The sequence below is a fragment of the Cygnus atratus genome, chromosome 21, assembly GCF_013377495.2.
Source record: "Cygnus atratus isolate AKBS03 ecotype Queensland, Australia chromosome 21, CAtr_DNAZoo_HiC_assembly, whole genome shotgun sequence".
Lineage (NCBI taxonomy): Eukaryota > Metazoa > Chordata > Aves > Anseriformes > Anatidae > Cygnus > Cygnus atratus.
This window is the reverse complement of record NC_066382.1, coordinates 7874383-7996278: the sequence shown is the minus strand read 5'-3', so window position 1 is coordinate 7996278 and position 121896 is coordinate 7874383. Positions and strand designations below refer to the sequence as shown.

At 51.7% G+C, this 121896-nt stretch overlaps 4 protein-coding genes across 4 annotated transcripts; 1 reads left to right on the top strand and 3 right to left on the bottom strand.

The window, feature by feature from the left end:
* Window positions 1-2186: 2186 nt before the first annotated feature.
* CCDC30 (coiled-coil domain containing 30) lies at window positions 2187-42973 on the bottom strand. The gene is made up of 24 exons (XM_035567850.2): window positions 42710-42973; window positions 41984-42104; window positions 36140-36330; window positions 32017-32106; window positions 30940-31093; window positions 29149-29220; window positions 26771-26886; window positions 25265-25372; window positions 24750-24850; window positions 23698-23890; window positions 19704-19805; window positions 18864-18989; window positions 16432-16589; window positions 15182-15428; window positions 13285-13458; window positions 12030-12239; window positions 11287-11444; window positions 10566-10713; window positions 9515-9636; window positions 7521-7662; window positions 7249-7385; window positions 6834-6948; window positions 3506-3573; window positions 2187-2723 (listed from the first exon to the last, which is right to left on the bottom strand). Exons 1-24 carry the CDS (start codon window positions 42971-42973, stop codon window positions 2510-2512), a joined length of 3531 nt encoding a protein of 1176 aa, XP_035423743.1. The 3' UTR covers window positions 2187-2509.
* Window positions 42974-44654: 1681 nt separating this feature from the next.
* Window positions 44655-48027, bottom strand: PPCS (phosphopantothenoylcysteine synthetase). The gene is made up of 3 exons (XM_035567851.2): window positions 47535-48027; window positions 47268-47371; window positions 44655-46085 (listed from the first exon to the last, which is right to left on the bottom strand). Exons 1-3 carry the CDS (start codon window positions 48025-48027, stop codon window positions 45762-45764), a joined length of 921 nt encoding a protein of 306 aa, XP_035423744.1. The 3' UTR covers window positions 44655-45761.
* A 195-nt stretch (window positions 48028-48222) lies between these two features.
* ZMYND12 (zinc finger MYND-type containing 12) lies at window positions 48223-60653 on the top strand. Its single transcript, XM_035567826.2, has 8 exons — window positions 48223-48572; window positions 48668-48809; window positions 53984-54155; window positions 55198-55367; window positions 56768-56890; window positions 58020-58140; window positions 59132-59277; window positions 60440-60653. The coding sequence occupies exons 1-8, from the start codon at window positions 48547-48549 to the stop codon at window positions 60557-60559; spliced, it is 1020 nt and encodes a 339-aa protein (XP_035423719.1). The 5' UTR covers window positions 48223-48546; the 3' UTR covers window positions 60560-60653.
* Window positions 60654-64023: 3370 nt separating this feature from the next.
* On the bottom strand, window positions 64024-85569 carry SLC2A1 (solute carrier family 2 member 1). Its single transcript, XM_035567816.2, has 10 exons — window positions 85429-85569; window positions 76652-76744; window positions 69269-69429; window positions 68266-68506; window positions 67683-67845; window positions 67411-67598; window positions 67139-67243; window positions 66859-66960; window positions 66342-66545; window positions 64024-65921 (listed from the first exon to the last, which is right to left on the bottom strand). Exons 1-10 carry the CDS (start codon window positions 85444-85446, stop codon window positions 65724-65726), a joined length of 1473 nt encoding a protein of 490 aa, XP_035423709.1. The 5' UTR covers window positions 85447-85569; the 3' UTR covers window positions 64024-65723.
* Window positions 85570-121896: the final 36327 nt, after the last annotated feature.

Genomic DNA, 121896 nt, shown 5'->3' with positions numbered 1-121896 from the left:
GGTAACAAATGCAGAACATTACACCATCCTGGCTGCTATGAAGAAATTTAAGTTTAACCCAACCAAAAACAGCTGAGCTTGTATTTCAGCTAAGGAAAAGGCGTTTGGTTTTCCTCAAGCAGTCACATCTGTCAAACCCTCGCTGACAGGTGGGCTCCAGTCTCCATCCTTCCCTTCCTTCCAGAAGGACACCTGGCAAAGGCACTCGGCTCCTTCTACAGCGTTGTACAACTTGCATGCCTGCGAGGTGCAGTGCTCTCACCGCAAACCCGACTGAATGCAGCCAGAGGACAGACAGGTAACGGTTTATGTCCTAACAACAGTGCAAGAGATTTGCATGTTATTCATCTCTTGAGATGAAATTTATTCCAGGGTAGGAAGAAGCTGGTATTTGCATCCTGAACTAAATTGGCACCAGTGGATAGTTGACAGAAGGAGCAGTCCTGTTCTCTGCCAGCTCTTTCATTGCACCCCTATTCTGCCCCGTTTCTTCTCACCCGCACCCACCTGTGCTAATGCCCGGGGAGGATGGTGCAGGGGGGAAGACACGAGAGGTTTGAGGCCTTGTGCCCCCTTACCTAGAGGGATGGCAAATCTTACCACACTACAGGAAAAAAAAAAAGCTTATTTTCATTTCTTAAGGTTGCCACTATCGGGGAACCAGACATCATTGTGCTGAGACTGAGAGAAGAAATAATGTGTAAATTGAGCAATATACCAGCAAGCAGTTCCTCTTACCAATGCTGCTCTGAAAGACAAGGCAGTGGCACAGCATGTCACCTGCAGCCAGAAGCCCAGCTTGCATTTCTTTTCCTGTAGAAACCTTAAAGCGTGCCTTACTCCCAGAGGTGCTGACAGCCCGTAATAGACCCAGGCACACTTTTTCCCAGCGATACTGGCGTGTACTGATTGTGCCAAGCGCACGTAACTGCCCTTGAGAATGGGCACCAAGAGGCACAAGGGTAAGTCACCAGCAGCAGCTCCACCAAAACCAGCACCGGCACCAGCAGCAGCACCACATCCAGCAGGGACAGGGCCTGCGGAACCTGCCCAAGTGCTCCAGACCTGCTGAACACGCTCACTGATGTCATAAAATGCTCGACAACATCATAAAGCACAGGGGCCGGCTAGGGGTGGCCATCTTATCCTTCCAGAGGCTGGCGGGCCTCATGTTACTGTAGCCGAAGACACAGCCCCTCACACAAACCGAGGAGCATGGGGCTGCGCAAGGCCACCCCCGCACGGCTCCCAGGTCCTTGTGGGCCCCCCGCCGCCGCCATCCCCTCCTCTCCTGGCACCCACACAGAGCTCATCTGTGTGGAGAAGGATGGGTTTGTCAGAGCAGGTGCCCACCAGCAAGGCTCCAAGAGGCATGAAAGAAGGCAGCAGGATGCCACTGTTACACCTCAGCGTGAGTACTGGGCCCTCAGTGTGTGTTTGGGGGCACCCGTGACCCTTTCTTGTGCTTCTGTGCATCCCTGGACTGCTGGATATCTCCTGGAGGGAACTCCAGACCCTTCAGTGTCCATTTTGTGACACCCATACCCTTTGGTTTGCTTTTCGGTGTACTCAGTCACCACGAGTGCACCTTTTGGCACACCCTGGTCCCCACGGTGCGCCTGTTGCAGTGCCCCACACCGCTTGGCGTCCATTTTGTCTTGGTGCATCGCGTAACCCCTCGTTGTTTTACAGATGCCCAGGTCTCCTGGGTCCCTTTTCAGGGATGCCCCACAGCCCTGGAAGTGCCTTTTGTTGCATCCCCTACCCCCGGGACCATCTTTTGACGTGCTCCTGACTTCTCATTGTGCCTTCTGGGGTTCTCCAAGGCTCTTGGTGGGCGTTATAGGGCACTCCTGGACCAGTGGGTGCGCATATTTGGGTACTCCAGACCTCTCACTTAAACTTTTGGGGCAATTTGGACCCCTTTATCTTCCTGCTGTGCCCCTTCTGATTCCCTCCCTCCATCCTCCGATGCCCTCCCTTCCTCCTAGTACACCTCCAGCCTCAGCTCTGAGCACTCAGATTTCATCCATTCTCCTCCCCAGGCTCATGCAAAAGTAAATGGAGAAGTAAGAGCGCGCAAAAGGAGGAACAACCAGTATCTGAGCACAGACAGAGGGGAATGGAGAAAAGTGGACACACAGCAGGATGTAGGGGAATTTCTCCAAGTTTTATTTACAAAATTCATAGTTTTGGACTGGATAGGGAATTAGGGTTCGGGGGGACATGTGTCTCATCCCACATCTCTTCCATCTCTTCCTTTTTACTGAGTTTGTCTGCAAATTCCAGCCTCCAGGTGGATCTAGGATGACGCACACACAGTTAGGGTTAGGTGAGTTTTAAAAAAAAAAAAAAAAGCTGTTGAATAATTTAGTTGAAAGATATCACAAAAGTCACCAAGTAACTCATTTGGCAATTCTCCCTCCTGCAGTCCTTGTCATCTGATGGCAATAGGAGCCCACATCCTTGCAGTCCAGCGAGGGTGTATTTTACAAACATCTCTCCCTGTTTAGAAGTTCTCGGAGCTGATGCTCTGACTCTCCTCCTGCAGCTGGGAGGCTGTGGTGTCTCCAGGCGAGGCTACGTTTAAGTACCCAATCTCAGAAGGCTGAGAGGGCGATAAGCAAAAGGACGAGTCTTGGCTTTCGGCTCCTCCTTCGGGCTTTGTGTCCTGCACGGGCTTTAGGGTGCCGAGAGAGTCTGGCAGTTCTCGTGATGGGAAGCTGAAAACAAATTTCCTCTCAAGTCATTCTGCAAACTCCGACTCTCTGCTACCTGCACAGCCCCAGCGCTCCTCCCAGCACCGCTGTGAGGCAGCACAGGGTCAATGAAGTTTGCCTGGGCTAAGGCTCCAGCACGTAGCTGACAGCCCATTTCCCCCAGAGCATACTCTGACTTGTGACACTGTCCATCACCCACATTAGCACCCAAAGGCCACAAGCAGGACCACTGTGCCAGGTCTCCAGCAAGCAGAGACCAGAGCCCTCTGCTTTCCCCATTAGTGTGCTCACCTCCTGCTTTTTGGGGTGGATTGGGGTGCTCCTTGCTATGCCAGAGGTTGAGAAACAGCTCAGGCTCCCTCCTGCCCCCTTCCCCACTAGTCATGAAACTGTCCTGGGACATGGGTCATACAGCTCCAGGCAGCAGCCATCCTCTAAGCCTCATAACCGCTCGTGTAAAAACACTTCTCCAAATTCACTGGGCACGAAGCTGACAATGTCACAGCAAGTGCCGGAATTTACACAGTCATGTGAACCTCACTTCTAAGTCCTGGTGTTTCCTGACATATTTTGAAAATTTTACTTCTCCATCCCATCAGTTTCATGGGGTCTTTTTAATACCATTTTCCCTGTAACTAGACTAAAAAAAAAAAAGGAAAAAAGAAAAAGACCCTTGGAGGTGAAAGCACAGAGTGGAGCATTTGTTTTAACAGCCAAAATGTACAACTTCTGCATTGCCACATGCAAAGAAAAATTCTCTTCCTTCTTGTTTTACCCCACGATACCTGGTACAGGGAGATGGCAACACCTTACTCTGTAGCTGCCGTTCAGAGAAGTTAACACCCTTCAAGTCCTGGAATGATAAACAGAAACTTTCAAAGTAGGAGGTGTGTATCAGATCCTCAATTTCAACACAGTCTGGGTCTTGAAAGTGCCCCCCACTTCACAGCTAGTTCCCCAACCCCCCAGCTCCACAGAGGTAATAATCTTAAATTTGTTTTCTGGGTCTGAATCTAAACTAAAAACCAAACAAACAAACAAACAGCCCAGGTCAAAGAAACAAAGAAATGAAATGCAATGGAGTACACAGATAGCTATTTCTACCAGGTCCTGAAAGCACTTTGTTTCATTTGTAATCACTCGTTTCCGCAACGGGTTCCTTTTAAATTTCAAAATGTACCAATCAACTTCCATATCCACCTGTTTTATCTGGAGAGTTGTTGAAACAAAATCTTTGACTTTCCTGGATTTTTCCCCATTTCTCCCCCTTAAGTTCTTTATGAATTTGTTCAATCCAGAACTGAGTTTATAGGTAAGACGTACCTTTGTTCAGTTCAGTTTAGTCACTGTTGTCAGTCAGCTTGGTTTGGCTCACAGAAATAACATACCTAACTCCCTACCACACTGTTCTGGGTTATTCGTCAGGATTTTAAAGCTAGCTTTAAAATGGCCAGGCCCCAATTACTGAAGTCTTTTAACAGCTCTAAAACTGAAACAGAGACAATGTGAACTTAGGGAACTCTCTTCTGTGGAAAACAGAGGCGCCCACTTGCCGACCTCACTTATTCTCTAGAGGTTTGCTGCCTACCAGGGGCTCGTATCGGGGTTGCTACCAAGAGACTACCGAGCCTTGGGCAGCCCACAGACTGCTATTGCCTGCTGTTGTTTCATCTGGGTACCAATGACACTGTTGAGAGCAGTCCAAGGTGTATCAGGAAGGACTACGGAGCCCTTGGAGCAGCTGTAAGAGGCTCTGGAGTACTGGTGCTCTACTGTCCGATCCTACCAGTCAAAAGGCTTTGAAAGGAGCAGCTGAATCCAGCAGATCAATGCATGGGACTGGTACCTTAGCCAGGGATTTGGCTTTTTAGACCATGGGACTATCTTTGAGAAACCTGGTCTACTGGGGACAGATGGGGTCCATCTGTCGGAGGTGAGAAAGAGCATCTTTGGTTACAGGCCTGCCAACTGGTGAAGAGGCCTTTCCACTAAAGTTACCAGTGGAGAGGAACCTCAATCCACTCAGCTCTTACTGGTTCAATGCCAGTGCCAGCAATAGATGCTTGGAGCCAGGAAAGGGATCAGAAGTCAGTGGGAAAACACTTGAAGAGCAGCACAAAGTAATTCCTCCAGCCACTTCATCCAAAAAAACAGTTTCACTAGGGGCCCAACTTAAGTGCCTCTTCACAAATGTATGCAACACGGGAAATGAAGAAGGGGAACTGGAAGTTTTAGTTAAATCTCATGGCTGTATCACTGACCTCAGTGAGACATGGCAGGATGATTTGCATGCCTGGGATGCTGGGATAGATGGTTACAGGCTCTACAGGACAGGGAGGCAGGGAAGGAGAGGAGATGGGATAGCCATGTACACTAGGGAACGCCCTGACTGCATGGAGCTGGGCGATGGCAATAAAAGGGTTGAGTGTCTCTGTCTAAGGGTCAGGGGAAAGGCCAATGAGACATATTATGGTGGGAGTCTGTTACAGAGCACCCAGTCAGGATGAAGAAGCAGATTAAACATTTGGTAAGCTACTAGAAGTCTCACTAGCCCTTGTTCTTGTTGGGGGGATTTCAACTTCCCAGACATCTACTGGAAATACAATAAAGCAGAGAGGATACAGTCTAGAAGACTCCCAGACTATGCGGAGGACACAAATGGTGAGTGAGCCAGCTACGGAAGGTGCCCCACTTGTCTTGTTTGCAAGGAGGGAAGCACTTGTGGGTGAAGGACAGTTGGAGGCTGTCTTGGACGCAGCGATCATGAAAGGATCCTTGCTGAAGTAAGGGAGGCAGTTCTCAATTACTTCAGGGTCACTGTGGCCAGGACAGCCACCGATCGCCAATTCACCCACAAGACCCTCTCTGTTTTACCAACAACAAATCTAGGAGAGCACCTTTCCTAGTCGGCTCCCATAGCACCCGTACCAAGTAGTTATCTCCATCATGCTTTAGAAACTTCCTAGAGCTGTCTGTATCCACTGTGTGGTATTCCCAGTTAACGTCTGGCAAGCTGAAGTCACACAAAAGGATAAGAACAAGTCTAGAGAAATCCCTTAATTCCCTACAGACCAATACACCAGTGCTATAGGCCATCCAGCCACGATGATGACAGACTCCCACAACAACATCTGCATTATTTGCTTTTCCTGTAATCCTTACCCAGAGGCTCTCAATCACATCATCCCCAGCTGCAAGCTGCATACAGTCCCACCCCTCCTTTACGTGCAGCATCAGCCCCTCACCTCGCCTGCCCTGGCTATGCCTCCTGAAGAGCCTAAAGCCGTCCATCACAGCTCTCCAGTCACTGGACTCTTCCCACCAAGTCTCCCTTATGCCAATGATATCATAGGTGTGAGACTGAGCCAAAACTTCCAGTTCTGTTCCCCATACAGTGTGCATTAGCGTACAAATATTTCAAATACGCTTCAGTGTATTCAGAGTGAAAACTCCGACCAGCACAATATTCCTCAAAGACTGTCATACTGTCCCATAGCTTATCACCTGTGAGCCTGATTTTATCCCTCTCCCCCTTCAAACCTAGTTTAATGCTCTTTCACTCAGTCCCACTAACTTGTGAGCAAAACCTCTTTCCCCCCTTTAAGAAAGGTGAATCCTACCAGGCCCCAGCAGGCCTGGTGTCACGTAGACCACCGCATGATAAAAAAGCCAAATTCTGCCAGTGACACCAGCCTTGAAACCAGGTATGGATAAGCCAGGTCCGCCTGCTTATTTTGATATAATCCCCTACAAGTGGAAGGATAGAGGATAATTCTGCTGGCACCCATGATCTCTTTACCAATATCCCAAAAGATCCCAAAGGCCCTGAAGTCTCCTTTGATCACCCTTGGACTTCTCATCATAAATTTGTCGCTACCCACATGAAAAAGCAAGGGCAGATAATAATGAGTGCCATACCAAGCTAGGAGGTCAGCTACCCCAAAAGTCCCTCCTCAGTGACAAAACCATTGCAGTCTACTGTGGGCTTGGTGCCCCTTCCCACCCAAAGCAGAGGATCAGTTCAGCCCTTCCCTGGCACCTCAGCTGCAGCTTGGATACTGACCCACTCTCAGGACATCAGCTCCTGCAACCTGTCTGCTCAGAGGGTCTCACCTCCATGTTGGGAGCGCGGATGCTCCTCACAGCGCGCTGCAAGGTGGGCATGTGGCCGGAGAGCTGCAGTTTGCTCTCATGCAGCCGCACGTTCTCCTCATCCAGGATCTTCACTCTGGGCACGTTGTATACAAGGCATAAGTTATTTCCCATCCAGGCACACTGTGCTTTCAAAAGGGCATTTTCTTATTCAAACTCAGACCCTTTTGCCTGCACAGCCTTCAGCTGTATGCCAATGGCCTAACACTACATCCCACAGCAATGAAAAGCCCCAGCACTAGTGACTGAGGCATGATTCAGGCTTTCCTCCAGACAGAACAGGGATTTCTTCAGAGAAAGGAGAATAAAATCAAAGAAGTAATAGGATGAGGCAGGTTTCCAGGGGCATCCCACCAAGACGTCATTAGGAGCCTACCTGCTCTGCAGGGCAGCAATCGTAGACCTGGTGCTCCAAGGGGTCTCCTCTTGGTCAGTTATCTTCTGGAGGAGCCGTCTTCTTTCCTGGAGTAATTTCTCATTCTCAGTAGTGATCTGTGCAATCAGCACCTTCCCCTGAGCGTTGTTGCAGAAGGAAACAACAACCAGCAGTTACGCTTTGCTCTTCTCTATCCACTCAAAGTGCCTTACCGAAAGGATCACCATCAAGCATGTTCCCTAGAAGGGAAAGCCCTTGATGTGTTCTCTTACCTTTTCCACTTGGAGTTTTGACTCACTGAGCTCACTTTCAAGCTGCTTAATCCTGCTGTCCCTTTGTTTCACCTCATGGATGAACGTCTCTTTGGCTCTGCGGATCTTGTCTTTGTGGCGGAGCTGCATTTCATTATATTTCCTGAAGAGGCACAGAGACAAACTTAAGGCCATGAAATCCTTTTGTGTTCTGGGTCAAAAACAAGGCAGATGTTCTGCGTTTATTCAGGCTTTTCCAAGTATGAACTGGCAGCCATCTACCAAGCTCTATTTGGCTTCCCAGTTAAAGGCAGAATGAGCACACCAGCTTTCTGGACTGTATCTTTCACTTCTGTGTCTGGCCATTTGGGCTTTTTGTCTCGCAAAGGTTGCATAATCAAGCGTCAACCAAACGGAAACTGACTGAGGGAGAAGGACCCTAAGCGTTCCCAAAACTGACTCCCAGCTTTACAAAATTGTGTCCTTGCCCATCTTAGCTCTGAGCTCCTTCATATCAAACAGGTGTAAAGTCACCAAAACTAGAAGTAATGGGAAAAGGGTAAACAGGGGTAAGGCGCTTATTTTATGGAGATGCAGGTGGTAAAGGGGAAGTACTTGAAAGGCAGGGGGTGGAAAGCAATAAAAAGGTATTTACAGCAGAGACTCGCACCCCTGGAAGTGCCCGAGGCCAGGCTGGATGGGGCTTTGAGCACCCTGATCTAGTGGGAGGTGTCCTGCCCATGGCAGGGGTTTGGAATTAAGATGTTTTTTTTTTAACTACCCTTCGAACCCAAGCCATTCTATCATTCTGTGAAGAAGAGTCCTAAAGAGCAAGGGTCAGGCAAAACAGAGCAGGTTGTGGAAAGAGATACTTCAATGAGCTCTTCTTAAAGCTGCAACACTGGGGTTAAATATTTGTCTTTCCTGAGACTTGTGATCGCTGCTCCCTCCTCGTACCCTGCCCATTTAGGCAGGAAAGACAAGCCTTTTTTTTTTTTTTTAAATTTTCCTTTCTGTCCCAGTTGGAAAATATCACACAAGAGTCTATCAGATTAGGGACGTTTGCATACATTTGCTCAAAACTCATGAGAAAAACACCATTAGGCTTCAAATTAGTTCAAAAGTATTCTGATGGGAAAAAAACAGCTCCATGAAGCCCCTTTGCCCAGACCCTAAACAGCAGCACCCACAGCTCTCCCTATGTTGTGGTTTAGCCCGGCTGGCAGCCAAACACCACACAGCCGTTCGCTCACCCTCCCCCCTCCCTCTCCGGGATGGGGGAGAGAAACGGGAAAGTGAAGCCTGTGAGTTGAGATAAGGACAGTTTATTAAGACAGGGAAAATAATAACAATAACAATAATAATAATAATAATAATAATAATAATAGTAATAATGTGTACAAAGTGATGCACAATGCAATTGCTCACCACCCGTTGACCGATGCCCAGCCTATCCCCGAGCAGCCGGCCCCCCCACCCCGGCTAGCCACCCCTATATATTGTTCAGCATGACGTCAGATGGTATGGAATACCCCTTTGGCCAGTTTGGGTCAGCTGTCCTGGGTCTGTCCCCTCCCAGCTCCTGCTGCACCCCCAGCCTGCTCGCTAGCAGGACAGAGCGAGAAGCTGAAAAGTCCTTGGCTTGGTGTAAGCATTGCTCTACAACAATTAAAACATCGGCATGTTATCAGCGCTCTTCTCATCCTAATCCAAAACATAGCACCCTGCCAGCTACTAGGAGGAAAATTAACTCTGTCCTACCTGAAACCAGGACACCCTAGACACCCCCTCATTTTCCACACTGCTTTAGCTGCCAAGGGGAACACGAAGTAGCAGCAGATGTGTCATGCATAACCTAATTGCACACAAGGGCGTCAGGTTCAGGCTGGTATCTCAGTGCTAAATGTCCTGAACAGGAGAGACACGAATGGCTACAGAACAGTGACGGCGAGTGTCACCACCAGAGCAATTCCTGGGAAATTCGTCTTCATGTTCCCTGCTGCTTCAGTCCTTACCTGACGTACAGATCCTTCTGGTTCAAAAGACGGACTCCTTCCTCATAAAGAGCTTTGTTTTCCTCCTTCAGCAGTGAAAGTTGCTCTGAAAGCTTCTGGTTTTCCTTGTGACACTGGAGATGCTGGAAAAGAGTTACTTTTTATTTGTGTGTGTGTCCTCAGCTACAGCAGCTCTCTGCCTCCTTTTCAGTCCGGTCTCTCTTGCAGTCTGTCATTAATTCTCACGTTCCCCATGGCAGATAACATCCATCCATCCTGCTCCCAACCTCCCTGCTACCAAGACCGCTGCCTCCTCCTGCATCAGGTTTACGTGGCAAGGTTTTGGTAGCGAGGGGACAGTGGGGTGGCCTCTGTGAGCACAGCCCAGCAGCTGCCCCGTGTCAGAGAAAGGCCAGTCCCAGCCAGCTCCAAAAGGGACCTGTCACTGCCCAAAGCCCACCCGATGAGCAATGTTGGTTGTGCCTCTGGGAGACCACATCGGAGCAAGGGAAAAAACTGCTGTGCAACAGCAGCTGGGAGAGAGAACAGCAACAGAGAGAAACGGAGAGTGAGAGAGCATTGTGGTGGAGTTCAGCTGCCCATCGGGGTGAAACCACCACAGCTCCCCAAAAAGAAGGGGGAATACGAACTTCTGTGCTGCTGGGGGACCACAGGCTTTAAAAGGGCAGAGGGAGACAATGCATCCTGCCAGACAGTGAACTCTACCAAAATTTTCCTGTGAAAAGCTCTATGCTTCATGAGAAAAGGGGATGGCCTTTTCCTCTCTCCCTTCAAGCCCTCCTTCCCTGCCCTCACAGTTGCATCCCCAGGAAACCTACTTAAGATGGGATGGTGCTTTTCCTCCAGTTCCTTTTTTAAGTCAGTGGGATCTGCAATTGCTCAGCACCTGGCTGGATTTGGCCATATTTCACCAGTTCCCACACACAGATTTCATACCGGAATGGTCCCATTTACCCACACAAATTGTTCCCTAGAGCTCAGTCTGCCCTGGAGCCAGCCACCAGTACAGCATCACCTTGGGTGATGAGGACGTGTCCGTGCTGCAGCTCACCTCGCTTGAATCAGTTTTCCTCTCATCTTCTAGGGCGTGCAGAGTCTTGGCCTGCAGCTCCACGTGCATCTTGGCCAGTGATGCCTCTGTCTCATGTGAATGCCGGAGCTGTTGCCGCAGCTCCTCCACCTGCTGCTCCAGGAGCTTCCTAAAAGCATGTTGGTGTGACAGTGAGACACGGACACAGAGGCCAGCCCATGGTGTGCCACCATGAATTCAAGGCCGACTGTGGTGTAAAAACAACATCGTGCCTGCATCCCCACCTGCCCTGGACAACTCTGAGGGTAGGTAGAAAGAAACGAGCACATCCCAGGTGTCCCCACATCTCAGTGCCATGCCAAACGGTGAATGTCCTATCTGGGAATGTCAAACCCAGTGTGAACACAGCTGTGCTGGGACACAGCTGGAACAGCTGCTGGCATCTAGAGGGTAAATAAGCACTGAACCAAATCACTGGGCTGCCTGGAAAGGGACATGCACCTTCTGAGGCAGCAGAAGTCTCCACAAGTGTTTTAAATCTTATAAAGAGGGGATTCTGTCTGCCACAGACACTTGGAGGGCAAAAGAAGAGATGGGAGGCAAAAATCAGCGACTCTGTGAGCCCACCTAGGGCCAGGCATGGAGCTGCAGAAGGTAGCTGGGAGGCTAGAACAGAAGCATTTGCTGGCTGGCACACACCTCCTCTCCACTCACAGCACAGGTCTTACCCAGCTCTGGGTACCTTTTCAGCAGCTCCTCACGGAGTTCTTGCTGCACTCGAGCTTCGTTTTCTCGAGCCTCCTTCAGTTCTTCCTCCAGGAGTTTCTTGTCTGAAACACGGGTCTCTGCCAGCAGGAGCTGGTGTTGTGAATCCTTCAACTTCTGATGGAGCTTTGAGATCTCAGATTAAAATGGGAAACAGATTAAACTTTCTGAATTTAATAAGCCAGTACTTGGACCCAAAATGAATAGTAAAATATTTTCAAATGGCTATCAATTATTTTGGACCAGATACTATGTCATGAATTAGCAACATGTTTTTATTTTTATTTTTTACACTTAAATCAATCCTGTACCCTTCAAAAACAAATCCAACGATTAGTGCAGGAACACAGAAGAATTGATGTTATAGAAAACACAAGCTTTTGCAACTCACTAGACTCTGAACAGCAGCAAGGGTCCTCTGTGAGGACATGATCCAGGCTCCCTACACCTACCAGCCCCACTAGAAGTATTCTCAGATACCGAACTTTAGAGTCAGGAGTTGAGGCATCCAATTTGCTTTTTATTGTCTTAATTATGCATCCACTATTAACCAATATGTCTCCTAAAATACTCAGCCAACCTGCCAAGTGATCTCAAACTAGCAAAATGGACTTCAGGGAACTGATTTGTGAACTGCTAGTGCTTCTTTTTCTGAACTGCAGCTACACAAAACTGCTAAAAATATACCTGATGTTAACTTAGTCCATGTTGATGAGTTACCTGTTTTTGTCCTTCGTACACTTTGGATTTCTCCTGTGCAAGTTTCTCTTGCAGGCTGCTCTGCAATTTGTCAGCATGGGAGCATTTCAAGAGCTCTTGTTCAAGTTCTTTGACCTTCTGCTGACTTTTTTCCAACTGTGCTGAGAGAGAGGAGCATGTTTCAGTTGTGTCCGAGAGCTTTGCCCGAGCTTGCTTCAGTTCAGCTTTGACCTGAGTTTCAAAAGAAGAAATCAAGTCTGAACTTCTATATATGAAGTCTCCCCTAAGCCTCCTCTACTCCAGACCAAACACCCCCAGTTCCTTCAGCCACTCCTCACAGGACTTGTGTTCCGGGCCCTTCACCAGCTCCGTAGCCCTTCTCTAGACACGCTCCAGGGCCTCGATGTCCTTCTTGTAGCAAGGGGCCCAAAGCTGAACACAGCGCTCGAGGTGCGGCCTCACCAGAGCAGAGCACAGGGGGACAATCACCTCCCTGCTCCTGCTGGCTGCACTACTCCTGACACAACCAGGATGCCGTTGGCCTTCTTGGCCACCTGGGCACACTGCTGGCTCAAGTTCAGGTGAGCATCGACCAACACCCCCAAGGTCCTTTTCCTCTGTACAACTTTCCAGCCACTCTGCCCCAAGCCTGCAGCGCTGCATGGGGTTGTTGTGGCCAAAGTGCAGGACCTGGCACTGAGCCATGTTGAACCTCATCCCTTCAGCCTCTGCCCATCGACCCAACTTGCCCAGGTCCCTCTGCAGGGCCTTCCTGCCCTCCGGCAGATCAACACTTCCCCCCCAACCTGGTGTCAATCATCACCAAATCATCAATAAAGATATTAATGAGGATGGGCCCCAACGCCGACCCCTGGGGAACACCACTGGTGACCACCTGGATTTTACCCCGTTCACCACCACTCTCTGGGCCCGGCCACCCAGCCAGTTTTTAACCCAGCAGAGCGTGCCTGTCCCAGCCAAGGACTGCCAGCTTCGCCAGGAAAATATTGTGGGAAACCGTGCCGAAGGCCTTGCTGAAGTCTAGACAGACTACGTCAACAGCCTTTCCCTCATCCACCAGGAGGGTCACCTGGTCACAGAAGGAGATGAGGTTGGTCAGGCAGGACTTGCCTTTCATGAACCCATGCTGGCTGGGCCTGATCCCCACATTGTCTTGCACACGTTGTGTGACTGCATTCAAGATGACCTGTTCCACCACCTTTCCTGGCACTGAGGTGATGCTTTCCTCAAGCAGTTATCCCTGCTCTGTTCCTACCTTGGTGCATTCCTGCTGGAGCAAGAGATTTTGCTTTTGTAAGTCAACGTTTTTCTCCCTTTCATATCTCAGCTCCCTCTCAGCTGAGCTGCACAAATTCTGAACTCGACGCAAGTCCTGCCGCAGCTGCTGCACTTTTTCCTCCTGCTGTTGGAATCTCTCTTCAGACAGACTCTGCAGGAACAGCAAAACAAAGGTCATGGGAGAATTGATTCAAAGTAAGGATAAAGACTGGTAATTAAGAAAGGTGAGGATTGCAAAAGTATGCCAGTAGACTTTATGGGCATTTAAGTAGGAAGAGGGGTACAGCCAGGCAAGTATTTCTTCTGATTCCCACCCAAGCAGGTCACTGCCCCAACACCATGACCTGCGTCCTACCCTGTCCATCTCCATGGAGAAGCTTATACAACTCTAGAGGTTGAAGGGGAAGATGCAATAACCTGGATCAGGCAAGAAATCACTGTTAAAGCTAACCTAGCAAACTAAAGCAAAACAACCCAGGTTGCTCTTAACTCAGATATCTGTTCCTGAGCTGGTTCCTGACGGTGTCGCAGAGTTTTGTGACAGTCTCGCTAAGCACGAGTGGTGCACCCAGACACAACTTCCAGAGGTAGGAGGAACAAAGTGGGTCCTGCAGCAGTGCAGGAACAGACACACTGACACAATGCAACAGCAGCCTGGACACCTTGGAGTGGTCACCCACTTCTGTCACAGGCAAACAGGTTTACAATAGCTTTCAGAAAATGACTGAGCTCTTCGGTCCCCCGTCTTCTTGCAAGTGCACTGTACACAGATTAGAAGCTCTTCCTATGTTTGGTGTATCAAAATCCTTCTTCTTCCCAGCATCAATTTCAGCCGTCTGTTGATCTGCATTCTTGCCTTGCAGCTTCACCCTCTGCTCTTGGGACCAGGTGAAGTCCCCTGAAGATCAAGCTTACATTCTCAATAAATGTCCAGCTGGGCAGGAACCCTTTGTTCGGTGCTCTTGGATCTGGCAATGTCATTTGTTCCCAGATGTTCCCCCAACAGGGATTTGTTCCCACCTTCTGTTAGGATCCTTTTCAGCATCTCCTCTACACCTTTTATCTTGCTCTGGCAGACAGTACACTTTTCCGGTCTGCTCTAACTGTACAGATGTGATGCATCTTGGTATCAGCGCAGCTCTGATCCTCTTTTCCACTCCCACTCCTGCCTGCAGGCCCTCCTGTCCTCTCTTCTCTTCCAAACTCCCACACATAATCTTTGCTTATCTTAAAACTCCCCAGCCTGGGTTTCTTCATCATTTCTTCCTCTTGACAGGGCTAGCTGCTCTTCCCCTCCTTTTTTAGCTCTTGTATTAAGACAGGTGAACAACTTGCATTTAAAGCAGATAAACACAGCAGCAAACACAGCCCTTGCCTGCCGCCTGGTAGAGCAATTGGCAAGCAGTAACCGAGGCTGCAGCAAAATCCAGGGGCTTGTGAGCTGCCACTTTGAGTCAGCAGTTAAAGGATGAGTTCAGGCACAGCAGTACAAGAGCAGAAAACCCCAAGGAGGAGCAGGGCAGTGGAATAGTCTCTGATGGTCTTGTAAGAGCAAGACCCTTATGGGAACAGAAAGCCAGCTCTGTTGCTCACACTCCAAAAGGGAGTTGAGAAAGAGCTCTAAAAAGGTCAAAAATAGTATCTGAGGACTGTATAACTTATTTCTTTCACCTGCAGTAAGGGAGCCATTCATTTTATCCAAGTTCTCATTATGTCCAAAAACATGACAGAAGGAAATCATTACATTTGCTCATTCCCAAGCATTTTTCCCAAGGAAATCAGTCAGCCTCTCATCTCCTGCTGTGTGTTAACACTACAGCACTGCAAGAACTGGCTGATGCTGGAGATGTCAAAGATTGCAAAGCTGTCCATACCTGTTTAATGCTCCCATTTAAGCTGCCTGCAGAGCTCTGTGACACAAGAAACCTGTTGTCTCTATTGGCCATGCCTTGATTCATCCTCAAAGTCTCTTCAACTGTGCTGTCACGCTGCTCCCTGGTAGTCAGGATATCTTGCTTTAGCTTGGCAATTTCTTCCAGTAACAACTGTTTTTCTTCATTGTTCTCCTTTAGCTGCTTTTCTAGCTCCTCTCTCTTCTTGTTGCTTTCTAGTAATTCAGAACTTGAAGAAGAAATAGTAAAGCAAAGAGATAATTATACACATCCACGGGAAATTACTCTCTGAACAGAAAACTAGGGATATGAGAGTCCAGTGAAATCCCAGGTGATTTAATCCTGGGACTAGCAGTTCTGGGCAAGGTTCAGTCTCCCATGGAAACTGATCTACAAAACAACGTGTATCCAAAGGGTCAGCTCTCAGTCAATGGTTACTAGTTTAACTGCTATGCAAAGAAACACTCGCACGGGCCCATGTGAACCGTTCTGCACCAACAAGCAGCGCTGGAGCACTCACACAGTGCCTTGCTGCACGGAAGTAGGGGCTCAGCTCTACCCATCAGCTGTCTGACTTATCCTGATCCAAACTATACAACCTTACAAGCTAACATACCTGTCTTATCCTGATTTTTACTTTATCTCAGTACTGAGCTAGCCAGGTAATTGAGAGCTGACTATAACCATACTGGATTTAATCCAGACTTTTACTTATTAATGAAAGTTTGAGCATGGATGCTCTAACTTCAAATTTGTACTGGTTTACCAAAAAAGGGGAATGCGGGAACACCCCTGATATCTGCTGAAACCTGTTCTTCAAGGACCACTGAAATTCAGAGCAGGATGTACAACATAAGCTGTTGGCAGTGGTTAGGCCCAAGAAGCCTTAACCCATGATGGGAACTCTTCGGGACCATATTAGTCCAAATGCTACCTAACTCAAAGAGAAAAAGCCCACTCCCAAAGAACAGCTCTCATTTACGCTGTTCAGAATGTGGAGCAGGTGCAGAAAAAAAAAAGGCTTACTGCTGATTGATCATGATATCACTAAGGGAAGTGCTTATTCACCAAAAATCCCTACAGAGAGCTGATTACCTTATACCTTAGAGGAAGACACAAACTGCTGTGCCCATTCTTGCCAGAAGATACGCTACATGGATTTTGAAAAGACTAAACAATTAATCATCAAAAGATAAATGGCAGAAAGTACCACAGGCCTTGTTAAGGTTTACCGTACAAGTTCTTGTTCATCCGTCAAGTTTTGGATCTGCTCTTCCAAAAATACTACTTTAGCCATCTGCTCTTCATGTGTCTTTTCATCTGTACATAAATCTTCATGTTGCTGCTCAAATTTGCTAATCTGCTCACTTTCTTGTACAAGTTCAGAGGCCTGCAAGGTCAGAAAACACCACGACTTTCATTTTCTTCGGTCTCATTGAAATATTCTGAACAGTATAACACACCCTGGGGACTCCATCAAGCAAAGGTCTGTGATTCTGCAGCTAAATTATTGTAGCTCTTGACCCCTGAAGATATACATGCAAGTTTTTCAGCATGGGAGGCAGCTGTGTGTAAGCTATCACCAAATCACAGTTCTTTATTTGATTTCATCCTTCTGTTGGCCATCTGTAGTTCTCAGTGCTTTATATCACGTGCCGCATTTCTTTACAAAACTAGCAACTCTTGGAAAAACAGAGAGCGCATCCTCCAACCAAGCCACACCAAATTAACTTTCTGTGGATGGCTGCTCTCCTCTTTCAGTGTCACCTATGCCTTAACACCTGGCAATGCCAGACCCAAAGCCTGAGACACAGAGCAAATATGCACAGAAAATAAAAGGGATGAAAAAGAAAAGAAGGGATGAGGAACACATAAGAACAGGGAAATTCCCAGACTGGATTGGAACCAGAATCTGTCTAGCCTAGTATTTGCTGCTAAGCAGTGGTGAAACCAAATCCTTCAAAGGAAAATGCTGTTAAACCCAGAGTTATTACTCTGTTTCGTAAAATTTGTTGTTTTTTTTTTTGTTTGTTTAAATCAATAGCTCTTTTTAAGTGTATACTAGCACAAATATTTTAATTATCCACCCTCAGATGTGTTTATTTATACTGAACAATGCAGACAAGCAGCTTCTGTCTGCAGCAGACACTAGAAGGACGGTGATTCCTTTACATTTCTCACCTTTGTATCTAACAAAGCATTATCTTTTTGTGGCTTCTCATGGAATACATTAAAGAAATCCCTGTTTACTGATGATCTTTGCAGATTCTGGAAGCCATTATAATGGCTTCTATGCTCTGGTTTTGAGTCAGGCAACCAGTGTTAAAGAAAGCAGTTAGCAATGCAATACCTCTAACTATAAGCTCAGAGAAAGAGCTTTCTCCTCTCAAATGTCCAGAAATCTCTTAAAAACAAGAAAGGTTCCAACGAATGCAAACAGCTCTGTGTATAGCATTGGCCCATGGCACATCACATACATAGTAATTATTAAAAGCTACAAGAACTAAAATACTGTCGAATTTACTAGGCCCTTTCTATGCTTTGGACATCCCAACAAACAACATTGAACAACCTCAAATCTTGATCTCCAGGTGCATATTACTCACAACAGCCCAATGAATTCATGCCAAGCTCACTTCCAGCACTCTGTTGGAAAATGTTTTGTCCCAGTATAGCTGCTTTAACAAAAGGGAATGAATGCATTTGTGAAGTCAATGATCCTACCAAACACATGCAAGTCCTCTATTTCGAAGATGATTACAGCCATCCAGCCTAACGCAGGCCACTGGATTTCATCTCATGATCCCTTTAACGGAGAAATAGCCTGCTCTGCAGCTTAAGCAAAACCACCAGCCAACAGGTGGCTGAATGACAAACAAACTCACAGGGATGTTCAATTTTGATTAAAAGGTCCCTGGACTATGAGTAGATTGAACTATTGGGATGCAGAAGTTAGAGTGACCTCTCCTGTTCTTCCCATCATCTCCAAATCAGACGATTCCTTTTTTATATCTTATTTATAGACTGACCTAGCCACTTCCTAACCTGCTTTTCCGCAAAGCCTGGTCTGCAACACGAGCTTTTGCAATGTGAATTTGTTGTCTAAGTTCTACAAAAGACCTGCCCTCTAGATGACACCGTTCCTCCAGCAAGACTTTGGTATGCATGCAATTACACCAACAGTTCAGACCCTCACTGGTTTTTACTTATGTTTAAGGAAGCAATATGACTCACAGCTTTTAATTAAAACACTCAGTCTGAAAACTTTCCCTTTGCCCTCTACAGAAGAGGGCTTTGGGTATAGACTTTGAATTACTGTTTTGTTATTAGATTCACTGAAAGGAAAAATATATTATGGAGTTAGAGACAGTTCCACTAAAGCAGTTAGATTTAAAACCATCTGCCAAATAAGCTTTGGAACTGGCTGGACTAGAGAAATGAGTCAACAGAATTCACGCAACACCCCTGGAGGGCAACTGTTATGTTTTATGGAGTCGCAAAGGCAACTGCCTCCTGCAGGGAGTCACACTGTAGGAACTATGTGCAGATTCTCCTGAAAGAGCAGAGCCATAAGAAAAATTTTCCACTTCCCAAACTAGAAAACACACAGTTCCTGGAAGAACAACACAATCCTGCAGTTGTTGCACATCTGGCTGCCCAGTACCTTCTTCTCAGCCTTCAGATCTTCCCGCAACAGTTCAAGTTCAGATGCAAGTTGTTTTCTCCATTCTCTCCGCTCTCCCAGCTGACTTCCCAACTTTTCTATTGTTTCCTGACAGCTTTCCAGCATCTGGAACAAGCAAGATCAAGAGTCACTTCCACAGCATCCTTTATTCTAGAAAAAAAGAGAAATAAATTGCAGAAAATAAGTCTTCTGGAAAGATGAGACTGGGAAAAATGGCTCTCGAATGTTGCCAGCAGGACTCCTACACCTTTTATCTAGAGCTGGCTAGACACCTCTGGAGCATTCACGTGACCCAAGGTACCTGAGCAAGCTGATCTCCCCCACACTATAAGCTCTGTCTTCTCCCACAAAAGAAACCTGACTAACAAGTAACAAACTCCCATTGTCTGAATAGCATCATCTGACCAGAAAGTAACAAACAGACAGCAAAGCCAGCCCAAAACTAGCTGCGAATCAGCCTCTTGGTAAGCGTACCTACATGCTACGCTGGTTTCACTAAACTCTAAATAATGGTCAAGCAGAACTTCAGGTCTTGATGTTCCTCTACATGTGTAAACCTTTCACCCTCACAGGGAAGTCAACATGCTCCTCAGCTTGCAGTGCTGAAAGCAAGACAATCTCTTAAGAGAGCATTCAAAGAAATCAGCTATCACAGAGATAATGTGGGCATGTTGGATGTCTTTGGAGGAAAACAGCTATCTGCCTTGCATGAGCTGATGGAATACAAATTCTCAGAAGATGACAACGAGCATTCACATGAGATGCTCATTTAATACATTTCTAAAGAAATGAATGTATTTCCCAAGGAAAACCTCTTACCTCTTGCATCTCCTGTGCTCCATCAGACGACGCCTGCTCTTCCCCACTCATCTCAGTTTTGTTCTTCTGCACTTCAAGTAACTCTGTCTCTAAACTCATGATCTTAACATACACAAACCACAAGTTAAAACCAAACCAGTACCCGCAACTAGTAGTGAATTTGCTCCTTGTGCAGCAATTACATAATAAACCCTATACTTGGAAGTGAGGATTGGGGGGATGTGGGTAGCTGCCAACACAGGCTAGCTGCAGCTCAGGTCTTTCATCCTGCTGCTTCAAAGGCTGAACAGGTCGTCCAGGGCCAAGTAGGCAAATGAAAGAACCCTGCTTCACAAAAGGAGAGAAACGACCCAGATACATGGTTAAAATTCAAGGCCTCTACAGCTCGTGGGCCTTCTACATGTTGCTCTCCCAGCACACAGGACCCCACGAGAACCTATACAAAGGCACCCCTGACTAACACCATGGGCCGTCCTCCTTTCCCACAGTCTCACGATGCTCAGGTAGAAGCGCCCAATCCCCACAGCTGATCTCATCCAAGCAGACATTGGACACAGTCCCCAGACCTGTCCTAGTCCCTCCGCCACCCAGAGGAGGCTGTAACTCCCTCCTGCAAGGCTCCAAGGGCTCTGGACCTGCGATGGCAGAACACTGACGTGCGCTCTTCTCCTGGCAGCCGAGAGGCGTCTGGACAAGGATTCCCTCCGAGTTTGCCCCTCCAGCTGAGGAGTCTTCCAGTGCAGGGGCCCTGGTGGCAATTATTACCAGTCCTGCTGTTTTAAAGGGTTCATCTGAGCTAGAAACAGTCCAATTTCCCCTCCTGATTATGGTTCTTGCAGACCCTTTTGAAAAATGGGAGTCTTGGCACTAACGGCCCAGCTCTGCCCCACTGCTAGCCAGCACAGCAATCAGCAGCCCTTCCTTGCAGCTTCTTACACTCGGGGAAAAAAAAAATTGTGCTGATTTTCTTGTTTCTAAACCACCAAGTTGGCCTCCCCATTGACCAGGCTGGGCTTTCACGAGTCTGCAGAGCAAGTGGAAGCGGATGAAGTCCAGCTACAGGGACTGGCCTCAGCGTTCATCTGTCCACCACATACACCATAACATGCAAAGAACATGCACCTGCTCCACCGCACATTCACAGGCTTTATGTCTCCCTCTTTCTCTTTTCTCCGCACATATTCAGATACCATTTTTCGTTCCTTTTCAATGGGAAGCCAAAAGTCCGTTTCAGTGATTACAAAGCAGCATGTCAAAGCTCAAAAGCGAGAGCTTTGCCTCCACTGACAGGCTTCAGGCACAAGATGGCTCTGTTGAAGCTCCCAGCAAGGACCAATTTGTAACAGAGGGCAGCTGATATATTGTTTTCTAAGATAGATGATGTTACCAAGCCAGGTGTTAAATGCACATTGGTAGGGTGAAACACCCAGGCCTCTGACGGAAACCAGCTTTCTCTTCCGTGACCAGGTGACGGTTTGTAGTTCAACAAGACTTTGGAGCTGTGGAAGGAATCTCAGGAACAAAACTAACCTCCCCTCCCTAGCTCCCAAATCAACCTTTGCTTAGGAAGCTGATACCCAGCTACGCATTTCCATTATTTTGCTTATTTTTTCCCCAAGCCATTAAGTTTTAAGCATTTAAGCTGGGCAGGTAAGTCCCATGCAAGTGGCAGAACAATACTCATATTGTACCCTGGTGTCCTCGTTCTGTGTCAGTGCCCTAACCAGCCAGGACTTTTGTAGGCTTGCCAAAACAGAAAAGACTCCCAGGTCCTTTTCACACAGTGCAGCCTGGCAAACACCCAGGGGCACTGCTTTCTCCAGGCTCCAGCACACATGCCTCTGTGCGGTTCTTCCCTCACTACAGCCAAGGCATCCAAAAGCCACTCAGAGCGGAAGGATGCAGCTTTGCACCCTCCACCTGAGCAGAGGCTGGATCTAGCCAAGGTTTAACCCCCCTCCTCTTCCATCCCGCAGTCTGTCTCACCTGTCTCTCCGCTGCCCTTTTTAGCTCTTTTTTGTACCCAGCAGAACGCAGCTCCAAGCTCACGCCAGCCAAAATGCTTTGCATCTCCTTGACTACTTGGTGCCCCCCGCTGCGCTCGCTCTGCATCCCCTGAAGCAGCGTTCCCAAGGATCCTTTTAACAACGGACTGAGGGAAGAAGGGATTTCCCCAAACTGCAAATGCATTTTGTTTGATTTGCGGAGAGCCGATTTATTCTACTTCAGTGAGAAAAGTGAGGAACGTTTGAATGTGTGCTGAACAAATGCTCCATTCAATTTAAATAAAAGCCCGGTCACGGTGGACAGACCTGCTGCCATTCCCATCACGGTCAGTGTCTTCCCTTGGCTCCTCAGCTACACCTTTCTAAACATGACGTCTGCTGGGGTCCTTCAGGAGATATTTGAACATACCTTCAGTCTGCTTTACTGTCATGAAACAATTTTCCCTCACAGCCAGAGGTTACTTCAAAGGAAGACAAGATAAATTACTTGTAACAATTCATCTTGGAGATGCGTGGTTGCTTCCACATTCACATGGGAAGTACCTTCACACTTGTACCACCTCCTACATTGCAGCGTAACACAACAGCAAGCATGTGGATATGTCAAAGCGCCACTCCCGACTCAAAAACCTGTGTCCTTCCTTCTCACCTCAGAAATCCAAGGTTCTCTTGGGACACCATGGACTGGTCCTGCTGCCTGGCAGCTCGAGAACATCTCTTACCCACAGACAGATGGGAGAGGGCTACACAGCCCAAGGAAGAACCCTTGGCCAGGTAGCAAGGCCTTGAGCCAGCCAAAGGAAAAGGAGATCTCCTCCACCAGCCTCTTTGGAGGAAAAGCCGCCAACCCACTTAGAAGCAAAACCAGCTCCTGGCTCCCTCTGTTCTTTCTGCCTAGAAATTAGCAGAGAGGACCTGTCCTAAGACCTGTTCGACTGCCCTGTCTGTAGCAGACCACATGCCCTGGCAGCAACGTTGCACAAATGCTGCAGACAGCATCTCCTTTGGGGCAAGCAGTCACTAAGTGGTCAGAAAGCACAGGTGCTCCTCACAAAGCTACCTCCAGAAGGATGGAAAGTCCCTAATCAAATCAGAGCTAAAGAGCACCCTGACAAAGGTGGCATCAGAAGTCAAAAAGTGCAGCGGTTCATCACCAGCATGCCTAAGTATTCCTGGGTGATCTTTCCTGGGTTCAGGTGGCACCACTGCCCCACAGGGACCACATTCTCTGTTGGACAGGTCTGGAGAAGAGATAGGGACTGAAGTTAAAGCCTTCTATCATGACTGCCAGCTTAAGTGACAATTCACGGGCTTCAGAAATACCTCGTGCCTCTTCTAAGCCCCAGGACGACTCAGGGCTTCCTGGAACTCGCCCTTCAGCAGGAACTGCAGAAGCAGAAACAACCATCCAAGGTGGAAAAGCAATTCCTAAAGGAGACCGATGCGAAAGTCTGGCAGGAGCACTGATGTTACCTAGGACAGCTTCTCAGGGGAAATAAATGCTTCCAAGCTACAAAAGGCTCAAAAGAAATAGCTCCAGAGAAAAACGAGGCAATTCAAACTTGAACCACAAAGGCTTTGCTTCAGCTCAGAGAAGAAATCAACACTAGCACAGTCCACATGTACAGAAAGGCTGTTTGTGAAGGGAGCATTGCCTGGTCTTGTGGATCCAGGATGTAAGTTGGCTACTTAACAGTTCTTGTGCAAGCATGAAAAAGGGGAATAGAAGCTGGAAAAGACAATACTGCTGTACCTCCACAGGGGGAATCTGTACCTCCAAGCAAGAGTCATTTACTCACTGCTATAATTATTTTTTCTCCCACTTTTCTGAAACTAGCAGATTTTGCTAGTTATATTTCTTGTCAAACTAAACAAAGGAGCATGCAGCTTTAGGTCAAGCAACATTTTATTTTACCAATGAATATGCAGAGAGAAAAGCAGCTAGAATTAAACAAAACCAAACAGCATTTCTTCCATTCCTTACTTACTTTCCGGTGAAGTCCCTCCACTTCACTCTCAAACTGTTCCTTTTCCTGCTTTGTTTGGATCTGTGTCTCTCCCAGAATTGATTCCAGCTCTTCATTGCGCTCAACCAAATCCTCGCGCTCCTGCTCAAGTTTTTGCAGCTTGTGAAGGAGCTGCGAATTCCTGCCCTCAATGTTTTCAATCACCTCTCGGCACCTGCACACCAAAGACCAGTATCACTTAGGCTGAAACTGCTATGTGAACACATCAGCACACAGACAAATCACTTACCTCTTGACAAACCGCCAAGCAAGGAAGATCCAATGTGTTTTCCACTGTGTGATATCTATCCTGCTAATTCTGAGTCTCAGACCCAGCATGACCTGTCCCTGTTCTTATTTAGGTGGTGATATGTGGAATTATTGGCGATGCGTTCTGCATGAGTAACGATGAGGGTCTGTGGAGAGAACTGGTCAGGCAGGAGGATGCTAACAGCAGAAAGTCAATGACAAAGTCAGCCTCATGAGGTGGGGGAACAGGCTTGGGCATTTGAAGGGGAAAAGAGACACAGGGATGGGATCAGACAGCCCTTTCCTCCTTGAACACGCTAGAAGAGGTTTAGCAGCAGCAATTTCCTAAGCAGGCCACAGGAGAACAAAGATTTGACTTCCCTCAAAAATCCCAGTTTACACATGGAAGTCTGAAAGCCAAGTGTCTTGGTACACCCCTGGACAGCAACCAAATCCAGAGGAAATCCTCCCAGCAGCAAAACAGCTTCAAAAACAACGCTTTTGTCTGCAGGGATCCACAAAAGACCAACACCTATTCTTTTAGGAAAACAAAAAACTGGAGAAAGTGCCAGAAAACAGTCTGTATTCTTAATACCAATGACTACACACCCACTCACGACTGCATTACTTCCAAACGTTCAAATCTGGGAGCAAAGGAACAAAACTGGTACCAAAGAATATTCTAAAGAACCCAATACTTAAATACACCCTGCAAGACAGAATACCAACAGAGTGCCAGACAAGCCACTAGAAAAAGACAATATACAAAGGACTTCATTGCAAACCTTTTATGAAGTGTTTCACTACTCTGATATCTGTCTTCTTGATCTGAGCCAGCTTTGCCTGAAGTGTGGTCCCCTTCAACCCTCCCTTCATCCTTTGTGCCCTGTGCATAAAGAGAAAATGAAGTTAGTACACAATTAAGACTCAAATCTTAGCACGACGTGATTCTAAAGCTACCTAAGTCCCTCATAAACGAATGGGACAACAAGAAAACATGAGATGCATCAGCCGCATCTACTCATATTAGATAATCCACTGGCTATAATCGCAAAACCTCCCAAGGCTTGTAACAGCTATGAAGGCACTAGGGGGTATACACCAACAGATGTGCTCTACACATGAGTTTATTTGGTATGCCCAGCATAAATCTTATGTCCCACACACAGAAAGGAAAACACAAGCATTTCTGCACAACAAGCTATGCTTCTTCATTTATGACATGGGATTAAAATGCAGAGTGGGGCCTGTTTGCTCTATTTGCTTTTTACAATGGTGAACAAAAGGCCCTTGAAAGTACCTGCAGCTGCAACATGCTCAATTCTTCAGTCTCGACTGGTGTGGACAATGGAAATCCTTGCTTCTCACCCTTTTGATACTCACAGATCTCTTCTTTGAGCTGTTCGACCTTCAAAATAAAAACACTTGCTTGTATTTTTGATTGATTTTCATCTTGCTGTCTTAAGATCCTCCTCAAACTTGACGCAGATAAATTGCTGATTTATTAATATTAACCACTCAGCTTGAGGGATTGGCTGAGGAGCTCACGTGGCTGCTATAGCCAAGTGGCCTCAGACTATATGAGAGGTAAAGAGAAGTAAAATGGGGAATACCACGCTACATTTTTTAATGCAAGCATTTTTTCTTCATTTATTTAAATTGTTGATTGTGCATGTGTTGTGCATCCCCTCCTACCAAACAGGACTGAACGCCAAGGGGGAGACAGATTACAACCACTATTTCTAAGACTGTCTTTGCTGTTATTGATAGGATCAATATAACATTACTAATAGCAGGTAAGCATTCACACCACACAGCCACCAATCATTCACACGCTTACTCTCAGTTACTGAGATTAGCTCACTTAGTTACTGAACAGCAAGACATGAGATGGCAAAAGTAATTACATACTACTGAGAACCAATTATAGGCTGCTGAAGGACTAACACAAAGAATTTGAGAATTAAGAACAGAAGCAAAATTTGTGCCAAATTACATGTTTTAATATTCATTTAATATTTATTTCCGATTGCCAATCTCACTAAGGAACTACTCTGTTGATAAAGATTACTACATTTAGAGAAACCTACATTTAATATATCAACCATTTAACTAATAGCAATGACATTCCACACAAAATGAAAAGTAGTAAGTTTATCTTCTACTGAGCCAACCAGCATAACCACATTAAAAAGCCAAAGAGGCTGAGAGGTATCAAAACATGAGCAAAAATTAAAAATCATTTGAAAAATAGTTAGCATTGGGTTTTAAACTAAACTTATTTCTTTTCTTTATTAACAGTCCCCAGGAAGATGTAGAACTGTTGCTGCCTCTGTTTATCCACCTAATTTTGTGCAAACAACGGCTAGCACCAGAAAGCATCCATCTGATCCTGAATGCTGTGCACAAGAAAACAAGCATCTCAGAAGCCCTAAAGCACATACTCAGTTTGAGCATGAACAGACCCCTCCATGATCAAAGTACCACCGATCTTGTCCTGCACTGAAAGATATTATGACAGCTGATTTTTTTTTTTTTAGGGCTGCAGTAACAGCAGCTGCCTTAAAACATGCTTTGGATATTTATTCTGCCAGTTTCCTGGTGTTTGTTACTACATGAGCCATGAAACATCAGAGCTGCGGTTCTGGAAACACTCATTAAAGAAAAGAGAGAGGAAATACAAAGGCAGGGCAGGGTAAGGAGCACATCTGAGCCTCAGGAGCCAACCCAGGACTGGTGGCTCCACAGCAGCCTGTTGGTGTCACAGCAGGCCTGGAGAAGGAGCCAGGACAAGATGGGTACTCACCAGATCAAGGAACGCTTTTCTTTCCAAGTCGAGCGTTTGGACCCGTGCTCGCAGTGCCAGAATTTCCTTGTCCAGCCTGCTGTTGTGCTCCATGGCCTTCTGCAGCGCAGTCCTGTCTGGACAGAGCACACACAGGCTGCTCACCAACACTGCCTTGGCCCGTGACCTCCATCAAGCTCAGAGCAGAGCTATCGCATGAATACTCTGTCTGAAATTACATTGCCCTTATGCACAGGTATTTGGGAGCACAGCACAGAGAGTAGTTCCCGATACATGCGGGAACACCATTCTCTTACTCATAGTGTAGAGGTTTATGTTTCTGGAGATCCAGGTTCACCAGCAGTGCTACTGAGCCATGCTGTTTACTGTAGGAGCACAGCAGTCTCTCCATAGTTATTCCAAGGAATAACTTTACTTCTAGATCAGGGAAAACGCCTTGCCTCAGACATGTAGGTATGGGTTTCAAGAAGAGCAAAAGTAAATTTTGGAAAACTCCAAACTGGTTTTGTTTAATTTTATTTTAAAACTTCTTTTAGAAATTTCTGGCAAGTATCATCCCACAAAATCACAGCAAAGCAGACAACGTGAAAGGGGGTGAGCGTTGGGAACAGCTCATGCAGGGGGATGTTTGCTCTGAAAGGGACAGCACAGCACCTATGAAATGCTGCACAAACCCTGCAGAGGGTGGGGGAGAGTCCAGCCGGACTCAAAACTTTATTTTTTAAACCAAGGTAAAGATAAGCACCCTGAGGGGGGGGGGGGTCCATGCCATGAATGTCTGAAAAAGTAAGGGTGTACACAAGTGTGGTGGGGATGCTCTACTCCTGCACTTGGCACAGGACTTGCTCAGACTTCTGAGCCACAGCAGGCCTCGAGGTGACTGTCCCTTGAACCGGGCAATTCGTCACCAACAGCGCCAGGTGGATGCCCACGGCCATGACCACGAACAAAGGGAGGTACTGCCTGAAAGCAAGTACCCATTGAAATCCCTCATGGGGAAATGACGGATCACATCGGAGGTCGAGAACAACATGATAAGGAATCTGAGTTTGACAAGGAGCCAGTCACTTTATCTTATAAATAGAGCGGCCAGAGAAAGCCTATTTGAGCTCTCCGGGGATCACAGTGAGCTATGACCCTCGATCTCCTGCTGAGCTGGGGCACCTCTCAGGACCTCCTCGAGGACCACAGCTCCTCCACGGACAAACACTGACAAGGGAGAAGGGCGAGACATTCCCTGAAAAGGGGGAAAAAACTTGAAAGCGCACGACTGTGTTTAGAACACTCCCCCCCCCATACCCTGCTGTCTCGTATGAACATTTCCATTCTCAAATCTTCAGCTAAATCTGTTTGTATTGCAGCAAATACTGTTGAATCCTTGTGTTGAATAGGCTGACTATTAAGTGCTGTTAAGACTCATACAGTCCAATCTTGTGATTTACCATTAAAGTATTAATAAATCTTAAATCGCTGCTAAATCGAAGTTGTGCAAAAATTTATTTGTGACAATGAGCCTCAGTCCTGTATGTATGAGATCAGGGAGGAGTCTAAGCTCTGCTCTAACGCAGTGGTCCTTGGGCATTTGTCACTTTAGCTCAGGGCTCAAGCTCACCTTCAAGTTCAAATTCCACAACCAGCCACCATGCACATGTGAGCTATGCTCTAGTTCAAACTCCAGCCAGAATCAGCAGCATGGGCAGACCTGATGCCTGTCCACAAAATATACTTCAAACAGTTTGGAAAAGTTACCTTATCAGTGAGAAACTTCCAACTTCAGCTTAAAATTCATGACTTGCTATGAGCAGGAACTACAATGTGAATGTACCAGTGTTGTGCTAACATTAATATTTATAGCATGACCAGAGAGTAAAAATCATTGTTGTATACCAACCCATCAAGTCTGAATCAATACACATATGCAACCATCACACCAATTAACACAGACCATCTAGTATTTCAAATGGCAGAATCAGGAAAAAGATGTTTGCATTAGGAGCACATTGACAGAAACGTGTCTGACTGAGTGCATGTACACTGGTATTCTGCTCCTAAAAGCAGAACTACAGAGAAGTAGAGAAGCCAGTTTTCCTTACAGAAATGATGAACACGATTCTTCCCTTTTCAACTTAAACTTGACTTTTTGTCAGGCAAAAATAAAAATATACCTATTTTCTTGGTTCTAAACTAGAGGGGAAAAAAAAGAAAAAACACCACACCCCACTTTCAAACAGAGATTTTTGCTATTGGATTTTCAGTTTTGTAATTTAAAATAAAAGTGAAGAAACACTTTCGACTAAAGCATTCATTTTGCTGAAAAGTGTGTCTACCACTACAGATAAAACGTTGGATCTTCTCCGCTTATAAACTGGTCGACTTACCACTCTTTCTCCATTCATGCACCCCTTCTTCCCAACTCTCAGGCACTTGCAGGGCTGACCACAAGGCAGTTTCTGCAAGGATAACAAAGAGACAGTTTTGCTGTGGCAATTCATTTGCAAGTTTCTGAACAACAACAAAAAAACAGCAACATTTTTGATGCACTTTTTTATTTTTTTAATTTTCTTTCAACTCTATATTTAACAAATAAGAAGCTGACATCTAGACCACTGCACACGACTTAAAATCTCTAATCACCATCACTAAGACCCAATAACTGAGCTACAAACTGCCCAGGAGCAATCTTGTATTTTCTCATCAATGCAAGCAAGCAGCTGCAAGTAATCATTGAACCAAAATACACTGCTTAAGTGGAGTCTTACTGAAGATCAGAGATTTCGTTTAGTCTTCTATTTAAAAATCAGTTTATTTACAAAGCATTTGGCTCTGTAGCTCATGGGGAAGAGAAGGCATGCAGATATACATCATCAGGGAAGTCACTGAGATGTTACAGCACTAATCTTGCACACTAATACAGCATAATAAACCACACAGACATAGCAAGCATGAAACCCTTACTCACAGTTTGGAAAGTCTTATATTCATTTGATACTTAGGAATTTTATAGAACACAGATTCCCCACGCAGGCTACGATCCAGGAAGAGGAGTCACGCTGCAGCCCGTCCGAAATCTGGAGAAGCAGTACGGTTTGGAGGCTGCGACACGACACTCACCCACACGAACACGTGCGTACCAATCGACAGACAAAGCAGATAACTGCAGGGTGCTTTGACTAAAAAGCTGCCAATGATGGGTTTGGAGGCTGCCTAGAAGGTTTAGTGACTACATCTGAGTGTGATACACAAGCTGCGAGGTCAGCATCGTGATTTGCCATCACAGGTGGGTACCAGTCTCCTTAAGAGAGCAGCTGCTGCAAAGGTGACGGGGCAGCATCGCACCTTGCTGCTCTCAGCTGAAATTCTGTATCATGGATTTTGGGACAATTTGAGTAACAGAAAAAGCATCTAGAAACCAGTGTTTTGCTGGGGGAGCCTCCTGTAGGAGGCAGCAGTGAAGGACCTGGCTTTAGGGATCATTCCACTAGGAGCTTTACCAAACAGTTTCACTTCTTTCCAAAAAACAGTTAATTTTTTTTTCGGTCAGTATTTAAATGTAATTAAAAAAAAAAAAAGGAATACTTCAGGGCCAGACAATAACAGATGTTTCAATAAGGAGGTTAAATACTTGCAAGGAGGTTAAATGAGTATTAGCAAGTGTAAGAATCCAACCAGTCACTTCAAGACCACTGACAAGCCTTGGTTATGAGCTCTTGCTAATGACCCCTAAATGAGGTAGCATTCCAAAAATAACACCTGGAGAACCTGGAGATGGGTGGTTCAGACATGCTGACACTGTGTATGAGTTATTTTAGCTGTTCCGTTTCTGGAGCAAGTTGCCATTTCTTCTCAATCCCATTCTGGGGTGTGTATTTCTCCCTTTGTATGAGCCAGGGAGAGGAATTCAGTCAAGAATTGCTGCTACTCCTATCAAGGATCAGATTACCCCATGTTCTGGCTTTCCACACTCCGGATTCATCCTGATTGTGTTTCTGCATTCAGGTCTCCTAGGTACTGAGGCAATCCTTGAAGCAGATTTTTCCTCATTACAAGGACATGGGGCAGCCTTTCTCCAGTTCCCCTGGGTGAGAAGTGCAAGGCTCACACTGAACAGGGGTGGGCTAAACACAGGCCAGTAATTAGGAGTGGCACGCAGCCACACGAGAAGCACTTACGTATTTTGCTCTGCTCCTTTCTTTGCGTATCCAGCTCATCTGTCAGCCTCCGGATCCCTTTGTGGGCCACCAGCAGCTTCTGCGTGGCCTCAGCCAGCTCTCGTTCAACTCTTACACGTGATGCCTGTTCTCTCTCCAGCTCTTCCCTGTAGGACTGGAGCACACAATCTAATGCTCCAGTGGAAACGAGATAACCCTCCTGGTGACTGCAGATCCCACCTCCACACTCCTCTGGGCCCACCAGAACAGGGGTGGTGACACAAACAGAAACCAGGTGATCTTGCAGAGGCAGGAGACAGACAGGTAGAGGGTGACACCCTGCCATGGACAGGTGTCAAAGAGCAGACATCGAACAGCATGCCGTGGCTGCTTCCTACAAAGCTCTGTTTTTCCTTCCTTGAGACAATGCTGTTAATTAAGGTGCATTTTCAAGCACATTTGAAGACAAGGACGAATGATTACAGACAGCACATAGTTCAGAAAAATGTATATATGGGGGGTTTCCAAGCTGAGGGCTCCATCACACCCTGTGAGGGTCTGCTCCAAGAACAAGTCAGTTATGCATGTTTGTTGTCCCATGGCTGTTGTGAGAGCTGGTCCCAAGGCTGCTGTGAGAGCTAGCCCCAACCCAGCCTGGCAATGGTAACCTCCTCTTCCAGCCTACAAAATGCTCCTAGTCTGTGAGCCAGAGACCTCACCCACTGACCTGGTGTTTGTGCCGAGAAGTAATTTCAGCTGATATAAAAAGGGCTGTTTCTCACAGCCATGACTTTGGTCTGCTCTGTCTCCAATATCTTTTCTTTGTGGCTAGAATGAAAGGCACATGAGTACTTACAGCACTCGCAGCCCTAACCCAACCATCTCACCCTGGTGAGATGTTAGCCCTGGCTCTCAGCAGAAGTTAATAACTCGTGTAGCACCAGGCTGATGAGATTGCACAGCCTGCAGTTCAAAGCACAGTCACAACCCATCAGCAAAAAACACTAAATAACCCCACAGTGTGCTCAAGAACAGACCCACTGCTTGAAATCTCAGCTACGTGCCACGTCATCAGCAAGCAACATGCAAATGTACTACCTCATTTATCGTCTCTTCTGCATGCTGCGTGGATTTGCACTGCTGTTGGAGTTCATCTTCCAATGTCTGATGAACGTGATCAAACTCATCCTTGCACAGAAAGAGATTTTAATAGATCAATACCACAAGAAAGCATGCTGCCATGGACACCAGGGTATAGTATTCTCAGTTTTAACGTACCTTCATTAACAAGGGGTTGTAATCATACCTTAAAGGACAAGTTTCAACCAGAGATATCCCACATCCCTGGGAAAATCCTCAGTTGTCTATTATACTTTGCTAGTACTCTACAGGCCCACTACATTTTTTTTTAAAGCCATGATCTCCTTGGCAATTTCCTTTTTGAGCATAGTGGCTCAGCTTTGCTCCAAGAAACGTACAGTAGATTCACTCGATCAGTGTAATGGTGGGTTACTTCCTCATGCCCTACTCTTTTGAAGTGCTTACCAGGTTAACAGTTTCCTCCTGCTCCTGTGGTCTGTGCACATGGATCAGCACCAAGGATTTCCTTCTGCTCAGGTTAGTTGTCATTAACATTTTTGCAGCTTGATGCTAGAGAGGTGTGTGCTTGTACATGCCAGATTTCTCTGGCACTACTCAAAGTGTTTTCCCACGTATGTATCAGGATGACTACACAAAAATGCATGTTTGTACCCAGGCTTTCTGCATTACTGAGGATGCATTAAAGAAAATCAGCTATGCTTAAGCAGTCTAGCCAAAAAAAAAAAAAAACACATTAATTTCCATAACAGACAGAAACTTATTTGGACTTTCGGTATAAGAGTGAACGAGCACATAACAGTTTGTTTGAGAATTAGAAAGGTTACACGTTCCAGTTAACAGAGTAACGAGAGCAATTAACCTTTTCACTTGAAACACTGCTGTGACTCTAATGATCCTGTAGAACAAATGTGTGATGCTACCCAGAAGAAAGGAGTGCTTAATCAACAGTTTCTAGCTCACAAGCATGAACACCAATGACATCATTTGGGGAGAAAAAACAATCTGCTTTAGAAATTGTTTTCCTGAAAAGCAGGTCTCCAGAGTCTTTCACCTGGTTTTAAAAACACAGAAAGAAAGGTGTCCAGTGTAAGAATTGCAGAGAAGTTCTGTTTGATTCAGAATGAGGAGCATTAACCTTATAATGTATTTTGATCATGCAAGAATACGCTTGCCTTTCCAAGCCTCATTCTTCTAAACAGCTGTATGAAAAGTGGCTAAAAGTCAAGTATTTACAGGCCTGTCTTTACATAACAGGGGGGTCTAGCACTGTGTAACAGGAGGAATTCAAGAAAAGTCCATGTTGTTCTTCACACGTAGACTATATTATCTCTACGGACAAGACTTTGCCCTGGCTTCGTCCTTCACCCAGCACAGCTGCAATAATACACTCTCCAATTTTACCCAGTAGTCAACGCCAGCCTTGTTACAGAAACATATTGTGTGGTCATTACGGAAGCATCACAAAGAATGGTCTGAGAGGGGACACCTAGGAGAAGCTGTTGCTGCAGACACCGTATGTCACAACAGAAGTCTGAATGCATAACTGCTGTAGCTCTTTTCCAGGAAGCCTGCAGCCAGGTGTAGAGGGCATTCAGCCCCAGAGTGGATGGAGAAATAGGAAGGAATGAGTGCAGGAGAAAGCAGGACTTCCATCCCTAGCCCCTATTTGCAGTCCTGCTCCTTGCCTGCTTGCTCTCCTGGCTCCAGGAATCTGTCTTCTTCACTGCTCGGTGGCCAGCTCCAACACAAGGATGGAAAGTCATTTATCTACTCAGGGAGAGAAACATGCAAGTGGAATTCCTCTGAAGTGATCAACAGGAGGGACCTGAACGTACATCTTACATGGGTACATGCTTTATCTGCAGGCTGTTAGACAGAAGTCCCCATCAGCTACGTGTTCAGAAGGATGAGCTCCATACAGGAAGGTTTGGATTCAATACCGGACTTGGAGGCATCTGCATTCTTCATTTGACCTGGCCCTATTTCTCTTACTCAGCCGTGGCACTGAAGGAAGTGCAAACCTGATCACTCCTCGTAAATGCTCTGTAGCAGATGTGGTTAACTGGCATTTCACTGCAAGGTTACAGCTCTGCTTCCTCTTAACTACAGTGAGGTTTCTATTACAGTGCTTCATCAGAAAAATGGTCGGTTTGCAGCAAACATTTGTATCAAGTGACAGACATTCACAGGCAGATTATTCAGGATTCACAGAGACACTTTCTATCAAGGAGGGGGAGGCAACACATCAGGGAAGTATCTCTCCCCCACTGTAAGCAAACCCGTTGATTCTGAGGAAGATACCTATATGTGAAGGTGTTATTGTACCACGAATGAACCACGAATGACACCCAACCCCGTAACTGTTAGGCAGACTGGAACTCTCCAGCCAGAAAGGGATGCTCTTGAGGTCAGTATAATCCCGAGTGGCACAGAAAAGGCAGACAAAAGGCAATTGTTCACTGCCTTGAATGCAAGAGCTGGAGAGCATTAAGCAAAGCCCAGAGATGGTAGGGTGAAACAAAGGAATGTGACAGCAACAGAACCTTGCTGCAGAACGTTGAGGATGTAAGAAAACTGCATGGGGTCGACAAGCAACCATATTCAATGAAGAGAAAAATTAATCAAGGACTAATAAATACAAAGATAGCAGCTACAGTTCAGACACTGCACAGCACTGGAGGCAAGGGGGTATTTCTGATGTACTACCACTACATTTTTGCCCTTACGCAGTCCTCTGAGCTTCTGGTCAGATGGTGCAACGCAGCCCAAACCAAGCTGAGCTTCGCAGCAGGCCTGACGAGCCCCCCTCCTTAAGTGTGCTCACCCAAAAGAGGTCAAGAAGCTTTTCAACTCCAACCGGTTTATCAGAATGAAAAACTATAAACCCAACTTTTTAACTATAGAAAGGTCAAGGTAGTGACAGAAATGCAACAGTCTGCCCGCAGATCTTCCACCTGCTGGTGCCCTAGCAGGCAGCCCTTGCTTCCAGCAAACAGTTGGGTGTCACCAAGCCCTGCCATCTCCTCTGTCCCCAGTTCTGGCTGGCCGTGCTCTGCAGGGGCTGCAGCTCCCAGCCCTCCTGCATCTCCCTTGCAGCCCAGAGCTCACCCACTGGGTCCCCAGGCAGGAACAGCTCCCCCCACCCCAAAGGACAACCTGGTCTGGCCACTTCTAAAGTGGCAGAAGGAGATTGGGAAGAGTAAGAGAAACTGAACATTCTGTATCACAAATGCTGCAGTCTAAACAGGCTCTTGACCTAGCCCACGGCAGCACTGTTTATGCCCCCGTACATCCGACAGCCATGACTGTCAAAGTGAAGTTAGGGTTGAGGTGAGTATTGCACAAGGGCAGAATGAGCGTTGCACAGCAGGACCAACAAGCACAGCAACGCAGGAGAGCTGCAAATGAGGAGCTACAAAGGCCAGGAGCTCCTGGGCTCCAGTTCCCTTTAACAGTCATATTCAGGAGTAGGTGGAAGTCGGCGTCGAAGTTGCTGGGAGGGAGATTGCCCTAGTCGAGGTAGTTGGTCTCAAACTGCCTCTCTGACACACCGGAGCTGCTGCTCCTCCACCATTTGTCCGTTTTGTCATCTTGACCGCAAAAGTAAGAGTCAAGATGTGGATGGTCTTCCCCTAGCCTGCCAACCACCAAGTCACGTTGTCAAATTTATTTACTGAACAAAATCTGTAAGCAGAGGTTTACTTAACTTCCATCCTCTAGCTCAGCAGCTAGAAGACAAGGAAGGAGTTTTAACCTCACCTTAGAGTACAAGGAGGGTTTTTCTTAAATTAATGACTGTCAAGGGAACTCACTCACCTGTAATTACATAACGGATCATCAGGAAATCTGGATCAGTAGGAAGCCATTATAGCCCAATGAAGATCTTCAGACCCAATTATATCACAAATTCTTCAACATTCTCTCAAAAATAATTCATTATCCCTATGCAAGACGTGGGAGCAAATCAAGCATAAACATACAAGGGAGAAAACTAATACAGAAATAAACTTCATCACTAACAATCCATAGATAGGAGAATAATTTTTAATTTAAAAATCTCAAAGATACCCTTTTCCCCAGCATGCTTTCAGACAGTCTGAGCAGCTAAAGCAGGGTGTACCTGAAGCTGTGCAGCACACAGCCTGTCTACGCAGCTGTGTGAATTCAACTTCTGATCTGTGATCTCCAGTTTCTCCAGCAGCGTTGTTCTTTCTACCAGTAAATAAGCAATCTGTTCGCTGACATTACTGTGAGCTATTTCGGACAAGCCTTCCTGTTCCAGCATCTCCTTGACCTCCTTCAGCTGGGCTTCTGCAAGACAAGGCCTTCTGTGAGCACAAGAAGAAAGGAAGCCCAATTCCCTGCGGATCTGCGCCCCAGGTTCTCTAAACACCACGACAGCCCCAGTTTCTCCTGGAACCCTCCAACAGCTCACAAAACTTCGAGTCTGTTCTCCTGCTTCCCAGCTCCCTTGCTCCCTCCTATCCCCCACTCTCTCCTACTGTGGCAGCCCCATTCCCACCATTGTGACATTTCTGCTCGCACCCACTACCCTGCCTGTCAAGCAAGCGATAGGACCTGCTACATCTGAGTTCTCCTGCCCTTAAGAGGGGTGAGTTGTTATGACCATTTACCTCCACCCAGCAGCTAAGCTTCACCAACCTTTTTGTCCTTGACTCTCTTACCCCCTAACACACTTTGGTGGAAACTAAACAACAGAATAAAAAAGCATTGAGAGAAACCAAGCAGATGGGCAGACAATCACATAAGCAGTTTCTTTAGGAAGAAGAGACACAAAATATCATATCACTCATACAAACAGAATTTTCCTAAGAGCTTTTTTTCCCCATGCACGTTCCTCCAGAACCAGCTCTAATCCCACAGGCTAAGGACAACTTCTTGGTAACGCAGACCTGTTATTTAGAGGTCTCCTGTACGATTAAAGGAGCAAAAAAAATCCTTTTAGAATTAAATTACCACTCACTATTTATCCCAAAGTTACAGCTAGGAAGACTCTGTACTAGGAAAAACTTCAAGATTCAATGGCTTTTGAGGTAAATAGATCATAATGGTATTTGTTTACAGCTAGGCACTGCTGTGTTTGGGGCCACAGTTGGCTCTACTGCCCAGGTTACAAGCACTATACAGTTGTTTACACTTCTCCAGGTACATTGTTCAGAAGAAACGTTCAGGAAAAAAAAAAAAAAAACAATGCAAGAGGTTTCCTATTTGGTTTGAACTCCATTTTGCAGCGTGCTCAAGATCATTTGTTTAAAAAAAAATTTAAGCAAGAACCCCTCGCTTTGGTTGGCAATTCATCCACCTAGAGAGCATGAGGATGCCTTCGTCTCCTTTGTGGCCATGGCAGCAACTCCTGCACTGGATCTATTAGCTTGTTAACCTAAGGAAGGGCTTTGAAAACCTCCCTATGTAAACACTGCTCATTTCTCATCAGTCCTTTCTCCAGTAATTTAATTCATATTAAAAAGAAAAACTGCTCCCAATTTCTTGCCCCAAATAGGTTATAAAGGCTTCCAAGTGCTGTAGGATGGGAATCAGGGAGTTGTGGGGTTTGTGTTGACGAGGGAGGCACAGTCACACCTTCACTGCTTAGGGAGCTAAACTTCAGAAGTTACGCAGAACAAGTACTTCTCATACTCTTACACAGAATACATACACAGCTCTGGAGAAGCCTGCTCTGCACTTTCACATACTGGATTTAACAGGGGACCCGGCGCAATCACACCCTAGGGCTCGAATCAATTGCTTGTTTCCACTCTGCACTTTGCAGCTGGCTCTGTCCAGCCCTATGGATGGAAAACACCCTGCGGTTTCCCATTCACCCTCCCTGTGGTTATGAATTACAGCTTGTTCAATGAAGAGGTCAAGCACGGCTCTTTTGCAGTTTTCCTGTACAAAGGAGAACAAATATTGCAGTTTGCAGTTTAAAAATAACTGACCCCTTGCTCCATATGCCTTTTGAAGAGCCCACAGCTCACGCTAAACTGAGAAACCCACATGGCCTCCAAGCTGCCTCACAGATTCCTCCCACGGTTTTGCCAAATCCCACCGACGATCCAAACTGGGGTTCTTGCACCTTCCCCTGGTAGCTGCTTTGCTTATGGACAGAAACAGGACAGCAGGCGAAAGGGACTGAACTCACACAGCTGCTCCTGTATGGACAGTTTTGCTTGAAGGTACTTCCCTTGCATGCAGCCTGCAAAACGATACTACGCTATATAGATGTGGCAACAGGATCTAGACATTTTCCACGGGCTGAAGAGGAAAAAAAAGATCTGTGAGGATGAGAGGAGACTGCAGCACATAGCACAAATTACCTTCCTGTAAAAGCCCTCTGGTTCCTTACAAGCATCTGACAAACCCCTTCTCTATCACATTGTATGTGACCTACCAAAGAGAGCAAACACCTTGTATGATCAATGTCAGAGCAGCGCCCTGATGTGCTCCCACAAGCACGTACCTACTGCACCGCTGCTTCTCTGGAAGCGAGCTTCGTTTCTGCAAAGGTGTCTTACCTTTGTAAAGCAAGAGAGGAAGTTTCTCTCCCTGACGCACAGAAACGTGCAATTCACAAACATCACACCCACAACAGAAGCCGCGTCCTCTCGTCCATGCGGGGGAGGTTTAAGCAGTACAGCTGTTACAACAAACGAGCTCAGGCTACGACAATTCTTTTTGTTTCACTCCTTAAATCATGGCAAGGCCCCAGCAGCATCATGTTTTACTTCTGTTACATCTGTTTTTCATAAAAGCTTTGGTAATTCTGTGCATGAGTTTTCGATCTGCCCTCCAAAAACACTGAAGCATATCAGATGAGAACCATCAGAAACGGATTATGAAGTGCCTTGAGGAAAGGAAAAATGTCACTTTGGGCAGAGGTACCAAATGAGGTAAAGCTCAGATCAATAGCTCAGCATAAAACCAGGCACAGCTGCTCTAGGCAGGAACTCTCTGGGCCCGTTCCAGGCAAGAAATATATATATAAGCATAAACTTGCTTTATATCATCAGAAACAGCTTTTGGCAGATCAAATTGCTCACAGCAATCCTAGGACCAAGCACAGTTTCTGATCTGTTCGGGTGTTTTTTTGGAAGAGGGAACGTGCTCGGCCCCCACAGCCCACCCAAGTGATGTCCCGCATTTACCCGAGTCTTTGCACCTCTTTTGAGGGTGCTTTCCCTTCCTGGTCTCCAAAGCCGGTTCTCCCAGCTGCCACTGGCCTTCCCTGCACTCCAGATCAGGACAGATCCTCCTGTCCGCTTGTACCTCACCACTCATGCTGATCCTCTGGCTGCACCACAGGCTTGAACCAGCCACTGTCCTCAACTACCCTTTCCCATCTGAACTCACTTCAAGCCTCCCAAAAGCTCCCTGCCGTGACGTTACTCACATTTTTGTTTAACAGTCCCAGTAGGCTGGGGTCTTCCTTTTCACAAGACCCCTTCTCCAGCCCTGTTTTGTTAAAGCCTGATCTGCAGTATCATGTTGTCCCCCCTAAAGAGAAAACACGACAAGAGGTGCAATAAGACCCAGAGGACAACCGCCCCTCAGCCTGCTCTGCACCCCGCAGGACACGGGAGGAACCTCTGGGCTGGTTTGCACAAACTCCAGGAGAAAGCAGAGGCCCACGGAACAAATGTGGTGATGCAGCACTGAGCTGTGCAGCCACACAGCAGGCAGCAGAGGTGCATCAGAGACCCGGAGCAGGTAAAGGACTGAGCAACCACGGCTGCTAAGGCACAAGCACATTCCTCAGCACGCTCAGCAGCTCTGTGCCAGAGATGGCCTTTTTTTTTTTTTTTTTTTTTTGTAAAGGAGGAAGGATAGGTGGGGAGGAAACAGAAGGGAAAGAGAAAAATGGCAGAAATAACAAATATTCACAGAGCAAGAAATGACCCACATGAACTCCAAGCAGCTGAGTCACATCCTGCCCAGAGCCAGGGACCTCCGAGCACTCTGGAGCAATCACTGACGATGGACAATGTGAGCATCCACATCTGTGTCAGAACCTTCAGAGGGAAAAGCTGACACACGGACACAAATGTGCAAGGACCCAGGACACAGCTTCACAGGTATCTCAGATCTCTCCAACGTGAGGCTGCTGCCAGGCACCAGACCACAAAGCATGCCTACAGCCCTCAAGCTGCCCCCCCCAGCAGTCTCACATCACCCTCGAAGGAGCTGGAGGTGGGATAGGAAGGTGATGAACTTCACTCCTGGAAGAAAGGAACTCCAGTCCTCCCTCCAGCCCCTCTCCCTGGATCTCTGGGGACATGCTGGCACATGCAGACATGGTAGTTCAGCCAGGATCCAAGCTGCTGCCTTGCACAGCCAGTAATAGTGCCTCCTTGTCACCTGTTGCACCCCTCCATGGCCAGCAGCGGCCTTGCCAAGCCAAAAGGCCAGTTCCACAAGGAAGCTATCCATAAGCAACCCAAAACACACCAAGGCTGGCACCCCTCACTGTGGAGAACACCCTAGCGGAAGACAGGGCTTTATCGACGTATCCATACCACCGGCCAGATCACTAAGCCATCAGTATGTGTTGCAGGACTGCAGCTACTGCCATCAGTAAGGCAATAACAGGTCTTAAAAACCAAAGTCTGGCAGCAACGTCCCAAAATAAACTTCTCCAGAAAGCTGCGTGAAACCACCATACGGCACCAAAGCACCATGGAACCACAGGAACTCCTCAGGAACTGCAGGCTGGTAATAACTTGGCCACAATTAGGAACCCACCAACATCGTGGGCACGGATCTCAGCTTCCATTTCAGTGTTAACCATTGCTCAACAGCCATGAGAATCCTTTAAAAATGGACAAAGTTGAAAAGAGCAGAGCCACCACGAGGAAACAAATGTAAACACAGCTTTGTAGACGTTTTCATCACTCGCCTGCCACCTCGTGGGCAAGATGAGGGAAGAATCAGTAATAAAATTCTCTACTGATAGCCAAAGGTCACTGGGTCATTTCAAAGCCTTGCGCACCAGCACCCAACAGTAAAGTACAGCTCTTGGAGCCCAGAGGTGCCAGAGGACCAGATTTTCAAACAGTGCTTAAGCTCACCTATCTTTTAAACGTCACTTCACCAGACATGCTCCCTGAAATCTGCATGCTGGCCAGAGCCAAACACTCAAAACTGCAATAAATTTCCCCAAACTCCTATATTTACTGCCCCAAATAAAGCGTGCATAACAAAGAGCCTGTTCAAGCTATGCTTTTCACCCCCAGTCTCACCACTGGCCCAGGATAATACATACCACAGAAAGAAGAGCTAATGGTAACAGCGTGCTGCTAGCAGCACTCAACGCACAAGAGAAGACTCGTGAGACTGAAGAAAATCAAGAACAAAACGACCCCGGGTTTGAGAGAGAAGCAAATCATTTGAAGTGAAATAATTTGTTCTAAACAGAACAACTACACGAAAATAAGCACAAACTACAAGTTTTGGATCACTGTTGCAAACATATCTGTGTCCTTCAAAGTTGTTTTTAAAAACTATGGGCCTTGTCTAAACCAAAGCCAATGAATGGCAAAGTTGCTTCATTGACTTCAGTAGGAGCACGGCGCAGCACTCAGCTACTGAACAACTTAGAGTACGGAGATGAACAGCACAATCGATTCTGTTCTTCAAACAGCCTCTGGAAGATACTTCGTGTGACAATGCAGCTACCTGAGGTGAGAAACTATCCAACTCACTGAATAAAGCCAGTAAAAGCAGACAAGAATGGCTAAGTCGATTACAAATCAATTCCAACATTTCAGTTTCATCAACACTTCTGCCAAGCTCCCAAAAAACAAGCCATGCGCGCTGGTCTCACAGAACTCATTGAGAAATGTTGTTCTTCCTGCAAAGAAGCTTTCAGCCAGCTCTGCTGGAAAACCTGTAGAGCACTACCTGGCAACACATCCCCTTGGACTGTGCTTCCGAGGGAAAGGATTACCCTGCTGCAACTGCAGCTGCATCAGCTCATCTCGGAGGTGCTCGTTTTCGTTTTCATACTCCGTGATGACGTTGTCTCGTTCCTCTATCAGGTTACGGACATGGCGCACGTAGCTTTCCACCTAGGAATCAAGCAAATGTCCCTGCGCTTCAGCACGCTTACAAACAGCTCAGACACTTACTCGTCAGCAAGTTATTGGCACGAGTAACTCTCGAGCTCCCTTCACCCCCACGATTCACAGGATAAACTCAGCCATCTGCAGAACACTACGCTTTGTGCCATTTTAGAATCCGGGGACGTTTTGGTAGGGAGGCAGCCTTTCAACTAGAAAAGCCCCATTTCTCTCCCCTTTTTTTTTAATAGGTCTCATCAGAAGAGACGTGGAAAGGCTCAACGCTAGGCAGCAAAGCAGACCTGACACAGCACCAGGAGCCCGAGCCGGCCTTTAACCGGATTTACCAGCGAGCGCAGGGGACGTGCCCCGGCCACGGGGCACAGGCACCGGCCCCGCTCTCTGGGCGGCTTTTTAGCTCGGGGACCGGAGGCCAGCTGCCGGGAGCGCGGAGGCCCGAGGCCCGCCGCCGACAGCCGGGCCATGCACTTGGCAACGGGGCCGAGGGGAAAGCGCCTCCCGGCCGCCACCTCGCCCCGTGACACGCCGCGGGCGCGGGAGGCGAGAGAGGCGCAGCGGTAACGGCGGCCCCTCCGCCGGGAGCCGGCCCTTACTTCTCGCAGCTCCTCGGCCCGCCGCCGCTCGAGGTCTCCGAGCCGGGTCTCGGCTCGCCGCAGCAGCCGCCAGGCCAGGCCCAGCCGCTCCTCCGCCGGGGCGACGGGGTCGGCGCCCTCCGGCACCGGCGCCTCCGCCTGCGGGGGAAGCGAGACGGGCCGTAAGCGGCGGGCGGGGCGCTGCGGCCCGGGCGCTGCCGAGCAGCCCCCGAGCAGTCCCCGGCGACCCCCGGCACCCACCCGAGCGGCCACGGCCGCCTCCATGCGGCGCGGGCCCGGGCCCCGCCCCGCCCCGCCCCGCCCCGCCCCGCCCGGACGGCGGGCGCCATGGCAACGAGGGGGCGAGCGCGCCGCCGATTGGCTGGGGGAGCCGTCACTCAGGGCGGCGAGCGAGAGGCCCGCCCCCCGAGCAGGCCTCGAGGCGGCCCCGCGGGGTCCTGACAGAACGGCCCGGCCGGGCCCGGCAGCGGGGCTGTGCCTCGGCGGCTCGGGGTGAAAGCCGGCTCCCGCGGCGCGGCAGGCAGCGGGCGCGTGAAACAGGCCCCAGGCGTCCCGCGGCGCGAGGCCGGTGGGACGAGAGGCCGGGAAGAGCGGCACCACCCCGGGGGGGTGCGACCGAACCGAGGCCGGAGCCCTCAGGGAGCAGGAGCCCTGCGGCGGCCGGGTGCGCGCGGTGGCAGCCAACCTGCCGCGGAACACGCGCCGGAGCTGAACCGAAGCTCGATTCCTGCCCCTCGCGGTCCTGCGAGCTCTCGAGGTCTTCGTCCAGCCGCTGCTCGTTACAGGGCCACGCCGGGTCGGGACTGCTGGGGCTCGGCCCGAGTTTTCCCCACAGCTTCACCCCCTGCTGAAGCAGCAGCAGGCACCGTGCAGCGCATACCGCAGCAGCGTCCCTGCGACTCCAGCGGGCTCCAAGAGGTGGTGCCTGGGGCTTCCCTCCTTCATAACCCCCTCACAAAGGGCAGGATACCGAGATGACCATTGTTGCACGTTTCCCACCACGTGTGGTAACGCTACTTCAAGGGTGTGCTTGATTTACTTGCACATGACTTTGTATATTCTCACCTTTGCCAGCCCACCTCTGTCTTTAAGTGCAAGACTCAAAATAAGGCAACAGAAACCTCTAAGCTAGCAGGACCATATGTTCATATTGATCACGCACCGAAAGATTAAAACAGGCAGCTTTCAGAGTGCACCAGCACATACGTTACATGTGCAGCACGTTCCATCTTTTCCTAAACACTTTCCCTTCTTGCACTTAGACAGGTACTTTCCACATCTGATCACAGTCTCCATTTCGGCTTCTTAAAACACCCTCTGCTGTTACCCTACAGACATGAGGCGACCTTGAACTCCCTAGGATAGTGCAGGTCAGCCAGATCTCCAGGGTTAAAAGGAATATTCAGCACCAGCCACGGGCACATCACTTGTGCTGGCAGATTCTCCCTTCAGAACAACCACTTTTAACAACCACTACAGACCTCTGCAGGCATCAGTCCCGGCCATACAGAAGGTATTGGTTCCTTCTCCTAAGCTGCTAGCTCTCTCAGCTCTGAGGAACCTGGGCTATTTCTTCCACCACTAAATATAACCTGCCTGCACGCTGTAAGTCTTTCAGACACCCCTCCTGCTCTGCTCAGCCCATTCTCGTGCTCTTTTCAGCCTCCTGTTCTGCTGGGTTTCTTTTCCTCATTGAGCAAACCTATTTTCAGGTGATCGGTGCTGTTGTAACAGCACTTTTTCCTGTTGCCTTCTTGTATGCTCAGTGGCTTTAAGATCATAGAATGGCTCGGGTTGGAAGGGACCTTAAAGATGAGACGATCCTCACCTTTGGAAAGGACTCAGTGTGAGAATTGCACTACTGTGCATTATTTTCTTTGTTTACAGAATTACAGTAAATTTATTTCAAGGAAAGCATGCAAAAAGGCACACGTTGGACAACAGTAGATATGCAATTAAATTTATTCTTTTTTTTTCCTTTAACTCTGTAATTAATGGCACATTTAACCAGCTTCTAAACATACATTCCTCACGCTTACAATAAGCAATCATATGGAAGCAGGATTTAGGGAAAATCAGGAATCCCACAGCTCTAACTGGCTCCCACTTTAACTCCATCCCAACAGCTAACAAGTACTTTCCTCCCAAGGCTGATCACTCTAACCACCTGTTCCCAAACCTGACACCGCCACTTATGCTCTGTGCCACACATCCCTTTCGCTTTATGCCCCCCAGCAATCTGGTAACACCCACGCTGGAAAGAACACCACTGAGCAAAGCTGCTTTAAGGACACCATTACAGTACCTATTTGGCTGCTCTTTTGCTCTTAAGAGCCACTCTCCAGTTCCTCTCAGCTCAGCTTGAACAACAGCACTTCCTACAACAGGTGCCAATTCCCAACAGATACTCAAGAGGACTCAGCTCAAAGAAAATAACCACAACTGCAGCAACTGCTACCATTTCTGCTCTGAAAAGTGTTTGTAGGCAGAGTTCTTGAAGTGTGGGTCCACAGGATCCATCTCAGAGCAACAGATGCTCTCCAGCATTGCCCGTTGTTACCACGATGGCCTCCTTCCTTTTTGCCACACCAGTTTCACCATCCACTTTCAATACCAGCCGATTGCCAGCACTACGGTTCCACTCCACGTGTGTAACAGAACATCTTATTTCCTGCAGAACTCCATTCCTTCCGTCCAGCATTTCAAAAAGAAACTTTGAAGAGGCAGATTCAGAAAAATCATTTATAGACATATGGACACCATTTCTCCACCTCCCGGTTCTCCCAGCCCGTGGGGCAGAAATACAGCAATATGCCCGTTCCTTTTCTACAAACTAAAACAATTTAATTTATCATCCTTTGGAATGTTTTCACTTCTGTGTATTTTACTTTTTCAAAGCAATCAACAATAACCATCACCAAGCTGTAGAAAAGTAGACAGTTTTGGACGGCAGCCTTTTCCATAGCGTGATTCTATTTACCTGGAATAGAGAACTGCTCCAGTTCCACTCCCTCTCTAGTACACTTTCATTTAATTCATTCAGAGCCGAACCTCAGATTTTCTTCTCTATAAACGAGGTATGTTGGCCCTGAAGATAGCTCACTATCTTTTCCTCTATTTCCATGCCTTGCGCTATTTCTTCATCAGAAAGAGACAACGGAGTCTGTGAATCTTTGGTTACAATAATAACAGAGGTTCTCCGTGACTCCAGGATATTTGCTACCACCACCTGGTGACGATATTTCTCCAGAGCCTTCAGTGATTTATCAATTAAAATCAAGGGATCTGTCTCCAATTTAAAGGAAATAACAAAAGCCTCCGGAGCCCATTCTTTGACAAGAGGAGACAGCATTTTTGGCACCATCTTCATTGTGATCTACGTTAGAAAAACACAACAGAAAAAAAGTTTCAGTTAAAACATAACAATGTGTTTTAATGAGAGATAAGGACAGAAACACAAGGACTAAGGAAATTCTGCCTTCACGTGGCTTTTACATTGGGAGATTTTTCAAGACCGTATTTTGTCAGGTATCACCAAAACAAGGTAAAACTTCACTAGCACGCACTGAAAAACTAGATTCAAATACCTGTCTGCTATTCACAACAATCAGGGTGTTCTTAAGCAATGAAACTGTAACTGCAACAATGAAGCCCACTGCATCAACATGCTTCTCGTATTTAAGTGCTGAAGAGCTCAAGTGTAAGCAGAGGAAGATTAGTACAGACTTAAAACTGCAAGACATTGTGTCTTTGGCTCTCCAAAATCCACCTTACCACGGCTTAACTCTTCTATGAACTCTTTTAAGGCACATGAGGCATATATGTGCCAAAATATGGTGGGGGAAGGGAAGGGAGGGGGGGCATAGTAGTCTTTTTATTCAACTTCTCAGCCTCTGGATTTGTCACTGGATTCAGGTAGGATCTTATTTTTTCCTACATTAAGGATTAAAAAAAAATAAGACCAGCAACTCATTAAAAGCCAATTAAACTAAACCAGCAGAACAAATTTGGTATTTGTTATATACAAAACTCCAGATCCACCTGTTCCCATAGGTAAGAGGGGCCTGGGCACCAGAGGCGCACGCTACACCCCTTAACCGCAGGAAGGGTACTAAACGTAAACACAGATCACTCTAGGACAGGACTGATCCTGCCGTGCCCTCTTATCTTTGCCCACCACACAACCCCACTGCTGCTTTTGCAGCAAAGCTCAAAGAGGCAGCTGGGGAAACAACAGAGGAACTTGATCTAGGCAACAATTCACCCTAAGACAAACAAATAAAAAAAACAGCCTGGTGCAAGGGATGGAACAAAACAGTGCAACTCCACTATCTTCAGGGGCTCCTGCTCCCATGGAAACGCACCCTCGCATTCCCAGGGAAAACGCACGTTTTTGGCCAACGCGCTTCTGCTTTGTGACCTCTCCCAGGTCTTATTCAGTCGTCCCCCCAGCCATCCCCACCCTGTCAGGATACCAGCACCGCCAGGGCACCACCAGGGCGCTCGGAGGGGACTCCGAGGCTGCAGATGGGGGCGGCCAGGCCCAGGGGTGCCTCACCTGCAGGGGCCCCTCCGAGGACTGGATCTTGTGCTCGGGCATCTCCGAGGCGGGGATGTAGAAGTCGGACACGGCTGCTGCCAGGTAAAACATGACGCTGGAGCCTGCGAGAGACAACAACCGCCGGCGCTCACCGCTGCTCGCCTGCACCGAGCTGCCAGGCCCTCTCGCACTGACTGCGACCCCCGGGGACCGACCGGGCCCCCCTCCCCGGGGACCCCCCCCCGGTGCCGGCCCCCTCACACCGCTCCCCCCCGCCTCCGGTACCGAAGGGCGCCAGGGCGCGGGCGGCGGCTCGCAGCAGCGCCAGGTACTCGGCCAGCCCGGTGAACTCGATGGGCAGCAGCGCCCCGCTCTCGGCGGCGCGCCGGTACTCGCGGAGGGCGGGCAGCAGGCCGGGCAGGGCGGACGGCTCGGCGGCCACGCCGGGAGGCGGCCCGGGGGTGAGGCGGAGCGCGTCGAGCAGGGCGGGCCCGGGCGGCGGCAGGGCGCGAGCCCAGGGGAAGGCGGAGCGGGCGCGGTGCAGGAAGCAGACGCCGTACCCGGCGCCCACCAACCGCTCGGCCGAGGCGGCGCCGCGCCGCCCGCTGCTGAAGTTCTCCAGGAAGCGCACGGCGCGCGCCTCCAGCGGCACCTGCGTGCCGCCCGACGTCACCAGCGCCACGCGCCGCCCGCGCGCCGCCTGCGCCGCCGCCCAGGCCCGCACGCGCTCCTCCGCCGCCGCCGCCGCCGCCTCCTCCGCCGCCGCCGCCGCCGCCATCGCCGCAGGCCGCGCCCCCACCGCGGAAGCCACGCCTCCTCCGCAAGCCGCGCCCCTTACGCGAAGCCACGCCTCCTCGCGCACAAGCCACGCCCCCGTCACGCGAAGCCGCGCCCCCACGCGGAGCCTCCCCCCCCCCCCTTCCCCCGAAGCCCCGCTCCGTCGCCCTGGCAACGCTGGAGCGGCCCCGGCGCTGCGCGCTGCGCCCGCCGCCGCCGCACCGAGCACTGTCGGGTCCCGGTAACGGGCCCGGGGGCACCGCCCCCGCCCCGCCGCTCCTCCGCCGCCGGCTGCACCCGCAGCGAAGCCCCGCGGCTTCGTCAGCTCCCGGGCCGGGCTCGGCGGCGGGGAGGCGCGGCTGGCGGCTGCTGCTGCTGCTGCGGCGTCGTGCCGAAAGCGGCAAAAGCCGGCGGTCCCGGGGGGCTGCGAGCGGTGCGGGAAAGGCGCAGCGAGCCTTGGCGGGCCGCCGCTGTCTTCTGTGCCGAGCCCACGTTAAGTGCTCTGTGGCCGGGCTGAGTAATGGACGGTACGGGCCGGTGGCTGCTGTGAGTAACTCCTGCGGCGGGAGCCCTGCAGAAACAGTCTTCCTTCACATCGATTCCAAATAAACAAAAATATCATTCTCCCCTTGTTCGGCCAGCGATGTCGATCACCAGAAAGCCGGCTGGGTTAGCATCCATGAGAAGGTGTGCCAGCTGCCGATGCCGGTCCGCACATCCCTCCCTTTGCTCATTCCTGAAGAAGAAAGAAAACACGGAGCGGAGCAGCTGGTGAAGAGGCAGGTATGTACAAGAAGGAACACCACCTCAAAGTGCTGCCGGCAAAGTTTAATTACATCTCTTCTGCCTACATGCTGATGTGTGTTGTGCTGGGAGGGCGTGCAGTTGGTTCATCAGTATCTTAAAAAACTAAAAGAGTGGAGTTTGCAACTAAAACTTCCTAATAAAAGGAGTGGGAGTCTCCTCTTTCCAATTCTACAAGCCTCCTGCCTTGCAAGGGCAATCCGTAGTTCGTACATCTCCCCAGTGAGCCTGGGATCCAGTTTTGGTGCTTACAGGGTGTACTGGTGCTTCAGTGATGAGAGGGATTCCCCTGTCTCCGAGCAGGGTGTAAAGAAATAAAGTCCTCTCCCTTTGTTTACCCGGCCAACTTTAAATGCTCCTTCCCACTAACTATGGTCTTTCATCTCTGCTTTGTTGGCCTCTTAGAAGTTGCAGAAGTGCAGCTCCGTTCCAGCTGGAGAGGTTTTGAACTCTTTTTTGTTTATGGGGTGCAGCATCTGCCTTTCCACAATGTTGGTAGAATAAAATAACCCACCCAAATACGTCTGCCATTTAGAATGATCTTTCCCATAAAAAATAAATTATCCTTCTGTCATTACTTAACTCCAAATCACAGAACAGTAGGACAACAGAACAACTGAAAGTAAAATGGTAACAACCAAATGTTGCCACTGAGAAGATTAACATCGTTAATCTTCCGGATTTTACACCCTGTATTGCTTTTAAGATTGTTTCTGGGCCAGATGCTAGTACTTTGGTGCGAGTGGCTCATTGCTGCAGTCAATGCCTCTCTTGGGAGCATACAGAAGAAAAAAGGTTTGAAAGGGCTGCAACCTGGGTGGACAAAAGTCCTGCGTGGTAAAAGCTTGTGAAAGCTTCAGGCAACAGATTCCTTTAGGATTTGTAGGAATTAGGCACTGACAACCCAGTCTGTTTTTGAAAATGCCATCTGATGGAAAATCACAAATAAGATTGTTGACCGAAGAAAGTGTGTTGTAACAGTACGTCCTAGAAGCCAAGAGGGTGGTAGTGACAATGTAAAAAAGGTTATGGATTTAAACATGTAGGATGGATTATAATCGCACTGTCTGGGAAAGACACCCTTAGTATCAGAAAAACAGGCTTCACTCCTGACCCAAACAAGCCCTTAAGTTGCACAATTGTCTTTCAATTTCTCTGAGTATTTCTGTAATACAGGGTCAGCCTCAAGAAAAATGCAAAAGCATGGGGGTGGGGCAAACCAGGCAATCCTACTTTTTGAAGCTTTTCCAGAAAACTTTACCTACGTATTGAACATTGACATTGAAAGCATCGGCCATTGCATCATTGATTTTATAGCAGCTAAAGTTATGCTGTGTACATTACAACAGTTCACATGACCACCAAATCAGGGAAATACTTCAGCTGGAAGCTAGTCATTTGTTTTTATTAGGTTCCAGTGAAAGCACCCGGAACACAGGGCTGGTAGAGAAGTATGCAAAGGGAGAATCCCTCCTCTTGATTGGAGTGCACACCTAGGTTAGCATGCAGTGACTCCAGAAGTGCTGCTTAAGCCAAGGCTTGGATTGGCTTTGTAGGAAAAGCTACAGACAGCAGACTCAGATTGTTTTTCTAAGTGAAGATATTTATAGGATTTTTAACAACTATAATCGCATTTGTTCTTTGACCTTTGTCTCCAAACTATTTAAATAAAACACATTCTCGGAATGTTATATGAAGGTACGCCTTGTCTTCCTTCTCTCCTACGAAAGGAGTGAAGAAACAGAAACATCTTGTTTGTTACTTGCTTTCTCACACATCGAGACTGCAGCTCCTAGCCTACAAATGAGGTCTGCTTTTATGTACAGCAAGGTATAGGGAAACTGCTAAACAAGGGTTGGCCTAGGTTGACTGACAAGCATCAGAAAAGCAGTATGGAGACAGTGAGAGTATTTAATGCCCCATCTTGCTGACTTCGTTATTTTCCTATTCATAGAGCTAATAAAAAATGCTCTAAAGAAGGCCTTTGGAGCTAAGGGAAGAGCTACGTAGTGTCCTCACAATCAGAGAGAAACTATTCTGCTGAAAGCCAGCACATAGGTTTATTATTTTTTGAACATTTCTCTTGTACTTCACAAACTCCTGCACTGTGTTTATTTGAAAAAAACACAGCTCGAGCCTCTGTCAGGACACAGGAAAGCCTGTGCACATCAAAATGCCCTTTGGCCTAAGGGAAGGTGGTGCATTAAGCTGAGAGCCAGGAGGTTATGAGTTTCATACCTCATATGTACTCCAAAACTTTGTTGATAGAAATCTGCTTTTGTCAACATAGCCGTGGGGGTGCCTACAGACAGTACCTCCAAACTGACAAAACTCCAAGTTTCTGTTTGTAAAATAGCCTCACCTGCTTTTGTGCTGTCAGTTTACCCCAGCCTCTGGGTATGGGAAAAGATTCGCACCGCAGCCAGCTACAGCAGTCCTCCAGCAACCATGCTAGCCCTGCTGATTGTGGGTTTTAACTCCAAGGACCCACGTTCAAAGTGACTGGAAGCCTGACTTCCTCTTTAAATTGTGTTTTCTTCAAGCATGCCATCTTTATGGGTGCCTTTGAGTGAGGAAATGAATGTGGCACAGAACCCCAGGTGTGCGCCTAGCCCCCTGCTCCCGCCTGGGGTCCTCAGCCTCCTCAAACCCTAACTGGGGGAAAAACTGTGTGGGGGCATCTTCAGAGAAATCTCTGTAATTGCAACACACATGAAAAGAGCCCAGAGCATGCAGGTCTCCGGGAAGGAGTGGGGCTATGAGCAAGACAGTGCAGGGCCAAAGCTAACGATGCCCTCTAGGCTTGCAACTGTGCTGCCTTAGATATTCAGCACTGCAGGGCTTCTCCTGTCTCCTGCCCTTTCTCCTCCTGGGAACTGTGCAAGAGTCTAACCATTAGCTTGTCCTCACTGCCAATGTTTTAAGGTAGCTTACCTGATGGGAATCGGTGATGATCCTATTGACAAGGAGTAAAAAAAGAATGATGCAGATCTCCAGCACCTCCCCAGATGACAATCTGATCATCAAAGCCAGCGTTGGTTGTAACAGAGAACGAGTGGCAAGGACAGAAAAGGCAGTCTGATAAACAGCAGCTTTTCATTGCTTCTCGCTCTCACCATGTGCTGACTTTCACCTCGGCACCTGATCCCCCAACTCAGTTTGTGTTTTGTGCATATGCACTCCCTGACAAAGAGTCCCTCCCCAGCTTTCTTGCAGGCCCCCGTTAGGTATCGGAAGGCTGCTGTAGGGTCTCCCCAGAGCCTCCTCTTCCCCAGGCCGAGACCTTACAGTGGCCTTCCAGTGCGTAAAGGGGGTCTATGGCAAAGCTGGGGGGGTACTGTCAGGGGGTTGTAGTGATGGGACAAGGAGTTAAGGCTTTAAACTAAAAGAGGGTAGATGTAGATTAGAGGTAAGGAGGAAATTCTTCACTCAGAGGGTGGTGAGGCACTGGCCTAGACTGCCCAGAGGAGCTGTGGCTGCCCCATCCCTGGCAGTGCCCAAGACCAGGCTGGATGGGGCTTGGAGCAACCTGGTCTGGTGGGAGGTGGCCCTGCCCAAGGCAGGGGGTGGAATTAGATGATCTTTGAGGTCCCTTCCAACCCAAACCATTCCATGACTCTACGTCTTTTTCACTCTATATATGCTGATAGCTCAGGGGCTAGAGAGGGGGTGATGGTTGTGTTTCCGTGCTCTTGGATCTCCTTGTTGCAGCAGGGTTCTTCAAGGCTCTCATTTATCTGGAAAGCACAGTCCCTTTATCTCAGCTGTGATCTCCAGGACACACTCTCACACTGTCCTTGTGGTTCCCTGTCCCTGAGCCATTCTTTCACCCATGGCACGACTCTCTCTGAGCACTTAAAGTTCAGTAAAATGCCAAAGCCATAACCTGCCCTCTAAAAGCACTGGAATTTGCTTTTTCTGCCCTCTGCTCAGCTGCAGCTGGAAAACCAGGCAACAAAGCAGAGCCTGCAAAGAGGTAAAACGTAATTTTCTGCGGGTGCTCGCTGCACAGGCCTGCCCGTGCCTGCTAGCAAGAGAAGAATGCCTTGCTGCCTTACCATGGCAGCCCTGCTAGGCACACCAGCAATGAGGTTTCTTTGCAGGCAGCCTTCCCTCTGCACCACTTGTGTGAAAAGCCAACACACAAGTGCCAGGAGTTGGCAACAATTACGATGAAAGCTAAGAGAAATAGATAAGTAAGTATCCTGGCTCTTTTTCGTTGGCAACCCTTAGCGTGTTGTAAGGGCACAGCTTCTGCAGTTGCTGGAGAGCACTTGGCAACGAACAGGCATTCAAATGGCGATACATTTTGGGAGCTGATGAACAAATCAGGTGCTGCAAAGGGTAAAAAGACCAAATGCAGTGTGGACTGCTAGGAAGCAACTATACCTATGAGAAACATTATGGTTTCTGACAGCAAACAGAAATCCTGCAAAGCTGCTTGACCACCAAGCCAAGCTTGGGCGATGGAGACACAGGAGTATAATTCAATGCACTGGGGTTTTCTGACTTTGGCCAGCTTTCCAGACTCTGCACCCAAACTAACAGGCCTTCAGAGCCCAGAACTGGCCAGGAGAGGGTGAGGGGAAGCTGTCGACCTCCAGGATGCATGCAGGTACGCAGCCGTCCCGCCCCGACCTCACTCAGAGCTGCGGGGCAGCGTGCTGCAGCACCATGCAGCGAGCTCTCTCCTTGCTTCCAGACAGCGTCTCCTGCAGCTGGAGCTGTGCTGTGCTGGCACCAGCGTGGTAAACCATACGCTCTGCTGCCTGCTATGAGCCACCGTTATTACCATCAGCAAAATCCTGCCATAGACCATTTGTCTAATCTTTTCTGTGGTCTTGTGATGATCATTTTCTGTGCTTCACAGCTTTTATTGCTATAACCTTGTTAGTCTTTCTTCATAGGCCTCACGGATTCCTTGTCTCATAAGACACCACCTGACCTAAGAGGGTGCCCAAAGCTGTTCTTACCAGAAGTAGTGATGGAATCCAGGCTCTAATATGACAGCTTTAATTTCCATCTATTAATTACAGATTGAAAAAATTACAATCGCTGTTAACAGTTGGCAAACTTGGATGTAAAAAGAGACTGTGTGTATTCTTTCTCCTTATCCCATGCTCACTCTGTCCCACTATTATTTTTCCCTGCAGAAATACATCATTGATCTTACATACAGCACAGCCCAGAAGTTTCTTTGGGATGGAAAGCACGAAAAAGCAATGTCTGCAGCTTTGCATGCGTTGCGTTTCAGCACTGAAGTGTATGGCTCAAGTTCTGTGCAATTGGTGCCTGCTTATCTCCTCTTGGCTGAGGCCTGCATTGGTAAGCACTGGTCTAAATAGTAACTTTGGCAAGGGCAAGATCTCCCTTGGATCAGGTTTCCAGTTTCCTTTTACCATTTATCAGGGAAGGACCAGCTCTGCATTTCAGCATTGTGCCATGTCTCTACTCTGCCCTGCCTCAAGGGCATTCCAGAGAGATTTGAGAAGTTACTCCTCATTTTCTGCGTGAGTCTGGGGAAAAGAATCACTCGTCTGTGGTGAGAGATCAATGAAAGCAAATGAAATGTTTTCTCCGTCTCTACCGATTCCCACATGAGAAGCAGTATAAAATTCTATTGTTTACCTCTGTGGCTTCATAGAACTCCCAAAAGCATTAAATTCCCAAGCGTGGTTGGTTGGGCTGTTTTCTCTGGGAACCAGCACATTTCTGAGGCCATTGCATCAGAGGAACACCTCAGTTCATTCACAGACGTGAGCTTCACCTGAAGCAGAGCTTTTTCTCATTGACTGCGTGCTTTATAAAAAATGTCAAGTTAGGACCTTCTATGCAGAGAACTGGTCTCCTCAGCTGCAAACATAAAAGACTGAGAAATTAAATTTAAACTTTTAAAATTAAAGGTTGGACTAGATGATCTTAGAGGTCTTTTCCAACCTGAATGATTCTACAATTACTGTAAACCATTGCTATTATAGGAGTATCCACAATGCTCTACTGGCAAAACTGAGCGATCTCAAGTATTGTTGTAAAATGGGGTGGCGAGATAAGGGAAAAAATCACATCAGTAATTCTAGTGTGATAATACACTAGTTGTTAGTTGCTGCCTGGAGCTAGCGTGTTTTGTACACGTCTTTCAGAGGTACTGAATGCAATACACAGTTTCTGGTTTCTCTCCTAGCTCTCGCCTGCCTGCAAGTTAGCTTCTGAACACCTGCTTGACTGAGGAGCACTCCGAAGAGGAGAGGGGAATGCCCAAACTAGGTCTTCATGTCAAGCTACAGCAAAGGGATAGCTGGCAGTATCCTCTGCATTTCTAAATATGAAATTATCTTTATCCTGCCTTTTTTTTTTTTTGTCATTTCAGGTGTTGGCCATCATCTGCAGGCATCTAAGTATCTCTCCCAAGCTCAGTGGATTGTCCTCAGAACTCCAGACTGCAGCACTGCAGTTCAGCATAGATTACATCGCAGTCTGGGGCTCCTCTGTGCTGCTGAAGGAAACTTTGAACAGGCTTTACATCACCTGGCAAATGATGTAAGCCAATTAAAATACAGCAACACTTAAATTTTCTTTCCTTCTCTAGCTTTTCCAGATCCTATGGAAAACCTCAGCAGACAGTTTTTTGGGACTGATCTTAAGTACCAGAAGAGTACACGTTAACAACACTTGACCTGTGTAGTCTAAGACACCTGTGTATCCATGTGTTAGATAAAGTTGTGTTTTACCACTTACCATTATTCTCTTGAGTGATATATAACTTGGCTTTACTAGGTCTGCTTATAAATTTATCTATTGGTTTTGTTATGGTCCTGAGATGAACAGGCATTCCTACCACAAATTGGTATAGTTGCCTTTTATTCAACAGATAGGTTACTTTATATTTTGGCTGTCATTTTCCTTAATACTTTTCTGTTAGATGGCAATTCTGCACCATCCATTATTTAATGAATGCTTTACTTAACTATTTAAATGTCTGGTTCAATAACATTTTCCCCAATTCAATCTTTTTAGCCATGAGAGCAGTTTGTAAAATTTGAAGTCGTTATTGCCAGCAGTGTTCTTTGGGATGCTTTGCCTGTTATTTAATCCCCCAAAGGCAGATGGTCTCCATGACTTCCTATTTATGTCCCATATAGCCTAAATTTATCCAGTGCAGAGTGATGTATACCCACTACTGTTGAATTTGATAGTAGCTTTTTACAACAGCTTTGTGTGGGTGTAAACGATGACATAAGGTGGAGGAGAATTAGACATTTTCCATCGTAACAAATACAACCCTGTCTTTGTTTAGTTTGTAAACCTACTGGGAGAGATTCCCTGCTATGCCACTGTATTTTTAGGTTCCCTGGATCTGGTGCCCAAACGGAGTAAAGTAATAGGTTTTTTTACTATTAGTGAGTCGCTGGCCTACATTAGAGCAGCCCAAGACCTGCTAGAATTCTGGCTGCGTGTCTGAGATCTGCTGAGAGTCACACGCCAGCTCAGAATAGCTGGAATGTACTACTGCAATGTACCACTGCCTTCCCACTTCCCTCCCCTCACTTTGGCTGGGTCTTTGGGGAAGAAACAGCCTCCCAGGGCATGACTGGAGAGCTGAAAAGCAGCAGCAAGTTGTTCGTTTGAAGAGGAGAGACATGAGTTGCGCAGTAAGAGGTGTGGGAAACCTGTTCCACGCTTCAGCAGGGTAACACACCGTGATAAGGAATCATCTGCCCCATCTAGCAGGGATTTGGGGGTGTTGCATTCCTTTGTATAAAACACAAAATACAGGTTTTGTAGTAACATAGTTTATAGTTATAATTAGGTGTAACTAACGCTGTAGTTACACAGAAAGACAGAATGCTTGCAGTATTACTAATCTGTAGTGAAAAATTTCCCAGGGTAGATATGAATGCTAAATTTCTGCATAATTATTTTTTAAATATTGTTTTCAGATTTACCTTGCTAGTTCTACATTTGGGCTAAAATCTATTGAGGCCTCTGGAGGGTGTTTCCACATGGCTAACGTTTTCTTTCGCCAAAACAAAATGGACATAGCAGACTCACTGTATGCTGAGGTTAGTAAAACCAATACTCATACTGTATCTGTTTCTCAATTAGTTTTTTTGTCTTCTGTGCACTTTCCAATGTTTTCCTGTTTCTGACTGCCTTTAATATGATGGTCACAATATCAGCGTTTTAGCATGAATCTCAGAAACTGTTTTCATATCTGTATATTTCCCTGAGTTAAACCAGAATAGATAAATTCTACATGTGGTAAATATATGTGTATACATATATATATATATATATATATACACACACATATATAAGTTGCAGTCTTCAGTTTTGGCAGCCGAACCTTGTTAAAAATAGCTTTACTATCAAAAGCTCCCCACAAAAGGTTAAAGACATACCCAGATGTCTTTGAGATGGTGGCCAGAGTTTCCATAGCGAGGGAAGGGCGGCAGAGCAGCAATGGAATGTGAACAAGCAATGTAAGATTTAAGCAGAGTACCAGTGAAAAGTCCCAGTGATAAAAGCTTTTCAGCATGCAAAGCAAAGGAAGGAACAAGAAGAAATTCTTCACTATGAGGGTGGTGAGGCACTGGCACAGGCTGCCCAGAGAAGCTTTGAATGCCCCATGCTTGGAGGTGTTCAAGGCCAGGTTGGATGGGGCTTTGAGCAACCTGATCTGGTGGGAGGTGTCCCTGTCCATGGCAGGGGGTGGAACTAGATGTTTTTTAAGGTCCCTTCCAACCCAAACCATTCCGTGATTCTGTGATTCTATGATTCTGTGAACAATTGTCTAACCACCATAATGACTGAAAAGAAAAAAAAATCTTTAATTTGTTTAGCCTGATTTTCTGTGGTAAATGAGGCTTTGTCAGATAATGCAATCTGCCTCCACTCCCCTCACAAACATCCACCAAATTTGCTTTTGGTTAACAGTTTAGTTAGATTTATTCGAGTCTGATGAAAATTAATAGATAGAGCAATGAAATTCCAGCTTGTGCTCCCACTGGGAGAAGACCCATCAGATCTCTGTGTGAAAGAGCCAGCTCGGCAGCAGCCGGCCCACTAACCAGCAAGCACTTGGGTTATTGTGGCAGGGGCGTGCATCGCAGGACACATTGTTTATAGAACAACTAGTTACTAAATACCATGTGTTCATACAAGTGAAATAATTCATTTACTTCCTGGTAGGTTACCGACATCTGGCATGCCTTTCTTATGAAGTCAGTTCAAACACAAGAGCAAATTCACAAGTCAAGAGCAGAAAAGTCTCCATTCACTGAGGACAAGGAAGTCAGCGAAGACAATATGAGTAAGCACCGATACTGCGCAAAAGTGTTTGCGCGACAGGATTTTAAGAAAATCCATACATCTTAGTGTTTGAATTTACTGTGTTGGGTTTTGCACTGCATTTCTTTAGACCAAATTTAATCAGAATCATGGGTATTTATGCTTAGTGGATAGTGCTGGATGAAACAAATGAGACCACTTTAGAAATGAGTGTGTTCAAGTGAAAACACAGTGTTCCCCTTTTGGTTTACCTGCTCCTTTTCACAGCACCCTTGGCAGTGACTTCAACGATACAAGATTTTGTCTTTCAGGATTTGATTCCACTTGAGCATTCTTGTTTCTTGGCAGCTCCTTTCTGTCCATTTAATTATGTGAAAGTGATATTTCATCTCACTTAGGTAGCTTTCCATCTGAGGCAGTGGGACACAGTGGAATAGCATATGCTGATAATTGGATATATTAATCTGGAGAATACTCTCAGAAGACTAGCTGGGGAATCTCCCACTAGGACGCAGGGGAAGTTGCATGAAGCATTAAGAAATATGCTAGGTTGCATGGTACTACTCTACACTCCACTGAAGTGAAGTGACTGGGAAAAGACTAGGCTCTGTTCCTCGTCTTCTTTTAACCGTCTATGCTCATAAGAATATTGTCAGAGAAGAAAAATGTTTCTGCAAATCTCCATACCTGGCATTCTCTCAAGCAGTAGTTGCTGCAGTAGAAACCACACAAGGCAGGGCTACATGATTCCATCTTTGGTTATGACAGGAGTATGAAAGTTGCTCTTTTCATGCAGCTGTTATGACTTCACATCCTTACTAAAGGCTAATCAACACAATTACTGACTGGATGAAAAGATATCTGTTAATGGGTATGGAATTTGCATGGAGCTGGGATACCACATTGATGCTTGTAGTAGAAATGCTTTGATGTCTAGAAGAGATAATTGGTTAGTTTTGAATATATTATCTTGTATACATACATCCAACAAGTTTATTTCATTCTTGATGCAGCTGAAGCCCAGCAAGCAGAAGCAATTCAAGTACTGAATGCAGTACTAGATATCAGAGAACAGGCACCGAAGCAACAACCTGGTGAAACTGCAAGAGTTTTACATGCTCTTGCAATGCTTTATTATCTGATTATGGATTTATCAAAGGTAAGTTTCACCAGGTGAAAGGGTGCAGGAGGGTTCCCTAGCTCTGCTTCAGTGTTGGCCCCATCCCACAAAAGGAGGAACACAAGCCAGTCCTGGCACCTGTCCTGAGTGCACAGCTGCCTTGGAGCACTGGATAACCTAAGGCAATTCTGCCTTGGCAGCTCTGCATGAAGCCAGCCCATGATTTGCACCCTGTCAAGGTTAAAGAAGCCCACTGGATCTGTTTTGATCTCTGCCACACCATCCACAATGGGTCCTGTAGTTACTCATGTTTTCTAGGTTTGTCCTTTATCTGGGATGTCCTGGCAGTGTACCTGCCTGTCACAAGCCACATTTAGAAATCAGTTTGGATGTTAAGCAGCAAGAAGAGCATAGGTTTTGCACGTGTCTCTACCTGAGCAAGATTCCCTGCATCTACCATGATGTTTATGTAGGTTCACACTATCGGACCTTGTAATTCAGTTTTGAATTTGCGCTGCTTTATTTGAGAGATTATGGCTAAAAATTTCAGGTGCAACTGCTAACTTCAGCGTCCAGTTCTCTGCATTCAGAATAATGGATTTTGAGAAAGCGCTGAACACTAACCATCTAGAAATCGGGCCTTTTTGTTTGGGATAAGCAGTCAGAAACTCAAGTTTCTTCTGCTTGTGATTTGAAGGGTGAAAATACAGATTATTAATGGTCTCTTTGTTGTACTAAAGAAAGCCATAGGATTTGGAAGACACAAAGAAACAAATTCAAATTAGAAAAAAGGCAAAGCTTTATAATTGTGAGAATGTCTAGTCACTGGATGAACTGCTGAGGGAAGTGAGGGATTTAGTTCAAACTGAGTCAATACAGCTGTTTTTGCCTGAAATAGCTTTGAGAATGTTCAGATGAACTGCTGTATCAGATGGGAGGTAATGCTCTCCAGCAGGAGGAGCTGGGGTTAGTAATCTCTTCTGTCTGCACCACTGGATCCTAAATATGATATCTGTTTGCAGCTTTACTCTCTCCTCTAAAGCAGCTTGTACAGGTCACCCTCTGAAACAGGCAGCTGAGTGACTGGAGCCTGGATCTGATCCAGTGCAGCTATTCCAATGAGCCTCTGCAGGTATTTTAAGTACTCCTTGAGAAAAGCCAAATTCTTGACAATTACATTGTCTTTTTTGTTTCATTCCAGGCTTATGAAATGGGGACAAAAGCCTTTGACCTGCTGAAACAACTGCCCCAACAAGAATCTCTAGAAGCCATTGGCCATTTGTTAAAGTTGATTAACTCCAAGCCTTTCTACACAAAATAAGGAGCTCTTTCTACCAGAGCCAGGTCCTTGGCTACAGATCCTAGTTATCTAACTACGTTGCTGAAAACAATGAAAATACATTACAAGGCATAGGTCCTGTCTGCTGTCGTCATCTTTCTAGATGTGTCCTTTTCCATCTCCAGGTGTTTGAAAGTTCAGCTTTGTGGTATTAGTTTATTTTCACATGCTGGTCAACCTCTGTAGACTGTTATGGAATAACAGCGTGAGGGTGGGAAACAAAAGCACAACCATCACAAGATGCATAAATTGTTATCTACTTGCTTATGTAAATAAGCACAACAGCCTTTTACATCCTCGTGTTGTCTCTTCAGAAGCTAAGACCAGCTGACATATATTTGTTACTGTTTTCCTCAATTTTCTTTTCACTTTCATGAGTGAGATACCATGGAGAGATATGGGAGGAACCCAGGGAAGGTCTTCACTACATTCCTAACTTGAGTGGTTGACACCTGCTCCCCTGAACATTGCTGGGCTTGCTCAGGTGTTTCACCTTTCTGTAATACCCCTCAGTCTCCAACCATGGTTTCACTTTTTGCAGCACTTTAGAGGAGTCTCATAGCTCTGGACACTGAGGGACTCATTTGTTCCACTCATGGGAGAACTTGCATCCAGGAGGACCCATGAGAACAGCATCAAGGGTTGTAAGCATGCTGGTCAATGGACTTGAGGCAAAAGATTAAAAAGCCAGCTAGCCTTTTAGCCAAGCAGAGCTTGCAGCCCAAAGAAGTGGTTTCCTCATGTCCGAGAGCTTGCCAGCACATAGCCATCCCGTTATCTCTGGTGCCAGCCCCAGGAGGACAAAGTCCCCTGAGTTGCTGTGCACTGCTCCCCATAGGCTCCCATCAAACTGGCTGCCAAGCTCTCATGGGCTTCCTTGCAGAGCAGAGAAAGAAGAACAGCAGGGCACAGAGTATGTGTGACCCTCGGTGTGTGAAGGCCAAGAGGCATTAGAGAAGGGCTAGAGGAACCCCGAGAGAGCCAGCCCTGTACCTGGAGGCAGCTGCACAGTGAGCTTGGTTCAGACCCTGAAGCATGTGACAGCCTTGCACAGCTGGGAAAGAGATTAAGAGAAACTTGCCCTGCTGCCGAGGTCTGGATTCAGCTGAGCATTAAGCCCATGATTAAGTCTCATTTACTTCAGGAGGATTTATGAATGCATTTAATTGCCTTGCTGAATTGGGATGGAGTCAAGTACGCCTTTAAATGCTTCGTCGAGCTGAGACCTGAACAATTAGAAAGGATTGATGTTGCTGGTAAAGGGAAAGCCACTCACTCCAGTTCAACTGATTTTAATTACAGAGGGTGGGATAGCTCCGAGCGGTGCACGCAAGGCGACCCATAGCAGACAGACTTGGGGGCAGGTGGGAGACCTCCAAATACTGCTACAGGAGATGCTGGTGGACACATCCACCCTCATATTTCTGCTCCAGCCGACCAGGGCAGCTCTCACTAAAGCTGGGCCGAGCACACAGGGGACTCAAGGGGGAGGTGCCAGCAGCCAGGATGCTCAGCACCTGCTGGCACCGTGCCTCAGGACACGGAGGATTTGGATCAGTGTGGCTGGGGATTTGGAGGCAGTAATCCCCCCAGGGCATGCCACAGCCAGGCTGTCTCTGCGTGACATGTCAGGCTGGTGTCCCCTCCATGGCAGTGCCACACAGCACAGTATCACTGTTCCTGGCTATTTAAAGCAGTGTGAAAATTAATTTTTTATAGGTTTGAGGGCCGGGCATCTCCAGGAGCGGGGCCTACACACTGATGAGCAAGGGCTGGAAATGGAAACCCTAGCAATGGTAATGAGAGGAGCCCTGGGCAGATGACCTTATCCTCAACCCAGTGTTCCACTGTGTGTCTTGCTGGAATTTGCACGAGAAGCATTTTTGGGAGATTTGGAAGATTTTTTACAGGAGCTATTTCCTCTGACCCTCAGGAACAGCCTTTTCCTCTGTATACACTTCAGGGCAAAGAGACATTTCAATAAATAGCAGAAAACTGAAGTGATCAACATCAGCATTTCTTTGCCTGGAAGTGTTTGGACTTGTAGCGCTTGGCACCTTGTTAAAGGGAAAAATTCCCCCAGGAACCAGCACCATCCCTCCCTGCCTTAGGTACTCGCAGTGGGGCCACAGGACCACGCTGTCCTGACGCAGATCCCAGCCCCACAGGCTCCCAGCACAGCTGACTGGGCCAGGGGCAGCTGTGGGGTCCAGCGACAGCCCCCAGGGGATGGATCATGTCAGGCGTCCACCCACAGAGCTGCAGATGGAGCATGAGGAGGCAGGGGTGGCACCTCCACAGCACAAAGTGCAGCTCTGGGTGTCCCAGGTGGGGCTTGGGGCAGTTAAATCCCAGGGATGGCCCTGGTAAGGCTCCTCCATGGGCCCACGCGGGGGCTCGGTGATGTCTGAAGTCAGCTCAGCAGTACCAGGAGGTGGCAACAACACATCCAGGAGCACGGTGCTGCTTGGCACAGACCTTTTGTAACCAAGAGTGTTGGTTTCCTTTGAGGGAAAGCTTTGCGCTTGCTGGGGGAGCCCTGCTAATCTGCACCTGTGCTGAGGCAATCCCATTAAGGAGCTCGTTGGCAGGAGCCCTCGCTTGGCACCTGGCAGGGCCCAAAACGGAGCTCCTGGGCCAAAGGCAGCACCTCCAGCACCCGAAGGCAGCCTGGGCCTGACTGCAGGCAGGCAGCACACGATGCCGGTGAGCAACAAGGCTCTGCTGGCTTGCGTCAGCCAAAACCACAGCCCCACGGCCCAGCTGGGGTCTTCTGCAGTCCCCAAAAGGTGCCCGCCTGTCCCTGTACTGCTCACTCTTTGCCAAGTAGTAAAAATGGAATTTAGCCCATCGCATGCCCTGCCTCGCCGCGTGGGGCTTTGGCTGCACAGACTGCTCTGGTCCGGAGCAAATTGCTCTGGGAGCAGGACAGGCACAGCCACTGCCTGTCCCAGGGAGCCGGAATCCACAAAAGGTGCTGCGAGCAACGTTCCCAGAACAGGGCCTGCATCCATCAGCCGCGCTCATCTCCAAACCAGTGGAGAGAGGGCAAATTTCCCCATCCCGCCTCCCCGCTAGCCCCAGCAGCGTGACTTCCCCCTTCCCAGCCCCACTGCAAGGAGCTTCAGGGAAGAAAAACGGAGTTGGGCCACAGCTAGCCCAAATCTGGGCACTGGTGAACACAGCCAGAAACCCTTAGCTTAGGCCACAGCTGGGATGGCAATGGCACCATGTTGGGGAGTGCTATGGGGGTTGCACTGCTACCCATCAACCACTACCCCTGGAGTAGCAGGTGGCACAGAGAAAAATGCTCTGTGAGCACAAACACATGTCCGAGGTGGACCAAGAGCCAAAGGGGAAGGCCCAGGTAAGGGTTTGATCCACTGCCCACAAGTCACCAGCGTGCCCCAGCAAAAAAAAAAAAGGCACAGCACACAGGAGGTTGGGTCGCTGCATACATTCTCATTTATTGTTAGCACACCACACGCCTTTCGCCTTTCTCTTGGCACTTAGTTTTATGCATCTGTTATGGGGAAAAAAAAAAAAGAAGTGCACAGTTTCTGGTATGCTGCACAGATGTGTGATGAGTTCTGTCATGTGGTTGTTTTTTTTCTTTTACTTCCTTTTATTTACTTTCAGGTGTGGTTATTATAGTCACTTCCAAAACAGACAAATAAATAAAAAAACACTATTAAATAACTACCTGTGCCAGTAGCTCCTACAACAGTTGCACTCATGGGAGAAGGGCTGCTTTTTGTTTTTTGTTTTTTTTTTTTAAAGTTTTGTTTTAAAAGAAGAGTATTTCTTATTTTTAATATACTAAAGACTAAAATTCAGTGCAATAGATACAACTACAGTGCAGGTAATTAACTATACAAAAGTCATCCTAACCATGTACAAGCTTTCCTTACAGTTGCTATAGAAACTATACCTTTTTATCTGTACCTTTTGTATACATTATACAATGTGAATATACTCCAAGAATATTTACAGTACTTTGCTTGTCAATCAGAAACACTATAACTTAATGTCTACTATTAACACCATTGAACAAAAATATATATAATATAAATATCTTCCAGTCTATACACAGAGCAGGAAATGTTTGTATCCATGTGATGAATTTCGGTGAGTCCGGGACTTGATGTGGTAGCGCTGGGCAGGTTTGCTGGATGTAGTATGGGACCGCCGGCCGCTCCTGCCAACGCAGGGCTTCGACTTGGCAGGGATGCCGTCACGCTAGGGAAGGCCAGGGCTGCCGGTTTGCTCTGCTGCATTCTCCCCTCTCCCATCTGCCGACACTTTGTGCCACCGTTGACCAATCAGGCAAATATTGCCAAGATTAAACTAAGAGACCCCTCTCCCCTCCCATCTCAGCCCACCCGAGCGCACAGCCAGCAAGAGAACAGCTGAAATCCAGGCAAGGAAGCATGCACAGCCAGAAATGGAGCCCTCCGCTTGGAAAGGCGAGGAGCTGCTGCTGGAGACTGCAAAGGGAGATGGTGCTCTGCAACCTGCTACAGTACTAGTGACCTTTCCAACCTCCTCCTCGGGAAACGCTCAAGCCCGGCACCCGCAGAGGAGCGGGACTGCACCCGGAGACCTCTCCATCCTCAGTGCTGCCCCAAGGCATTCCCAGAGGGCAGGGAATCCCCATCCACGAACCTGCAGGGGGTTGAAATCTTAGACTGTTTTAAAAAACTTTTTTTAAAAAGAAATTTGTTTTAGACTTAGTCAAATTACATGTTTTTCTCTATGATTAGAATGTTAAAAAAAGTTTCCAGCTTTAAAAACCTTCCACTATGTGATTTCTCATTAAATAACCTATCACTTCATTAAAAAGGGAGCCACCCTCCTGCTCATGGAGGCTGGACGACGCTGCTTGGTTGGTTTTAAAATATTAGTCATTGCTTCTGCATCTATCAGCTTTGAAATCCTGGACATGAAACCAGCTAAAATCGTTCCTAGCAAAAATATGTCAGTCTGTCACTGATAAACCAGGCGGCCAGTGGGGGAGTCTGGAGAAGGAGCGTATGCAGAAGAGCCAGACCCCCCGCTCCCTCCTTCCTGGTTTCTGTACAAGCATTAAAAACACTCAGGAGAGAAGTTGGGAGGCTCGGAGGAGACGGGATGTGCCGCAGGCTGGTTAGACCTGGGAATCAGCACCCAAGCTGTGAAACTCATCCGGGGTCTTGTCGCTCTGGCTTGCACCTCCCTGACGGAAGCCGGAGGCGATCTCATCGAAGGTCCGGCCTTTTGTCTCTGGCACCTTGAAGTAGGTGAAGATGAAGAAGAGGACTAGCAGCACTGTGAAGATGATGAAGACGTAGGAGCCGCAGAGTTGCTGAAAAGGGGAGACACCGAAGTGGTGAGTGTACGGACAGAGCCCAAGACCAGGGGCTCTGCGGGAGCTGCCAGAGCACAGCTGCTCACCAGTTCCAAGTGCAAAGCAGTGCACCACAGCCTGTGCCTGACCCCCCCAGCCAAGGGGCTTCTCATCTAGCGACTGTCCTGCCCCTACCTGCTGCTTCAAAAATAAATCCAGCCTGCTCTAGGATATGTCTAGCCCCCCAAGTCCTGTCCCCACGCCTCTTCCCAAGGCGCATTTCCCAAGCCAAGCTCAAAGCAAACCCAGGTCCTGTTCTCAACACAGGTTTTAGGACTCAAAATCTCTTCTAATCACATAATCCAGCTGGCGCAATGTAAGGCTGCCTGCACACACCCCCAGACCCACTCCCCCCCAAGATCAGAAGGAGATGATTACCGCGATGTACTGGAAGCCCATGCCCACAATGAAGTTCGAGGTCCAGTTAGACAGCCCAGCAACAGCAAAGGCAGCAGGGCGAGGGCCTTGGCTGAACAGTTCTGCCACGATAAACCAGGGGATGGGACCTGGACCAATCTCAAAGAAGGCCACAAACCCAAAGATGGCAACGATGCTGAGGTAGGACATCCAGGGCATTTGGTCCTAGTCCAAGGGAGAGAGAAAAGGTTAGTGAGTGCCCTGCAGTGGGGATGGACAAAGCATCTGGCCGGCACAAACAAGACTGCAGGCAAGCCTGATGCTGGCAGAAGCCATGAGGTTTCTCTACATTGGAGACAGGGTTTCCGGGGACCCCAAGAGTAATCTGGGCAGAGAGGACCACTCTGCAATCACCCCTGGGAGGAGGAGGTCCTGCTCTCCCACCGTACCTCCCCACAAGCCACCAAGTGAGGAGCAGCATGTAGTGCCCCCTCCCAGCCCACCCACCTAGGGGTGCTCTTCAGCCCCCATCACTCACCAGCAGCGTCAGAGCGATGGTCATGAGCACTGCACACCCTGCCATCCCCGCCAGGCCGATGAGGTGAAGGGTCCTACGTCCGGCTCGCTCCACCACGAAGAGCTGTCAGATGGGGGAGATGTTTGTCAGCACACCCCCTGCCCAGGGAAAAGCACTCCTATTTCCCCTGCACCCACCTTCCCTGGGGAGCATGTTACATGCTTACCCCTGAGCTCACCAGTCCAGCCCTGCATTAACACAATGGTTGCTGGTGGGGCAGCCACAGCAGGCTAAAACTCACCGAAACAACTGTAAAAGCTGTGTTCACCACCCCAGAGCCAATGGTGGCATAGACAGGCTGCTCCACACCTGACTTCTCAAAGATGCTGGTGGAGTAGTAGAAAACCTACAAACGGAAGGGAAGCGCCATGAGGAAAGGAGTCGGGTCTCAGCTTGGGGCTGGTACTGACCCACGGGCAATGGAGACATGGAGCCAGCACAGCCCAAGCTTTTGTGCCCAGGTGGAACAAGCTACCTGTGGTACCTAACCTGCCAGCCCTGCCCTAAACTCACCGCATTGATCCCCGAGAGCTGTTGGGACAGCTGCAGCACAATTGCAATGAGGATGGGCTGGCGATACATGGGGGAACGGAAGAGCTCCATTATAGTGACCTTCTTCTCTCTCATCATTTGCCGGCTCTCCTCCTTCATCTCCTGGAGGTCGCTGCTGACATCTGTTGTGCCCCGGAGCTTCTTGAGGACTGAGGGGAGACAGGGAGGGTGGGTCAGGAGTGGCTGAGAGCCTCACGCATAGTGCAATGAATTTGGGGACATGGGTTACTCACCACTCTTGGCTTTGTTCTCCTCATTGCGGTTGATCAGCAGGAAGCGGGGGCTCTCGGGGGCAAAGGGCAGGATGGCGCACTGCAGCAGCGCAGGGACAAAGATGAACCCCAGGAGCAGTGGCCAGAGTGAGTCGTTTCCCATGATCAAGTCCAAACCAAACACCTGAGGACAAGAGAGGTTGAGCCACGTGAGTGCTATGGAGCCTCCCCTTCTCCTTTAACCCAACTTGCCGCAAGCTGGATCCAGCTCCCCTTCTTGGGGCACCTGAGGATGCCCAAGCCTCACAGTGCACTTATCGGAGGGGCAGAGCCCCACACTGCATCCAGGTGGCCCACAGACATTGTGCCCCAATGTTGCCTATCCAAATCCTAGATCTCACAGCACCCTCGTGCCTGCTGAGCCCTAGCTCTGTCCCTGGCTCCTTCTGAATGGCTGTGCAGAGCCACAGCACAAGCAATGCTCCTGGGCCACCTTATTCCAAGACCCAGAGCAGCTTCAGCAACATGGAAGAAACCCTGGCTGACTGTGCAGAAACAGCACAGTGGCCAGCACAGACAGACAGACCACCTGGACAGCACTTACTTGTGCAATGAGAATGCCCAAGACGATGCCAAGCTGGTGGAAAGTCCCCAGTGCGCCCCGCAGTGCAGTCGGTGACACCTCACCCACATACATGGGCACGAAGCCGGTGGTGAGGCCAGAGTACAGGCCGATGATGAAGCGGCCGAGAATGAGCATCTCAAAGGAGAAAGCCATCTTGGAGAAGCCCATGAGGACAGCGGCCAGGAAGGCGAGCACATTAGACATCAGCATGGAGTTGCGCCTGGGGAGGCAAGGAAGGAGGGTGGTGAGGACCACGGGTGTCAGGCTAAAGGGGGTATCAGTAGGCACTGTTTAACTGCATGAAACCAAATGCCAACTCTTTGCCTGAGGGAGGTGTCCAAAGCCATTTCCCATGCAGAAAAGCATCCAAGGCTGAAGCATAAGCACCACGCAGGGCTCAATCTGCTTCCACAGCCTGTGAGGCAGTGCAAGCACATTGCCACACACAGCTGAGAAACAGAGGTGCTAGCAGGGATGAGACCAATGCCCCCCTGTGACAGCCAGACAGTTAAACAGATGCTGTCCTAAGGACCAAAACACAGCACAGCTTTGACACAAGCTGATCCGAATCAGCGGGCTCTGAAAAAGCCAACAGGGAAGCTATTATGGGACAGGCGATATGAATTTGGCTCAGATGAAGGGCTCAGCTCCGCAGCAGGCCAAGCCTTGGAGAAGGCAGGGAAAGGAAGACATGCCAGCTCCCAGCACAAGCAGTAACAAGCTACCGAGGATGGAAGAATGGTCTCATGGGCAAGGCATGAGCCAGAGCCAGTCCCGCCTCCACCAGTTCCCACTGCCAGAGGAAGTGGTGGAGCTCTCAGAGGAGAGAGCTGCCGTCACTAAAGCAAGGCTGCAGCTCTGGGCAGTGCTCCGTGCAGCACAGAGGGCAGGTGTGGGTTTGGGACGACAAGGGATGAAGCAGCAGGGCCCCTGGGGGGGGTAGGGGGGGGGTCAGCACAGGTCCCACATGCTCAGTGCTCACCGGCCAAAGCGATTGACGAAGAGTCCCACGGAAAAGGATCCAATCATTCCTCCGACAGAGAAGATGGCAACAGAGAGGGACCACAGCGTGGTGAGGGTGCCAGGGCTGATGGGCTCATCATATCGGTATAACCAGGTGCGGTTGTAAAAGTCTTCAATCACCTGCAAGGGGGAAGAAACGAAGCCACAGGGTAAGACTGTCCCTCATTCATGCTAAGAGGTTTGCCTACATCTGCCTAAGGGACCACACTGCACAGGGCTAGGCACTTCAGTGATAGCATCCTGTCCCAGCCACATGGGCACCTATATTGCTACCCCCATTTGAGGAAGACCAGCCCGCGGCTCTGCTCATGGCCCTGTTGATGTCCCCACCGTGATGCTGGGTACCACAACACAGCCCTCAGCAGACCTCGTCCCCAGCACCACTGACGCAAACCATGCTGGCACAGGAAGGCTGCAGCACACCCCAACACAGGTTTGCCTGGATCCAGGCTCATCACAGGACCGGCCCTTCTCCCTCGTGCTGCAGGGCAGGGTTCACCCGGCCTGGGGTACGAAGCTAGGCCCAGGCATGCTTTGGAAGCGGTGCGGACACCGGGCTCACCTGCAGCCTCCAGCCCCGGCAGAACACTGTGGCCGCAGCCACACACTGCTGCTCACATGGTCTGGACCAAACATGGCACCCCAGGCCAGTGGCTGACATTCCCCTTCCCAGTTTCGGTGGGGAATGAGGCTCCTCGCCTCGTCACAGCCCTAATTCCTCCCTGCAGGCCACTGCGACCCCGCCATGACTTCGGTGCGGCCGCCGCAGCCCAAACAACTCAAGGCCAGGATGGGCCGGCAGCAGAGCACCTCCGCCGCTGAGACCCAGGCTGGCACAAGAGCAGAGCCAAGCACCCTTCAAAGCGGAGGGGCTCTCCCTGCTATTAACCACACACCCATCTGCTAAGGCTGGGCACGTCCTCCTCCACTCCTGCTGCTCAAGATTTCATCTGCATCACCGGTGCCACAAATTCCTCTGCCTCGGCCCAGCCACCTACAGCCTGCAGGCAGCTCCCCATCGCCCCTGCCTTGGCCCGCAAGCCTCAGTCACAAGACTTGGCCCATCTCTTCCCCGTCACAAGACAATGTGTCACTGAGCAAGCCCTGGTTTGCAGGCACGCTCCCATTAAACCCAGTACTCGTTGCTTTCCACTAGATGGGAGCCACCCAGCTGCAGGCTGGCAGCAAGCTGATAGCAGGGCTCGGATCTGGGAGGAAACCCAAAGGGATGCACAGGGAAAATGCAGCCAGACAGGTTCTGGGCTCGCCCTGCCAACGCTCAGCGCTGCCAAAAAGCCTCTGAAGCGGCCGCTCTGCTGCGGGAAGGTCGGGCTCCTCCTTGGTCACCACCACAGAGCCCAGAGAGTGATGGCAAGGGGCTGAGCAGGCTGCAGGAGGCGGCTCGGGTCTCCATCCCTAGAGGAGAAGCTACACGTGGGGAGGAGGAAGATAGGGATGAAAGCAACATGGTCTGTGCAGCTGGAGGTGGATGAGTTCAGTTTTCATCCCCCTGCACAGCTCCTTGTGCTTGTTTCTAGTGTATTTTTGCAATACTTGTGGCAGAGCACAGCTTGAATCCTACTAAACAAAGACCTCAGTTTAAAAAACAACCCCTTTTCCCTACTGATATGTTGCTCGGGCTTTAATTTAGTAGTAGTTGCTGACAGCCAAGACAGGTGCACATTTTTAATTACCTTCTTAGCAGAATAACATTTTTTTAAATATATATTCTTAAAGAAACACAGCCAGCCAACTGCCAAAGAGCTTCAATCAAGTTACCTAAGGGTCATGGACAGCCCCTTCCCGGAATAAGGCTCACCCATGCCCAAAAGAAATACGCATGGGTCTCAGTGATGCACTGACACCGTCCCTTCTAAGAGAGGAGCAACCCTGTCTGCAAGGAGGAAAGACTTCATGCAAGCAAGAAAAGCTGCTCTTAGACATAATCATGGATCCTGAGGCTTCAAATGGCTGCACACACGCTCAGCTCCCAAGCGGGAAGCAAGCCTTCATTCCTGCAAGCGGTGCTACGAGCCTCAGAAAGCATCTGCACAATAAGTCTTAGTTTAGTTTTTCCATCACTTTAACTATGAATGAGAATCCCTGACAGAGAAAGCCCAAGAAATACAATCTGTATCATGTACCTCACTGTAAATTTCAATAATGGTGGTGGGATTTTTTTTTTTTTTTAAATTGTTCCTTTCACAAACCCCCAAATTACAAGGATTTCACAAGGCTTAAGTAATTTCATTCATCTGCCTCCAGGTCACCCAGTCCTGCTTTGCCTAGATGTTTTGACGCTTGTGTGTCCTGTCCCCACCCCCTCCCTCCTTTCCTAAAGTCACCAAAACAAGCAATTGTCATTATTTTGAGCACACAGGATTGCCTGTCAGAAAAGCCCACTGCCTTAAACACCCCATGCCAAGCTGGCTTGCACAGCAGCAGGACTCGGAGATGCACAGAGCAAGGAGCAGGCTTCATTTTTCAAGCTCTTGATTTCTCCTCCCAGATCAAGAGCCTGAAACCCAAAGTCCCAATTACCAAAACACTTGAAAATTGTGTTAGGGAGATGGATGCTGGGTTAAAGGGAAACAGTGTTTAAAATATCAGGCTGGGCAGAGAAGGTAATAACCCTGTCTTCTCTACCAGGAATTTACCGGCTGCAGTTATTTAACAGTTTATATAATGAACACACCAGCATGATGTAGGCTAAAAATAGGGGCAGCAATGGGACACGGGATGCAGCTCCACACACAAAGCACTATCAGGTTGCAGCGGCTCTCCACTAGGACACACAAGTGGAACTGTTAGCAGCAGCAGCCCTGATTCATTGTTTTATTGCCTCCTGGGAACGAGGAACAGCAGGACTGCAAGAGGCAGTTTGGAAACCATCACCTCCTTCTCCAGTGGGATCAGAGTGCAGGTGCCATCGCTCCCTTGAGCAGAGGCTGCACACCCTGACCCCACTGGGAAGACCCCAGAGATCCCCCAGGTGAGCAGGAACAGCTCCATCGCTCACCTTGCCAGCATGGGCAGCTGCGAGGCCCCTGGGCACAGTCACCCCCCAAAAACCTGGCAGTGAGGGAGGAGGAAGGCTTCTGGCCGTGCTCTCCAGCACTGAGCCCTGGCGAGTGAAGCCCCTCCAGCAGGCGGTACCTGCCAGGGGGGCTTGGCTGAGGCCAAGCAGCGAGGGAGGGTGCAGGTCCAAAATCCCCAAGAACTTCTCTGCCTCCCCTGAGGGTATAGCACACAGCCCAAACTTTGTGGTGCATGAGATCCCTCCCTGCCTTCCCCAGAGGCCTCCATCTTTCTCCCCTCGAGGAAAACCATTCAAGTGCCGGCTGGTGCCCCAGGGCTGGCTGAGATACGCAGCCAGGGCCCAGCTTCCTCTGGGCTGTGGGTTTGCTGCTCCTCTTGGCACCATGAAGGCTCCCCCAGCTCAAAAAAAAACAAACAAACCAACCCTCCTGCAAACCCTTCTCCTCGTGCAAAAGTGATCGGTGAAGAATCCCACCGTGATCTGATTGCCACACAGGGATGAAAAACCCTTTTGAGCTTGAAGCATGAAGAGTGGGGGGGAAAGAAAGAAGAGCTACACTTCCCAAAGGCTCTGTGTCCCTCCTGCCTTCCTCCCTCACCCCCACTTAATTTGAGCTGAGTGTTTTCCACGAGCCCTCACCCAGTTTCAGGCCATCCCCTGCACGCATCATGTCTACAGACGCCCCACAAGGAACAAGCAGCTGTTTCAGCAGCACCGAGCAGGGAGGACTATATTAAGAGGACCACAAAACCGGCGTTCAGCCCTCAGTGCAAGAAAGGAGGCTTTCTTAGCTGTTTGTTTTTTTTTTTGTGAGGCAGCTGGCTGCAGGGTGCTGGTGCAGGCAAGCATTGCTGGATGCACGCTGCCAAAGCCAAGGGGCTGATGCACCCCAGTCCCATGCCCTGCTTCCCACAGGGAAAGTTCAGGGCTCAGATTCAGCAGGGACACAAAGCCTGCAGCTGCAGGGGTTTAATTCCCACACCCAGAACATCCTGCTGCCCACAACAGAATTCCTCCCAACTCCCTGTGCGCTGCTGTCTTGTTCCCCTGGTACAGAGCACAGCTTTCCTGCAGTAAGTGGGCACCTCAAACCACTTTTCCCATCTCTTCTGCACCCCAAGCACAATGCAGCTTGCTAGGAGACTCGCCCCCAAAACACAGCCCATCTCAGGGCTGAGCCCAGGGGCTTAACACTAAGAAAGCACAAGGGGAAACTGAGGCATCAGAGGGACCTTTGTTTGCTGTGGGTCTGTATGAACCAGAGCTCCCAGGGTTTTAGGGCACAGCTGGACAGCTTCCACCATGCTCTGTAAGACATGGAGGCACCTGGAAACACACCTTGGGGGAAGATCTTACCCATTCCTTGCTGAAAACCCATCCATGTGCCTCCCCTCATATCACACCTGGTGCCTGCCCCCAAGAAGAGACCCCATTAGGGCAGTTCAGATGTGGTCCCTGCCCACCTCAAGGAGACTCACATCTCCCTTTGCAGTGGGTCAGCTGGACAGGCTGGAGAAAAGTCCCTGCAGCCATAAGGAAAAGAGATGTAAGGAAATGACTCACATCCTCATCCCAGGCACTGAGTCGGGCAGGTATGGCGCTGATGCAATGCAGTAATTACAGAGCATCTGCTCCCCGAGGTCCCAGAGCACACTGCGCCACGTCAGGAGTGCTCCTCTGCACGGAGCTCAGGGGATGGGGAAAATGAGAGCAGAAACCATAAAGCCACCTCCCAGCACACTTCCTTGCCTTCCCGGCTCACTGTGCTGCACACGCTGCTCCTACTGCCTGTCTCTGGGATGGGCAGGAGGCAAACGCCTTTCCCCAACCTCCGCCTCGCACCAGAGCCTCGCCACTGACCAATGTGAAGGCCACCAGCACAGGTGGGTCCTGCTGGTGCCCGGGGATGACATCTGGCAGGGGAAGGCCAGGGTTTTCCAGCAGAGCCAGAACAGCACAATGCCTTCAGCAGATGCTGCAGAGCTCTGGCTTTTGGATGCTTTCAGTGCTCCTGACTCTACACCCAAAGACTATGGGAGCAAGGAGGCTGGGCAGGAACAGGCTCGAGCCCTTGGGCTTCGTTCACACAGGCAAAGCACCGACACCAAGTCAGCTGGAGTGGTGGCACCCTCCGAGGCCCTCCTACAACTCCCCCTTCCTGGAGAGGGGGACCAGATGTCCCCCAGGAGCAGAGCAGTCCCTGTGGCTGCCAGCATGGGGGCGACGTTCAGAGCCATCCAGGCTGATGGCAGAGCCAGTGCAGAGGCAAAGATGGCACCATCCCACGAGCCCATCCTCCACAGGCACCACAGGAGCTTGCCAGGAGGTGCGGGCCCCCAGCATCCTGCAGCATGAAGACTGCTGCAGCCTCAATTAAGCACCTTGCTCCCCTCAATTAAGAGGATTCAGCCTCCCATGCTGACATGTTTTGGGAAGTACTTGCATGGGATCTTCCCTTTCACAAGTTTTTCAGTGCTCGAGGTGACACGCTGGTGTTTGTGCTCCCAGGCAATGTCAGGAGATTTCGCAGCCCGTTGGCCAATCCCACCAGTAATAAGATTAACAGTAGTAGCACAAATTCTGCCTCAGTGTTTTTAATTATTTGGGATTGTGTACCAGAGGCTTTGATGTTTTAACTCTCTCTGCAGCCCAGGAACAGCCAGTTCCTTCGAGCCGAGCAGCAGCTGGAGCCCAGTTTGTCTTTCAATGCCTTACCCTGGCAGCTGAGCTTTGCCCAGGGCATGTAACAAGCACAATACAGGATTTCTGAGCTAACATTTCCAGGGCTGTAAAACTTCAAAAGGCTGTGCAATTCTGAGGAACCCACGTTTTTCAGAGCTTCCAAGTACCCACCAGGTGCCTGATCATGGGAGGATCCTGGTATCTGCTAGAGGCAGTAAAATAAAGCAAATACCTACTGCTGTTCATTCCCCCTCACACACAGCTATGTCATTTCATCTTGTCTGTCCCTGCTCATCCACTTACCTGGGGATGTTTGGTCTCTGATGCCTGCATGGGATCCCCCCCATAAATGCTCCTCCGGGCATTCCAACACCCTCACCCTTTACACCACCAACTAACTGGGGTCTTCAAATTCCCTTTGAAACCCCATGAAGGATCCTGCCACCCCCCACCAGAGACAGCTGCCACATCCCACAGCAGGTCCCCATGTCTGCCCCCTGGAAAAAGCCCTGCAGCCACCCCAGCAGCTGGGAGAGGGACTGCTCCCAGCCCCCCGCAGCTCTGCCCCACGCCAGGCTCCTGTCTCAGAAGCGGAAGGGAGGACAGCATGCTGCAGCCTGGCAGGACAGCAGTTACCCACGCCAGGTGAGTTATTGCTCTCCACACCCAGAACAGGATCAGCCCTGCCTTCCATCTCCCCAGCCGTCACCACCTGGCGCCTGCTGAGTCAAGGATGAGCAAGTTCACCAGGTACCCCGCACTGTGGCAAAAGGGCACAGGCAGGAGGCAGTGCCAGACACCCTCCCTGCCGCAGCCGAAACTGGCCCTCGGAGCCAATGACGCCTCCATCCTGCAGGGCAGAAGATGGGTGTGAAGGCTCAGCAGGCACGGGGGGGCTGGTGCACCCCGCTTCCTTTGTGGTGGAGGCCAGGCAGCTCTGGCAACCCCAAACCATTGGTATTTTGCAGCCTCCTGCACATTGCCTCTACTGGGGCAATAATTATCTGCCCCTCCCTGCTAAGGCAGCCCACCGGGGCTGTTATCTAGATCTGTGAGGCCATGTGGGTGAGCACTCCCAGGCCTGCTCACATCCCAAACTCCTCCACCGCTCGCCCTGCAAAGCCACACCAGAGAAAGTCCTGGAGTTCTCATGGCATGCCTTGCACGTCTGGGCTCCAGCTCTCAGCCTCATGTGGGAGAACAACCAGCTTCTTCAGCTGCCCATCAGCGAGGTCACTGCCCGGGAGATGACTAATTAGCTTCGAAATCTTCACTAAGGCTGAGGTTAAAAGTTACACAGATCCCACCCCAAGAGCCTCTCGAAGCACACACATGCATTCCCAGAATTCACCAGCAAAATGCTAAGCAAGAGGAAACTAATTCTCCTGGGAGCAGAAGAGCTAAATAGCTCCTTAACAAATCCCATTAGAGGCAGTAAGCTGCCTAGCAGGATGTACTATTTTAGCCAGGCTCATGGTGGAGGGGCGAGGTGGGCAGTAAGTGTTTGCTTGCAAGAGCCTCTTTGTACAACCCCCCCATTTTGCCACAGACAGGCTGCACGGTGCACGCTGCCATGCCTGGATCGGCACGCGTGCTATCCTCCTGCCGCTCCGCTCTCACCTTTTGCGGGGCATTGATGACACCAGTGTTGTAGCCAAACTGCAAGGAACCCAGCACTGCTCCTCCCACAGCCAGCATCAGGCGAGCTGTCATCTGCGTGAAAGAGAAAAAGGAGAGGGGTTAGGTGTGGGTCCCAGCCTCTGCCCCACGCAGGCACCCCCAGCCTGCTCAGGACCCGGCAGCGGGCAAGCTCCCATCTCTGCTCAGGCCCTCCTACCCCCAAGACCAAGGTCCTCCTTGCCCACCCTCAGCACCCTGCCCATCTGCCCCTGCCTCCGGGACCCCCGGTCACCTTGGGGAGCTGCTAAGTACGAGGCAGCACAAAAGCCCCAGGAACTGCTGGTACTACATACTTTATAAGTCAAGCGACTCAGATGTCCGTCCCTGCCACCCTGCTCGCACCACCTCCGTCACAGAGATCCTCTATGGCCAGATTACACACCCGTGACTTCTTCCCAGGGGAAGCATCGAAGGCTCATGCTGTGCCCTCAGCAACCCCCCTTGGCCTCCATGGGGCAAGCCCCCCAGCACGATGGCTCCACACGCTGCTGGAGCAGGCAGACACGCTGGTGGGCCCACAGCCCGCTCAGCAGCCACAGGGTGCAGACCCCAGCAGGCTCAGGAGGTCGCATGCCACAGACCCGCCTCAGGCTGCAGGGAGCCCCCCAACCAAGATGTGGGACTGTCTGTGCTGAGGGGGCCAAGTGACCCCCAAAATGCCTCCCTCCAGAACTCCAGAGGGAAGGGGTCTTCCTTCCGACCAAAGCCACCAGCACAGCCCCGGGCCCCCTCCACAAATCCAAACCACCAGAAAACTGAAATCACAGCACCCCGGGGGGGCCCTGTGCTCACCCAAACCGAGCCAGCACCTGGGCACCCACCAGGGTGGACCAGCTGTGCCAGGCAAGTGTGAATGGGCAGAACCCAGGACAAAAGGGACATCCTGCTTTCATGGTTTCCTGACATCCACGTGGGCTAAGTAACACAACACTTTCGGGATCCCAGGATTATTTTTTTTTGCCTCCTGACTCAGGCCAGAGGCTTTAAGCCACAACAGTCCCAGACATCAGGGTCACTGCATGTGCCACATCCCCCAAGCCAAGCGCTCAGAGCCAGGGTGCCGCAGCGACAGCACGCCAGAGATAGCCACATAGCAGAGCATGCCAGCGATATCCCCAGCCGCCCACCGCACCCAGCCCTGTTTGGTTTGGCCATGCAGTGCCTGGCACCTGGCTCCTGGGGCCACTTTCAGGGACATTGCAGGAGCCCATGCGCTGGATCTGCCCAAAGCGCCTGCGTGCTCACGGCTCCTGCTGTGCCGCGCTGCGAGGCTCTGCTGCCCAGGCACCTCGTCAGACTCTGTGACCTTGGACAGAAAACAGCAGAGGAGGAGAGGTGCTCCTGGGGCAGCCAAGTCCCAGCACCAAAGGCTTGGGGGTCAGCATGGTGAAGCACAGCCATGCTCGGCAGCACCATCCCCGTCACCAGCATGGAGATGGCCTGGACCGCATGGTTCAGCCACCGCTAACAAAGGTTTGTGTCAGAGCCTAATTCACTGTTACTAAGCAAAATCCCAGCATTTATCCAATGCCTCAGTGCCTTTGGCTATTTGGCAAGCACTTGCCCACCTCCCTTTTCTCCTGCTTAAGCTACAGCAACAATTGGAGGCTTGTTTCTGAGCAAGGTCAGGGCAGGCCAGCACTTGGACACCTCCATCAATGGCCCAATTATCCCTGGCAGGAGATTTCCCCATTGCTCAGCCCAGCCACAGTGCCCCAAGAGCAGGGATTTGATGTTCCCAGGTTCCATTAATCAGCTTAGGGACATTCACGTGAACTTAAAGCCCCTTCTCTGGGGCTCAGCACTTGCACACAGCTGCGATGCTTGCTGTGGCAGACAGGAGGCCTCGCTGGAGCAGCGAGCACTCTTTGCCAAATCCCAGGCATTGTTCCCTTGCTGGGGAGAGCCAAAGCCTCAGCCACAGGCACCTGATTTGGCACAAGAGCCCTGCTGCACACGCCATCTCGTTTTGGGATGGGCCAGTCTGTGACGCAGCGAGTCTGCCAGGAAGGGCCCGAAACCGCATACAGCAGTCTCACTTCTCCTTCCTCAGCTGCCGCCGGCCTCCTGCGGGTTACCTGCGAGCAGCTGGGTCCCACAGGGCGCTTCCTGCCTGCCGACATGAGCGCCTCCTCCGCTGTCCCGGCACAACCCCGGCGGCACGGCTTGCGCCGGCTCCCTGACCTGACCACCTACTTATTCCTCCAGCCGCACTTCTCCCATTCACATCCCAGCCCCGACAGCCGTCCCTGCAGTTCTCCTCCTGCTCCTTTTCTCTGCCTGATTGCCTGAAAGGGCCTTTCTTCCCTCAGTGCGTCCCCCTCGCTTCCTGCCCCCTGTTTTCCTGCAGAGGGAAAACCCACGTTGCAATTGTCAGATGTCAGGTCCTGGTGTCTGGCTGTGGCTGTCTTTGAGGCGAGACCCACATGCATTTCTCTCATTTCACTCGATGCATCAACAGCAGGCAGCAGTGCTGTGGCCCAGAGGCGAGGTGTGCGATGGGAGCCCAGCACAGCCCCCTGGAAGGTGAACCTCGGCCCAAGTGGAGGGCAACAGCAAGAGAAACAGATGGTGAGTGCACACAGGGCAAGTCCCCAAAATACAAGTGATGTAGCGCAGTGGTAGCAGCCACCCAGCATGCTCAGTGTGCAAGGCTTCACCAGTACCCCAGGCAGCTCACCGGCGCGCTGCCAGCCCAGGTCCAGGCTAACGCCCACCCAAAGCCCTGCCCTGGTTTTCTGGTGCTGGATCCAGGCCCTTGGAGACCTCCAGCCAAGAGGAAACACCAGACAGACTCCAAGACAATTTTGGCTGAGCTGAATCCAGCCCAGACAAACCTAGCCCTCTACAAGGGACAGTTACATCTGGCTACCAGACCCTTCACAAGTCATTTCATGGGGCTCCCCAGGCTCCCCACACCCCTGCAATTAAGTGCTGGCCGCTCAGGCAGTGCGGCTGGGCCCTGGCATTGTTTTCGGACAGAGCCCGGCACTCCCAGGTGCTCCTGGCCAGAGCACGCTGCCCTTCCTGCAAAGCAGGAATCCAGTGCACGATTCCCAAGGAATCAAGATTCCCAAGAAGAAACTTATGTGAGCAGCAGCTCACATAAAAGTGTACCACATAAAAGCTAGAGCTCCCCGCAGCCACTGAGACCCCCCCCCCACTGCAGGTTTTGCCATATGTCCAGTGGTCCACAGCACTTATTTGTAGCTGGAAGACCAAAAGCAGGAGTGTAGCTGGGGAGCACAGTGAAACCACAGACCTGGAGGCAGTGGCAGCCTGCCCAGCTACCTCCAACCCCACTTTGCTCCTCTGGCACCACAGAGGGACATTTCCAGAGGTCTGGTGTCAGTCAGACCCACCTAAGCACAACATGGTGATGGTGACAGCTGACTGCAGACAACACACCAAGAGATATGCGCTGAAACACGAAGCGTTCGGCAACGGTAACTACCGCTTGCTGGTCTTGACTCTCCTGCCAATCTGCCTTTCTCCGCTTTAACAGGGAATTAAGAAGCTCACCGGGAAGAGCAGCAACAGGACCCTGAGCTGCCTCAGGAAATAAAGCCACCCCGTTAATGAAGTTCATTAATTAGTATTGGCCTGAACACAACAATTCCACTTCACAAGAAATTGGGGAGGTTTTGTCACTTGCTTTTGTTCAGCACATCCGACAAACCTTGTAAAGAAAATGCCAACTTCAGAGCAAGGACCAGCTCAGGGCCACAGTTCCCAAAACTGGCCGCAGGAGTTTGGACTTGGGTTTCCTGCACCCCACCGACCCCACAAGCCGGTGGCGAGGCCCCGCACACCCGGCAGGTTTCCATTTTTACAGTGACACTGCTCTCCCCCGCACTGCTGCCCAAAAGCCTTTTCACAATTAAAAATGCACTTCCGCCCTCCCAACAAATCCCAGCACTGCAGCTTTGTGGCCCAGACCTGCAATGTAGGGTGAGAGCAGGCTGAGAAATGCTGCCAAAGTTAGAGAAAAACAAGTGGCAGGCACAGAAATCCACCCCGTGCTCCAAAACCCCAACCCCAAGTTCCCCCATCCAGCCAGCACAGCTCGGTGTCACAGGGCTGTAATTTCTTCCAACTCTCTGGCTATTCAGCACAAACCACACTGGCCTCAGATGGCTTTGCTCCACACAGCTACAACGCACACCACCATTAATGTATAAAAAACAACCTGTGCTTGAGCAAACACTTAGAAATGCCTTGCATTTTTTGTTTTCCCCATCTGAAGGGCGGCAATTTCAGCCTTGTTTAGCCACACAAAGCCTTCTCCTCACACAGGAGCGTGCCGGCGAGCACCGGTTCACACATCTAGGAATACCTGTCATCGATCCCCATGTATTGCACACTTGGGGCGAGCAGGAAGCAAGGAGGGGTGTGCAGTACATTGCAGGTGAGTCACGCCATTGCAACACGCCTGTTTGCCCAGCTAGCTTTTATGAAAGGGAGCAGCGACAGCCAGGGATGGGGATGCGGCGCTCTGGCCAGTCCTCAGCGTGAACTTTGCTCCAGGAAGATTACAGGCAGTACTGGCTCTTCACAAGGGGCTTTCTCCAGCACAGACTTGGGATTTTACTATCAAAAAAAAGACAATCAGCACAACTGAGGACAGAGGCTTTGTATTGGTGTACAGGAGAAACAGGGCGCTAAGCCTTGCTTTAAGTGAGTGAGTTCAAGGAGCGAAAGTCCTCAGCTCTGAGCATACACTTTGGACTGCACTGCAAAAAGTTCACTAAAAAACATTTAATAGACCCTTCCTTCTGTTTTATACACCCCACGGTGCCTATCAGGAAGAAAAACACTACTTTTGCAAGCTTAACCTTTGACAGAAATCCCCAGCTTTCTGTTAAGAAACACCACCAGCTTCAAGATGAAGGAATAAAGTTCCAGCACAGGCTTTTGGCATTTTTGGCCACCATTCCTGGGCAAAGCCAGCAGCCTGGCCGGGACCGCTGTGAGTCAGCGCTGCCTGCTCACTGCCGTGCGCCTGCATTCGAGTGCCAAGCACGCTGCCGAGCCTGCTCCGCCGTTCGGCCGGCCGTGTTTCAGCCTTAACCTTGCCATTAAAGGAGAGGCTCAAGATGGAGAGCCGAAAAAAAAAAGCTGGTTTCTAGTGGCCGTCTTTCATGGGAAACTCTTGTAAACCCATGCAGCGAGCTCTGTTTTGTTAACCCCTCACTTGGAGCCTAACAGAAAGCAGCAGCTTTGTTTGGAGCTCAGCAAAAGCACTTCCCCCTCCTGCTCCTGCACAGCTACTTCCAAATGAACGCCCGCACAGCCTGAAGACAGACAACAGCCGTGTTGTACCGGCTACAGGGAGCCCTATGTGCTATAGGAAGAGACCCATACCCTCTCCTCGCTCCGGCATACTACAAGAGCCAGGTTTTTAAGCAAAGGTGAGAGCTTGCCATGAAGGATGTTTGGCTCACCGTTTCCTGCTTCCTTTGCTGAACATGGAAGTGAAGATGCTCTGAGGATACCGCGGAGCGTCACCTGGGCGCTGGCCCACTCACCAGCACCTGCGGCTCGAAGGATGCTAGCTCAGCCCCAAGCAGACCACGCTGCCTTTGCTCATCTCCCTTGCCTCACTTTTTACCCATTTTTCACCAGCATGGAAGGATTTAGGAACGCTGCCTGCCTAATGGAACAAGGAGATGAATAATCTCAAAAAAAAAAGTCCCAGGAGGGAATTCCAGGATGATCCACTTTTAGAATAGCCTGTAAAGATGAGGCATGCAGCCTGCTGCAAATGTGACCCCTCCACAACGTGCCTTGCCATAGCGGGCACCGGCAGCAGCAGGCTCTGCCTGCAGGCTGCCCGGTGGGGGGAGCAGGGTCTGTCAGCTCCCCGCAAGGTTTTCTGAACGCCAGGCTGCTTCTCGGACAATGAAACTCCGTGGGTGTGCGGGGGCACCCGCCGGCTTGTCTGAATGCAGCCTGAACACATGCTCAGTGTTTTGGAAAAATAAAGTCTGAGGGAGCAAATCCTTACTCGTGTGAGTAATCCTCCCCACCCCACAGCCGCCAGCAAGGTCACTCGGAGTAAGGGTTCGCAGCCTGCTCGCTCCGCAGGATGTCTCCGGCAAAGGCTTTTTATGTGACGAAACCACTGCCCAAGAGAGGAAGCCAGCAGCACGAGAGGCTTCCGCCAGGCTGCTGGAGTGGGGGCAGCAGACGACAGAAAATAAACTTTGCATCACAAAACAGACAGCCCTGCAAGCACGGCGTCTCACCCAGCCATGGCGCAAGCAAGCTAGGATGGCACGCACAGGCAGGCTCCCAGCAAACTAAAATGAACGCCTCAACACCTCCAAGACGTCTCCTTACACCTCAGCTACACAGGGGCCCGTCCCACAAGGCGCAGACCCCCTGTCACAGCCCAGTTTGGGGATTGGGGGGGGGGGGTGGGGGTGGGAAGAGAGAACACCATCACATGCCAACAGCTTCCCCCCTCATGGAGACGCCGTCCTGCTGGGGAAGGGACTGCGCCACCACCCCGGCCCCCGCTGCATCACCGCGCAGCCTCCGGGGAGGCAGCCAGAGCCCAGCGATAACGCAGGGCTTGCGCTGGCTCTTGGTTCGGGAAAAAATTCTGTCACTGCCCAGCGCTCGGTAAACCTGACGATAACGCCACGCAGCGGACACGGCACTGGGAGCACGTGTCACAAGACCGGTGCCCGCAGACGGGGTGGCTGAGGAAGTTTCTTCGCAGCCGAGGCAGGGCATGGGAGGCTGGCACGGCCGCCAGCCCCACCGCGATCACCGCAGGCTCGTGTGGGGCTCTGGGGCCAGGCGGGTGCTGGGATTATCACTGCCAAAGGGCCTCGATGTGGGAGAAAGCTCACAGCAAGGGGAGGGGAAAAAGCCTAATGTTTTTACTTTTTTTTTTTTATTTTTTTTAAGAAGGTCAGCTGGGGACATCAACAAGATCCCTCTGAATTTTGCAACCGCAGGAATGCCTCTCTAACAAGCCCAGGAAGTGTTTTCTTATGCAAAGTCCCGAGCCACAGCCCCGGGGTCCGCCCCCCACCCCGCTGCTCATGGCCCCCGGCCCCCCCAGGGGTGGGCTGCCAGGTGCCTGGCTGCCATGGGACAGGCCCTTTTGGAAACACACGCTTGGGATTTAAGCGTTGCCCATGATGGGTAGCAGGCTGGCCCTGTGATTGATTACTCACTTAACCAAAATAGACCGTTTCTAACGTGAGTTGATCTAACGGGGATCACTGTTACAGACAGAAAGCCAGACCGGGTTTTTCTCTGGCCCCTGCAAGCCTCCATTTCTGTAGCTGAGGGCTGGATTTGCCCGGCAGTGCCTCGGATTTCTTTGTTAAGGAAGACAGCAAGTTTCCTTGATGCCTCCCCGCTGGCTCTGACGTGCTCCCAGCCGTCACGTCCCCAGGCTCCTTCCCCAGCACCTTACACTGCCTGCCAACCCCCTCCTCCCCACAGCGATCCCCCAAAAAAGCCTTCCCCCAGCAGTCCAGCACAGCCTGCTTGAAGGAAAAAGCCCCGCTACTCCCAATAGACACCCCAAACCTGGGGACAGGAAGAAGGCTGGGTGCAGCTCCCCAGCCCCGCTCCGCCAGGGGCTGACCCGGAAAGTGGCCGGGAGCCGAGCGCGGCTCTCGCTGCCCGCGGCGGAGCGGGAACATCGCTCGGAGCCATTGCTGATAAAGTCCAGAAGCTACGCGGGCTCCCACCACGAGTTGAACTGCAAGACGGCTTTTTATTATGCGGGACAGCGCGCCGCCCGGCTCTTGGCACCGCCAAGGAGCCATTTCTGCTCCCTTCCCCAGCAAGGCTGCCGTGCTGCCATAATGCCCCGGGACGGGGGTCTCAGCAGCAGCCCGGCGAGCAGCTCTGCCCACCCAGACCCCCCCCACACCGGGGTCTGATATGAACGACCCTACAGCCCAACAGCCCATCCCGCGGCCTCACGGCCCCACAAAGTTGCATCAGTTTTAAAGCCCTGCCCTGCTCCAACCCAACCCCTGCGGGGGCTGCTCTGAGTGTGGTGCCTCCCGCTCACCCCCTGACCACACTCCTGGGACCTCATTTCCAGCAAAACACGGGAGAATCGGGGCTCGGCACCACTGCGACGCCACCGGGCCCGCGGGGAGCCCCCACCCGGGATGGGGCCAGCACCCGGGGTGCCTCCAGCCCCCCGCAGCCCCCCGGCTGGGCCGGGGCAGCGCTCGGTTGCCCCTCGGTTTGCCCTTCCCGGCTGCGCCCCCTCCTCAAGCCCCTCTCCGAGGCGCTCTCCGGACAGCTCGGGCCGGGATCAGCTGCTGCGGTTCGGGGCTCGCCTTTCGGTTTCTCGTTTCGTTTTAGTTTCGACCCAAAACGCGAAGCGGTGGAAGGGGCAGAGGGGAGGGGAGGGGAGCGCAGCGCCGCCCGCAGCCCCCCGGCCCGGCCCCGGGAGCAGCGATGCAATTAAATCTGACGCAATTAAGCTCGGGCAGCTTCAAACCCCCGCGGCCCAAGCCCGGGACAGGATCCCGAGCAGCCGGACCCCGAGCAGCGCCCGGGCTTTATAGTACCCCCCCCCCCCCCCCCCGGGGAACCGGCGCCGCCAACTTGCACCGGGGTAGCGCCGCCGCTCCGGGGGCACGGGAGAGAGCGGGGCCGGTGGGCGGGGGGAAGGAATAACAGCCCCGGTGCTGCGGGCGGGGCGGTGCCGGTGCCGCGCGGCGCGGGCTCACCTTGCTGCCGGTCTCCATGGCGGGGCCGGGCGGCGCGGAGCTGGGCGCGGGGCGGCGGAGCGGTGGCGCGCGGCCGGCGCGGGGGCATTGGAGCGGCTTAAGAGCGCGGGGGGGGCGGGGCGCGGGGGGCGGCGCCCATTGGACAGCGCCGGGGGGAGGGGGGGAGAGACAGGAGGGGGCGGGGCCTCGGGGGGGGCCCGGCGGGGGTGTGCGCGGGGCGGGGGGGTCGGGGAGGGAGCGCGGCCCTGCGGCTTTGTGCGGGGGGGGGGGGGGCATGGGGGGGAGCACGGGGGGAGGGTGGGGGGGTGTGCGGGGGGGGGCGGGGGGGGCATCGGGGGGCATGGGGGGTGGGGGGGGCATGGAGGGGTGTGCAGGGGGGTGCATGGGGGGCTGTGCATGGGGGGTGCATGGGGGGTGTGCATGGGGGGGCGTGGGGGGAGCATGGGGGGGCATGGGGGGTGCGTGGGGGGGGCATGAGGGGCTGTGCATGGGGGGTGATTGGGGGTGTGCACGGTGGGAATATAGGGGGGTGCACAGGGGGTTGCATGGGGGGCCGTGGGGGGTTGCATAGGGGGGTGCAGGGGGGGAGTGTACACAGGGGGCACATGCATGCGTGGGGCACCGTGGAAGTATGTGCCTAAATCCGCACGCACGCGTGTGGAGACGTGTGCATGAATCCATGTGCACACGCATCCCTGCACACATGCGCACATCCATGCATGTGAGTGCACGCGAGTGCGTGTGCATCTGCAGGGGCTCGCCTCTCCACGCGTGTGCGTGCACCTGTGTGTGCGCAGAGATGCGTGTGGCGGTGTCGGTTTGGCCGTGCACGCGCGTGCACGCCACTCCGCGCGTGCAACAGTTTCCACACGAGGCCTCCCGCTGCACGTGGAGCGTGGCGGCTCCTCGCACTGACCCCGTTCGCTACGTGCAAGGTCTGGGGGTCTCCGGGGCTCCCGCGCTCCCTTGGCCGCAGCCCGGGCTCCCTTCCCAAAAATCCGCCAGTCCTGCCGCTGAATAAACTCGGGCTCGCCGGGCATGGCGCTTGAATACTAATACCGGGCAAAGAAAGAGGCTGCGAGCGAGCCCTCGGTGCGTGCAGCAGGGCTGGGTGCTGCTGCACAAAGCGGGGCCGTGCGAGGAAAAAACTCGCCCCAGCAAACCCCGGAGCTCGAGGGCACCGCGGGGCCAGCAGCGTCGAAGCCTCTCCTGCGCGGGCAGGCCTTGCCGCGAGTTGCCGAACTGCAGTCTTTCCATTAGAAATAAATAATTTTTTATATATATTTTTTTTTAAAGTGCGTTTTTGAAGCCGATGGGGCGGGACCTCCCGCAGCATCGTCCCACGATGTGCGCCCGGTGAGGGGCCGGCAGCTCAGTCCCCCCCCCCCCCCGCCCCGGTGCACCCTTTTGGTGCAGGAGGGGGCTTTGCCGAGCTGCAAATCTTGGGGGAAAGGGGCCGGGGACGGGTTTCGGGGCTGGATGTGCCGGCGCGCACGTCCGCCAGCTCCTCCCACCCCATCCCATCCCACCCCATCCCACCCCGCCGCCCGGCTCCGCTCGGGGCCGCGCACGGCGGCGGCGGGGGTCCCGCGGGGGGGGGCTTTGTCTGCCCCGGCCCCCCGAAGCCTGCCGCCGGCGCCGTGCTCGCAAATCAGCAAAAGGAAAGCAAAAAGTCGCTGCTTCCCAGCCCTAGAGCCAGCCCGGCGCGGCGGTGTGAGCGCCGGGTCGGGAGGGGGGCTCGCCCTTCAGCCTCCGGACGGTTCCTTTTTGCCTTGTAAAGGAGCGAGGAAGCGAGAATTGTGCAAAAAGTCGTGCCGGGGCGGGGGGGGGCGGGGGGGGAGCGGAAAAAGTCAAGTTTTGTTTTCTTCAAGCCTCCTGGTTTGCTCCGAATTTGGGCATTCGGGCGAGTCCTCGGCTCGGGCTGAGCAACGCAGGGAAAGCAGCAAATCCGAATTCTGGCGGCTCCACGACTCACCCCACGCACCTTTTCTTTTTTCTTTCTTTTTTTTTTTCCTCCTTCCCCTTTATGCTCATCGCAAACGGGAGGCGTAAAATTCCCGTGCATGAGGAAGGGCTTTTGATTAACTGGCATTTTGTTCAAAAAATAAAAAGAAAAGAAAAGAAAAGAAAAGAAAAGAAAAGAAAAGAAAAGAAAAGAAAAGAAAAGAAAAGAAAAGAAAAGAAAAGAAAAGAAAAGAAAAGAAAGTACTGTTGGGAGCCGAGACCGGTTCGCCACAATGGGCGAGTGCTGATGGAAGGGAAAAGGGTGGCTTGGAAACACAGAGGCGATAATCTCCGTCTGCACTGATAAGCTGCTCCCCGAGGGCTTGCAGGGGGATTTAGGGGATATTTTGCCCGTCCATTCCCTTGGAGTGGGTGGGCAGAAAGGGTAAAAATAAAATCCCCGCGCCCAGGGGGAGTTCTCCCGGCTCTGGCAGGTGCTAGGGTGCTGGGTTTGCTGGGGGGCTACAGTGCGTGCGGGGAGCGGGGGTCCCTTCGCTCATCAGAGGGCGAAAGGGGCGCTTCTGTGCGGGGGGCTTCAGCTGGCGCTGGGGACAGAGGCTGCGGCGAGGGGCTCTGCCTCGCCGTGCCCCCACGTGGAGGGAGCCGAGCCCTCGCTGCTTGGCTGGGCCAGAGAAACCCGGTAGGTTGGGGTTGTTTCGGCGAGGGTTGATTCAGCAAAGCGTGCGAGCACGTGCCCGCTCAGCCGGCCGGCCGCAGCGCCGCTGGGGATCACGCCCTTGCCGGGGCTGGGCGAGCGGGCAGGCGGCTGCGAGCGCTCCGGAGCCCAAGTGCAAAGCTGGGCCACCGCTGACTCACAGGGCCGCGGGCGAGCGGGCTCCTTCCCTGCCAGCTCGAGCAACCTCTGCCTCTCGCTGGCTTGTCCCAGCCTGGCCAGCGCCGCCAGCACAGCGATTGCACCGACAGGGCGAAGCTGGAGCTTTGGGTCTCGTGCATCTCCCTGTGTGCCCCACGCCCCAAAACTGCCACTCCGCACACAGCTGGCATGATTTCTCTGGAAAAATCTGATCTCCGGGCGTACGAGGAAGTCTGCTGTCTTTATTTTCCCCTGTGTCACGTCAGCGCTGCCACCTCCATGCAGGCCACCTCTCCCATCCCCAGGGTGCCCGCGGCTGGCACCGATGTGATCAGGCCCAGGGCTGCCGGACACGCGGCTGTCCCGGCACCCAGATGCCCAACAGCTGAAGTGCTTTCCCCCCTTCCCCCTCCACAGTCCCAGCCCTCCCAGTCTCGGCTTGCCCTGTTCGCTTGAGCAAAAATAAGAGACGAGTGGCCCAGAGCAGTGTTAAACCCCCCCTGCGGTGCCAGGACGCAAAGTGGGGATCACCTCTTTCTGGGGCTGTTTTTTGGGTGTAGGCAGTAAAATCAGTATTTCCGAAGGGAAATCTTGGGGGGAGGCAGCTTTGCAGGGATATTGATGTTGTTGGCATCGACGTGGAGCGACTGTGGAGTGAGGAGCCAGAAGCACTGGTCCCACAGGCAGGGGAAGGGATGGAAATGCCCCTCGCCCTTGTCCTTAAAATCCATGGAGCTGGGCACAGCGGGGGCCCTGTGCATTGCCGCCCACCTAGCTCCCTAAAAAACCACTCCCTCGCCCACCCGAGCCAAAACCCAACCGCCCAGGGGAGCCAAATCCTGCTGCTCCAGCTGCGCCCTCCCAGCTAGGAGGCTTCAGCTCACCTGGCTTGGGTTTGCTTTTTATTTTTTTTATATATATTATTTTGGCTGAAGCAGCGGCGGGGCTACAGCCAGCATCGGGGGGCCGGAGGGGGGCCCACAGCGGTGCTGTGCTGGGGGGCTGGAGGAGCAGGGCGAGGCAGGGAGCTGAAGCGGGAGGCAGAGCTCTTCCCGCTGCGGGGAGGTGAAGCACCGGGAGCTGAAGGAGAAGGCTTCTGACACCCCCTGCTCCCAGCGTGGGGCTGAGGGGCCAAAGTTGCCTGGGGGGGGGGGCAGCTGGCTGCGGAAATGCCTTCGGGAGCTTCGTTCCTGCAGCTGGGGCTCGAATCAGCGCCCAGCTGCTCAGAGCCACCTTTCATCAGCCCCAAAGCGAATTTGCTTCTGGAGCGAGTGAAGAGGAATTAAGCCGAGGGCACTTGAACTCTGAATCAGAGCATCCCCACCGCGCCGCGGGACAGAGCTAATCCACTTCAGGGCAAATTTGATCGAATGTTTCCCGAGGCCTCCAATGTGTTTAAGCCCCAAGGAGCTTTAAAAGAAGCAGTCACTGAGCTAAAAGGGCTTTGGGGTGTGTTTTTTTTTGTTCACCGATCAGGGCACAGAACTGTCCCCGGAGCTGTTTGCACCTGCATGCCGGCTCCGCCGCCTCACCGGGAGCAGGTTCATCATGCAGGGTGCTGGGCAAAGCCATTGGAACTGACCCTTAGATTTAGAGTCTGAGCTGTGCTCCGTGCCGGTGTGGACATGCTTGTTCGGGAGTTAAATGGCTTTAATTTGCTTGGTCCTAATTCACAGCTTTGGTTAGTTTTCCAAAGTCACTTTTCCTGCTTGCTGTGCAAAGAGAAGCCCAAAAAGCAGCACAAAGCCACTTGTCTTTGCAGCGTGCAATGTCAGGGCTTTTGAAGCACGGCCAAGGCCATCATCCCAATTTGCCCCCATTTCCCAAAAATCCCAAAGAGCCCAACCCGTGCCGCATGGCACTTGAGCCATGCGTTGCAGCCCCGGGACTGGCAGCTGGGTCACCCCGACTGCCCATGCTTGTTTGGGTGTTTTGGTTTAGCTCTTCAAAGCTAGCATTAAATGCGCTCGCATTTCCTATTACAGCTTGCACAACAGCTGGGAGCAGCTGTCAACATCTGGCAGGCCGCGGCCCTGCCTGCCCGCCGGCCACTCCGCACCCCGGTCACCCCATCGCAGCGGCCACGTTCTGCAATCCAAGGCAAACTGGGTCAAACCTCCCGGGCTGGGTGGGTTGGCCACCCTCGAAGCCGTGTGGTGAGACCGGGTCAAGCCCAGAAGCGGCAGGAGCTGAGGCAGGTGCCCGGTGTGAAAAGCATCAGCTCAAAGCGACGAAACACAGGCAAAGTCCAGGGGGCAGCAGGGCTGGGCGACGGGAAGGGTTGGGCAATGCCAGCGCAGCCTTCCCTAGAACCGTCCTCATCACCCCGTGCCAGCAGGAGGGCGCGGTGCGGTTTGTCATCCCATCCGCCGTGGCTTGCCCGTGCCCCCAGGGCTGTGCTTTGCCCCCGGTGGGGTTTTCAGCTCCCTCCCCGTTCCCCGTCCTGATGCAGCACCCCAGTCCCATGGGGTCGGGCGCAGGAGGCGAGCTGTGGCACCTGAGCCCTGCACCCCCGTTTCTGGAGATGCTGGCAGCACCTTGACGGCCTCGAGGTCGGGGTTGAACAGCCCGAGCCTTGCAGCGTGCTCCTTGTCCTTAAAACGGGGCTGGCAGCAGCCCCATCCTGCTCGGGCTGGTCACAGCACAGGAAAACCAGAGCGCTGCAGTCCGTGGACTGCGAGACAGACAGATTACCTCGTGGACTGTATAAAAGCAATAACGATTAACACTCTAAGTAAGAGCCACTACAGCCAGATGTGTCATATAATTTATCCCAATTAATGAGCAGCAAGGCTCCAGTCTAATGTTTTTCAGCTTTCCAGCCACTTTCTGTGCGGGGAGGAAAGCTCTCCCAGCGATACCAGCACCGCTTCCAGCGCTAACGCCTGTGCCTCTTCGCCCGCTAGAGAAGACGGAAAGAGCTGAACAGAAGAGGGAATTTTTGTTGTGTACGGAGGAATTCAAGCTAGATTTTTAAAAGCTGGGCGTGGGGAGGAGGTGGGAATTGCCAAGCCGACAACCAGCGCCGCGCTGCTGTCCCCGCTGCATCTAGGGGGGAGAGCCCGTCCCTGGTCTTCTCAAGGACCAGGTGTTGCAAACGCTGGTGTTGCACCTCAGCCTTTTTTCTTCTCACGTTTGCATTTTTAGGGCAACTTTTCTGCCCAGCCGACAGCTGAGAGAAAAGAGGCTGCACCTAAAAATAACTGTGCCGCGCTGACGGCGGTGAGTCACCGCAGCACCAAGAGGCGAGGGCCGTGGCAGGAGGCAGCCGCCTGCCCTTCAGCCTCACACGTTCACGAGCCTGGGTCACGGTGCTGGGTGCTTCCTCCCCCCCCGACCTGCTCCTCTTCCTGAAAACACAGATTGATACATACATCCGTATTGACACCGATGTAAAACGCGCTGCTTTCCCTCACCCCGACCACTCAGACGTTGCAAACCATTCCTGAGCCCCCCCCGCCCCCGCGCACCCAGGTTGGCAGAAAAAAAGGTGATTTTTTCGCTAACACCCAGATGAAACAACTCCCATTTGCTGGAGCTCCCTTCTTCTTTGGGAGGTATTTCTGGAGGGAAAGGAGAGCTGCTGTTAATGATAATAATTAATCATTAGCAATAACAACCAAGGGAAGTGCTGAAAAGGTCATCAAGTGACTCCTGTGTCTTAATTGTCTTAATTTGCAGGGAGGCTCCTTTTTCTTTGATTTCCCATGAAATTAGTTATTTTGTCACCCCGTCCCCTGCAGCGTGGGCAATGCTATTGGGCAGCCTGGGGTCTGGCAGGGTTCTGGGTTTGACCACGGTGGTTTCCCCTCCATGGGGCGCAGAGGAGGGACATCCCAGCGGGGTTTCGCCCGCTCGCTGCCTCGAGGCTGCGTCCCGGGGGCCCCGACCTCGGCCTGAGGCCGCCCTGACAGGGGCTGCGCCAGTGGCAGCCGCGGCAGCCCCACAAGCGCTGCAAGGAGACCCTGCAGAGAGGAAGCCTGCTCCATGGAGCCATCCCTAAGGATGCCTCACCTTTCAGGTAGGTTTTAGGGTGCCCATCATCCCTGCAGCCAGTGGTGAGAGATTTTGGGCATGGCAGAGCCAGATAGGCTGATTTTCCAACCCAAATAGTCCAATCGTGCTAATTTTAAGGCATGCTGGCAGCCTGCTAGCTATGGTGGGGGTGGATGGGTGTCACCACCGTTGCAGAGGGAGCAACCTTTGCCCACCCGCATCCCCAAAATGGGCTTTCCATGGCAGCACTAGCCACAGGGCTGCAGGTAGTCATGGGGAGGAGGGCAGAAAAGGGGCTGGAGGAGGATTTTGGGACCAGCTCACCAGCATGGGTGAGCTCCTGGGTTAGAAGTGGGGAGGTATTTGGGGATGGGGGGGCTGAGTGAACATAGTCCCCCCTCTCGTGGGAGGCTGGGAGCATCGTCACTGTTGCCATATTAAATGCAAGGGCAGGCGCAACCCTGCTTAGCTTCTCTCTGATGATGCAGGGAGAGCTGCTCCTGCCTCAGACAGAGAAAGGAGAAGGAAAAGAGCATTTGGGGTGCTCCCTGTGATGCCCCCCAACCTTTACCCCCTGTTTTTCCCTTCCACCATATGCCCGTGCAAAGCTGGAGCCAGGTGAATGTGTCCCGGGTACTTTGGGGAGCACATGGGGAGCTGCAGCGTGGGCACCCCCATGCACTCTGCAAGCTGCAAAGCACCAGAAAGGAAAGAAGTCCCTCCTGGGGCTCGCAGAGCCTCACATCTTGCATGAAAACCCCTCCAGCTACGGGCACGATGGGCTTTGCCCCACATCTCCCTGCTGGACTGGGCCCCACTGGGAAGTGCCCGGTTCCCTGCACTGGGAATATGTTGGAGCAAGCTCGCTGCAGCAATTACTGCCGCACAGGAAGACGAATTAATACCCATTACCTAAATAACTCCCTGAATAATAATTAGTCAGGTATTCTTAGTCTTCAGTCATGAAAAGCTCTTTTGTAGAGGCATGTTTTAAACGCGGCCCTGTACATCAAACATGCCGACTTGCGATTCTGCTAACTCAGAAGAAGGAAAAAGCATCCCCTGGCCCCGGGCGGTGAGAGTCAGCGCTGCCCCGTCCCGACATGGCAGCTGGCAGCACCGGACTTGCAGGGGAAAAGTAGTGGTGTTGGGCTTTGCATTTCAGCTTTAGGGCCCTGGAGTCTCCCAGGAATATGCAAAAGGGCTGTTTGGGGGGTTCAGGGGTGCTTTGCAAGGAGTGGCCCCATCCTTCCCACCAGGGGGTGGCAGCAGGAGCAGGGGGACTCAACAAAGTGCTCTGTGGCGCGGCACCGCGGGGAGCACATCCTGCTGCATGGTGTGGTCCTCTGCCGCCCAGCTGAGCCCTTGCCCCCTGGCTGGGAAGCGTTTCCAGGACAGGGCCGAAGGATGTCCCCCAGGGCTGACATGGTGACACAATACTCGTGACAGCAGCACCCATGGGTGCCCCCTGCGCCCCTCCGGGTCTGCTGCACTCGTCTCGTTCCACCCAGCCAAAGGCTTGGCTCTTCCACGCGCCCGCCGCCTAGGCAGCACCAACAGCCCTGCGCTCAGAACTCATTACTCAGCGAGTCCCTGAATCTGGGAGCTGGGTTTCGAAGCTCAAGACTTGACCTGTTCTTATCCAGGACGAGTCTGGGGAGCGGGAGAGGTTACGGCTCCGCACACGGCTCCACGCCGTGCTGCAGCCCCGGGAGCAGCACGGGGAGCCACCGGGCAGTGGCGCAGCTCGAGGCGCTTGGGACCGTCCCCACGAGCCCTGCCCGTCAGCTTGGGGATTTATGGAAACCTTTATTTACGGTTTATAAAAACCATAAATAAACCTGGGTGAAAGGCTCTGCAGAACATGTTTGTAGCATTACTGGCCGCGTCAGGTAGGGAGAGGCGAGCAGTCAGCAAATCCGTGCCCTGAGTGCAGACGCGGTGGTTTCTGATGGGTGAGATAACAGCCGGTGCTTTTGCAGCCTCGGGGCCTCTCCTGTGGGGGGAAAAGCGTCCGGTGGCACTGGGAGGGCACCCGAAAATGCCACCGGGAGCAAGCCTGGGCTCACCGCCAGCAGTGCTTAAGGGGAAGCCAAGGGGAAAGCCACCCTCACTGCCAGGAGGTGACGCTTCCCCTCGGCTTGTTTCGGGGCCCCCCTGCTGTCTTGCAAACCCTACAGGGGTTTGGGGACACTGTCAGAGGAGCCGCCCCTTTTTTGGGGTGGTGGGAAGCAGCCCTATAAAATGGGTGGAAAATGGCCCCGAAAAGCCCCTGGTTACCCTTGCTGAGCAGCTGGGAGCTAGCCGGGTCACCGTCCCACCGCTTCTCCCAATTAAAAGAATTAAAGAAAGGAAATTGGAAATATGTCGGGCCCCGCTGCACCTCGTCTGGAGCAATTAAAGCAAAAGTTTTAATGAGCAGCTGATTAAACACAAAGGCGGAGGGAAATTCTCCGCTCATTAGATGAAGAAAGCAGTGGTGCGGGACTGGGGCTTGGGGACAGCGTGCTGGCAGGTTTGGCTGCCGCTCCCCACGGCCCCAGAAAAGTGGGGATGGTGTGGGGTAGCCATGCCATTTGCTATAAATCCCCAAATTTGGGGGTTTCTCCTGTTGGATTTGGCCAGAATGCAGAGGATGCTGGGAGGCAGCTGCTCAGGGCATCCATCACCCCTGGGGCTTCTCCTTATCGTGGCAGTTTTCAAGCTTAAACTGCCTTATCGGAGCAGTTTTCAGGGTTCAACACTTGTAAGCCAATTGTAAAGGCTCCAATGGAGCCTGAAAGTCCCCCCCCAGCCAAACTGGCTCTGGTATCTTTCCAGTGATCGAGGTTGGATTTTCATTTCATTTCTCATTCCCAGGGGCTGTAAATGCAGCAGGACCTTTTCAGAGCCCTGAAATTCACTGAAGGGCTGCTGCAAATAAGGCGGCCAAGTCCGCCCCAAACTGCACGGATGTGAAATATTCCCCTTACCCCGCATCCCCCAAACCCTCCCTGTGCGTGCGGAACCGGCTCTTTCCCCATTTTCAGGCATCGCTTCCCATGCAGTCCCATGCAATTTTTCCTTTTTTTCCCCAAAGCCAGACCCCACGGGAGCAGGACATGAGGGGAAGGTGAGGTTGAGCAGAGCGAAGCCCATGCTCCCCGTGCCCCAGGGCAGGTTTTACCACCAAATGCTTTGCATGGGAGTGGAGAGAAATAGGAAAATGCTGGAAAAGCCAGCGCTTCCCAGCACGTCCCAGCACGCCGGAAAACCCGCCTGGGGCTGTGCTCTGGGGACAACCGTGGTGGTGGGGCTGGGGGCTTCCTGGGGACGAGAGGGGGTGCTGAGCCATGGGGGATGCTCAAACCACCTGGGATCATCAGGGAATCTCAGCCATGTGTCGTCAATGCCATTGCCAGCTCCGAAAACAGCCCGTTGTTGGGCTCCAGTCGGTTCTTCAGGCCTCTGGTTTTGGGGCTGGGGAGTCACCTGAGTGACTTGGAGGCAATTTTATGCTTTTTCATATTCTTTTCAGGTTACATCTCGCTCAGGCAGCAGGAGAAGGACTGGAGCTCACCCAGTGCTTGGGCTGGGGAGGAGCAGCCAAAAAACCCCACGGTGCAAACCTCTCCTGGGCCAACGCGCGCCCCGGCGCAGGCAGGGTAGGGAGGCAGGATGCGGCCCCGGCTCGCCTTCCCCACGGCTGCGCCGCCCAACGAGGCAGCCCGGGGCACGAGCCACGGTGTAATTAACCAGCATGACAGGGCACGGAGGGGCCGGGTCGGCTCCAGCCCCGCAAGAGGGATTTTGGCTTTGCACCTGCCCCGGTGCTGGGGGGGACAGTTGGGTGCAGTGGGACAGCACCCCGGAGCAGGGACCCCGATGAGCAGCAGCAAGGTGGGAGGGGGCCCTGCTTTGTGGGCTGGGTGCCCTGCGTCACCTTGGGGTGACCCGTGCCACCAGGACGGGCAGGGGTGCTGCCTCCCAGAGATTTTGGAAGTCGAAGCAAGGTCATCTTCAGAGTGGGAGCCAGGCAGGAGGCGATGCTGGGGCTTGCGGCATTCCCACGCAGGCGCTTTGATCCCTCACTGAATTTTTAGCCTCCAAAATACCTGTGGCTTTTGAATTATACCCTGAGCCTACCGTTCCCTGCCTTTTTTCTTGCTTTTTCACCCGCTCGCCCAAGCTGCCTGTGGCCTGCTCTCCAAATTCCTCAGCTCCTTTGAGGTTGGCAGCCCTGATATTTTGGGGAAAGCGCCGCCGTGCCCACCGCCCACACCCACGGGCAGCCGCCAAGCCCCCGCATTGCCTGGGGGCCCCCAAAACAACGGTCGGCATTTGGAGGGGGTGCCAAAGAAGCGAGCCAGTCCCTCGCGGCATGGGGAAGGCGGATGCTTTCCTGCCCCACGCAGCAAGGTCAAACCCCGGCACTGCCTGCCCCAGGGGAGCGAACGCGGCGCAGCTTCGCCCGCACGGCACTGCAGGGACCTGTCCTCACTCCCCGCGGGCTCCAGTCCACCGGGCTCCCACGAAACACGTCGGCAGTCCCATGCCCGGTGCTGGGCGTCGAATTGCCCCGAGACTGCTGGCTCAGGCCAGGGCTTGTCGCCTCCTGTTGCAATAACACGGGCCGATTGCCGGCTCCCGGCTGGGCTGGCTCCTGCCCTGCTCTGCTCTGGCAGGCAGGATCTGGCCGGCCGCACACCCACCGAGCCCAGGGAAGCTCGTGGCACCATCAGCACCTCCCCCGTCATGCCGGAGAGGCGAAGTGTGTGCCTAGGCCATCCTGTCCCATGGCACACGGTTCCCAGCCACCCCAGCACCTCCCTGGAGGTGCCACAGCATCGCTGCAAGCCGCCCGGTGCTGGCACCACCTGCGGTGTTCGGTGCCTCATTCCCTGAAGCCAGGCACATCCCTGAGTGAATCCCAAATCCCCCTCAAGCCTCCTGGGCTGCGCAGCATGGGGTGGCCACCCCTGCCATGATGCAAACTGCCGACGTGCCAGGCTTCTACCAGAGCCACGGTGCCTTCTGTCCCATTTGGGATGGACCCCTGCAGGGTTTTTTGGGGGAGAGTAAAACCCCCTTACTGTGCCGACGGGCAATACTTGCACCTTTCTCAGCATCAGCAAAATGCTTTGCTGCCAGCATGGCTGTGGCAGGGCCCCGCTGTGCCACTGGGGCAGGAGGCCTCGGTGGGGGCCGCTTGGCACTGGCGGGGAGATTCGGGGGTGATGCACCACTGGGACCTGGCGCGGGGATGGGGGGCACGAGTTTCTTCCTCATACCAGGTGTTTCACAACGGCGGAGGGCAGCGGGGCCGTGCATGCAGCAGCCTGACGCTGGGCTGATCGGCACCGTCTTGCCTGGCACGCGCTCGGGACCAGGCAGCTGCCTCCCCCCTGCGGCTCCCCATCCTCCGTTTTCCACCTCAAGGGACACTCCCGAGCAGGGGTTGCCCTCCTGGCTTCTTCATTTGGGTGGATCGTGGCCGGAGGCTGCAGGAAATGCAGGCAACAGACCCTGGATCATACTTACGGCTCAACCAATTGATCTGCTCTGCTTTGAGAACTGGTTGAAAACGAAGAAAATGAGAAATTTTGTTTTCTTTTCTCACACTGCAGAGCCAAGCACGGGGAATGCCGGATGCTGCTGGCTCTGCCCATGCACTCCTGTGCCTTGGTTTCCCCACTCCAGAGGACCTGTCCTTGGCACCGCACCCAAGCGCTGCAGTGCTCCAGCACCGGGCAAATATGAGCCAGGAGAAGAGAGCCACAAAGTCCCTACAGATGCCCTCACCACCGATTTGTGTTTGCTCAGAGCCCAGTCCCCTCCTGGCCGGACCCCCGGCCTATTTTCAGCAGAGGAAATTCCCTGGTGGTGTCCCCTGTGGACCTTTCCCACCTTTCCCAGGCCTCAGCTACAACCCGATGCCACCTCCTGCAGCCGAAAATGCCCACTGGGAGCCAGTGTGGGGCCGGGGGCTCTTCCCCCCACCAGGGCAACCTACTGTCCCCAGATCTTGGCACCTGACTTTATGAGATTTGCACCTGAAGGGGCCCCAAAACGAGCCACACGGCCTATTTATATCCCAGGCTGTGGGTGCTAGTGCTGGGTGCCTGCCTGGCTTCAAAGCAGCATTTTTTTAATCTCTCTATTTCTTTTCCAAAAGACAAAAAAAAAAAAAAAAGCCTGTCTATATTTTGCCTTCAGGGGCAAAAGCCCGTGGGACCTGCAGGCCAGCACTTGCAGTGTTTGTGTTGTATTTGCAGCGTCAGGGTGTCCAGGCTGGGCTATACGTCTGTGTTTGCTTTGCGAGGCTGAGCTCCTGCCTACGTGCCCGCCCGGCGCTGCCTCGCTCGGCTGCGCTGCCAGCTCTGGGAACGTGGTGAAGGGCTTGCTCCCCGCGCCAGCGTGCTGCTTGCCGAGCGGTGCGAGGGTGAGTGAAGCAGGGCAAAGGAGGAACTACCACCCTCAAACCCCGGTTCCTGCAATGCTGGGGGACCAAAATCCCCGAAACAGGTGCTGGGGCTGTAGGAGTAGAAAATCCCAGCAGCTGGAAATAAGCCCCGGCTGCCATGCGCGAAGCCCCTGAGATGGAAATTGCTCGTCCTGCCGGCCTCGAGCATGGGCATGGGGCTGTTGGGCCACGCAGCAGCATGGTGCTGCTTTGGCACGTCCCCATTACACCAGAGCCATTCATTCCTAGCTGCTGGCAATTCCATCTAAGAGCAAAAATCAAGCAAGCACCTCTGGCTTTATGTGATTTTTCACTAGGGGCTCCTGGTTGGTCCCAAACCACCCCAGGAGCGGGCAGAAAACAGGGCTGGAGGGCTACAGGTGGGGCTCGGTACCTGCGCCGACAGCTTGAAAATGGGGGAATTTGGGAAAGAAGCAGCAAAGCGTGGAAACCTCCTCCCAGCGGATCTGCACGGGTTGCCCGCGCCGGCTGCGCCGCTTCCCACGGCCGTGCTCCCCGTCCCGGCTCCGGCCCCTCCGGGGGCGCCTATTTTCGCAGCCCCCCGCAGCGAAAGCTTTTCTCTCTCTTCCCTTCCCCTGCCCAAGACTTCCTCCGCCTTGCCCCAGCTTCCTGGCCCGCCTGTTTATTCGCTTCCCGCTCCCAAACCCCGGATTTCTTTGTTCGGCCCGTGGTAATTTTCCACCGCCACCGCGTCCAGCTCCCCCAGCGCGGCGCAGCACCGCGGCCCCGATGCAGCCTCGGCCCCGATGCAGCCGCATTGTAGAAGTGGTATCCCACACTTCCCCACTGAAATAATCACACTGTTCACAAGTTTTACCCAGTGGTTGCTCCTTTTTCCACCCTTTTCCAGCCTGAACTGGTTTTCAAAGAGCATCCAGCCTCGGGCTGCCAATGGGTGCTTCATCAGCACCCATTTCAGCAGGGTTTTGGCTCTGCTGGCATGGCTAAAAGTGGGGGATTTGACCTTAATATTCACCCCCTGACAACTGGGCCTCTCGTGTTTTGCTCTGTCTGCCCCAAAAGGACCGGACTTGAGCCAGAGAAGAGCTGGGGGAAGTTTGTACTTGAAACCACAGCAGCACCGCAGTTTTGCCATGTCATTCCGTACATCAGGTGAAAGCAAGGAGCAACTTCCACAGGAATCCAGGGCTTTTCTAAATGAAACTTTTTCCTTTTTTTCCCCCTGAAACAGCCTTGACTTTCTAAGGACAGGTTTCAAATCCACCAGGAACTGGGCAAAACCTGCTGGGGCGGAAAACAGAGCAGTTGAAAGGATCTGCCTGAAACAAGTTTTCTGAACATTTCGAAAACCTGTAGTTCTGCATCTGCCAGGAATGAATTCATTCTGAGTCTGATGTGCTGGGGATCATCTGTAAGGGTTTCATCTGTGGCCAGGCCACAGGTACCAGTGTTTGGGTTGTATTTCCCCTGGCACGGTGCTGCCGGGGCTGCTGTCAAGCAGATTTGGGTCTCGGCTACCTGAATTTGTTTTCCAGCCTTTGTTCTCCTGGCGGTGTTTTGTGCCCATCCCATCCTGAGCGAGTCCACGGAGCGGATCTGGCTGCCGAAGCACCCGGCTGGAAAAATCCGTCTTATAAAAATCAGCTGAACCCAGGGATGAGCCTGGGGCTCCGCCACACCGATGGGGAGAGTTCAGCAGAGCCCAGTCAGCCCCAGTGGCCGCTGTCGCAGAGCAGTTCCCAGAGGAAAACCCCGAGGAAGCTGCTCTGGGCCAGGCCGTGCCTGCAGGAGCTGCTCCGACTTGCCGGGCAGGCAGCAGAGAGAGGCTTCCAGGAGAGATTTATGGTGCCTGTGAGAGGCACAGTGGGCACACACGGAGGTGGCCATGTTTGGAAGATGCCTCCTGCTGAAAGTGTCCAGATGGGGGTTTAAGGGCCTCTTTTTGCACAAGAAAGTTACAAAAATATATAGAGGCAGGTGTGGTGGATCTGAAGAAAGCATGCAAATACTCAAGGAACCCAAGCACACGCATCTGGCAAAATATCCTATATTCTCCCAAGAGACCAGCACAACTTCCCACGGCAAAGCACTTTTTAGCCTTTTTACTAAGGGGACACAGAGCAAAAAGTCCCGGTGAAAGGGGAGTGTGGCTGTAGAGAGGGAAAACCTCCTCCCCCTGCTTCACCTGTCCATCAGCTTCTCAAAGCCCCATGCATGGGAGGTCACCAGCAGTGCAAAGGCCAGGACGAAACAACCCCAAACTCTCTGAAGATCTGGGGAATTGAGGCCTGTGTCTGCCGGGGATGGATGAATAATTGAGATTTGGCCACAGGACACCTGCCTACCCCTCCAGATCCTGGGCAGCAGCCAGGAAAATCCATGGGTGAAGTTGGGTGGGCACCGGGGAGGAAATCGGGTGTAAAATTGGGGTAAGAGGTTCTTCCTGCACCAGTCATTGCTTTGTACTGTGGGGACGAGGTGAACAGGGTGATTCGGGCAGGAACTTCCTTCCACTCGACTCAAAGGTTGCATTAAGTCACCATGGCGTGGTTCAGCAGAAGCCGGCACCGGTGTAACCAGCACCGTGTTACCCATCTCAGCGCCTCGGACGAGGCAGCAGCGCCGTTTGCTGCTTCTCCCGTTGGGTTCAGTTTCTTCTTGTTTTTTTTTTTTTTTTTTTTTTTTTTTTTCCAGGAGCCAAACCCACGTCAGGGAGAAAATATTTGGCCCCCGTGCCCAGCAGCCAGCTGTGTTTGCTTAGCAAGGGCTGGGCTGCAGGGTGCAGGTGTGGGTGCCACAGCAGAGGAGATCCTCCGGGGGCCGTCGGCACCACTCACAATCTTGGTCATGGCTCCTGATGGCTCCAAATGGGAAAATCTGAAGGGAAGGGAAGGGAAAAAAAAAACACGGGATTGAAATGTTGGGGAAGGGGGAAGGTGCCACATCCTCACCCCGCAGAGCGTCCCCTCGCTGGGAGTGGCGCGGCAGAGCCCGTACGTCTGCAGAGTCCTTGTGGCACCAACCATGGGCCCTCAGAGCATTACCTGCAGCTCACCGGGTGGCTTCAGGGGGCGTGCTGAGGCTGAGCCAGAAAGCAGGGATGGGCCCAGCTGTGGGTTTGGGCATTTTGGGGAGCCCCCCTTTCACCTCACGCCTGCGAGTGGGGCCCGAAGGCAGCAGCAATAAATCGTCATCATCCCTGCTGCCCCAGGCAGGAGAGGCAGCATCCTCCTGCTTCTAACACCGAGGGCTCGCACGGCTGAGCTCATTGGGAAAGGCCTCTTCCAACGAGCTTTAGTCCGAGCAGGATTTCGTCTCGCTGCAGGCATTAACATTTTTCGGATATTATTCTCCACCGTCACCTGACCCAGGGAGACGTTCCAAGGCGTTTTTGATGCCTGCATGTTTTTTTTCCTCTTCCCGGAATAGTGCAGGGCTCAATAACAAAATAAAACACACAAAAGGGGCATTCGCAGGGTCAGGAAAATTCCAGGTCTCCAGAAAGGTGGGAGAAGCGCCGAGCCGCGCCGCCCGCCGCGTGTTTATTTAACTCAGGAAACGATGGCCGAGAAAGCGCCGGTGCCATTGAAGCCGGGATGTGCATTGTGCCGATTTGGTTCGCCACTCTGGTTCCCCGCTAAGGGCACTGGGGGGGGGGAACAAAGCAGCCAGTGCCCCCGCTGGGCTGCTCCAGCTCGGCCACATGGACGTCAAGCAGCAAAACCGCCTGGAAAATGCCAAACTGGAGCCTGGTGGTGCGAGGAGGAGGAGGCAGCGGTGGGGATGCTCTTCATCTGCTCCAGCATGAAGTCATTTCCCTGCACCGACCTTCCCAGAAGCCATGGGAGCTAACAGTGTGGTTCACAATAAAATATGATCATTTTGCACATTTTCAGCTGTTTTGCCAGGAATACAGCTTTAGCGGGGCATTTTCTGGGTGCCCAGGCACGGTATTTCCCTGGATCCCTAGGGGAATGTCAGATCAGGCTGCTTTTCGTCCTCCAGCACTGCGCAGAGCATGGCGCTTTTTGGCTCTCGGGAATATTTTTGGCCTCTTTGAAATACATTTGACCCGAGCACAACTTTAAATGCTAATTTAAAGGCATCACTTTCTCAAGGTGGGGTTTGTCAGAGACACTCCTCGCTCCTGGCAGAGGGAATGTGTGAGGGGCAATATTGGTTCAGAAATGGGGAAAAACGCTTTCAAAATCTTAACTTCGGATTTGGATGCAACAGCTTTCCTCCAAGGAGGCTAGACAAGCCTAATTATGGCATGTATTTAAAACCTCATGCTTAATTACTATTATTGCAAAGAGTGTGTGGATCCCTCAGCAGTAGAAGAAGGAAACCAAAGGTGACAGACGTAGCTTGAGCAGCTTTCTGAGCTAACCTGATGAGGAACGCTGGAGGAAACACGTGGGAAATAAACAACATTTATGAAGCAGGATCCAAAAACATGTCGAAAAGATCATTACGGCCACAAAAAGAAGAGCTCTGGGGCACGAGCTCTTGCACAGCCGCGGGTGGGGGTGCTGGGGCAAGGGGGCGGGGGGGATGCTGCAGCCAGGGCCTGATCCTGCACACACTGGGACTGGGGCACGGGGGGAGCCACGGTGGCACATGAAGAGCTTCTGCGCTGCAAGCGTGGGCTATCTTTAGGCCAAATATCTTTAGGCTGGTGCTATCTAGCCTTGTGCTGCAAAAATAACCCTCTCCGGGGGCCCCATGCTGCAAAACCCGCTCACACCGGGGGCCCTGCAGTGCAGAAATTCCCGTCTCCAGGGACCCAGCGCCGCGAGAACGCCTCTCCCTGGGGGCCCCGTGCTGCAAAAGCATCGCTCTCTCCAGGGGCTCAGCACTAAAAAAAGTTGCCTGAGCTCCCTGAGGGCCCCCACTGCAAAAATGTGTCTGCTGGGGGACTTCACCCTGCAAAAGTCTCCAGTGAGACCCCAGCTGCTTGTGCAAGGCAGAGGTGGGTGTAGGGGAGCCTTGCGAGAGCCAGGGGGGACCGGCCCCGGCAAAGGCTTTTCTGCACCAGAGGGAGATTTTCAGCTCTCTCCCCAGCATGAAATCTTCCTTTTCTTTTCTTTTCTTTTTTTTTTTTTTTTTTTTCTGAAATACCAGCCTGGGGATCAAGTTCTTAGCAGATTAGCTCAGAAGAAATCACACGGGGATAAAAATATAGGTAATGCCCATTTTGCTGGTTTTCACACCGGGGCAGAGTTATAGGGGCAAGGATGAGAGGACAGGCTCAAGCCCTTGTCCCCTCACCATCGGGCAAGCAACACGGCACTGCCTCCCCATCTGCCTCCTCTCCAGGAGGCACTGGGAAGGGATTCAAGCTGCCACGTGCAGCACCGTGGGATGGGAGCCCTCCCACAACATTCAGTGTGCACGGCAAGAGATGAGGCTTTAGCAAATCTCAGACCCCTTTTTGCAAACTTTTCCTTAAACCAAGGCCCCTTTTCTGGCAGCTGGGGTCCCTTATTGCAGACCTGGGGCCCCATTCTGCACACCTGAGGCTCCTTTTTGCAAACCTGGGACCAGCTTTTGGTAACTTGGGGACTCTTTTTGCAAACCGGGGCTCCTTTTCTTAAATCCAGAGTCCCTTTTCTTAAAGCTGGGGGCCCTTTTTGCAGTCCTGGGGGCCCTTTTTGCAAATGTGGGGCCCCATTCTGCAAACCTGAGACCCCTTTTTGTGAACCTGTCACTGGATTTTGGTAACCCGGGGCTCCTTTGCACAAATCCAGACCCCCTTTTGGCTCACCCACAGTTCCTTTTTGCAAAGGTGAGTCCCATCTTACAGTCTCTCAGCATCTGGGGAGCAAAGCCCAGGGGATTTTAGTCTTTTCAGAGGTTTCCTGCTTTTCTTTCAGCTCTCGGGAGCCCCTTTGAGCCACTGTTAGTGCTGGGCAGCTCTTCCCCTTTGGCCAGGCATCGCTTTGCAAAGCACTTCTGCTTCCTCTGTGAAAAGCAGGAGGGCTGCAAAGTTTATTGCCTGCAAGTCCTGCACTCAGCAGGACGTCTCGGTGGCTTTAGCATGAAATATATTTGGTGTGAGGGCTGCATCCAACCCCAGAGGGATGTCTGCAGCTCCCTTGCCTTCCTGGGCTGCAAAGAACGGTTTTGTGGCCCCGTTTTCAAGCGGGACCAAGCAGGACCCAGCACTTGGTGTTGCCTACAGAGGGTTCAGAGGTGTCCTCACCCCCCAGAACCCTCACTGCTGGTGCCCTAAGAGGCTTTTGGCACCCCCAAAAAATCCCGTAGCCCCAAATGCACTTTGTTTTTTGTGGCCAAGCTTAAAAAACATAAATCTCTTTGCTGGCTTCACACCATCCATTGGTATTCCCGGGGTTGGTCTGGAGGGCACAAACACTTTCCAGACATTTCCAGGAAGGGCAAAATCTTGTTTCACCCTTAAAACCCACAAAACAGAGCCTGAAAGCTGCGGTAGGGTCTTTGAGGGCAGTGTTACGCAGCACAACTGCGATAAAGCCAGGCCAGGGATTTAGGGGCACGTGCCCCCACGCTGGGCACGCTGCCGGCCCGGGGGTGTCAGCAGGAAATATTTCAGAGTATCTGTAGTTTGATTTCCCCCATTAATGAATAGGGAGCCTATTCTTTGCGGGGAGCTGGCAGGGATTAAGCTGGAGGCAGCTCAGCTCCAGGCTCAGCGCTCGCTGCCGAAGCCTGGCCCTCCCCAGGGCAGGGGATACGAAGACAACGTCTCTGTTGGCACAAGGCACCTGCTGATGCCCCAAAATCACCCGTGATGGCTGGGAGACTTAAAAGCAGGAAAAAAAACATGCTTTGAACTTTTTCCCCATTTCTGAGCTAGCTGCTTGGCTGAAAAGAGCTGAAAAACCCACAGCGGGTGACAAAAAAGTTGAGTATTTTCTTCGCTCCAAGACTGCTCAGAGGAGTTATACTTTGCTGGGTCCACAGCCAGATGCTCATCTTTGACATAGAGATTTAGCCAAAAATTATCCACATTGATCCCTGTTTATCAGTGCTGGCATCCTGATACGTTTGCTCTGCCCAAAGCAAGGAGCATCCCCTATTTTTTCCCTGTCTGCTCCATTTGACTCCCATCCTTCCCTACATGTTGGGGCTCTGTTTCCAACCCCTGCTCCTCACCACGGGCTGCAAAAATCACAAACACAGCTTAAATCACCTCAGAGTTCTCTTGGGTGTTGGGGTGGACCCAAAGCATTAGGCACCTTCGGGGGGCTTTGAGGCTGGGCTTTGCCATTTTTACACTTCTTTCCCACACTCCAAATTCAACGTATGGAATTTGTGCCTGTTCAAACGAGGGTCGGCTGGAATGGATGTAGTTTTTTTTTTTTTTTTTATGTTAGAGACTGCACATTTCTCCTGCTGGTGCAAAGGGCTGGAAAATACAAAGCGACAGCTCCGCCGGCCGAGCGCCCCGGCAGCCTGTGCCCTGGCCTCCTTCCGACCTGTTGAGCTGAAATAATTTGCAGGGCTTTTGTCAGATGGCTGAAGTTACCCAGTTTGTTGTGGTCTTATTGCGACTGAGATATAAAATGCAAAGGAAAGGCGAAGAGAGCTAAAACCGGAGGCAAAACGATGCATTTGGGCTTTCCGTATCTCCAGGGCTTGCGTTACCCAGTGTTATAGAGGTGTGGCCTTGTACAGCCTAGGTTGTGTGCTGGAGCATGTTGGAAATGAGCTGAATTTAGGGCAAATTTGGATTTTCAGACAGGCTTGGCCCCATGTTTGGCACAGCCCTGTGTCACCTGGGCTGTGCTTACCCCCCGTCTCCCCTCCGGCAGCCCACCCCATGCACTTGGGTCTGAGCACCTCGGTGCCCCTGCACCAGTCCCTCTCTGCTTTCTCTGGACCAGGGGACCCCAAACTGGCCACATGGAAAGGCTTTGGTGGCACTACACCAAGGGACAAACACCTCCCCTTGACTGGCTGTGCTCCTGACACCAAGCAGCATTGGAAATACCATCTTGCTCCCCAAGAAGAGAGCCGTCACCATGGCCAGAGGAGGAAGCACAGAGCCTGGCTGCAGTTTCAGCCTCTCCTGCCCCCTGCTCCTTGCCCCCAGAGCAGCGAGGCTTGCTCAGCCCCACCACATTCACATTCGTGCTGGGAGAGCGCAGGCACCCCAGGCTCTTTCAAAAGGAAGCAAAATCGCCATTTCAAAGGGAAGGAAGAGGAAGAAGCCAAGTGGTGCACAAATAATCACCACCAGGGAGAGCAAAGCGGGAGGATGTGAGCCCCGTGGAAGTGGTGGTGGGAATGGGGCTGCTCTCCTCGGACCAGTCGTGCCTGGGGCTGTGCGCCCGACCCACCGCGCTCCCGAAGCTCCCGGTGCTGGACATCAGAGCCTAGAAAGCAGGAGCTGGCGTTTGCCATCACGGTCGTTTTGGGAGGGCCAAGCTGCATGCAAAGCCAGAGGAAGCTTTGCATCGAGAGCACCGCAGCTTTGCATGCCCCTGGGTCCTGCATCCGGGAGGCGCTGGGCCGTGTCGCTGGGCCCTTTGGCCCAAGCGATTTTAATATCAGCAGGAAATCAAAGTCGGGGCAGAAAGGCGGCTGGACACGGCTTGGCGCCGGCCAAAGCGAGGAAGCAGAAGGTGGGGGCTCCTGTAACCAGATTACGGCCTTGCCCTTAATGCCGGGGAACGGCAGTGCTAAGCCCCGGGGACGGCAGCAGGTTGGCCATGGCAGAGACGGACGGGGAGCTGCCAGGGAAATACCACGGCCCCCCAGTGTATTAATGCAGCCATGGCCAGGGGGGCACGAGCACGCAGGCGGTGGCGTGGCAGGGACCTTGGGAGGGCTCCAAGCCATAGGCTGGGGATGGAGGGCGCGGCACGGCCTGTGCTGGGGTCTGCGGGGCCCCCAGCCACGTCCCCACTCCCTCCCATGCTGGGGGACGTAAGGGGAACATTGGAGCACCACAGGCACCGTGAAGGCTGGTGCCTTGTAGGGCAGGGCTCACGCCTGTGGCCGCATCGCTTTGGGATCGGATGCATATAGGTGTCTGCAGCAGGGGGTGCAGCAGCCGTGTGGAACACCTTGCTTGTTTTGCCCTAAAATTGCATTACATGCCCCCAAAACAATAGAAAATCCAGCCGTGTGCAGCTGTGGGATGTGGTCACCTGCTCGCAGGCATGGGACGCCATGAAAACGCAACGCCCGCTCCTGCAAGCCCTTTTTGCAAAGATGCAAACTGCACGGAGACACTCCAAAATTATTTTTAAAAATGAGAAAATAAAGTAGATTTATTTCCTCTCCTCAGGAAAGGAGGCTTAGACAGGGGGACTTTTTCACACTGCCCAACACTTTTTCCCCCATTTCTTCTGTGCTGGAATGGGGAAAAAAAAAACACCATGGCATAGTTTTCTCCCAGTGGAAAAGGAAGAGGGCAGAGCAGTTCCAGGACACAAGTCATTCAGTGAAACAAAGTGCATTTTTCCACCTTGGCTTTATCACTTCACCTGTTGACAAATATTTGAGCAAAGTGGCCACTTTTTGTTTTTCCCAGGGCTTTGCCCAGCTGGAAGTGTTACTCAAGGAAGGACAGGCCTGACGCCCCCTCACCACCCTGATCTCCCAAAGTGTGCTGGAGCCTGAATTCGCACATATGGCAGAGCAGAGCTGCATTTCCAGCTAATTACGTCCTCGCCGTGCCGATACCGGTGTTAACGACCAGCCTCGGCTGACCTAAGCCCACCTTACGTCCCAAATCCACTGTTTACCTTCTGTAATTGGAGATAAGAGGCTGAATCCGGATCCGCTCCTGCCAGCCCAGGTGATGCCGAGCCTGGCCCGCTGCCATGTTAAATAACCCGCGACGATCTCCCCGCACTTGTTTTCCTCGCCAGCTGGCCCAAGCTCCTCCTGAGGGAGCCGGCGGCCGGAGGGGCTGCAGGGGCCTGGGAATGGCTGCGGGGAGCAGATCCCAGTGGTGGGATTTTGGTGTCTTCGCTGGAGCCAGGCTCTTGGTGCGCAAACATTTTGGATGCTATGGTGCCCAGAGAACTATTTATTATTTAGATGCTTCAGGTTTTACATGGGCAAAAGTGTGGTAGGGGCCGGAGGGGTGTTTTCAGCCAGGGCAGGGAGCTGGCCCTGGCTCTGAGCAGCCCAAAATCCCTCCTGCAGCCCCACATCGCCCCAGGTCCGGGCTGGACGCACCCCTGTGCTCGGGGGATGTGTTGTACAGCTCCCTGCTCCATGTAACACCGGGATGGCCAAGCCACATCAAGGAGCCCCTCGAAATGTCCCCCTTCATTCCTCATCATGCACTTTCGACAGCAGCAGCACTTTGTCTCTGCTCCAGCAATTGCTGGCTTACAGATTTGGGTGATTTTTCCAGCAAAACGCCAACTGCAAGCCCCAGAAGCTGCCCAGGAGCTGGGCAAGGAGCTGCGGAGCTGCCAACCCCACACAGCCACCTCCTGCACACCTCCAGCACCCAGACACACCCAGCCTTGGGGACCAAGCACTTAGCTGCTTTTATGATGCCTTAAATGACCAAAATGTAGATTTGGTGGCAAACCTGGCTCCTGCAGCCCCAGGAGAGGTGGGGTGGAGGAGCAGCGACCCAGGAGCTCTGCTCTGCTGCCCTGGGTTTGCTGGGATTGGGGTATGCAGTGTGTTATGCAGGACAGGGGGCTCAGGGAGCATCAATTTGCTACTTTCTGCATGCGCAGAGGCTTTTTAGGGACAGTGGCCAGCTGTCTGCAGGAAAAGCCACAGCTGCAATTGCTCCAGCTGGCACTAGGTGTTCTTAGCTTTCAATCTAGCTTACTATTTCCAGCCTTACCTTTCCCCCTTGGCTTGCAGTGGACAAAAACCCCAGCACCTCCCATGGCCGGGGTTCATCTTCGGGCCATTTCCCAGCCCAAAATAGGGGCATTTGGGGCCAAAATCCCACGGGCACTGCCAGGCACGCGTCACCCTCCTGGGTACCTGTGTGGCTCACCGTGTGCAGGCGCTGCGGGAAGCAAGCGGCCAAGCGCTGAAGCACGCTTGTCCCTGCAGTGTAAATAAATCGAGGGCTATCTTGCTGCAGGGGGTCTATTTTTCCTGCGTTGCCTCCTACTCCTTTGCTTGATTTGGCCGGTGTTTCTGGCTGGGGTAGCAAACCTGGATGGCTGCACCGGTCTCTACTGGTGATAACATCTCTGCTTTTTGAGTGTTAGAGGAAAAAAAAAAAAAACACAAAAAAAACACTTTTCTCGAGGGGCGGGCTCCCCAGGAGGCTTAGAGAAGGGCAGAATCCATGCGAGAGGCTCCCAGGTGCCTGCCCCTGGCTGACTGTACCAATGTGAGCAGCTGCGGTGCTGGATATATATATATATATATATATATATATATATATAATTCTTTCAGAGGATGGTCCTCTCCCACTGTGCAAAGGCAAATCAGGGACTCTCATAGCCAAAAACATCATCGGGTCCTACTGGAAACAGGGAAAAGCTTGAAACCCATGTGAAACCCCAGTGGTAGAGCAGCCTCTTCAAAAGAGAAGAGCCAGAACTATATAATGCAGATAGATAAAGGATTTATTTTATGTTGTTTGCTTTACTTTGTCCTCAATCTGAGCAAAACAATGGGAAATGGAGATGTAGCACCGAGAGCAGGCTGTGCTGGTGGTGGCCAATGCGATACGGTAATGAAAGGGGTGGAAAAGCTGGAAATCGGGGCCAGGGATAAGCCAGTAAGTTCAGGAAAACCCCAGGGCAAAGTGAAAAAGCAAGGGAACAGCAAGCATGCATGGCATTAACTACAGGTACATTTTCTTCCTGGTATCACCACGGCTGCAGTTTTGCCCCAAGATGGGGAAAGAGTCTCGCAAAGCCCACGGTGCCTGTCTGGGCAAATCCCTGCCAACACACTCACTTGGGTTTGCCGGTGACTCACTGCTCATCGAACTCCATCTTGGACGTTCGTAACCTTTGCTAAGCCACGTTTGCTCAGCATTTGTGGATAAGCACGAAAACCCCTGCCAGGAGCAAGATGGTGGGAGCCAAATGCAATGTTGGGATGAAGCACCCCCTGCCCTGTACACCCAGATTTGTTGGTACCCTTTATTTTTGTGGGGTTGTGAATGGTGAATACATTTTAGAGCAGGACCAAGGTTGTTGCATAACTACATTACAGATGGTTGCAGCAGCATCCTTCTAGGGGTGGCTGGGAGAAAAACGGAGCTGGTGGTTAATTTTCCAATAAAATATAGGTTCAGGGAATAAAAGAGGAAAAAAAAAAAAAAAAGAGGGAGAAAATCTGTAGGAAATGCTTGCAAAGTACCTGAAGTTGGGCTGGATCAATGGTGAACGACTGCCCTGGCCCCAGTGCATCTCCTGCACTGACCTGGGGGAGGAGATGCTATAGAAGCTGGGAGCCACATTGCCAGCTCCAGAGGCCCCAGAAAATCAGTATAATAAATGATCCAGGGGTTGGGGTGTTTTCTAGCCTAGGAAGTTTTGCTATTTTGTCTTTATCCCATAAATCTGGGGAAAGCCATCACTGTCAGCATGAGCTGCAGTTAGTTTATGGCCCAGCTGGTGCATGCAGCAATCAGTCAATCAGTCATTAGAAAATAAACTGACTGTGTATTAACCCTCTTGAAATGTGGAGAAGCAGAGCTTTAGTCCCAGTGCCGAATTACAGCTGTTTCAGAGTGCTCTGACCCAAATCTGGCAGCCAGCCAGGCTAACGGATAGCCCATTTGTGTGCTCATTCCTCATGAAGCAAGGGCCACGGCGGGATCTCACTGAGTTTTGCACTGGACTAAAGGCCTGGCATGAAGCAATTTTTTTTTCCAATCAGCAGGGACTGGCTTCCTCTAGCTGTAATGCACACACACAAAAGCAGTTGAAAGTAGCATCAAATACCTTCCAAAATAATAAAAGAGTGAATGGTTTCCTCGATTTATAGTGGATTTACCCTCACTGGCATGTTTAGGTTTCCCAGCAGAAATGCAAGTGCTTTCCAACATAATCTGGATTTGGAGGGTCACAGTTTTCCCTGGGGGTAGGAATTGGCATGGGGTAGTCTCTGCCCTGCTCCAATGCCCAGCATGCAGGAAGGTGCCTCGGCTCACAGCCTGGCAAGCGGAGAGGATGGATGGACAGATATTAAGCTGCCCAATATTGGGCTTAAATGAGAGCTGGGATGTGGCAAGGGTGGGGGAACACCTGGAGAAGTGAGACCGGTCCAGGGTGAGAGGAGCAATCCATGGTAAGTCCACTGCACACTGCTGTGGGTCAGCCCTGGTAGAGAGCTCAGCACCACCCAGCTGCTCACTCCTGGCCCCGAGCAAGAGGAAAGGAAGGGAAGCAGCACGAAAACTGTGGCTTGGGACAAACGTGTCAGAAGTGAAGGGGAAGGGGAAGAAAGAGGAGAGGAGAGGAGAGGAGAGGAAAAAGAAAAAGGGATGCAAAGGCCAGCATTCATCACCTCTCACAGGTAGACCGATGCCCAGCAAGTTCCCAAGTAAAAGATGGCTGGCATCCCCCAAAACACTTTGGTCACACACCTCAAGCACAGCACCACACAGGCTGCTAGGAAAACAGCCTGGGCAGGCCATCCTGGGTAGGCCCAGTACAATCTGCTTCCTTTATTCCATACCATTTACATCGTGTCTACATCGTACACTGTCCAATACATCCTCACTAACCACCACCCCTCTTGCTGCCCTTTGATAAAAACACAGATGTATTCCTTTAGTCTGAGGGTCACTCCTGTATGATGTCCATAAAACGTCCACGGAGTTCAGCCAGTCCCTGGCTTGGGTTCTGTCTGTGCTGGTGGCTGCTCAGGACAGAAGCAGTGTTTTGTGTTGTGATGAGTTACTGGATGTCAAAACCAGCCCCTGTCGGGTCACTGCTGCACCTGTCTGGCTTTCTGAGAGGATCATTTTACGGGGGTTTGGGTGACTCCTGCCATACTACTTCCTTCAATATACAGCACAAATCATGGGCTATTTTCCCCCAGGGTTTACTCTCCTTGAAGTACATATTGCATTTCCCCATCTTCCTGCATTACCCCCCAGTCCTTGAGCAAAAGCATCCCACAAACAGGTTTCCCTCTTCCTGAGGGAGGAACAACCCTTGTTGTCCCAAACCCATTCCCTAGGTGCACTGCAGGAACTTTATCTCCTACAATACACACGGGTTTTGTTTGGGCAGGGCCAGGTTGGTTATCTGATCTTCTGCTATTAGCCAGCCAAGTGGCTTCGACATATTTGCATCTCACTGCTTATATGACCCAGCACCCATCATCTTCAGGATAGTTTTTAACAGCCGATGGTATCATTCGGTCTTTTCGGAGGCTAGTGCGTGATAGGGAACATGGTGCACCCCATCAGTGCTGGGCTCCAGGTGCTTACGAGGTTGTTTCAGAAATGAGTCCTGTTGTCTGGTTCAGTTCTTTCTTGGGGTGTTGCGTTGCCCCCCAAACGTGGTTTTCGAGGCACAGGATGGTGTTTCGGGTGGTGGTATGGGTTACAGACCATGTTTCCAACCACCCAGTTGTTACTTCCTCCATGGTAAGCACTTGGCAGGTAATATAATGAATCTGCCAGGCCTCTCATGTGGATATCGCAGTCACCATCCTTTCTACCAGAGAGGCTCTACGCCCTTGATTACAGCACGTTTCACTCTCATGCATAACCTTTGCAATGGGTTCAGTGGTCAGGTCCAACCCTCGATCTCAAGCTCATCAGTACATCTCATCTCTCCCCAGATGTCCCGACATTACATGGGCCCAACGAGCAATGACCAGCTCGATCTTATGTTCCCAGACCAACTCTGTCTGAACCACTTCAGTTTTTCCAGCCTCATCTATTTGCTCATTGTCTTGGTGCTCTTTGGTGGCACAGCTCTTAGGCACGTCAGCATCTACATAGCGGATTTTAGTGAGGTTCTCCATGCAGACAGCAATGTCCTGCCAGAATCACAGAATCACTTAGGTTGGAAAAGACCTTTGAGATCATCCAACCATCCACCTAACACTGCAAGACCAGCATTAAACCACATCCCTAAGCACAACTCTTAAATACCTCCAGGGATAGCGACTCCGCCACCTGCCTGGGCAGCCCATTTCAGTGCCTAACCACGCTTTCCATGAAGAAATTCTTCCTGATATCCAATCTAAATCGCCCCTGGCATGACTCATGTCCTGTCACTTGTCACCTGAGAAAAGAGGCCGAGTAATGCAGCAGCCCCGATGGGTTTGGCTCTGCACTGCCAGCTGGATCGCTTCCATTGCTGCAGCCACCCCTGCAGGGCATTTGCCACCATCCAGGAGCCAGTACAGAGATAAAGTACTGGTCACTTTTCTCGTTCCACAGCTTCTAGGGCCAGTTGGATGGCTTTCACCTCTGCAAATTGACTCGATTCACCTTTTCCTTTGGCAGTTTCCGCAACTCACGTGACTCTACACAGCAGCTTTCCAGTGTTTTCCCACAATCTGACAGGACCCAGCAGTAACAGGGCATATTGCTTCTTGTTTTCTGGCAATTTAGTAGATAGTGGGGCCTCTTTGGCATGGCGCACTTCCTCAGGCAATGCTCTGACATCTCTGCCTTCCACAAACACTTCCAGGATCACAGGGTGGCTGGGGCTCCCCATTTGGGCCCGTGGTGCAATCAGTGCTCTGCCCTTACACCACACATCACGATGAGTAGAGGGGATCCTCTCTTTGAACAACCAGCTCTGCACAGGCAATCACAGAGCTCTGCTTCTGTACCAGCCACTTCTGCAGCTGCTCAACCCCCCCTCAGACACCACTGGCACCTCCTTTCCAGCTGGGGTGTAGCTCCTCAGTACCCCCAGCTCCAAACCCTCGAGGTCAACCTCGGGTCTCTGTTTCTTTCTGCCGGAGGCTCCAGGTGGGGCCATGCTCCCCAGCTGCGGTGTAAAGAATGTTTTTTACATCTTGTCCTGCCCAGAGTGCCCTGAGGGCTGCCACACAAACAATCTTCCTTTTGGTCTCTTCAAAGACTTGTTGCTGCTCAGGGCACCACTTAAACAGTTCTTCTTTCAGGTGACCTGATAGGGAGGACTTACAAGTTGACTGTGACCTGGAAACAGCATCCTCCAGAACCCCACAATGCCTAGGAAGGTTTGGGTTTCCTTTTTGTTCACTGGTGGGGACACGGCTGTTATTTTATTAATCACATCTGTTGGGATGTGACAACTCCCATCTTGATTGTCCTCTGCCTCCACCTGGCTGGAGGCAGGGCCCCCTCCTCCTGATCAGAGCATCCATTACCCAGCTCTTATAACTGCAAACCAGAAATCTTCTGCCTGGGGCAGGCAAAATCTTCCTGCCCGTCCAGCATCTCAGCCATTGTTTAGCCTTATGAACAATTACCCAAATCAGGCTCGCAACACACACCAGTACAAACAGTCTGAAGGCATCTGAGGCACTGAGAGGCTGTTAAAGGCTGTAAAGCCCCATCCCGGAGGAGAGGCAGGGCTGGGTAGGCAGCAGGGTAGGCTGGTGACAGGCCCAACACATAGGCCCCGAGGGAGGCAGCCAGCGGCACCAAGGCTGGCTGGAGGATGGTAACGAGTGGTGTACCCCAGGGACCAATACTGCATCCCATCCTGTTTAATGTCTTCATTAACGATCTGGACAGTGGGGCAGAGTTTGCAGATGACACAGAACTGGGGGGAGCAGCGGATACACCAGGAGGTGGTGCTGCCATCCAGAGGGACCTGGGCAGGCTGGAGAAATGGGCTGCAGGAACCTCCTGAAGTTCAACCAGGAGAAGAAGCTCAAGGGCCTGCATCTGGGAACAACCCCAGCGCCGGGACATGCTGGGACGCATCCCAGTGGACGCATCCCAGTGCGTCCCAGTGGACGGCAGCTTGGCAGGGAGGGACCTGGTGGGCCTGAAGGGTGCACGGAGGATGGAGCCGGGCCCTGTTCAGCAGTGCCCGGTGCCAGGACAAGGGGCGATGGGACAAACTGGAGCCCAGGCAGTCCCAGCCGAGCACCGGGGAGCCCTCCCATGCTGTGCGGGTGTCGCAGCCCTGGCACGGGCTGCCCAGAGGGGCCGTGGAGTCTCCTCCTTGGAGAGCTTCTGCAGCCACCTGGGCACCCTGCTGCAGGTGGCCCTGCTGGGGCCAGGACGAGATGGAGCCGGGGCACCCCCAGCCCCTCTGTGCTTCTGTGGGTAGGTGCCATCCTTTCCTCCCTCCACACAATGTTCCTCAGAGGAGAAAAACAGAAAGGTGTAATTGCTGATTTTCTCCACGAGATGGTTCTCAGAGGACTGAAGCAGCAGACACGTAGGATCCAAATACCACATAGGGCTCAAGGCCAATGCTTTCATCATAGCTCTCCCAAAGCAACACAATGTGATAAACAACACAGCAAATGGCAAACGTGGAAAACAGTCATTAACAATTCTGGGGGGTTGTTGCATAGAATCACAGAATATCCCAACTTGGAAGGGACCCACAAGGAACACCAAATCCAGTTCCTAGCTCCACACAGGACCACCCAAAAATCAGACCCTGTGTCTGATGGCATTGTCCAAACGATTCTTGAACTCTGGCAGGCTTGGTGCCGTGACCATGTCCCTGGAGAGCCTGTCCCTGTGTCCGACCACCTCTTGGTGAAGAACCTTTTCCTGATATCCAGCCTGACCCTCTCCTGTCCCAGCTCCATGCCGTTCCCTCGGGTCCTGTCACTGTCACCAGAGAGAAGAGATCAGCACAGCATGACGATCCCTTCCCTTACCAGCCAGCAATGCCGTGCCTGAAGCACCCCAGGATATAGCTGGCCCTCCTGGCTGCCAGGGCACGCTGCTTGCTCAGATTCAACTTGCTTTTGACCAGAACCATCTGGTCAAATCTGGTCCAGAACCACCCTTTCTGCAGGGCTGATCTCCAGCCTCTCGTTCCCCACCTGTACATGTAGCCAGGGCTGCCCCTTCCCAGGTGCAGAATCCAGCACTTGCTCTTGCTAAACTTCATGTGGATGGTGATTACCCAGCCCTCTAATTTATCAAGATCTCTCAGTAAGGCCTCTCTAGCCTCAAGGGAATCAACAGCTCCTCCCAGTTTAGTATCATCTGCAAGCTTACGTAGCATGCATTTGAGTCTTATATCCAGCTAATTTGCTAAAACATCAGAGAAAACTGGCCCTAAAACTGAGCCCTCCTTGCCCTTGTATGGCAAGAAAGGGATCCAGCACGGGAAAAGAGGAGGAAACGCATACGTCAGCACCCAAAGTAAATACACACCAGCACCACGACGCACAGGAGCCAATCCGGGAACAATGTCCCCAGCCAGGTACAATAGCCCCAAGTGCGATCTGACGCGCTCCGAACAAACCCACTGTGATCGCACACCCTTTGAGCCCTACATTGGGCAACAAAAGAGGCGCTTGGGGGTCAGCCCTGGCAGAGAGCTCGGCACCACCCAGGCCACGGCTCTGTTCTCAGTGCAGCATGGTCACACGCCACGAGCACAGCACTGCATGATCTGCCAGGAAGAGAGTAAACTCCGTCCTGGGCAGGCCCAGTACGTGAGCCCATTGCAAGCTGGTTGCAAGCCCATTGCAAGTTTATCAGGAGCCCATTGCACACCTGTTACAAGCTCATTGCAAGCTTATCGTCAGCCTATTAGAAGCCCCTTGCTAGCCCCTTTCAGGTCACCTGTAAGCCCCTTGCTAGCCCATCGCACCCCCAGCACTGAGGCAAGGGGGGAGGCTGGGAAGCGAGGCTCGGAGCCAGGATCAAAGAAACCACGACATGCGCAGGGAGAGGCTCAGGCCTCCCCGGAGGGAATTTCCCAGCCTGGGCTCCCCTCCCTTCTGGTTCAAGTTACTTGGAGGCTATGGGGCCTCGTTGATCCCAGGAAGGAGCCCCGCTGCCCAGCCTCCTCAGCGCAGCCCCACGCAGGCATCGCACCTTCAGGGCCCCACGCTGCAGGGGCTTCCCACCCCCTGCCTTCAACCAGCCCTTTAATCCACCACTTTTGCAGCTGGTTTTCCTTAAACCACTGAAAGCAAAGCTAAGGGCACAGGGGTGAGAGGCAGGTGACTTGAAGCAAAACCTCTCCCCGGATGGCCCGAAACAAGAGACATCCCTGGGAAACGTCACCAGCTGGAGGCAACGGGAGGAAGGCGTACCTTTCTGGAGCCTCCAGACATCAGCTCTATTGGACAGCCAAAGCCTCATTGCTCTTGGGAAGAGCTTTATTAAAAGCCTGGCTCGCACACAGCCGCAGATGCTTGCAGAGATGCAATTTGGATCGATCTGCAGCGAGGCTGGGTGCTCTTTCCCCAGGTGAGCAGGCTCCAGCTGCAAAGCAAGGGCGATCGTCCCAGCCCAGGGAGCTGGGAGCATCACAGGGATGTTCAGAAACACCTGGTGGCCAATGAGGATTCGAGCTCTTTGATGGGTTTGCAGTGCCAAAGCACCCTCAATGCCCACCCTACTTTCCAGGTGGATGTTCAAAAATCAGGACCAGGGATCTGGCTTCCTGAGACTTGCTAAATTGTTTTGCCTGCAGTCAAAACATCGAGACACTTAACACTTATTGACAGAGGCCCAAAACATCGAGGAGCCACTTAGCACTTACTGATACAGGCCATTGCAAGCTCGCTGAAGGCCCATTGCAAATCCATTGCAAACCCATTGCAAGCCTGTTGCAAACCCATTGCAAGGGTGGGTTGCTATCAGTTCCCTATATCCCATCCTATTGCACCCAAGCCCCCAGCTCACCAGTCTGCATCATCTGTTGAATTAACTTTAATTAAACCTTTTCTTTTTTTTAACAGCCAGGCTGATGTTGTGGGGGATTGGTGCCCCGAGGCATGAGACCCAGCCTTTCTCCCCTCGAGCCTCACCCAGGGGATTGAGCCTGCCCAAGGGGCATGGACCAGCCCAGGGCCTTGCCAGGAATTTGTTAAATCCAAAGTAATTAAAAAAAAGGGGGGGGAGGGTGAGGGTGAGAAGAGGGCAGAGCAGAGGAATTAAGTTGCCTTTTCACAGCCCAGCTGTGCTCCCCGCTGCCAGATGTTGGAAAAACGATGGATGCCCAAAAGCCAAAAGAGAAATAAAATCTCTTCTTTCCGCTTCCTGCTTGCAGAGCCCCTGGGCTGGCCAGGGCCTTATCCCATCACTCCCAACCCAGCCGGCTCAGCAGAGCCCACCGACAGCCTCGCTGGGCCTCTTGGCCTCATTAGGGCTCATTAACAAAGCGTCAGTCTCACTGCGGTCACGGGGGCTGCTGTCCCGAGCTGTCAGTGCCCATTAGGAGCTGGGTCCCGTGGGCTGGGAACAGGACGGGGCTGGGAGGATCAAAGGCAACGGGTGTCCGGCTCCAGCCGGGCAGAATAATTTAATAGAGAGGCTTACGTGGCTTTTTTACAAGTTTTTGTTTCTATTACCTTTTTTTCTCTTTGCTATTACCAGTGTCGATTCTACCTGTGAAACCTTCGCTGCAGCCCCTCTGCCAGCCCCTCCATCCTCTCCTTTCTCCCCACCACTGCAACCCTCTCCCCAGTGTTGCAATTTGGGGAATTCTTGTTCAAGTGCTTTCAGGATAGCGACAAAACATCCTGCTTAAGTACAGGCTCAAACTCTGTTGGGGAAGGCTTATTATTTTTCAGGAAAAAAAAAAAAAATCTGACCATACTGAAATCTCTTCTCAGGTGTATTTTGTCCAGACAGTGCTGAAAGAATCAGGGAGAAGGGGGTCACTGGTTTCACAGAGTTAGAAAATCTGTGCTAGGACAGTTTTCTCAGGGTGTTCAGGTACCAGAAATGAAAATCCCTCACTCCTGTAAACTCATCGGTGCTCGTGCTGCTGCTGGGGCCCTCACTGGGGTGTATTGTACGAAGCAGTGCCCTGGGAGCAATGCTAAATGTATCGAGGCTAAATGCACCGATGCTAAATGCCCCACTGATGCTGAATGCCCCGGCACGCACAAGGGCACAGAAACGTCCCCAGGAGCACTGGGCTCACCCTGCCTTGACGTGCTGGAGGAAACTCCCATTGCACCAGCCAGGTGCAATGTGATTTCTGCCACCCCGCTGCACAGCCCGGCAGCGCATGGGGTCAGGGCACATCGGCCAAACCGACAGCACCGGCTCCCTTCCGGGGTCAGGACCCCCATCCCCCCTCCACTGCAAACTCCCACCGCCGTCCTCTGTCACCCCTAATCCTCCTGAACAAAGGGAGCTTCCAAACCAACTGGCACGATTTAAATAAGAGCCGGCGGGATCGAGGGAGGCGATGTGGGGAGTTCCTGGCGCTGGGATCCCCAGCCGAAAGGCAGGGCACAAATCCGAGCCGCTTGCTCCAATTTGGGCTGGTGGGTATGCAAGGAGGAGATGGGGCAGTTCTTAAGGCTGGTAAATTAAGTGTGTAATGGCAGGGAGATTAACGCACCCCTCTGAGACAGGCTGACACGGCCAGACATGCGGTGGTTTGGGACAGACAGACGGACGGACGGACCGGTGCTGGCAGCGCGGGGCTGGAGAGGGGCTGGAGCTGACACCAAGTGGATGGAAGCTGAAATTTCTGCTCGGTGAGAGGAAACAGGAGGCTCGAGGTAAAAACAGGGGGATTGCAAGAAAACTTCCCCCGCTGGCAACAGCGCTCATGACCCACTTAAGTTGTACAAAAAAAAAAAAAAAAAAGGGAAAAAAATGCAAGTTTTGGCCACGCAGAGCTCTGAAGACGAGCCCTCCCCTCCTGCAGCCTGTCCTTGCAGATGTTTCATCCACGCGTTGGGTTGGAGCACCCCAAAAAAGGATCCGGGAGGGATTTTATCGCCACCCGGCCCCGCTGAGCCCCTTCAGTGCCGGTGGTTGCCAAACTCCCCAAGGGCTCCAGAACCCAGGGGGGTTTCCGCCTCTTCCAGCCCCCCGCTGGCATCCAGAACAAGCCGGGGACAGAGGCGTAGGCACGAGGCGAGCTGCGTCACTGGGTGATTTCCTTTGGAAAAATACCTGAATTCATGGCAAAAAATAAAAAAATAAAACAACCCCCCAGAGGCAACTCGGCAGCTTGCATAACCCGCCCGGCCCCTTTCCTTGCGTTCCTGCCCTGCCCTGGAGCCCTTCCAGCGGCGCCGTGCGCGGCCAGGGGCTTTGCAGGGGGCGATGCTTTGGGGGTGATGATGCTCTGGGGATGTTGCTGGCAACCGCTGTGACCCTCGGGGAGGAAGGATTTGGGAGCAATTTGCTCGGAAAAAGGGGTCAGGCAAAATGCAAGCCCTGGGAAGGGCAGTGACCCCTGTGCCACGTCCCAGGAGGATGTGAGGGACGGGTGCGAGTCAACCCAAGGGGCTTTGGGACCCCCGTGGCACCAGAGGGCAGGGGCAGAGCCCCCTTGCACCCCCCGGGGATGTGAATCGGGGTCCCGGTGGCACCGTGAGCCCACCCGGGCAGCGCGGGGCCCATAGGTAGGCGGATGTGAGCCAGCTCCGTCCCCGGGCCTCGCTCCCACCAGGAAATATCCGGCCCCATTGTTCGCGGGGATGCGCCGCGTCCGCGCTTTGTTCCCCGGCGCCCACCCGCTCCTCATTATCCGCACAAATATTTGTGCCCGCCAAGCCCACGCGGGGCGGCTGGGCCACACCTCGCTGAGCGTCCCCCCCCCTCCCCCCCCACCGAGATTTGGGGCCAAAAGCAGCATTTTTTTTATTTTTATTTTTTTTAATATATTTTTTTTTAACATCCCCTTGCGGCTGGAGGGAAATTTCCTCCTGGAAACCCAGCCCTCCGTGTGTTTGGAGGCTGAATGGCCACCCCGCTGGGTGGAAACAATGAGGATTTCTGCTTAAAAGCTTTTCCTGCCCGGCTCCCCGGTGCGAGCACGGGAAGAGCGTGGCGGGAGCGCGGTGCCGGTGGCCGTGCCGCAGGTGCGACGTCGGCACGCGGGGCCCAGCCCGGTCCCAGCTCGCTCCTGCGCCCCGGAGCCCGAGGGGTGCCGGCCTTGCATGGGGCCCATCGCCGTGACCCCAAAACGTGGAGGTGAAGCCGTCGCCTTTTTGGGTTGAAAAACGCCTGGTTTGGGCCACCGGCTGCTACGGAGCTGTTTGACGTGCGGGTGCTCGTGGGTCCCAGAGGGCCGGCGGGGGGCTGCGCCCATGGGTGCTCCCCGCTACTGGGCGCTGCCTGCGCAGGGAAGGGGGCGAAAAAAAAAAAAAAAAGGGGGGGGAAAGGGAGAAAAAGGGAGAAAGGCTCCTTGTGCAGCCCCGAGCCCGGGCC

Bases quoted from the DNA above. Each gene is read 5' to 3' on its own strand.
- SLC2A1 (XM_035567816.2), bottom strand. The intron at 67,244-67,410 runs GTGAGTTTAGGG...TTCCGTTTGTAG, and splicing joins AGCTCTCGGGGATCAATGCG to GTTTTCTACTACTCCACCAG. The intron at 66,961-67,138 runs GTGAGTTTTAGC...CCCATCTGACAG, and splicing joins CAGCTTTTACAGTTGTTTCG to CTCTTCGTGGTGGAGCGAGC.
- PPCS (XM_035567851.2), bottom strand. From the start codon at position 48,027: ATGGCGGCGGCGGCGGCGGCGGAGGAGGCGGCGGCGGCGGCGGCGGAG. The intron at 47,372-47,534 runs GTACCGGAGGCG...TGTCTCTCGCAG, and splicing joins CCGCGCCCTGGCGCCCTTCG to GCTCCAGCGTCATGTTTTAC. The intron at 46,086-47,267 runs GTGAGGCACCCC...TTTCTAACGTAG, and splicing joins CCTCGGAGGGGCCCCTGCAG to ATCACAATGAAGATGGTGCC.
- ZMYND12 (XM_035567826.2), top strand. From the start codon at position 48,547: ATGGACGGTACGGGCCGGTGGCTGCT. The intron at 55,368-56,767 runs GTAAGCCAATTA...TATTGTTTTCAG, and splicing joins TACATCACCTGGCAAATGAT to ATTTACCTTGCTAGTTCTAC. The intron at 59,278-60,439 runs GTAAGTTTCACC...GTTTCATTCCAG, and splicing joins TGATTATGGATTTATCAAAG to GCTTATGAAATGGGGACAAA.
- CCDC30 (XM_035567850.2), bottom strand. From the start codon at position 42,973: ATGGAGGCGGCCGTGGCCGCTCGGGTGGGTGCCGGGGGTCGCCGGGGA. The intron at 42,105-42,709 runs GTAAGGGCCGGC...CTTGATTCCTAG, and splicing joins GGGCCGAGGAGCTGCGAGAA to GTGGAAAGCTACGTGCGCCA. The intron at 24,851-25,264 runs GTACTTTCAAGG...CTTTATGCACAG, and splicing joins TGAGCATGTTGCAGCTGCAG to GGCACAAAGGATGAAGGGAG.